Source organism: Haliotis rufescens, unplaced genomic scaffold, assembly GCF_023055435.1.
Source record: "Haliotis rufescens isolate VD_foot unplaced genomic scaffold, xgHalRufe1.0.p SCAF_1, whole genome shotgun sequence".
Classification (NCBI taxonomy): domain Eukaryota; kingdom Metazoa; phylum Mollusca; class Gastropoda; order Lepetellida; family Haliotidae; genus Haliotis; species Haliotis rufescens.
In genome coordinates, this window is record NW_025963779.1 from 55,256,533 (window position 1) to 55,400,711 (window position 144,179).

General features: G+C 41.2%; 4 protein-coding genes across 5 annotated transcripts; 2 read left to right on the top strand and 2 right to left on the bottom strand.

The window, feature by feature from the left end:
• Positions 1-1,451: 1,451 nt before the first annotated feature.
• LOC124131538 lies at positions 1,452-18,676 on the bottom strand. 2 transcript variants are annotated; one of them, XM_046494849.2, is made up of 9 exons: positions 18,558-18,676; positions 13,118-13,190; positions 10,391-11,059; positions 8,630-8,699; positions 7,522-7,632; positions 6,677-6,724; positions 5,140-5,274; positions 3,622-3,694; positions 1,452-3,189 (listed from the first exon to the last, which is right to left on the bottom strand). In XM_046494849.2, the coding sequence occupies exons 2-9, from the start codon at positions 13,163-13,165 to the stop codon at positions 3,042-3,044; spliced, it is 1,302 nt and encodes a 433-aa protein (XP_046350805.2). In that variant the 5' UTR covers positions 13,166-13,190; positions 18,558-18,676; the 3' UTR covers positions 1,452-3,041. The 2 variants fall into 2 exon arrangements, with proteins under 2 accessions (XP_046350805.2, XP_046350804.2); XM_046494848.2 differs by having other exon boundaries at positions 18,346-18,665.
• A 9,162-nt stretch (positions 18,677-27,838) lies between these two features.
• On the bottom strand, positions 27,839-64,536 carry LOC124131537 (cartilage oligomeric matrix protein-like). The gene is made up of 24 exons (XM_046494847.2): positions 64,215-64,536; positions 62,858-63,025; positions 59,122-59,336; positions 54,335-54,740; positions 53,630-53,709; positions 51,802-51,862; positions 50,964-51,140; positions 48,845-49,068; positions 48,200-48,340; positions 46,898-46,972; positions 43,893-44,048; positions 42,168-42,272; positions 41,355-41,462; positions 40,588-40,753; positions 40,343-40,461; positions 39,280-39,332; positions 38,929-39,014; positions 37,851-37,946; positions 37,530-37,708; positions 36,343-36,391; positions 33,028-33,299; positions 31,912-32,009; positions 29,741-29,880; positions 27,839-28,269 (listed from the first exon to the last, which is right to left on the bottom strand). Exons 1-24 carry the CDS (start codon positions 64,294-64,296, stop codon positions 28,211-28,213), a joined length of 3,315 nt encoding a protein of 1,104 aa, XP_046350803.2. The 5' UTR covers positions 64,297-64,536; the 3' UTR covers positions 27,839-28,210.
• A 5,103-nt stretch (positions 64,537-69,639) lies between these two features.
• On the top strand, positions 69,640-89,539 carry LOC124131536 (cyclin-O-like). The gene is made up of 5 exons (XM_046494846.2): positions 69,640-69,837; positions 76,994-77,296; positions 80,319-80,504; positions 81,169-81,374; positions 87,247-89,539. The coding sequence occupies exons 1-5, from the start codon at positions 69,730-69,732 to the stop codon at positions 87,527-87,529; spliced, it is 1,086 nt and encodes a 361-aa protein (XP_046350802.1). The 5' UTR covers positions 69,640-69,729; the 3' UTR covers positions 87,530-89,539.
• A 16,234-nt stretch (positions 89,540-105,773) lies between these two features.
• LOC124131535 (retinal homeobox protein Rx1-like) lies at positions 105,774-128,034 on the top strand. The gene is made up of 3 exons (XM_046494844.2): positions 105,774-106,635; positions 122,099-122,334; positions 126,697-128,034. Exons 1-3 carry the CDS (start codon positions 106,476-106,478, stop codon positions 127,150-127,152), a joined length of 852 nt encoding a protein of 283 aa, XP_046350800.1. The 5' UTR covers positions 105,774-106,475; the 3' UTR covers positions 127,153-128,034.
• Positions 128,035-144,179: the final 16,145 nt, after the last annotated feature.

Sequence of the window (144,179 nt, forward strand, 5' to 3'; positions counted from 1 at the left end):
ACGTAAAACTTCTGAGCCTAACTATGATGGACTGCCTTGCTTCCTCTGAGTGGTTTAAAAAAACACTCCAAAGTTATGTCATCATCATCATTTGCATACATTCAGACCATTTTTTCTTGAAGTTTGGTAAATACGGAGGATGTTTAATGAATTCAAAGTCACAGTCATGCATTGCATCATCCATGGCGACAACAGGTTTCTGCATATGTGCGTTGTCCTGGTGCAACAACACAACTTTGGAATGTTTTCTATGTTTAGTTTTGGTAATCTCACACAGTTGCCAAAGCAGATTAACATGGTATTGGCCATTAATGGTCTGAACTTTCGGGAGGTAGTCCACCAGTAAGATTCCTTAAGAATCCCAGGAAATTGAAGTCACCACCTTGCCAGCTGATGGAACAGATTTTGCCCTCTTCATCGAAGGAGACATTACTTTGACTGTTGTTCAGTCTCTAGCTGTGAACTCAAGAAATCACTGAACAAAATCAGATGGGTCTTCTTCAAAATGACATAAACCTGGAGCAGTCCTGATCAGGAATCAGAAGCCTTGGAACCCAGTGCACTGAAGCCTTTGTCATGCCCAGTATATTCCTTATAAAGTTCTCAACTCTCTCATGAAAGATGCCTCCCACATTGGCTGTTTGGTATGTGGTGAGTCGTCAATCATCCATAATCATATAATGTATTTTATCAACATTTTCTTTGGTTGCAGTTGAAGATCTTGGATCTTCTTCGAGGCTCTCTCTTCCCCTCTTGGATAATAGTCTTGGTTGTCAGGCACCGCCTGCATCATCATAAAGTTTGCAGCACGTTTTGTTTGAACAGCACCCTTCCCCACCAAAAAAACCCACCGCCTGCTCGCACTATATTTTCAAAAGCCATTGCCTGAGAACCAATTCTTTTTTTTAAGCCTAATGTTGACAGTCTGTATCCATAGAGCATATTGTACTTAACACCCAAACTGTTAAGGGTATACATGTACTATACATCTGCGTTTAGACTCCTAACGTTTCAACCACCCCTAGTAGTCTAGGGCAAGAGGACTAGCATGAAGGCTGAATGTACCATGACATACTCCAGGTGTACAGTTTCAGGCCATCCATATCATTGTTTCACATCTCCATCCTCAGGTTCAGGGGGAGCAGTGAGAAAAACAATAATACACTCAACGCCAACCCCACCTCACCCATCTTTGGGCGAAAATATAACTCATAATATAAGTTGTCCATTATGACAGATTATCTCTAGATGTAAAAAAATCAGGTGGTTAACTTCTGATATTATAGATATTCAAAAACTGTTCCCAATTTGAAGTATTTTGAAACATGCATGTGATCATAAACTCCAGCAATCGAATGTTCTCTACACATTTGTCTTATCAGTGTTGAGGGCTTAAAGGACGGAGAAACCATCATTAGATGACACAGCTAGTAAAAATAACATAACAATTGTTTCATGTTATTGTCAGATGTTCACAATCACATGTTTTACTGGTAAGCCAGAAGAAAAATAGATATGAAAATTGCATCAAACAGAAAATTGTACAGTAAATCACCATCTATTGTAATCCAGGTAGACTGTGCACAGAATTTGGGCAGACATGTTTGGCTCGTTACAGGTAGAGAGGGTGTACGCATGTTGTGCACGTGCAGGTGATGATGATGATGATGATGAAATTTTCAATGCTAACATGGACACAGGTGTTGCTCATAGATTATGAAAAGATGGGTGTGACAAGTTGATACCAGAATTTTCTAAAAGTTATGAGATAAAAGTTAATTACAAACAAATAAACATGTCAAAGCTTGGTAACCATGGCCAAATTATACATTCTCAGGCTCAAGAATTGGCCTATGTCATAAATCACACCTGATTTATTGAGGAGTATGTCATTGAGTCTATCTCTATGTTAAGGTCTCAACCTTCACAACCATTTGATGAATGACATGACATTATTCATTTTTGTTAGCCGAGATCTGCGCATATCCATCGCACTACTTGTCCTGGACTACCTGCTACTCTTTAATGCTATTATTTCCATTGAAGTATCCCACTTTATTAATATTCAATGTTTAATATTTACACTATTGTCCACTGTCTGTATAAATGTTTATTGAAATGGCATCGTAGTTGGAAAACTTTTGCCCAATCCATTTGACCTTTAATGTCAATAGAAAATGTCTAAAACAAAACAGTTCTCCATTCTATTGTGATAAATATCCTGGACCCAGCAAAGTGTTGGAAGTAAGGTCTGCTTCTCAACCTCTTATCACTAACAAAGCACATAGTTACTCTCAGTAATGAGCATAATTTGTGTAATTCATGAAGATCTGGGGTAGAATAGGTCTTCAGCAACCCATGCTTGCCGTAAAAGGCGACCATGCTTGTTGTAAGAGGTGACTAACGGGATCGGGTGGTCAGCATCGACTTGGATGATGAGTATGATGGTATACCAGTTGCGTGGATCGATGCTCATGATGTCAAGCACTGGATTGCCAGGACCAGACTCGTTTATTTACAGACCGCCTTCATATAGCTGGAATATTGCTGAGCGCGGCGTTAAAAAACAAACCAAAAAACATTACTCTAGCTTGATAACGGTGTAAGAATCTACAGAAACTAAGAGTGCTTTCTCAGTTGCTGCTCAGCTATAAGACATAAAAACAGAAAGACAACTGACAAACAGGCTGACAACAAGCACACCACAGACATACTTCAGACAAACAGACATGTCAATAATCAACTACAGTTTTAAAGTAGTATGACAATTATTGATATTCACTGAAGGCTTAGAGACAATAGGTCCGCAAGGGCACATTGTAAAGGTTGAAGTACACACTACATGTAATAAACTGATACTACACAAATAGAAAAGAAAATATAAAGCAGGTGTAAGGGAGATAATTGTTCTGGCTTGGCCTGATTTCATAAGTCACACTGCATAGGCTGTTGATAGGATCCTACAACATGGAGTGTGTTCCTAGAGGTTCTTGTATGACCCTACTATATAGGGCATTCATACATTGTACTGAATGACCCCACTACAATGGCTGTTCATACAGGTTCTTGAACACCAGCTTCTTCAACAGCATGTAGTCATCATCAGACAAGATGGCCTCCATTTCGGGATAACTGCACTCACTGAAGATTTCCCGGAGACTGATCAGAGATGACAAAGCAGCTTCACACCTGGAAAGAACACTGCATATTTAACACACACATCCTCAATATGATATATACTACTCAAAAGAAGTAAAGACCTAACGATTCTTTCATTTTACAATAGTCATGCCATGTGTTGTGTGTTCGCTTGCTTGCACTTGTCTGGGCTAATGCCGGTTTACAGAGCTATCCCAATGAGATACCATGCCACAGTTTATCATGAATTCCTATCTCAGATACAGTATACTGAATCATGGTCAAATAGTCCTTGTTTTTTTCCACTTAATGCTCAGCCAACAGGGTAACAAGAAGTACATCTTTTCATAGGACACGGCTGGGGATCAAGCCCCCGACCTTCCACTCTCCCGGCGCTCTATCCACTTGACCACAGAGACGGTCGGGCCAGAACTAAGTAACATGTGGTCATTACCTATGACACAGAAGAAAATATGTACTTACTCCTGACAGAACATTTTGTCCACGATGTCTTCCGTAGTGGCAGTGAAATGGTCGATTGAATCAGGGTCCAAACCTGAAACAAGGAACAGCGAGTGAGGCTTGACAGTCTTTATGGGCACAGCATCAGTTTAGTGGGATGCAGGTCTTGTACAATAGTGGTGAACACTGAAGGCCAGGCACGGTGCTGACTACCCAAGGATGATACTGAGGCCACATGCAGGATTCCAGCCTACATTCAGCAGATCCTGGCACTGACGAAGGAGGGGTTTCCAAACAAACTGGGTTTCACATTATAGAATGAATGTTTTCAGTATGACTATCAAGAATTGAACAGTGTATATGCCAAGTTTCGAGTCATCTGATGTGGTTGGAGGTACCGATGCGATAGAAAGAGTGAGTAAGTTGGCTTCAACACCACTTTTAAAAATCTTTTAATACTTGACATAGCGGAGAAAGCAGATTCTTTCATCAAGGTAACTGTAACCTGAGATATTCGTGAGTAATTCTTGTAAAACCCATCTCTTTGTATCGCCACTCCTTTGTTCTTGGGATGACGTAGCTCCATTCAAATTCTATGTCAGATTGGTAACTATGATTTCTCCATAGAACTAAGTTAGTGAAAAAGTATTTGCTGAAGCAACAAGAGTCTTATGTAAGTTGTCATATTCTCCAATTCCCCTTGAAAAGAGACTTGGATCATCTTTCTATTTGTTTGTTGTTTAACACCACACTCAGCACTATTCCAGCTTTATGATGGCCGTCTGTAAATAATAAAGTCTGGACCAGACAATCTAGTGATTGACACCATGAATATCGATCTACGCAGTTGGGATACAATGACATGCATCAACTAAATCAGGGAGTCTGACCACCCAAACTCATTAGTTGTCACTTACGACAAGCATGGGTTGCTCAAGACAAATTCCAAACCGCACCTTCACAAAGGAACGGGCGGTCAAATAGCCTAGTGGTCAAAACGTTCGCTTGTCACGCCGAAGACCCGGGTTCGATTCCTGACATGGGTACAATGTGTGAAGCCCATTTCTGGTGTCCCCCACCGTGATATTGCTGGCATATTGCTAAAAGCAGCGTAAAACTCACTCACAAGGGAACACCATATCAGTTTAATGAGGTTTTGACCCACACAATGTCAACTTAATGTGGGTCAAAAGACTTTTCATGTACTGATATGTGCTTCATGTCAAGGGCTTTCTGCTACCCTGGGTGGAAGTCCATTTCATGTAACAGGTACTTTTCATAAACAATAAAAAAAAAAAAAAAAAATACAAACCCCCCCCTGTCTATTCATAATTTCATTCATACCTCTGATGTGGTGCTGACAAACCAACGATGACAATCTATCCAAACCAAGGAACAATATCAAGGAGAATCTGGGATTCAAACTCATGACCAGCACCATAACCAAGGGATGCAACCTCATACAGCCAACAACAGTACCTCGAGGCAACCGCCCATCACGGAAGTATGATCTTAGAAATGTATTATTTATAACTTCACCTCCACTACGTGCGTCCTTCTTGGAGAGGAGTTCGGCATTCTCCAGCAGCTGTCTGATAATCAGGTCATTCGGCTCCCAGATGGCGTGCCACTCCATGTTGGCTTCGCCTTCCCTGTAGGCTAACTCCAGGTTGTCTGTGGTCAAGGTAACACTATTAGGCCACTCTCTTAAAATATTTTGGTGAATGGACCAACCAGACATAAAAGGGACAAGTTTCAAGTATTTTGCAGTTCAGTTAATTTCTACTTGCTTGTCCTCTTTCTTTTTGATGAATAGAAATACTAAAAGATACAACTACAATTAGAGAAATTGATCACTTTTATAATGACATATATATACTACTAAACATTTGATGGGATTATTCTGAGAGTCCAGATGGGTTATGTATCTGATTGTTTGGAGAGGTTGGCATACGAATAGGAAGTGTTTGTTTGTTTGTTGTTTGTTTGTTTGCTGTTTAACGCTGCACTCAGAAATATTCCATCTACATTATAGCAGTCTCTAAATAATCAAGTCTGGGCCAGCCAATCCAGTGATTGATATCATGAGCATTGTTCACACAATTAGGATATGATAACATGCATCAACCGAGTCAGTGAGCCTAATCACCTTATCCCGTTTGTCGCCTCTTATGACAAGCATGGGTTGCTTATGACCAATTCAACCCGGATCTTCACCATGTTCACAGGTCGAATGGGAAGCGATTTGGGTAGTACCTGATGCATGTATAGCTTCATTTCAAGTAATAATAAACAAAAGACACACATGCAGTTTCAGAGGAGACATAAACAATGCAAAAAACATCATAAAAATGGAAGCATAAACATGATAAAGGGCAAGGTCATACCTTGACAAAAAAAATCAAAATATGCCAAAAACCACATTGTATATAATATTGCATACCACATACACATGATACATGTATTAGCTGCAAATTTAATTAAATAATGATACATGTAGAAATGTTTGAGTAAAGGGCAAAAATGACATTTTCAACATGGCAGCCATGTTTCAAGTCGGATTGGAATTCTGTGAGCTCTTTTAAGAAGCACCACAGCTGGGATCATTCATACAAAATTTCCACTCCATAGGCTTTGTAGTTTCAGATGTTGAAAATGGAATATTTAATGACAAACGACCAGCCAGTCAGACAACCATGCAGAACTATAAGGGGTGGGGACAATTTAATGGCAAATGGGTTTAATACTTAACTTTGTTTGTTTGTTGTTTAACGCTGCACTCAGCAATATTCCAGCTATATGATGGCGGTCTGTAAAAAATCGAGTCTGGACCAGAGAAATCCAATGATTGACATCATGAGCATCGATCCATGCAATTGGGATACGATAACATGCACCAACAAAGTCAGTGAGCCTGACCACCCGATCCCGTTTGTCGCCTTATGACAAGCATGGTCGCCTTTTACAGCAAGCATGGGTTGCTGAAGACCTACTCTAACCCGGATCTTCACGGGTATGGTTTAATAAGCCTAAGTGCACCTGCTATTGTTGTTGAACCATTCCAATACACACATACCTTTAAAGTTTCGGAGGAAGATCCGCCTTGACTCGGTGACTGCAGCAGCTGTAACCAAGCATCTAACATGAAGCAAGCGTATGTGCAAGATAGAGGGAACACAAGGAACAAAAGTGTTACTATCATCTCTATTTGTGCTATTGTTTACATATGCCCTGATGTAAATTTTATCTCCACCGTCATTCAATGTCACCACATATTTTTGTGTAATGTAACAGTATTTGGAGATATTATAAAACTGGAAAAACAACCTAGTTCTGTTTGTTGTTTAACGCTGCACTCAGCAATATTCCAGCATTATGACGTCGGTCTGTAATAATCAAGTCCAGACAATCCAGTGATTGATATCATGAACATCGATCCATGCAGTTTGATACAATGACATGCATCAACCAAGTCAGTGAGCCTGACCACCTGATCCTGTTAGTCGCCTCTTACGACAAGCACAGTCGCCTTTTATGGCAAGCAAGAGTTGCTGATGACCCGGATCTCCTAGTTCTGTTAGTACTGAATATGACTGTTGCTCAACTGGGTCTGAAAGTTTCTGTTTGATTGTTTGACGTTTACCACACTCAGCAATATCCCAGCTATATGATGATACCCAGCTAATAATCAAGCAAAGACCAGACAATCCTGTGATTGATATTATGAGGAATGATCTATGATGTCGGGGTACAATGACATCCAATCAAGTCACCGAGTCTGACCACCCATCAGTTATGTCACCTCGTAAGATCAGCACAGGTCGCTGGGATCAATGCTAACCCTGGAATCCCTACAAGGTTCTGGAAGGAGTGGTATTCACCTTGTACTACAAGCAGAGAGGGATGCTATCTGTAACTGACCTGTGTCCCGTGTGTACTGAATCTGGTCATCAGCATCTGAGTTATTAGTAACCAACCTTCTCTTTGGCCAACCCTGGAAGCCTTGTTCGCCCTTCACCATGGCTACTGGATCTAGAAAGTATCAAATACAAAGAGTGAGTGAGTACGTTGGGATTAATATTACTTTTTACAATTAATCAGTTATGATAAGGTGTGTCAGCTCCGTGGAACGAAAGCTTAAAGTTGTGCCTTTTGTAGATTTCAACCACTTGTCCCCTGGGTATTGTGCAGACACAAAAGATGGAGTTTGTACTTCAAATCAGCAGATCCTGGATGCAAAGGTAAGCAACTCTGCACCATAGATCACTTGGTAACTCTGGGGTACATTTCTTTAGTACCCTATGCCACAAAGACTCCCTCAGGCTTAGTCACCCCACCCCCCACCCCCAATATCTTACTATTATGTGAACAAAGGACTGACTTATCTGATCCCATGGAGTTCAAAACTCTTGTAGTAATCCCGAGCATATAGTTCATAACTGCATATATGCAATCAATTACTATATCTTATCTTCAGTCACGGCTGTATTCCACGAATCTGTGGTTGCAGAATATTTTTCAGAATTGTACTCTTGATGCAGAAATAGACGCATCTTGCATAAAATCACCCATTTGCATTTTTCTAATTATAAATTATTTTATTATTTGTGTAATTTTAGAATAATACACTGATACAAGAACCTTCTACAATATATCATTTTAAATTTTAACATTATGAAAGTGTTCCAATCAATATTCCGGTTTTGTTTTCAAGTGAGTCCAACTTTTGTATTGTGATGACAGCAAGCACATGTCTTATAGCTTCATGCTGTGGCTGTTAGTTCACAAATCATGGATAAATATTTCCAAAAAAGGCTTTAATTTATAAAAAAAAAATAGCTCAAGAGATTTCAGAACTTTGTGCAGAATTCATGAAAATTGGTTGCAGAACTGATCAAACTTTACTGCCAAATATTGATATTTTGGGACTGCAGAATTTAGTAGGAACTGGATCTTGTACAGCTGACAAAGCAGTAACTTACAATTTTTATTTTCAAAACTACTGTCAATAGCCACCTCAAGTACCTACCAAAAAAAGAGTTCCTGGGCTTGGGTTTAATCTTCCCCATGTTTTTCACCAGCAGGTCCACTACGGCACACTACAAGCAGAGAGAAACTTACCATGCAGTTATTCACCAATCTCATTCAGGTCAGATCTACTGCTCCAATACATACCGTATTCGACGTAATAAGCGCCCCGCTCTAATAAGCGCCCACGGCGATATTTGCTTATATATTGGCTAGTGAACAAACTCAATTAGCACCCCTTCCGATTGATCAATGTACACAAGACTTATTTATTCGCGTATAATACACACTCGTGTGTTATATGCACCCTTAATTATGGGCAAATAAATTCTGGAAAAATATATCGGTCATATATAAACATATCAGGCTGTCAGCATAAACCACGAAATTTATCTTTTAACTCTGTTTTTTTCCACCAAAATATAATATTCTAATAAGAGCCCCCTATTTCTTATTTTGAGAGCGCCCTGGGCGCTTATTACGTCGAATACGGTATGTCAAGATCTGACAAACACTCCTCCATATCTTTTTAAACAACACAAACAGGTTGGGTTTTGTGTCGCTTCTAGCAATATTCAAGCCATTTCACGGCAGGGGACACTAGCAATATGCTTTGCGCATTGTACCCATGTGGGCGATTGAACAGTTCTCAATGGAGAATAATGGCTGTGCTATGTTGTGGTTATTTTATACCTTATTGTTGCAGGTATTCAACAACAAGAATTCCTTTCAGGTGTTCGGACGGTCCAGTCATCTGAGGCGCTGCAATTTGCTGTGCAGAGTTGCGTCCCTTGAGCATCCCAGAACCCTATGATCGTGGCTTCAAATCCCAGTTCCCCCAGATTATGTTTCTAGATTTGTCAGCGCCACACCTGTGCTTGTGGGTTTCACCAAAGCGGTAAATGGCTGACACCTGCATCACTTTTGGCTTTCCGGCCATATCCAGTGGACATGCCCTTATATCACTGGAATACTGTTCAAATGTTCAACCAAACCCACTCACTCACACACTCTTTCAGGTGTTTCATTTCTCTCTACACAAATATTAACTGCCCGAAAACCACTGTCTAAGATGCCAATTTGCCATGGAAAGGTGATGTTTAAGAAAGCTGGAACTTGCATTGATAAAAACCATTATGATACCTCCATGTCAGAATGATGACATCTGACTGGTCTACGTGACTGGTCCAAAATACTGTGTATCCTACCTTGGAGGGAAATATACTTCCCAGCGGGAGAATAAATCCCTTATACCTGTCACGAGCAAGACTGCACGTGGATTTCTGACAGGCAGAGTAAATCCTCTTTACCCCACTTTGAAACAAAAAGCAAAAAGTTTTTTTCCGAGTCAATGAGAGTCATGTGACATAGCACAAGTTAACCTCAGCTCAATCAAACATCTTTTTTCTATCAAGTTTGAATTTGCTTTTACAATATCATATCAAAACATGTCGAAAGATAAATTTGTCGTAGCAGGATCACTAAAACCCCATGTACCCTGAGTGATGCTGCTTCAACTTCTAATGCATCCTAAAGTGGCACCTTACGACTAGGCCTGTCATAACATCATACTGAGAAAGTTTGTATCAATACATGGACTCTTATCAGCTAAGTTTACCAGGGTGCCGTTACACAAAACAACCTTAGCGCTACGACTGTGGCTATGTTAAGGTATGGGAGTTACGATCACCTTAGGGGTCAGGTCTCTTTGTACAAGGGCACCCAGAATGTGACAAGACCCGGGTTCTAACTAGTGGCTCACCTTTTCCATGTGATAAATATACGATGCTGTCACAATCTCCATTTGCTGCGTGGCATGGATGACAGCGCACTTGTCCACAACATTCTCCCCTTCTTCCTTCCAGAAGTTCACCTGGTAGTCGGGCACTGTACTGTATGGATGCAGGAACAGACACAGACACTCCTGGTCTAATACCACAACAAACTCCTCGTCTGCAACGCTGCTCTTTGATCTCACATCAGTCACCTTTACATGGAGTCGAGCGACAAAACATGGAATAAAAGCATCAAATATCGTGCTTGCGTGGGAGTCATCCTGTATCGCTCTCAACGGTGTAAACTGAAGTTGACGGAACTTGTTCATAACTTTGCCTGTTTGAGCAGCACTTGTGACTTTCATATAAACATATTTTGTTTTCTTGTTGATGTCATGACTCTCTGCTTGACGGTAGGAAAATGTTACTATGTTTTCATCGGATTTTGTCATTAGGCTGGTTTTCGTTGTGATATATCGTATTTGTGTGAATGCAACACATTCTTCCCCAGTCCTGATACAACTATGCTCATGATCAATGGTGATGGATATGGTTTTCTGTTCAATGTCACCATTGTCACCGTCGAAAAGGACAGTGGCCTCAAACTCGTCATTCTCCATCAGCTGTGCTCCTTCGCCATTCAGGAATTCTTTCAGCTGTCACAAAAAAAAAATTAATAATAATCTAAATATGATGAAAGATAACTCACACTAGATGTTTATAGTTTAGTACTTGTTGCTGGATCCCTCGACCCTAAATATTAGGAATGTGAGAATAATTTACACCCCCCCTCCCCCCCCTTAAAAACACAGGATTAGCCATGACAAATACCAGGGATTTCCTGGATCTATTTATTTTCCATTCCTGGGGACCTTTAGTGATAAAGTCTGGGGTCTAAAGCCTGGAAATAACAGTATTCAAGTTATATCACGGTGTTTCAGCTTAATGTGGGAGGAAAACCGAAAGTGATGCAGGTCTCAGAGGTCTACCACTTCGGTGAAAACCACGGGTATGGTGATGACAAACTTAGAAACATAATTGGGGCGAACCGGGATTTGAACCCACAATCATAGGTTTCTGGCATGCCAACTCTGCACAGAGAATCGTGGCGCCTTACACTACTGGACCATCCTTGTGCTTGACTTGATGCCCAACAATGTTATTGATGTCACTGCACATACCCTGAGGCCCTAAGTCTACTTAGGCTCTTGATAAAGATATTCGGTAAACCAACTAATAAAAAAAATGGGTCTTATTTCTTCATGTACAGGAAACATATTAGTCCCAGATGAATTCTGTGGTAAAATTACTCAAATCTGTGGCTAAATAACAATATTTTGCAGTAAAAACACTCACTCAAAAATTAATACACATCATATTTTCTTAAAAATGATTAAAAGCTTGCATTTAGACATTTCAGGTTTGGTGTAACACATCATCTTTATGTAGTCATAATACAAGAGCACTTAAAAGTGAGAATTATTTATTTCCAAAAAATTTTGATCCAAATTTTGAAAAAAAAGCGAGGCAGAAGGCATTTTACTGTATACATTGTATTAATTTCAAACCGACAATTCAAGGCATATTATTGTGGACATTAACTATGGGGTGGGTAGTGTATATATATCATCAAGTCAAGAAACACACATATCCTGGCTGTCTTCATCCTGGTACATGAAGACAACAAAATGACGTGAGAGTGGTGTTTGCTAGTGAGTTGGCAGAGAGGAACTTTTAAGCATTCATCTTTATGCCCAAAGATGCAATAACATATTTCCAGCACGTAGCCACTGTAAACAATGGTAAACATTTCAGAAAACCCAGGATCCAAGTTTCCTGTTTTAAGTTTCAGACTTCCTCCTTTCTCATTCTGCATGTATTATCTTCCCATCTTCCAATCTCATTTAAATCAGACCTACGTTCTCGCTGCTGAGAAACAAAGATCTGAGGACATCCCATTACAGGTCCATCAGAACGACCTTTCGTGAACTTTGACCGACCACTGAAATGACTAACAAGAAGTCGACATCAGCCAATTAGAAAGCAGCTTTCTCGAGCTTTATGGCACTCGTTTCAACCTGGCGACTTCCATTTCAGACGACGCTTGAAAAATATGTTGACATTTTGAAAACTGAACAAATGAACATTCCGGAATGTCTAATATATGGTTGAGAAGGTATGGCAATGCTTCCCACGTACTGTGCAACACCCCCTCCGTTCAAATGTTTATCCCACGGAAGCGAGAGATAGATGATTATTTTGACGGAATCAGTCGTACGGCTGTAATTGTCAATCGGATTACCCCATGTTAACGTTTTGGAGGTTGCAAGATTAGAACTGTCACTTTCATGATCTGGTAAGGGACGCTTTGATTGGTCGGATGAAAGGTCGTTCTGATGTGACCCGTAATGGGATGTTCTCAGATCTTTGTTTAGCAATCACGAGAACTAAGATCTGATTTTAATTAATGAGATTGCCTATCTTCATCCTCGTCCAAAAAAGGGCAGATAACTCTAACTACCCTTTAGTGGTATTACGGTACGTCAATAGATACTTTCGTGACTAAGATATATCTCTCATTTGCATTCTGTGTACATGATATACAACACTTATGAGGCATTCTCATCCCTACCAAAAATCAATATTTCTTGATCTTAGCAATACCAATGTGCAGTACCGAATACCAAGGTAAGGTGAGCTAAACTTTAGCTTACCTCAGTGGAGTCCCAAGCCTGTGGTCTGTATGCCCAGGGCTCTTCCATATTTGTTGATTTCTGGATCTTTTGGCTGAAATGAATATGAATAGTTGGCAATGATATACAAAAGGAACATGGTGGATTCTGCCCATGAAAATCTGGATTAGAACTGATCCTCAGCAACCCATGGTTGTCGTGAGAGGCGACTAATGGGATCAGGTGGTCAGGCTTGCTGACTTGGTTGATGCATGCCATTGTATCCTAACTGTGAGGATTGATGCTCATGATGTCAATAATTGGATTGTCAGATCCAGACTTGATGTCATACAGCTGAGTACTTCATAACAACAAACAAATAAACAAGGGTGTTATCTTTGAACAACTGCAGGGATAATGTTTTCAAAGTTTAAGCTTCACAGGTTTATCTGTAGCATCACAGATGAAGATAATACTCTTACCAGGCTCTGTAGCTCACCAAACTTTTTTCTGGATAATTGCAACATCAGATAATAAAAGTCATACAGTGATCCCTCGCTACAACGCTACCTTCGGGGTCCAATTAATTGATGAGCGTTATAGATGATTGGCGGTTTAACGAAGGTTGAGTCGTAGGTGGTAGATGACCAACAAAACAGTATACTTGCTCTGCCTACCTAACACGATCTACGTTGCACGTTTCAGGGTTTCAAAAAAGAATAGAAGTTATTTATGATTCACAGTGCATAAAAAGATTTATCGAGTATCAATATGCGCTTTCAAAAAAACAAAACACATCGTATCCCTTCAGGTGAATAAACAGGTAGATCTATAACAAACTTGGTCAATACAAGTATGAAATTTGATATAAAACATCACTAGACATGATGATTTACCATTTAAAATTTATTTCCTGCTCTCTAAGGTATTCTTTTATATGCAGAGATTAAGATTACCGTGTGTATTTTCTCGTAAACTAATATCGTGTTATTTGCTAAAGGCAAAACAAGAATATACTTAAGATAAGTACAAGAAGACTTAAACAACTCAACAAGAATATACCAATGTGAAAATGCATTGCATTTGTCATTTGGCACATGGACCTGAATCTTAATGTTCTTTTTTAAGAGGGCGGTTGGGTAGCCTAGTGGTTAAAGCGTTCGCTCGTCACACCGAAGACTCGGGTTCGATTCCCAACATGGGTACAATGTGTGAAGCCCATTTCTGGTGTCTCCCACCGTGATATTGCTGGAATGTTGCTAAAAGCGGCGTAAAACCACACTCACTCACTCTTTTTTAAGAAACAGAAATCATACACGATTCTCTGAATGCTTTTCTTGATCGCTGGTACTGAGAATTTAGAAGCCTTGAAGATGATTGGCTGGTTAGAAAGTTCACCTGACGTTGCGTTGTATGGTGGGTTTGCAGGGGTTGTAAGCAGAGAAAGAGACTTTACTTTTTATGAAATTATATTATGATTATTATAAGGCCATAGCAAAAGAATAGTAACAAAAAGTGAAAAACACAACTTAAGTTCATAAACCTCGACTTGCAATTCAGGTTAGCTAATTTTTTAAGCAATAAATACATATAATTTCAGTATTGCAATCAGTATTTCTTTAGACAAAGGCTTCTGCATTTATTTTCGCGACCAAAATACAATCTGTTTGTGATCATGGTGATGGCCCAAATGGTTGCAAATGATACTTACATTCTTACATTATTAAAAACAGAAGCACACAGATGTTTTTCTATTGGACTTTCATGAAAACATTTAAATCTCACTCTGATTCCAAAACCTGTGGTGTCTGAGAAAAAGATTCTAAAAGATTTTTCATATACGTTTTCATATTTTTAGCGCCATGAAAACATTTAATTATGTCCCATGACGGTGCTACCTACACCTTGTCTTGGTAAGTTAAAAGGTAAGGGTTAGCAAGAAAGTGGAAACAAATCAAATTAATTTTTTAAAAACTATTTTGACTTTTTTAATACTGGACATAGAAGTGAGGGCAGATTCTTCAACCAGGTAATTGTAACCTGACATATTGGTGTGTAATTCTTGTTAGTCCATCATGTTGTATTGCCACTCCTTGGATCTTAGGATGTAGGGCTGGGACGAGTCCAAATTTACTACCCGGGTACCCACCTCCCTATTACCCGACCCTACCCGGGTACCCGCTGTAGATATTTAGAGATAGGTACAAAATGTCTGATTTGGAAAGGTTTGACTGTAGCCCTGGTAAATTGTACTTGTACACGTGTAAAAGGATCTGGTCATGCATACACTGAAGTTTACTGCATGAAGTTTTATCTTTATTCAAACATATAAAAGTAAGAAGGAATGGTGCATTGTCAGAAAGAAATGGGAACATAAGTGACTTATAGTGTAACCAAAGAATTTTTGCCATTAAACAATATATCACGTGACTAACCACAGGTCCGGGTAGTCCTGTAGGTACCCGGGTCCTACTGATGACCCACCCGACCCGAGTACCCGAGTTACCCGTTCCAGCCCTATTGGGATGATAAAGCTCCATTCAAATTCTTTGTCAGATTGGTGACTAAAGTCTACATATTAACTATTTCCTAGGCTCCCTAAGATGATTTCTCCATAGAACTAAGTTAGTGATAAAGTATTTGCTAAAGCACCAAGAGTCTATATAAGTTGTCATATTCTCCAATTCCCCTTGAAAAGAAACTTGGATCATCTTTCTTTTTGATTGTTTGTTGTTTAACGCATGACTCAGCAATATTCTAGGTAAATGACGACGGTCTGTAAATAATTGAGCCTGGACTAGACAATCCAGTGACTTACATCATGATCATTTACCTACGCAAATGGGTCATGCTGACATACACCAACCAGCCTGACCCCTGGTTTTTTGTTTGTATCCAAGACGACACGCAAAAGTAATTTGATAGGTCAACCTCTATTTTTCATGCTGTGACATGTGAATTGATCCCCAATAACTGATCACAGGTAATCAGACCACCTTTTCACAGACCACAGGTAATATTTCCACCCATTGCACGATCACAGATAATTATCATGCAAACTAGATCATATTTCATAGAGATGAGGAATAATTCATTCTTACTTATCAATCTGATAGTGACTAGAACTATATCTTTATCAAGTTTATGTTTAGTATACTGAGTCCGAGTCGACCAGTCCTTGTTTTAGCCCCTTAAGGTCGAGTGCCAGACAGGGTAACAACAAGTACAATCTTTTAACGTTTTTGGTATGACGCAGCCGGGGATCGAACCCTGGACCTTCCTCTCTCCGGGCGGACGCGCTACCTCTAAACCACGGAGGCGGTTGCCCTTTCGGATAACTGAATTAATTTTCCCTTCTGCGTTGTTTCTCATGGCCCCTTGCTGTGTGTGTACAGTTTCTGACTGGCAAGCCTGAGTGATTGCTGAATCAAGAGTGACTGTGGCATCTACCTGCACTCAGAGAAATGGTACACACACACAACACACGTGCATGCAGGTCGCTATAAAGGTGCAATAATCTTGGACGTAATGTTAAACCCCATTTCACCTTGGACTCAAGGACATTTGTATTAGCAGTACACACCTAATCAGACCTCAGAAAGCGCTGTGGAGGCAACATGCACTTCAAGTTGAAATGCCCGGCTAGAGATTCAAATTGCAAGTTATGCAAAAAGAATGGACATTGGACAAAAGTGGGTAGGTGAGGTGAGGTGGAATTGGGTTTAACACTGCGTCCAAGGTTATTGCACTTATATAGCAATGTGCATGCACGTGTATGTGTGTGTGTGGCTGCTTGTACTAGTCCGGACTGATGCCAATTTATAGTGCTAGCTCACTGAGATACCAAGCCGCAGTTTAACATGAATACCCCACTCAGACACAGTATACTGACTCCGAGCCGACCAGTCCTTGTTTTAGCCCCTTAATGCCGAGCGCCAGACAGGGTAACAACAAGTACCATCTTTTAACGTCCTTTTGTATGACACGGACGGGGGAAAAGTGGACAGGTCTTCAAGCAGAAACGTGCATGTAGTAGTTAGTGATAATGAATCATAAGAGGAAAAATTCGTAGGTTCAGTCAACGTGGATACACGTATTAAAGCAATGGTAGAATAAGTCCATGATGAGACATGCAAAGGATAAATGATCAAGGTGAAGGTTGCCAAGCATTATGTGGAATTCAAGATTGACACAGGCACCAATGTGACTTTGATACCAAAGAAAAACCCTGCAGATATATGTTCGTTTCCCTGAATTCGCTGAAGGGATACAATGCAAGACAAATATGTTTTTATTGCAAATGTAGGTATTGTGTATGCGCTGGTGATGTGCTTCATTCCGATTCGCTTTATAGACAGGGTATATAAATTAGCATCGGTTTTGTAGGCTTGTACAGGAGGCTCGTCTTATACGTGGGGTCGCTTTATAGATGGCGATATATGGTAATTCTGACATTGAGTATGTATCGCCTGATAGAAAGCTCTCAGGAGTTGCATGGTGAGTACAAGCTCCAGGTTTGTGGACAGTTTGTGATCACATTAAAATGGCAGGACAAACAGATCACACAAAAACTTTATGTAGTCGAGAACTCGGAACAACATGTACCCTGCTTGGAAAGCCTGCAATAGAAGCCATGGAAATCATCACTGAGGATGCTAGACCTGTTGCAGTCTCCTTGAACAAACAGAACCTTTACAAGAAAATATATCCAAAACTCTTCAGTGGATTAGGCAATACTCAGCGCATGTATAGGATCCAATTGAAGCCATATGAAAACCATTAGCTTTGTTTACTCCAAGGAAAATAGCCTCTCAGGGAGCAGATTCAGGAGGAGCTTGCATATGTTATATCACCAGTTACAGAGCCTACAGAGTGATGCGCAGGAATGGTTGCCATACCTAAGCCTGGAAATGAATAGACACTGGGGCAGCTGGCAGGAGCAAAGTACTTCCCTATTTAGGGGCCTGTGGTACATCCTATCAGGGTTAGAAACTAACAGTTTTTGTCCACTGGTCCTTATAATGATAACATATAGCAAACCCCTTAAAATGGCCCAATTTCTACTAGTCCTTAGGATACCTTTACTATTGGGCAGTTCGGTAACATTGGACTACAGGACTACAGGACTAGTGCCAATTTCTGACGCGACCTATGTATATAGGATATATGAATAGGCCTTATGGTTGTTTATATCAGAGAAAATTATGATCGAATCATTGTTATGCGTAAACAAACATTATTAAAACAGCTAATTTAATCAGAGAACATACCTGGTATTTCCACTTCTGTTTGACAATGTCCGCTTGGTTATTCTAAACCGAAACAAGAAGTACTCCGCTTGAACACACAGTCCCCGTTATAACGTAATTTCTGTATTGTTGTCATCCAAACAAAAAACGGATATCCACTAAAACTTAACACAAGCTGGCATCACTGTAATTGAAAACCACCATCACGATTAGAAACAAAACTGAATTCTTACATCAGTGAAACGTGTCTTCGCACCGCGTTTTGACGATGAGAGCGTCTCAGCCAAAGTTGTTGAGTCTATATTTAGCGTCCACGATTCAACTGGGCCTTCCCCATACCGCCAATTCGTTGACCGAGTTCCTTCTTCCTCTTAATCACTCTGCTTCAGCGCGTGCACACTTCGCTTCATTTCGTACAGACGACGTAGGGAACGATATAAGGCTGTGTGGAGTTGGACAAAACCGCATTCACCAGCGCATTGTAACAAAGCAGCCAGTCTATTTGTGTTGGTCGTGTGCACAATGGTAATGATAAACTGCAATATCTAGGAGTCCATCACTAGTCCACAACACTTATTTCTGTGATGTTAAAATAACTACACAGCGTTACTGCAGTGGCGGTCCGAGGTTCAACTCGCGCCCAACTCAAAGTATACTTACTATAGATAAGATAAGATAAGATAATATTTATTGCAGAAACGTTCCATTACGGGACAGATGCAATTTTTAAAAGACAAGACATTATGATTCATATATACATATATACAGACATACATAATTTACATTCCTGTAGACACATACAAAAAACAAAATATATGATATTTAATTGGTCCAGTAGCCCACTTCTGGTGTCCCCCGCTATGATATTGCTGGAAAATTGCTAAAATCGGCGTAAAACATACTCACTCACTCACTAATAGGGCCAGTACGTCGACCGTTTGCAAACTATAGCCGATAACCCCATAGTATACACATCGATATCACTCAGCCACCGTTCGCTTACTTTGTGTGCTGGCGATTAGGTGCCTCACTCTGAGCGTGTGGGTTCGAATCTCGAATGGGACTCAACCCCCTAAAAGTACTAGAATATGTACTTTACTATAAAAGTGTTATCCTAAATATACCAGTTGTTACATCTGACCATTTTCTTAAGGGTATTGTGTATTCATACCTAGGACCGGACCCCCCCCCCCCCCCTGAAGGGGGTACGGCGTAACAGAGTGCTATCACAGGATACCGACTATCCCTCCTTTCAATCATTATATGCCAATAATAATAATAATGTCGTTGCGAAATGAAAGTATACTAAGTAGACGTTGATGCTCTACCGGATATTTCTCTTATGACAACACACAAGTCCGTCTGTGGGTCCACAACGTTTATTCGTGATCTTAATATGTCTATATAACTACATAGTAGTATGGCCAGGCAGGATCTCTGAGGCGTAAGAGGGCCAACCTGCCTAGCCCCTGTCCGAGGGTCAAAGTCCCACTCACAGAAAGCGTACTATTTTTAACCCTCACTGTCAGACTGCCATGTATCGTGTTACGATCCATATATGGTCAGCCTGCAGTATCCAGCACCTCATCCACAAAGTTAAGCTTCAGTGGCCAACCGGCCATGCTCTGGCATCAATGGATTAATTGCAATGGAAATAAATTACGAACATATAGGAAATATAAAGAAACTATCCAAACTTCTCACTATGTGAAAATGTCTCTACCCAGACAACAAAGAAGTATATTAGCCTCATTACATTGTGGAAACCTTCCTCTGGCTATAGAAAGTGACAGGTATACCAAGCCTGTGACTCCTTTGGTAAATGGACTTTGTCAACTATGTAAGGAACATGTCTGTATTCAGAAGATGTATCACACAAGGCTGCAAGGTGTACAATAACTATTCAATATATGAATTTTATATGAAAAGTGTAATTGAGTGTGTGAGGTTATGGGTCATGGGTGTGTGTGGGGAGGGGATATGAATGTTGGTACGGTCAGAAGAAAGGATATGGAGTGTGTGTAGATGCAGGAATTTGGGTATGGGTGTATTTGTGAGTGAGGTTGTGTGTGTGTGTGTGTGTGTGTGTGTGTGTGTGTGTGTGTGTGTGTGTGTGTGTGTGTGTGTGTGTGTGTGTGTGTCTCGAGTAAAGGGGGTGGGGGATATCTGAATGTGTTTGGGTGTCTGTTTAGTATGTGCGGGAGAATATTAGAATGATTGATTGTGTGCGTTCGTGCGTATGTATGTATGTATGTATGTATGTATGTATGTATGTATGTATGTATGTATGTATGTATGTGTGTATGTGTGTATGCATGCATGCATGCATGCATTATGTGATTGTGTTAGAGAATATGTGTATATGTAGATATTAAGAATATGCATGATTACTTTTTATATCTAATTGTATTTTTATATTTGAAATATCTTAAGGTGTCATTTCGGCCCTCTGAGGCCTGGTGTTTGTATTTTAAGTATGTGCTAAATGTTGTATTACTTTGTATTATTTATTAATTACAACCCGCTGACCGGCACATGACTCTGTGCTGCTGGCCATGGTAATGATACCCCAGCTGCTGTTATAATTTGTATTGGCAGCACTTTGTTTATTTAAATAGATATAATCAACTTACTTACTTACTTGAGGGAATATATAAAACGTATATACACTCCCTGTTAAAATATATAGACTCCCTGTTAAAACCTATATACCCTGCCAAAGTGCCTATGATAAAAGATATAATTTTAAACAACGATCAAGGAAACAAGCTATAATTTGTTGATAATTTTCATAATCTGTGTGTAAAAAAAATAGGTGTTGTGTTTCTCTATAATAAATTAATTAAATTTGTTTCTTTATTGTAAATGAAATTAACATTATTATTCATTTATATATATTTAGTCTCTTTGTTTCTTTATGGTTGGTGGGCTGTCGGGTAGCCTAGTGGTTAAAGCGTTTGCTCGTCACGCCGAAGACCCGGGTTCGATTCCCGACATGGGTACAATGTGTGAAGCCCATTTCCGGTGTCCCCCGCCGTGATATTGCTGGAATATTGCTAAAAGCGGCGTAAAACCATACTCACTCACTCACTTTATGGTTGGTTAAAATATTAACATTATTCTTTATTCTTGCCTCGGGAAGATGGCACAGTTGGCGCTCTGATGTCACGCAATAACGGTACTATAAGAGGATTAGATGTCCGTCCTCTGTGACGGTGTCCTTCATTTATCATTAAGGATTGCTGATTCACGCCCCAAGAAATATGCCACCTGCCATGCATGTCTTAACTTCATTATATTGATTATTTTATTAAAACATAACTGTCAATCAAGTTAAAGTCAACGATATATATTGCATATATTGTCGAATCAGAGTGTAGCATTTTCCGTTTCCATCGATAACCAGTGGTATCGTACTTCTGTTAATTCATTTGTTGTCGTGTGTATAAGCAACGTGTCGACCTGACTTTCGTCACACTCTGAGTTCGATGCCTACCACTGTCCGTTACATAAGGGTTCATCTACAGAGGACCGCCTCCGTGGTCTAGTGGTAGAGCGTCCGCCCGGAGAGCGGAAGGTCCGGAGTTCGATCCCCGGCCGCGTCATACCGAAAGACGTTAAAAGATGGTACTTGTTGTTACCCTGTCTGGCGCTCGGCATTAAAGGGCTAAAACAAGGACTGGTCGGCTCGGAGTCTCAGTGGGCTAGCACTATAAATCGGCATCAGTCCGGACTAGTACAAGCAGCCACACAAACACACACACGTACATGCACGTCGCTGTATAAGTGCAATAATCTTGGACGCGACGTTACACCCCATTTCACCTCACCTCACCTACAGAGAGGCTTATGTCGTATGTTCGATCCCCTGTGGGGGGCACGATTCGCTGTGCAGAGTTGCGTCCCTTGGGCACGCCAGAAACCTATGATTGTGGGTTCGAATCCCGGTTCGACCCGATTATGTTTCTAGGTTTGTCAGCACCATACCCGTGCTCGTGGTGTCACCAAACAGGCACATATCTATCCTGCATCACTTTGGGCGTTCATTTCAAATCAAGCTGGCACGCCGTGATATAACTGGAAAAATGTTAAAAGCGGCGTAAAACACAACTCACTCGATCCCCTGTGGTCAGTCTGTGACCTTGTTACGTCACTACAGCTATATCTAAACATGGGCTAAGTACGTGGCAAAGTAACACTGCTGTCTACCGAAGAATGCGTTACTCCGTAAGACGTGTTCGTATTGAGCCTATGGTGTGTCAAGTCTTGGGATGGAAATTACAGTATATTGACAACCCTTCTTTAATTCGTGCCTTCAAGCCTCCAACTCGGGTCGAGTTTCTGGAAATGAGTATTTCGCGAATGTTGACGTGTTTTTTGAAGTTGTCGCCGTTTTCGACCGTCGTCAAATACTTAGTGATGTTAAAGTTACTAAAATAGCATTAAAAAAGTAAGTCGTGTTCTTTTAGAACATGCTACATAGATAGCAATGTTGTGCCATGTAACTTTAATGTCTTCACATACGTTCCAAAAACCTTAGAGCTGAATTATTTTGCAAATGTGACAATACTTAATTCCTATGTAAAAATACATAATATTTACACAATTAGCATTACTCCAGGACAATGTAAATGCAGTGATACTGAAATGTTACAACTGGTACATGAATAGCAAAACTCACCCTCTTAGTTACTGGTCAGTTACTGGTCAGTTACTGTTTGGTTTGTTGGTTGAGGTTTAACGCCACAGTCATCAATATTCCAGCTTTATGACGGCCAATCTCAAAACCGCAAAACAAAGATCTGAGGACATCCCTTTACAGGTCACGTCAGAAAGGCCTTTAGTTTAGACATATTTTATTCACAAAAAGTGAATGGGATTGGGTACAAGTTCTCCAACTGAGGACACCTTCTCTCAGGTATTTACACAATTTGAATTACAATTTGTTTGTTTGTTGCTTAACGCCACACTCGGCATTATTTCAGCTATATGACGGCGGTCTGTAAATAATCGAGTCTGGACCAGACAATCCAGTGACTGATGTCATGAGCATCGATCCACGCAATTGGGATACGATGACATGCATCGATATAGCGAGCCTGACCACCCGATCCCGTTGGTCGCCTTTTACGACAAGCATGGGTTGCTGAAGACCCTTATTCAACCCCGGATCTTCACCGGTGGCCCCCTTGGAATCCGGATTGATACTAATACAATAATAAAAGCGACAAAACCGTTTATGAATCACTATCAAATAGTGAAGACACCAGGTGTTCGCGAAAAGGCAGGAGTTATTCGTATAAAAGTATTTATACCACCAGTGTTCAAGTTGTGAAGTGTATATCCTGTACGAAATAGAAAATCTATCAAAATCTAAACCTCGTTATTCATTTGTGTTATGGACTCAAAATATGCATTTAATTTTTCAGTTTTGTCGATATCAGAGATTTTCATCAGTGTTTTCTTTCAAGCTGTAATGCAGTTTGATGTGCCGGAATTATTATTATGCGAGTTTAGTTGTTCATCTATATTAGCATACAAATTTTGCCTCTACGCTCACCCTATTTTTTTTCCAGCTTCCCATGTCTAGATGTGACTCGTAACATGGCCTGACATTGGCCAAACTACCATGGCCATGGCCAAACTACTTTTGGTGGAACGCATTCTTGGACATAGCTATTTAATATCTTACTAAACAGTTCACATTTTTAATTTACATTAGAACATTAAGTGAAAAATTCTTGCGATTTTGTATCGTCCATAGGTCACTTTAGTTTACCATAGCCGCCATTGTCGTAACACCAGATTTTTCTCTTGTAATGATTATGATTCTGTGCATAGATCAGCGCCGAATACAACATATGATTTCGTTTCGTTTCTTTGTTGTTTAACGCCGCACTCAGCAATATTACAGCTATATGACGACGGTCTGTAAATAATCGAGTCTGGACCAGATAATCCAGTGATTGACATCATGAGCATCGATCCACGCAATTGGGATACGATGACATGCATCAACCAAGTCAACGAGCCTGACCACCCGATCCCGTTAGTCTTAAGACAAGCATGGGAGCCTTTTACGGCAAGCATGGGTTGCTGAGGTCCTATTCTACCCCAGATCTTCACGGGTCTTCAAAATATGAATGATCACTTATCGCATCCGTTTTTGTCAACTTCGACAACCCCGCTGTTAAAGATACATACAAATATATTACATAATATCAAAAACGGTAACCGAAACGAGATGTCAATGGTACGTGGACATACTGTCTAACCATATTTACATATGTATTTACAAAACAACAACAACAACAACAAAAAAAACAAAACCCCAAAACCCCGACAACTTACTTACGTCCGCAGCTTTCTGGTCTTAAAGTGCCATTAATCCTTTCTGATACAGAAGTTGCAATTATAAAGTGACACACAAACTGACAGATTCACAACAGTTATCACAGGATTTTGTGGAAATCAGAGCCTCTGTTGATAGTTCTTGTTCTTTGATGTAAACTTGTCCACCATATGTCCACGTTGAGTAGATTTGTTTATTTTTACTCTAGATATCTTGTCAGTTTGAAGATTTTACTCCGGTGTTTAGTAAGATCTTCGTTTATGTAGACAAAGTTTCTCTTGTTTCTCAAATATCTGCGGCTGGTCAGGACCTCTTTGTCTTTGTAACTGACAAACACGAGGCCATAAATCTCTGGACAGACGTTACCAGTATTTGCCTTTTCCCATTTGGAGTACGACCTTTCGCGAATGACCAATGAAATGACTGACAATAAATCGATATAAGCCAATCAGAAAGCAGCTTTCTCGAACTATACGGCACAAGTTTCAAACTGTCGAGTTCCATTTATGACTATGCTTTGAAACATATTTTGAGAAAGTTATCAATTCAAAATTTGTAAATTTGAAAAACACAAATATTCTGGAATGTCTAATAGATGGCCAAGGTTGTATGGCGGTACTTCCCGCGAGCAATACAAAGTCCCTTCTGTGCAAATGTTTATCCTATTAAAGCGGGAGACTCGTGATTGTTACGGAAAGATGGGAGTGGTGATGAATGGAAATAGGCGATGATTTTGAAAGATTCATCCGTAAAGCCTATAACTGTCGTTCGGAACATCCCGTGTTAACCATTTCGAGGTTGCATGATCACCTTCCTCATCTGGTAAGCGACGCTCTGACCGGTCGGATAAAAGGTCGTTCTGACGTGACCCGTAATGGGATGTCCTCAGATCTTTGTTTAGCGGTAGCGAGCAAAAGCTTTGATGTTAATGAGAATGTATGGCGGCGGCCACACAATATAATCGAGTCTCGACCAGGCAGTCCAGTGACTGACATCATGAGCATCGATCTATGTAACTGGAATACGTCGCCTCTTACGACAAGCATGGGCACGTGAAGATCCAGGGTAGAATAGGTCTTCAGCAACCCATACTTACCGTAAAAGACGACTATGCTTGTCGTAAGAGGCGACTAACGGGATCGGGTGGTCAGGCTTGCTGACTTGGTTGATGCATGGCATCGATCCCAATTGCATGGATCGATGCTCATTATATTAATCACTAGATTGTCTGGTCAGCTACATGGCTTTGTTCGCATTTCCTTTACATACAACAGAGACCTATTGTAGTGAATTCAGTTTCTACCAATGACGAATTAAAGAGTTTCAAAATCCCAAATTCGAGTTCTCTGTAGTGGTTAACACAAGGTTTCGGAGTTATGAAGCGTATGTTTTGAATTTATTTTATATTTAAACATGTATATGTTCATTAAATGATCATCAACCTCTAATGCCGCTGATAGCGCCCTAAGTGTAAATAAAAGTTCAGTTCAGTTTATTCCCGTAAATGATTAAATTCGAGTGTCTTACAAAAACTAACTGCTGCCCCAAGGTTTTACTGACAACCAAGATGGCAAATTTTATGCACAACCGTAAAGAGACTGATAATAAAGTTGACATATCAAATGAGTAATAAACGACTTGTGGTTGTTGATTATCGTACAATAAAACACTACAGGGAGAATAAACCACGTTGCGCCCCTCGTAGTTGATTCTCCCAGCAGCGGTTTATTGTAAGATAAACACCGCCCCCCAGCCCCCCACACCCGTATTTTTCTTAAATGAAGGATATTGACCATTGCCTATTAGGGTGTTACTTGATCGCCATGACCCCTTAGGGGGCTAAATTACCTTTTGTAAGTAAAACCTCATCCTGGGTATGAGGGTTTTCATGGTAAGACCTGATGAGCAGAGAAATAGATGAAGTTTGGGCTTGGTGTCTCATATAATCTAATTGAACTCAGATCTTTGTTCTCGTTACCGACAAAGATCTGAGGACATATATATTACGTCAGAAGGTCAGTGATTTGTCGGACGGACAGTGACAAAAGTGAACACAGTTCCAACTGAAACCTGTTTCTTAATAATACCCCGTTCACATGCGCCTCTATACATATGTGTGTATATGTGGATACGTGTGTAGAAATACATACGTGAGTATACTTGTCATGTGAACGCGTTTGTGTATATTTACACCAGGAGCAAATTTGCATCATGTCTGGAGCAGGTGCAAATGCACTGTGTGTATATGTTGCAATGTGAACGTTTATGTCAATGTAAGAGGATGATCTTACTAATATCTGTTCTTTTGACAACACCAAAACAAACTGTCAACAGTTTTATGCGTATATACAGTGCATGTTGAGCGGACGGTGTTTTCTTTTGGTTTCAAGGAGTCAAAACTTTGTGTACAAATTAATCAAACACATGCTGCTTCACGCGAAAATTTTCGGTGAAGTAACTCTCTTCTCATTCAACTCTGATAGGACAACAACCTGTTTTATGTTGAACGTCGTAAACAGACTGACGAATATGTGTGCCTTACACAATTTACATACTTTATTTACACACCTAAGATGCTTTTCATGTGAACGCATAGTAAATTTACATATACGCACGTATGTATAGTTACACATGTGTAAAATTACTTACGTTAGTAAATGTTGTGCATGTGAACGGGGTATTAGACAGTGACGAAACAACATATTGTGCCAAATTAAGAAATACCTACACATATCCTTTCTACTTACGGTTCGCTGCAATCTATCGGTCCGAACACTAGAGTAACTGCCCTTTATCAAAGGAAGGCAGTTGGATTTTTATTGAGGGTCCTTGTTTTCGTATATTGACCTCGTAGTAATCATTCGTTTTGTTATGCCGAACTTTAAAGTTTATGACGCCTTTAAACCGTCCTCTGTTTCATTACAGTAACCTAGAGGTGTCAGTCACGTGATTTCTTCACTGAAAGGAATTGTTTCGTCACGTGGTTCGGATTAACCAAAGGAAATAGCATCACCAGTCAATCCCTCCGGATTATCGAATTGATTACCCTATCAAAGTTACATATAATAACCTTTGCATAGGCGCCGGCGCCAGGACATGAATAGCCCCCAAGGCGGGGTTTCGGACTAATGATGTTTCACTGTAAAGAAAGAACAACACACATTTGAGATCGATCTCTTTACTCTACCTATGTTTTATGTACAAAAACAAAAATATAAAAATTTACATGGATATGAATCATAAAAATATAACCTGTTGTGAATGTTGAATAAAAATCACAATAACTGCTTCTTCTTAATGAAATTACATTTCAATATATGAGGAAAATGTATGTACATTCCATATCTCCATCTCTTAAAATGGCCGACTGCAGTTTCATCTTTATCGGGGTCGCGTAGGGAGGGACAATACTTCAAATGTAAGAACAGTTGAGAAAGCACATATTTCTCCATGGTGGTTGAATATTAATATAACTTTGATGTGACAATCTGTCTACAGTTAATATATTCACACGTGATCAAGATCATGTGACACCTATTCATAGTATTCATACTCTTCATCCTCATCCTCCAGAAGCCCAGGGGGGATAAATTCTGAAAAAAACACAATCAATTCTAATCGTCATGACGTGGAAACATCAACCAAAATACACAAGAACATGGAGCAAACTGTCATATATAGTGATTATTAGTTGATGTGTTAGAAGAGACTTTTATTATGGAAATGGTTTGGTCGCTTACATATACAGTGTTGTAAATATAAAACATCATGAAAAACAAATTGTATTAGGCGAGCCAATGATGTATTGTATTCTTTATGTATGACCCTAATTCTGCGGAAACACACGGGAGTAAAACTACCTTTGTCATATAATGTTATTCTTACATTAAACGAAGTTTAAGACGTAACTTCACCCACTTAAGTAGTTTTACACACCGCGTATGAATACAATGCTGGAGTGAACTGTCCTATTTACGAAAGAGTGCCAAATGATTTGAAGCCATGTTTGTGTGAAGAACACCAACACATAGAGAAACACTCCACAAACGTATTGGGAATTGGCAGTAGACATTGATCTTGAGTTTAACGCTTCTTCCTACAGTATTCCAGTTATATCAGTTATGCCAGCTTGATTTGAAAGGAAAGCCCGAAGTGATGCAGGATAGATATTTGCCTGTTTGGTGAAACCACGAGCACGGGTATGTTGAAACCAAGAAACCCAAGAAACCTAATCGCGCAAAACCCGGATATTCGTACCCACAACTATAGGTTTCTTGGGTGCCCGAGGGACGCAACTCTGCACAGCGAATTGCGGCGCCTTAGAAGATCGGGCCCTGCATCGATTAAATTTATTAAGATTATTATTTTTAGTAGCTATTTTGGGACCCCATTTACATATTTGTCAGATCGTGATATCAAATGTATTCGATATTTTATCGCATCGATAGCCTGATCCATTATGTAATCAAATGATGTAGCCAGGTAAAACCACGCCCACACCCACCCGTGATGATAACGATTGCAGGATAACATTAGGCAATGACCATAAAAACGATAATAATTACTACAAACTGACTGATCTTTATTTTTATGTTTCTATATTCATCAATTAATTGTCTGAGTTGGACAAAGTCAGTTACCTTCAGTTTTTAAACTGGTTTCAGTGTCAAATGTAGTATTAACGTAGATGTTTGAGTCATTTTTTTGTGTCATCAATATTAATGGGCGGTGGGATAGCTTAGAGGTTAAAGCGTTCGCTCGTCAGGAAGAAGGCTAGGGTTCGATTACCCATATGGGTGTGAAAGTGTAAAGCCCATTTATGGTGTTCCCCGCCGTGATAGTGATGGAATATTGCTAAAAGAGGCGTAAAACCATACTCACTCACTCACTCAATCATACCACGATACACATTTTCTTCAGTAACACAGAAGATAATAAAAGCCAAATGTTTTCTTCAAAATGGTTTGTAATGCGTTACCATTTTGTTTATGGAATGCTTTTAATGGTCGGGAATAACGATTTTAATAGTTCTCATGTCCGAAATTGACCAGTGTAACCCCTCACCGTTACATCTGTAGACCAGGTCAGACCAGATGACCATTTCCTGTGAGAAGCAGAAAACACCGAGACGTCCCCCCTTCAGCGTTGTGTCGTACACGTTGCCAGAGTCAGCCACCAGTTCCGTCTCCTTGAACAGCAGCACCCTACAAAGCCACGTCCACCACATGTAAGATACTATTATACTACTTAAAGTTGCAGGTAATAGTAACCATCTTCAGTCTTTTTTTTTATAGTATTACGCTCAATATTAACAATTGTTGGTCTGTTTGTTAACGCCGCACTCAGCAATATTCCAGCTATATGACGGCGGTCCTTAAATAATCGAATATGGACTGACAATCCAGTGATTGACACCATGAGCATCGATCAACGCAATTGGGATAAGATGACATGCATCAACGGAGTCACTGAGTCTGACCACCCGATCCCGTTAGTCGCCTCTTACGAGCATAGTCACATTCTTCGGCAACCATGGGTTGCCCGGATCGCCACAGGTCTTGTCTGTTAATAAGCAGGTATATTGATATTCATCATCTGTTAGTGGTGCTGGTCAGTTTACTCACCAGGCATTGGTATTACGTCGTTCAGTAGGGATTCACAGCAAAAACGGGAATAAGAAACAAACCCGTTGTAGATGATTTCATAAACATACTCAGAGCAAGAGCTAATGATGATAAGGTCTTATAAGATCAACTGTTCGGCAATTGTCTGTGGATCAGCCCAATACAATACCTGATTAGGTCTACGTTGGGTCTCCGGATCAGCCCCGTACAATACCTGATTAGGCCTACGTTGGGTCTGTGGATCAGCTAAATACACTACCTGATTAGGCCTCACATGGGTCTGTGGATTAGCTCTATACACTACCTGATTAGGCCTACGTTGGGTCTGTGGATCAGCTCAATACACTTCCTGATTAGGCCTATGTCTTGTGAGTGGATCAGCTCAATACACTTCCTGATTAGGCTTATGTCTGGTGAGTGGATCAGCTCTATACACTTCCTGATTAGGCCTATGTCTTGTGTGTGGATCAACTCAATACACTACCTGATTAGGCCTACGACTGGTGAGTGGATCAGCCCAATACACTTCCTGATTAGGCCTACGACTGGTGAGTGAATAAGCTCTATACACTTCCTGATTAGGCCTATGTTGGGTCTGTGGATCAGCTCAATACACTGCCTGATTAGGCCTACGTTGGGTCTGTGGATCAGCTCTATACACTTCCTGATTTGGCTTACGTTGGGTGTGTGGATCAGCTAAATACACAACCTGAATAGGGCCTACGTTGGGTCTGTGGATCAGCTCTATACACTACCTGATTAGGCCTACGTTGGGTCTGTGGATCAGCTCTATACACTTCCTGATTAGGCCTATGTTGGGTGTGTGGATCAGCCCAATACACTACCTGATTAGGCCTACGTTGGGTGTGTGGATTAGCTCTTTTCAATACCTGATAAGGCCTACGTTGGGTGTGTGGATCAGCTAAATACACAACCTGATAAGGCCTACGTTGGGTCTGTGGATCAGCTTAATACACTACCTGTTTAAGCCTACGTTGGGTCTGTAGATCAGCCCAATACACTTCCTGATTAGGCCTATGTTGGGTGTGTGGATCAGCCCAATACACTACCTGATTGGGCCTACATTGGGTGTGTGGATCAGCCCAATACACTACCTGATTAGGCCTTACGTTGGGTGTGTGGATCAGCTCTATTCAATATCTGATAAGGCCTACGTTGGGTGTGTGGATCAGCTAAATACACAATCTGATTAGGCCTATGTCTGGTGTGTGGATCAGCTCTATTCAATTCCTGATTAGTCCTACGTTGGGTGTGTGGATCAGCTAAATACACAACCTGATTAGGCCTACGTTGGGTGTGTTGATCAGCTCTTTTCACTACCTGATTAGGCCTACGTTGGGTCTGTAGATCAGCTACATACACAATCTGATTAGGCCTATGTCTGGTGTGTGGATCAGCTCTATTCAATTCCTGATTAGTCCTACGTTGGGTGTGTGGATCAGCTCTTTTCACTATCTGATTAGGCCTACGTTGGGTCTGTGGATCAGCCCAATACACTACCTGATTAGGCCTATGTCTGGTGAGTGGATCAGCTCAATACACTACCTGATTAGGCCTATGTTACGTGTGATGATCAGCTCAATACATTACCTGATTAGGCCTATGTGGGGCCTATGGATCAGCTCCCATCGGTAGGCCGTCTTGTCCTGCCAGCCGACGTTCCGCTCATCCTTCCATAACAACTTCACCTGGAATTACAATGTATTGTTAAAGGCTCACAAAATATACACCTTTGGTATTTAAGACGAGGGTGCTGTTTATGCTTTCAACTATGAAACATAATCGAGAATTATAATTGATAAATATTTACCGTCAAATGTAGAACAAAACTGAATGTGGCTTTTTGAAATGTGCCAGATTCACATGATCAAAAAACGTCCCCGCTTGCATCCTTGTTTGTAAACAACAGTCCCTCATACGTTTTTTATATAATTTTTGCCACGAAATAATAATAACAATAGCAGAGAAAATAATATTATTGGACTTAGTGGAGAGATGAAAGTGAGTGAATGTTGTTTTACGCCACAGCTCGCAACCCACGGTTAACACACGAAGTTGGGTCCCACAATGTAACGACCCGATCCTAATTTGTCGGCAAATATAGGTTACAGGGGATCCATTCTGTAATTGGAAATTTCCAATTATTGATGGAGGGGAACTATTAAGATTATGAAGGTCATATTGAGTGAATCATCGACCTCCCCACATCCTCTGTATCTCCAGGGCTCGTATTGCGGTAAACCTACAATGACCCCTGGCACATTCCCGTGGTTCTCAAGATCTAAAAATATCCGCCCTTAATTTTCATTAACATTATACCGACCAATCAAACGTCGAGATAAGGAAAAGGGAATTGGTAAGGGACTTTCCATATCAGTTTTAACGGACATGAAGACATCCTTTCCACATAAATGATCTTTGAGGTCTTGCTTTTAATTTTAATAATTTTTTAAATGTTGGAATTGCTCGGAAACTCCATCGTAATCGATGGGACTGGCCGCCATGTTGTTGACATCGCCAACCCAACATCAAGGCTGGTTTGTAACTCGCATTCTGATTGGCCAGCTCGACTGAGGAGCGTAGCCAATCAAATTGGCTAAAGGAAATCAAGGGCGGGTAATTTGGGACCACTACGGGAATGTATCAATGGTTAAGTGTAGGTTTACGAAATGATATGGAGGGTGGTGTAGAAGATGATCTTCCCACCTGTCCTTTAGTATTGCCTGTGTGCCACAGCGAGTTCCTCAACACCTCGCCTGGGCCGGACACCGACTTGACCAGCTTCAGCTGGATGCCCGGCTCGGCCTTGGCCCTGAAAGGGGTGGGATGCCAGTACGTCTGGGTGTTCTTCTTCCACATCACAACGTAGAAGCTGGAGCTGTCCTGGTAGCTGAAGATGAAGCCGGCATAGTCGTCGTCCACCTCGGTGTTCACGAAGAACGTGCCGCTGAAGTCCACTCCGCTGAAGGCGTTGAAACCTGTTCGGAATGTATTTAGTTGTTATTCATCTGAGGTATGTCCATGAAAGAGTTAGCTGACTCAGATGTAATTAAGAACTGACTTGATACATGTTGCGTTTATGGAGGTATCAACACAAGAAAACCGGTATGCACACAAAGTTTGCACACCAGTTTTTACGTCTTTTACTCCATGATCGCCAAAACAAATTGAATGCAATTTATAAAAATAAATACGTCAACAATAATAACTTAAAAGACTGCTTATTATATCACTAACATCACAAAACAACTGCAGACAACAATACGAAATCAGTGACATCGTGAGCAATAATGCAACGCAAGCCCCGCCCATTCTATTAACAGCCAAGGAGGAAAAAACTCCTTTAGTGGGCGTGGCCCTAGTGTTTCTTCGGTTTATGGAAATATAAACGCAAATTATCTGCATGGTTGGCCAATCAAATGCAACGGAATCAATTGCAATATATATATGTTTTTTCCATATGGCACCATTCTTGTAAGGACATCATCTACAACTTATTAACCGCTAAGAGCGCATTTTATGTTTCCGGTGGTGTAACGTTGTAAGCTAAAAATCCCATTCAACTTTGCTTGATGAAGGCTTAGCTCTTGAACACTTCATTACGGTGAGTAATATCAAGAACAAAAGCAAACCACAGAAGGAAAGGAAATCTCTGTGTGCTCTTTTAAGGCTGCTCATAAGTAATTTCCAACACGTGAGGGCGCTTTTTAAACAAAAGTAGGATACAGTAAATATATTATTAATTGTATGAAATATCCTTTCCAAGACACACTGTTCGTTAATTGATAAAACAGACTGATTTAGCGTAAGGCAATATTTAACATCGTTTTATCTGTGTGTGTGTGTGTGCGTGTGTGTGTGTGTGTGTGTGTGTGTGTGTGTGTGTGTGTGTGTGTGTGTGTGTATTCGCATGTTGATATACATGTAAGCATTGCATCTGCATGATATACGCATATTGAATTACATGTTTACAAGCATGGCACCTGCATGGTATTCGCATGTTGATTTACATGTAAGCATGACACCTGCATGGTATTCGCATGTTGATATACATGTACGCATGTCACCTGCATGATATACGCATATTGAATTACATGTAAGCATGACACCTGCATGGTATTCGCATGTTGAATCATATGTAAGCATGGCACCTGCATGGTATTCGCATGTTGATATAAATGTAAGCATGACACCTGCATGGTATTCGCATATTGAATTACATGCAAGCATGACACCTGCATGGTATTCGCATGTTGATATACATGTAAGCATGACACCTGAATGGTATTCGCATGTTGATATACATGTAAGCATGACACCTGAATGGTATTCGCATGTTGATATACATGTAAGCATGACACCTGAATGGTATTCGCATGTTGATATACATGTTAGCATGACACCTGAATGGTATTCGCATGCTGATATACATGTAAGCATGACACCTGCATGGTATTTGCATGTTGATATACATGTAAGCTTGATACCTGCATGATATACGCATATTGAATTACATGTAAGCATGGCACCTGCATGGTATTCGCATGTTGATATACATGCAAGCATGACACCTGTATGGTATTCGCATGTTGATATACATGTAAGCATGGCACCTGCATGATATACGCATATTGATATACATGTAAGCATGTCACCTACATGATATACGCATATTGAATTACATGTAAGCATGGCACCTGCATGATATACGCATGTTGATATACATGTAAGCATGGCACCTGCATGATATACGCATATTGAATTACATGTAAGCATGGCACCTGCATGATATACGCATATTGAATTACATGTAAGCATGGCACCTGCATGATATACGCATGTTGATATACATGTAAGCATGGCACCTGCATGATATACGCATATTGATATACATGTAAGCATGTCACCTACATGATATACGCATATTGAATTACATGTAAGCATGGCACCTGCATGATATACGCATGTTGATATACATGTAAGCATGGCACCTGCATGATATACGCATATTGAATTACATGTAAGCATGGCACCTGCATGATATACGCATATTGAATTACATGTAAGCATGGCACCTGCATGATATACGCATGTTGATATACATGTAAGCATGGCACCTGCATGATATACGCATATTGATATACATGTAAGCATGTCACCTACATGATATACGCATATTGAATTACATGTAAGCATGGCACCTGCATGATATACGCATGTTGATATACATGTAAGCATGGCACCTGCATGATATACGCATATTGAATTACATGTAAGCATGGCACCTGCATGATATACGCATGTTGATATACATGTAAGCATGGCACCTGCATGATATACGCATATTGATATACATGTAAGCATGTCACCTACATGATATACGCATATTGAATTACATGTAAGCATGGCACCTGCATGATATACGCATGTTGATATACATGTAAGCATGGCACCTGCATGATATACGCATATTGAATTACATGTAAGCATGGCACCTGCATGATATACGCATATTGAATTACATGTAAGCATGGCACCTGCATGATATACGCATGTTGATATACATGTAAGCATGGCACCTGCATGATATACGCATATTGATATACATGTAAGCATGTCACCTACATGATATACGCATATTGAATTACATGTAAGCATGGCACCTGCATGATATACGCATGTTGATATACATGTAAGCATGGCACCTGCATGATATACGCATATTGAATTACATGTAAGCATGGCACCTGCATGATATACGCATATTAAATTACATGTAAGCATGGCACCTGCATGGTATACGCATATTGAATTACATGTAAGCATGACACCTGCATGGTATTCGCATGTTGATATACATGTAAGCATGACACCTGCATGGTATTCGCATGTTGATATACATGTAAGCATGGCACCTGCATGATATAAGCATATTGAATTACATGTAAGCATATTGCTATTAGCATGACATAAGCATATTGTTAAAACATGTTGATATATGAGAGATTGGAGTGCACTCACTGACGGCCACGCCCGGATCGCTGTTCATTGTCTGCACAATCTCAGCACCCTGAAATGGTATCCAACTTTAGTGAGAGCGTATTCTTACATTTATGTTTATTTCTTTGGTTTTTGTTTAAATCCACACTTAGAAATATTTAAGCTATATGACGGCGGTCTGTAAATAATTAAGTCTCTACCAGACACTCTGGTGACTGACATCATGAGCATCGATCTACACAACTAGAATACGATGACATGCCTGACCACCCGATCCAGTTAGTTTCCTTTTACGGCAAGCATGGGTTGCTGAAGATCAAGTCTAACATGGATCTTCACGGTGTCTGACATACATTGTATATGACTGGTTATCAACCAATACGAGGCAACCCCTCTATGACCCCAGCAGAGCTGCTCGAGTTATACAAATTTGTAGGTTGTTAAACCACACGCAGCAATGTTCCAGCGACATAACGGCGCCCTGTTCATAATCGATTCTGGACCAGAAAAACCCCCCAGTGATTGACATTTTGAGCAACTATTCACGCCTTCAGAGTATGATGACACGCCATAGGCGTGACTACCCGATCCATTAAGTCGACTAGCATAGGATTTTGACCAGTAATCCCAACGAGGAGATTTTGATATTGCTGTGAATGTCATCAGAAGTGTTATTATGGTTTTTCTTATTCTTTCAGATACGGGTTTGTTTGTTGTTTAACGCCAGCGAGCCTGACCACCCAATCCCGTTAGTCGCCTTTTAAGACAAGCATAGTCGCCTTTTACGGCAAGTATGGGTTGCTGAAGACCTATTCTACCCCGGATCTTCACGGGTCTGTAGATACTTGTAGTTTGTAGACATCGAAAAAACAAATAAAGCTGGTGTGTGTAGAAAGCCTAATATGGATTTTTAATCTTTCTAATCTTTGAATATGAGATGTTTTGCTTACGTGATGTGTGTAAAGGCAGTTAAAACAAGTTTCAGTTTAAAAAAAGAAAAAGAATTCCATAATCAACAACCTTTTGCTTTTCTGCGATGTTTCTGATCATTGTATAAGCTCCAACCTTGCAAGTACTAGTGAATATAATAAGAATATATAAGATAAGTGTTCCGTAAAATGAATATACCCAGACAAAATCTTCATAGAACAGCATTTTCGGGAACTCCATCCCAGGTAGGGTCTATTTATCATCCTTTCGTAGCTCACCTGGTTAAGAATGATCCAGTTAGGATCAATCTGCGAGTCTCCCTCGGGATCAAGGATCACTGTCTGGTATGCCCTGAAGTCGGTGGCGTAGATGTCCCCGTTGTCGGGGCACACGTCCAGCTGATCCGGTTGACCATCGCCGTCGTTGTCGTCCTGGCAAACGTCACCCTTGCCGTCCCCTGATTAGGATATATTCATTACTAAATATGTATTTTCGTTCTTAGAACCATTTCATCAAAGTGAGGTGATATTGAAACAGCTATGTCTAAGGCAACATGTTCAGCACAACCCCCTCTTCTTGGTTATAAATATTTTCCTTACTGTCCGAATCCAACTGGTCAGGGTTGGGCACTAAGGGACAGTTGTCCACGGGGTCGGGAATCTTGTCGTTGTCGTCGTCGCTGTCACAGGCATCACCTACAACGGGGAAACATCATTGAGAACGGCTTACTGGATACATGGGTCACGTGTCACGTGTACAGGCAAACTAGTGGTTAAAAGTGTGAGCATCAATCATAGTGTACAAAATGGACGGCGGGGTAGCCCAGTGGTTAAAACATTCGCTCGTCGCGCGGACATCTTCCCGAGGCAAGAGAGTTAACTGACTTTAAAAGTCCAGTTTCCACCCTTGCCGAACTAGGCTGGAATAACTGGGCTCGATCGTAGCGCCACCAGTGGCTATTACCAGTTATGTCCCTTCTAAGCCTCTCCTATGGACCAATCAGATTCAAACTCTCGTATCACTTGCGTTTGCTTAACACAAAATGGTGGCGCCCAGTCAGGAAGATCTGATCAATGATCAAGATCTATATTGGGATAAAAGGGGTCTTACATCGCGAAGTGCATCAAATCACGTGAGCACCTTGATTAAAAACATGAAATGGTTTGGAAAATATCTGCTGACAAGGAGTTGGCTATGCACATGCTTTGCAAATCTTGCAATCGACCGAAATCTGCCCGACAGTTTACGAACCGGATTTCGATTTCGGTGCGCGACTATGTTAGTCCAGCCAAAATGTAACTCAATAATATCAGCTAGTTCGGCAAGAGTGGGAACTGGACTTTTATAGTCAGTTAACTCTCTTGCCTCGGGAAGATGCGCGCGAAAGGCCTGCGTTCGATTCTCCGTATGGGTATAATGTGTGACGCCCATTTGTGGTGTCCTGAGCCCTGTTATTGTAGGAATATTGCAAATGGCGACGTTAAACTCTCAGGTACATTGTTCAAACTCATGACACACTTTCCCAGCAATACCTAACATACTCAACATGGGCAACAGGTTCTCGTTTTAGTGGGAGGAAGTGGTATTTGCTAGACGTTCCCACAATGCAATGAGTGTACAAGTGAGTACTGCAGCCTGAACTTCACTGCTGACCCGACGTGACCCACGTCCACTCACCTTGACCATCCTTATCAGCATCCACCTGGTCAGCGTTAGGCTCGGCCACGCAGTTGTCCTTGTTGTTTTGTATGCCGTCACGGTCGCTGTTCAACAACATCACACACAACATTATTTAAGTTAAGAAGCAGTGAGTGAGTTGGGGTTAACGCTGCTTTGAACAGTATTTCAGTTATGACATGATATTGGAGGAAAATTCGAAGTGATGTAGGGTTAAGACATATACCACTTTGGTGAAACCCGGGATCGCCTGTATTGTACCTTGAAACATAATGAGGAATCCTAGGTTTGTGGCACGCCAAAAGAACGCAACCCCGCACTGTGAAAACATAGACTTATAAATGGACTTACTCATCATTGTTGGTGTCGCACACGTCTCCCACAAGGTCGTTGTCACTATCGAACTGCCAGACAAGAAGAAACAGGTTTAGGTGGTTGAGTTGGTGGTTGAGGGGGTGGTTGAGTAAGTGATTGAGTGGGTGAGTTTGACAAATACGAACAAAATATGTATGTTTGTTGTTTAACGCCGCAATCAGCAGTATTCCGTCTTCATGACGGTGGTATGTGATAATCGAGTCTGGACCAGACAATCCAGTGATTGACTTCATGAGCATCGATCAATGCAATTTGGGTACGATGACATCCTCAACCAAGTCAGCGAGCCTGACCACCCGATCCCGTTATTCGCCTCTTACGACAAGCATAGTCGCCTTTTACGGCAAGCATGGGTTGCTGAAGACCTATTCTACCCCGGGTCTTCACGGTGGGGCAAAATATTAAATATGTTATTTGTACAGGTTGGCTTAAATGAATCATATATTACAGACGAACTGACCGCCTCCTTGGTCTAGTGTTTTGAAGAGCGGAAGATCGATGGTTTGGTTCCCGGCCGAATCATACCAAAAGGCGAAAAAAGATGGTGGTTGTTACCCTGCCTGGTGCTCGACATTAAGCGGCTCAAACAAGGACTTTAGGTCTGGCGTCAGTATATTGTACCAGCTGTACATACTGGTACTAACAACCACACACACGTGCTTGCACGTCGCAATACAAGTGCAGAAATCTTGAACGAGACGTCAAACCCCATTTTACTGGCAAACTTGACCTGGCTGTTCATCTCGCTGAATATGCATCATTTACATCGAGTCAAGGACACAATTTTATGGATAACAACTTATTTAATACTGAAAAAAGCGTATACCTTATACCGTTGTCAAGCAAGACAACATCGAGTCCATTAAGAAGGCGTAACTAAATGGTGCACATGAGTTTCAAATTCGACCTTGCAAAGGTTAAACAATCCTAGTTATTGGGAGCCAATGCAAATGGGAATTCAACAGTCCGGATGTAACGAAGTGACATTCACAAACCCTTCGTTACATCCGTAGTTTAGTCTTGCTCTGAAGTCACGAACCTGATTCTTGTTTTTGATGTTCGGACAGTTATCACAAGCGTCGCCAACTCCATCGCTGTCGATATCAGCCTGGTCCACGTTTTTAACACGTACACAATTATCGTCTTCGTTAAGAATACCTGTCAAAGTGATTAAAACACGTATAGGTAAAGAGAAACGATCTTTCAGCACAAATTATAATTGATGAATACATAATTTTTAAAGTTAAGTTTTATTCATTAAAGACACTGAAGTGCAGATCTCACCGTCGTTGTCGATGTCCGGATCACAGTTGTCTCCCATGCCGTCTGTGTCGGTGTCCGTCTGGTCAGGGTTGGGGATAGTGGGGCAGTTGTCACAAGCGTCCCCTCTCTTGTCCGGGTCACGTTCTGAATCACTCTGGTCAGGGTTGGCTACCAAGGGGCAGTTATCCTGAAATGAGTGAGTGAGTGAGTTGGGTTTAACACCGTTTTTAACAGTATTCCAGTTATATCACGGCGTGTCAGCTTAATGTGGGAGGAAAGCCCGAAGTGATGCAGGTCTCAGACCTTTACCACTTCGGTGAAACCCACGAGCACGGGTATGGTGCTGACAAACCTAGAAACATAATCGGGGCGAACAGGGATTCGAACCCACAATCATAGGTTTCTGGCGTGCCCAAGGGACGCAACTCTGCACAGCGAATCGCGGCGCCTTAGACGACTGGGCCACCCGTGCCCCCATCCTGAAATGAAAAAGCATGATGACAATATCTACCTGTCGTACCTGTGTTGAATTGAATGTTGTTTAACGTCACAGTAGAGACAATAAGGTATGAAAAAAGACAATTAATGGGTTGTGTGAAAATGTTTCGGATTGTTTAATAAATCCAGATCAAGATGATGACAATATCTACTTAACGTACTCGAAGTTGTTAGTGAATGCATTTTGTTTTACGTCGCAGTTTAGCCAATATTCTGAAATCATTTCAGTTTGTCCTCTAAATCCAAAACATGTGTATACATCATCATATTAATTCTAGAGGACCACTAACCGGATTGTTGATGATACCGTCGTTGTCCATGTCCTCATCGCAGGAGTTGCCAATGCCGTCTCCATCGGCGTCCTCCTGACCGCTGTTTGGCACATCGATACAGTTGTCCTGGAATCAGATTTAGTAAGGGAATATTATTTCATTTCAGTAATCCGTCTCACGAGAAACATTATAAGTGTGACAGGAAAACTATATCTGATCACATGGTAATCAATCAGGGGAATTGTGTACCGGCACATGCATCACTGTGCCATCCTAACCACCCACAGGAAACTGTGGACCAGCATTACCATCGAGTATGTCAACAACAACTTTACAGAGGGTAACAGGTACTTTGGTGAGTGAGTATGGTTTTACGCCGCCGTTAGCAATAATCTAGCATCATCATCTGAGTGGGGTATCCATGTTAAACTGCGGCATGGTATCTCAGTGGGCTAGCACTGTAAATCGGCACCAGTCACACATACACGTGCATGCACGTCGCAATATAAGTGCAATAATCTTGGACGCGACGTTAAACCCCATTTCACTACTTTGAGAGACTCCACGCTGCTTGCATTGGACCACATGCACACATTGCACCCTTTAACCCTGGGCCTTAATGATAATAATAACATCAATAATAATAACACCAATATGCACTACATTATTACCGCTGTCAGTGGATCAATATCCACGGTCTTTTTATTCTCAACTCCCCGGGGAGTATCCTTGGCAAATCAAACAGCGAAAATACTTGTTGATTTGTTGAGTCCATTCTTATGATAGAAACGAGCTCCCACTGAGTGAAGCAACCATAGCAACTGTACGCACCTTCCTACACCGTCGGTGACTACAGGGCAGGTCCTCGTCCGGGATGCCGTCCAAGTCGGTGTCGCGGAAACACAGCTTGCCGTCCCCGGCGTAGCCGACCTTACACTGTCGGACAAAGTGAAGAGACACATGAAAATATTTGTCAGAACTTATATGAAATATGCAGCATACTAAACATTTTGTTTTATAGGTGATCGTCTGAGAACAACGTGTAAAGTCATATTGCAACATGATAACTTAACTGGAAGGCAAAAGAACCTATATGAAATATGCAGCATACTTAACATTTTGTTTTATAGGTGATCGTCTGAGAACAACGTGTAAAGTCATATTGAAACATGATAACTTAACTGGAAGGCAAAAGAACCTATATGAAATATGATGCATACTTAACATTTTGTTTTATAGGTGATCGTCTGAGAACAACGTGTAAAGTCATATTGCAACATGATAACTTAACTGGAAGGCAAAAGAACCTATATGAAATATGCAGCATACTTAACATTTTGTTTTATAGGTGATCGTCTGAGAACAACGTGTAAAGTCATATTGCAACATGATAACTTAACTGGAAGGCAAAAGAACCTATATGCAATATGCAGCATACTTAACATTTTGTTTTATAGGTGATCGTCTGAGAACAACGTGTAAAGTCATATTGCAACATGATAACTTAACTGGAAGGCAAAAGAACCTATATGAAATATGCAGCATACTAAACATTTTGTTTTATAGGTGATCGTCTGAGAACAACGTGTAAAGTCATATTGCAACATGATAACTTAACTGGAAGGCAAAAGAACCTATATGAAATATGCAGCATACTAAACATTTTGTTTTATAGGGGATCGTCTGAGAACAACGTGTAAAGGCATATTGCAACATGATAACTTAACTGGAAGGCAAAAGAACCTATATGAAATATGCAGCATACTAAACATTTTGTTTTATAGGGGATCGTCTGAGAACAACGTGTAAAGGCATATTGCAACATGACAACTTAACTGGAAGGCAAAAGAACCTATATGAAATATGCAGCATACTAAACATTTTGTTTTATAGGTGATCGTCTGAGAACAACGTGTAAAGGCATATTGCAACATGACAACTTAACTGGAAGGCAAAAGAACCTATATGAAATATGCAGCATACTAAACATTTTGTATTATAGGTGATCGTCTGAGAACAACGTGTAAAGGTATATTGCAACATGACAACTTAACTGGAAGGCAAAAGAACCTATATGAAATCTGGATTTGACCCAAAAATTACAAACGTTTTCAAAACCTCGTGAGGTTGAAACAGTCGCCGAAACGCTGGAAACATAAGGCTCAAAACACATCTATGATACACGTTTCAAATACATCACCATCGATTAACCATTTCTTGTTTGTTTCATTTTTGGTCAACATCAAACATGGGTGTATACCTTCTTTGGACCGGCAGTCTTTTCTGGAAGATATTGAATCAGTATGTGTTCTGACCTACAGCTGTTCCCTGTGAACATCCCGGGTAGAATTAGCCTTTAGCAACCCATGTTTGCTGTAAGAGGCGACTAACGGGATTGGTTGGTCAGACTCGATGAGTTGGTTGATGCATGCCATCGTATTGCGCAGATCGATGCTGATAATGTCAGTCACTGGATTGTCTGGTCCAGACTCGATTATTACAAACAAACAAACAAACAAACAAACAAACAAACAAACAAACAAACAAACTTCTCACCTGGCAGAAGTAGCCCTCCTGTCCTGGTCGTCGGACGCACTTGGCGTTGCCGTGGCACCTCGTACTCCCGTCAGGACACAGAAGGCCGCCCTCCCGGCATCCCACAGTCTGGTTCCCTATAAACCCTGGTAGACACTCGCCGCATACCCTTGAACCCTGCCAGTGAAAACAGTGTTGGTAACTCTCCACTACTTATATGATTTTCAAATGTAAGCATAGTACATGAACAACAATATTCCACCACTATTCAAAGCGAAGGATCTGGTTTACCATATACTGGTGTCATCAATGTAACTTAGATAGGGACCGGGTGTGAGTGAGTGAGTGAGTATGGTTTTACGCCGCTTTTAGCAATATTCCAGCTATATCACGGCGGGGGACACCAAAAATGGGCTTCACACATTGTACCCATGTCGGGAATCGAACCCGGGTCTTCGGCGTGACGAGCGAAGGGACCGGGTGTGAGTGAGTGAGTTGGGTTTAACGCCCTTTTTCAACAGTATTCCAGTTAAATCACGGCTTTATGTGGGAGGAAAGCCCGAAGTGACGAGGATCTCAGACGTTTACCACTTCGGTGAAACCCATAAGCACGGGTATGGTGCTGACAGACCTAGAAATATAATCCGGGCGAATCGGGATTCGAACCCACAATCATAGGTTTCTGGCGTGCCCAAGGGACGCAACTCTACACAGCGAATCGCGGCGCCTCAGACGACTTGGCCACCCGTGCCCACGGACCGGGTATGTTGAGGGTGGGACATAAGGGGATCGAGTGTCCATAAGGTGACTTTGATGGGAACCGTGTGCCATCAGTGTCACTTAGATGGGATTCGGGTGTCGTTAAGATGATTGAAATGTGATATTGAGACTTCTTTGATGTGTAATAGGGACTCGGGTGCCCGGATGCCGATCTGGAATCCAGTTTCAAAGCTCAACTTTAATGAAATATAGTGAGATACGGTAACCGCAACCATTACTAACTGAAACTGGATGGTGGATACCAAGGATAGCTCTCTACTTGGAGCTAGCTCATAACACGATGAACAGCGAGTGTAGATATTTTAGTTCAGCTCCAAATTTCAATATTTCCATGGCTTGTCCATGTGGCATGGTATTTTGGCGACAATCATGTTACGAGCGCTTCATCTGTTCTGATGTCCGTTACATCACAGATGGAATGGGCGATCTTTTTCAATTTATCTTCCCTTCACTAACCCGCTAGATGCGCTGACCCGGACGGTCCAACCTTAAACTCACGACCCAGTTGATATGCAAGATAATGGAAAAGAAACTATTGAATGAAGATTAGAATAGTGTCTTGGAGCTTATGGATTTTCATAAGATCTCCCAGTTTTCTCAACAATTTTCATTTTGAAATATTTTGTCATATCAACAAAACGATGAGATATTCTTATTATGCATTGAGGGGCGGTCAGGTAGCCTAGTGGTTAAAGCGTTCGCTCGTCACGCCGAAGACCCGGGTTCGATTCCCGACATGGGTACAATGTGTGAAGCCCATTTCTGGTGTCCTCCGCCGTGATATTGCTGGAATATTGCTAAAAGCGGCGTAAAACCATACTCACTCACTATTATGCATTGGAAGGTACAACACTGCCACAAGTTAAATGCAATAATTTCTGAATAATATTCCTTAAATGCTAAAACAATTATGTAGAAAAATATTTTAAAATATCCGGTCATAGTAAATTTTAATGATGAACACCAACTTTCGGAAGAAATTAGATAAAACATAAAAGTCCTGTTTCGTATCAATGATTTGGGTGTTTTTGAAAAATAAATGACGAAACATCGACCCAGCTACATCTCGACTATATGATCGGACCTTGACTCGGCGTACCTGTTGTCGGTGTGAACACCGGATACCAACGTCGGCCATGACACCAAACAACATCAATAATGTGTAGCTGAGAGTTACTATCTTAATATAGGATATCACGGTCACGGATAGTCACAGATATCATTGGTTTGTTTGGTTTGTTTGTTGTTTAACACCGTACTCAGCAATATTCCAGCTATATGACGGCGGTCTGTAAATAATCGAGTCTGGACCAGACAAGCAAGTGATTGACATCATGAGCATCGATCCACGCAATTGGGATCGATGACATGCATCAACCAAGTCAGCGAGCCTGACCACCCGATCCCGTTAGTCGCCTTTTACGACAAGCATAGTCACCTTTTAGGGCAAGCATGGGTTGCTGAAGACCTATTCTACCCCGGAATCTTCACGGGTAGTCACGGATATCAAATACTATCCACAGTCACTAGTAATTGAGGTTATCCCATTTTGTCACATTGATGTGAAATATATTGCTCACAATGATGATGATGATGATGATGATGATAAAAATGTTTAGAGTGAGTGACTTTACGCTGCTTTTAGCAATATTCCAGCAATATCGCGTCGGGGGACACCAGAAATGGGCTTCACACATTGTGCCCATGTGGGGAAACGGACCCTGGTCTTCAGCGTGACGATCGAACGCATGAACCACTAGGCTACCCCACCTTAGAGATTCCGGGTTAGAATCCGTCCCCACGGTTCTCGTATGCATCATGGATCGGGTGGCCAGGTGCGGTGATTTCGTGTCATCGTACCCCGACGGCGTGGCCAGTTGTTAACTAGTTTAATTGTTTGTCTGTTTTTTAACGCCGAACTCATCAATATTCCAGCCATATGACGGCTATGTGGGTAATCGAGTCTGTTCCAGAGAAGCCACTGATCGATATTGTGATCCCATCGATCCAGGTACGAACACACGCAATCAATCAAATCACCGAACCTGACCACCCGACCTATTTGGTTGCTTCTTATGACCAGCATAGGCTGCTGGGGACCAACTCTAACCCGAAGTCCCCACGGGGTCCCTTGTTTGTCTCCATCATCTACAGGTCACAGTCATACAGTTGTACTATTGCTGCGTGCAGCTTAACGCAACATTTACGCATAACACTGTATAATGCCAGCGATGTTGTAAACTCACCGGAGTGTTGATACAGACGGAATTGGGGACGCAGCCGCCGTTACCGTCCTCGCACTCGTTGATGTCCGTACACACCTGGGCAGGTAAAAAGTTACAACATATTGCATTACTTCATATACACAACTCAATTTCTGAAAGGGACAGCGAACTATTTCATGCTGTACACATGTACATTATATATACAATGAAACCTCGTTAGCGCGAAGTCCCAGGGACCGTCGCACATATATGTTGTTCATTCTCGTTCGAGTGAGTGAATTGGGTTTAACGCCGCTTTTAACAGTATTCCAGTTATATCACGGCGTGTCAGCTTAATGTGGGAGGAAAGTCCGAAGTGATGCAGGTCTCAGACCTTTACCACTTCGGTGAAACCCACGAGCACGGGTATGGTGCTGACAAACCTAGAAACATAATCGGGGCGAACCGGGATTCGAACCCACAATCATAGGTTTCTGGCGTGCCCAAGGGACGCAACTCTGCACAGCGAATCGCGGCGCCTTAGACGACTGGGCCACCCATGCCCCCTCTCGTTCGAGACAAATGGAATGTCGATGTGAGACCATATTGCGACCATAACCATTCTACGTTGCCATAGAATTACATCGTCTGATATAACGATTTTACGTGTGCCAAGGATAAATAGGAACTTCTCTATCAATAATTAAGTATAACACATGTTATATTTGGGACAACACTTTCTGAGTAAAGTACAGATTCTCGTACTTTTGGGGGGCTGATTCCCGTCCGGGATTCGAACCCACACTTCCAGAGTGAGGCATCTAATCGCAAAGTCAGCGATCTAACCCACTCAGCCACTGAGGCTTCCACACAAAATGAAAGTCTGACAACTGGTAGTCTAGATCACGTACTTTGTGTAAATTAAGTATTACTAATATATTCTTCATTTCTTAAGACATTCAACTGACTCAAATATAATAATATTCGATCTAAACTGCCGGAAAATAAAAAGTATGCAAGTAATGGCCAAAATGGAAATGAACAATAAATGGTTATTCGAATGGGGGGGGGGGGGGGGGGGGGGGGGGGGTATTTAATACGCGTATGTGGTTTGCATTTTAAGTTTGCAGTTTCGATGATTATTTCCAGCCTCGTAACGTTTTGGTCAAATTACATTTTTAAGTGTATATTTTCCTTTGACCGACAGTTTATATTGTGGCGCATTTGCATAGTGATTACATTTTAAGATATTGGTTTTTGGATTTTTTTAAATATTGGATAATTTTCGTGCCTGAACTTGAATACGTTTGAGTACTGATTATAAATTTGCCGTTGTATACCTACCTGCTTCTGACGCTGAGCGGCCGCGATCCCCACCCCCTGAATCTCTGGACTAGTGAAGCCCGGGGGACAAGCTGAGCACGTGAACCCGGGGGACAGGTTTTCACACATGGCCAAGTCATCACATGGGCGGCTGTATCGACACTGCAAAGAAAACATAATACCCGATTTTGAAATGTGAACTTGTAATTAGTTTCATTGATAGACCTAGAAGAGGTCCGTGGTAGACAAGGTCGTCAGCAACCCATGCCTGTCGTAAGAGGCGACTATGCTTGTCGAAAGAGGCGACTTACGGGATCGAGTGGTCAGGCTCGCTGACTTCGTTGATGCATGACATCGTATCCAAATTGCGTACGTCGATGCTCATGATATCTATCACTGGACTGTCTGGTCCAGACTCGACTATTTATAGACCGTCGTCATATAGCTGGCATATTGCAGAGTGCGGCGTTAAACAACAAACAAACAAAACAAATAAGAGGCTCTTGATGGACTATAAACCAAACAACCAACAGACCATATAATGAAATATTTTAGGAATATTCTTTTTTTAAAAAATCAGAACCACATGTAATATAATTTTGTTTCTAAGCCACACATGAATCTTGACGTGGGACCTTTATGGCAAACAACCCAGAGATGACTGACCTCGTCGATGTCCTCGCACACGGTGCCGTTCCCGGAGTAGCCTGTGGGGCAGGGGCCGCACACGTAGCCGCTGGCCCTATCTTCACAGGTCACGCCCGGGAAGCATGGTCTTGCTGCACACGTGACCTTGATGGGTTGGCATCCTCGTCGTGACCCGTCACCGGTCAGCCCGGGGGGACAGGATCCGCAGCGGAAGCCTCGCTCCCCGTCCACACACCGGACTCCTACACCCAGGATAAAAGTCGCAAGATTAACGTTATTGTTTTATCAGGCCTTCGATGGTTCTTTCAATGCAGTGAACTTTGTAAAAATTGTCACCATGGCTACCATATAACCAGATTTTTTTCTATTTTTTTCATTACGTCTATTGAGACTGTAAATAGTCAAACATGTATCGATTACAACTATCGATATTTCAACTTGCTATTGACGTATTAGAATCACTCCATAGACAATCGATAGTACTCGAGATAAATCGTTACACACCTATTGATGATGCAGTTTCTCCATGTTTGAATACTTTTCCTCATTGATGAGACCCGTGAAGATCCGGGGTAGAATAGGTCTTCAGCAACCCATGCTTGCCGTAAAATGCGACTATGCTTGTCGTAAAAGGCGACTAACGGGATCGGGTGGTCAGACTCGCTGACTTGGTTGATGCATGTCATCGATCCCAATTGTGTCAATCATTGCATTGTCTGGTTCAGACTCGATTATTTACAGACCGCCGTCATATGGCTGGAATATTGCTGAGTGCGGCGTAAAACAACCAACCAACCAACCTCAATGATGATGAATGGTAGTTCAAGAGGGCACCATGGAACAACACTTCAGGTCATCAAAGTTACGATTTTCTCTTCGCATAAAACATGAAAGATCTTTCTTCATGGCGATCAATACTAAATTTTATTTGTTTCTGTCTGGTAATAAATACAATTTTACTAATATCGCAGTTTTTGTTTATCGGTATTTGTACATGGGAGAATAATTGATTGTCATTAGTCAGTTAGAAGTCTCAAATCGCAATAATATCTCTAATACATAACTAAAACTGCTGATTTTACAGCCCGATCATCCGCATGGGTATCTATTTGCACTGCTTTGTAGGTGCATGGGTCTCCCGCCCCGAGTACTAGGGCACGCACATATATAAAAGTTGACAATGTCGCAAACACCGTCAATCTTAGTTGAAATATACATCGAATTTACACATCAATCTGCAATATGCGTTTGTTATGAGACGCCAAACACTCGAAAAACGTCGAAGAGCCTTAAAATTGTCGTTTTCCACGAGTGCTTAATCGTCGTTTGTCCCTTGTGCTTGTTGGGCTCATAACACATCATGTAACAAGAATGTGTTTTTTATCATGAAAACAGATGTCTCCACTTACCATTTTTTGATACATTAGTTCAAGTTGTTACTATGAATGTGTTTGCAAATCCGAAAAAGAACAACTGCAAATTGTAGACGGAAAGATAATGGTTTCATACAGAAATATTCATAAAGTGTAGAGTTTAGGAGGGAAACAAACGCTTATTGTTTGGGACTAAGCACAAGAAATTAAAAAAAAACTAAAAATTGAAAAGTATGAAAAGGCAATAGTTGAGCATGTGGTCATTGCAAATGTATAGTTTCATCCAAAAATATTAATTAGTTTAAGAGTTATGGCTCGGAAACGAAGCCCTAGAGTTTGTGTGAGTCTGAGTCCAAATTGTTTCCATGGAAACATAAATAATGAACAATTTTGAAATAAAAACGGCACCAGTTAAGATGCTGAGCAAGGCATATGCCAAGTTTCGTTGAAAAACATTGAAAATTCTTTCAAGTAATGGCTCGGAATAGGTTGGGAACGCCTTAGAAGCCAACGCCAACGGGAACAGAGCCAAAAACAAATAGCTCCCCCCCCCCCCCCCTCCCCCCCCCCCCCCCTTTCGGGAGAGACATACTAATGTATGCAACATCAGGTATATTTCAGCTATTTAGTCGGATTGTCCGGGGCCCCCTCGTAGTTTCCGCTGGCATTTCGGTTTGAAATGAAATTTATCGCTATTAAATCTATGTGACAACTCTGCGGTAGATGTATTTCTTAATTCATTTTCAGCTAGCATATGTCTTTACCTGGATAACAAGGGCTGTCTGCACACGAGGTATGACGCGTGCATGTCACTCCATCTCCATGGTAACCACGCGGACAGGCACCACACCGGAAGCCGGTCTCCGTATCAACGCACCTGACACCCTCGAAACATGGACTGGACGAGCATCGTCTTACGTTCAAGGGCGAGGGTTGATCATCTTGAAGGAATTAGAGAGAAAATATAGTGTCATGGCACTGTAGCTCACCTGGATATAAAGCCAACAGTTTATATGTAAACTAAGACAACCACTTACATGTTGCTGTTAGCATTGATGTTCAAATATTTTCTGCATGAATACTAATTTATGGATTTACCTTACTTGAGAGAGGATATCTTTTTTAATTTTTTAAACACGAACAGCCGAACAATTTCATTTGGGGCTAAAATTATTTTCCCCTTATTTTATGGAACAAATCATAAATTACATTTATTGTTATTCAATTGTTATACAGTAAACTACGGTTATAACGAACTCAAAGGGGCCACTAATTTTAGTTCGTTATAACCGTAGTTCGTTATAAGCATATGTATAGCATATATACAGCAGTGGCCGGGACAAAAATATAAGTTCGTAAGAACCGTCAGTTCGTTATAAACGTAGTTTACTGTATACAAATATTAAATGACATCAGGGTAATATTAAAAACCAGTGCATAAGTAATCTCTAATCAAAGGCGTGCAGCAAAGAATGTTTCCAACAGTTTTGAACTAAAACTGGATGGGTGGACCCCAAAATGTAATTTTTACATAAGAATAAAAGCGAAGATTTGTTGATGAAGACTAGACATTGTGTGTTGGACAAGGGTATCTCAACTCACTCGCTCCTCTACACATTGCACAACCAGCAAGCACCTCTCTCAAAGCGCGTGTCTCACGTTCCTGAAAAAGAAAAACATCTATGAAGTAAAGTACCAAGCCCTTACTAATGTATTTTGTTTTTCTCATCTCTCACTGGTCATAAAGAACCGTCCCGCGAAAAGAAATATTTTTGTTTAATATCCAGCCATCCCCCCGTTGAATACATATCATCATGCATAAACGAATTTCCACTTTCAGAAAATGTTATTACATAGAACAGGTTGCTTATTTACTGGAAAATGTTATTATATCGAAAAGGTTGCTTATTGTTTTGTTTTAATCATCCTTAAGGTTTCTGCTTTAAGTGTCTTTAAAGCTCTCAACAGCTATTAAGCAAGTGTTGCACCTCGAATGTAGCACAACACTGATCTTACTGTGAACCATACATGTTTTATCTTCCGCTTGCCCGCTTCCACTGAAACTTAGCATGGGGATGAGAATCACACTGTGTAATATGTATCTGCTTATAGTACCTGCCGACAACTAGTTTAGTGTACTCGTGTCATTTTGGGACAAACCGGTTCATTCGTGACCAACTCGTGTTATTCCGGGACAAGCCGAATAGCAACCCGTGCCCCTCTCATGGCCATTTTTGCGACCGGGTTCCGTCTTAGCGCAAACGGGCATACCTAAAACAATTGTCATCTCGTTGCGTAATGGTGCACATATATTTCACCATATATTATATATATTTCAGATGCAATTTAAAGCACATCGGGATATGCGGAATTATACAGTATGATTGAACACATTTAACTGTGTCTTGGGTAAATTTTTAGATGCAAGACATATGTCAAATCGAAAATTATTTCTGAGGTATTCTGACGAAGAACTTGAAATCATACGCGCATTCTGGTTGGTTTGTCGTATTTTCGCACATAACATTTATCGATATGGGGACGAGTCTTCTTGCAGGTTACGGAAAGGGGCGAGTGGTGACGAATGAAACCGGTTACTGAAGGGGCCATCATAACGTACAATAACATTTTCTCGAGGTAATGTAGCATATTTCAGTTTTCCACATCAAGTTGTCATTGATCGCGTAAGAATGATCGAAACACAATGAAGTGGTCAAGGTGACCCAAAACGTAAGTATCATTATCAAGATGTCTTTATTCATAATACTGAGGGATCATGGGCCTATTGTACATGTTATATAGTAATGGGTGTGTATACATTACTATGTTAACACATAGCTCCATAGCATGCAAAATGTCATTGACAGTTCTTTCGTTATCACTACATTGTTACTTGACATTAACTAAACAAACTTCTATAAACTAGAATAAGGGACATAATATTAATCAATGAACTGTTTTCTGAGTTCAACATACAAGGGACATATTTGTAAGAAATGTTGATCCCATTCTACGGTGTTTAAGTCACAAAACTGACAAATTCTGTGTTTTTTACGTTCTCCATATATCTTCCCGTCTCGGTAAAGACACTTTAGAACCTCTTATTACGGGGGTATTAAAACCAAACTTTCACACCCGCTCCTAGACTAACATTTAGTCTCTGAAATGAACATATTTTACAGAAAAAACCAAAGGAGCCCAGAGTCTTTTTTAACTTTCAAATACTGCAGTAATCTAGTCTTGCCAAGCATTATAAACTTGCATGGGCTTTATTGGATATATTTGTTTTAGGCAGGATGACAGACTAACTCGCTCCCAACAAGCATGGGTATTGGTGAGTGCTGTGCCCTGGAATCTCCACAAAATTGAAACTATACTCAACAAGAACAAGCCATCCTGGCCAAACACCCACCTTGTTACATGGACTCACCTGGTTCTGCATCTGACGCTGAAGTTCCTGCACCGTCCGCGTCAATTCCAACATCGCCTGTATCATCTGTACGGAAGGGTCTGCAACAATATTCTAGTAACATCCTGACTAAGAAGAAAATTTCATGCGACCCTAGTCATAGTTGCAATTATCTCTGGCTTTGACTTGTCTAAATGCATTACAGATAATAGCAATGGTTCTTTATAGAAACCAGAGACACCATTGAGAAGGCCAATGTTTCTCTGATTTGAATATGCTAGTAGCAGTATTTCAGCAATATCACGGCGGAGAAGACCAAGAATGGGTTAGGAATCGAACCCACTTCTTCCCCGGTATCACCCGACACCATGATACTTCATGCAACATACATAGCATGACGTGACAGATAAACTATCGTCAAATGAAAAGAAATCGTGTGTTCTTCAACTTGTTTTTAGTACCGGTATATTTTTCATGAATTATTACTGAACACAGAGATAAACATTACACCTATCTGTCAAGCAGCTTTATAAAAAAGGCTTGTGTAGGCCTTGTGGAACCTTTGCTACTGGGGTGTGAAAAAAGAATTAAATTTTGCCACGTGTGACCTAAGGTCTTCTAGCCTTTTCGTATGACTCGGTGACTATCCCTAATCTATAACACTTTACGTATTCCCTGATATGTCCCCTCATTGCAGATCATTATATTCCGTATGCAACAAATCACCTGCTCCTGGTCCTGTAGGGTTAATCCTGTTAGTAAGATCATCCACATTGATGTACCCTCCTTTCTGTTGGGGCTTTTGTCGTCCCCTAGGTTGCTGAGGCTGCTGGCCTGTCGCAGAATCAGGCTGGCGGTTCGTGGAGGTGTCTGGTTGTCGGCCTCTGGAAGGATCTGGCTGTCGACCTCTAGACGCATCTGGTTGCTGTCTTGACGTGTCAGGTGAGGGTGTCGATCGTTCAGCAGGAACATTCCTCTCAGGGCTGAACCTCTCCTCTGCCCACGCCGGAACCTCCAGTTTGGGGGCCTCTGTCGTCGTGGGGATGTTGTATGCGTTCCTGCCACAGCCCTGAGACAACAACATGCTGTCCAACGACGTCCGAGAGTAGAACTTAAAGTTCGGGGTCCGTCTCTGAAATATTGAGTGACATAGGATTTAATATGGCATCGGCATTGTTTCAGTTATATCGCTACAAGAACGCATTATATATTCAAAAGTGAGTGCTATGATGATTAGATCAATATTATTTCCACCGGTTTAATGTTTACTTGACAAAGCACAATTACAGTGATTAACTGGAGTATAGCTCGAGTAATCCGTAGTTCGAAAGAAGCGAAGTTCCGATATTAAACCGTAGTAGTCGTCTTCCGCGACCACAAAGTAACATCGTCTTAAACGTGTATTTATTTTAAATGCATACCCAAATTTTAACTAAAAATTTAAGAAATTATACAAAGTAACATCGTCTCAAACGATATGCGGGCATTATAAGGTGTATTTGTATTAAATGCATACCCACTTGAAGAAATTATACCAGCATCCTTATCCCGAGTGATATACCATTATAATAAAAACTGCATAAAAAGGGTTTCTATAATGAAATTTATGAGGTTGATATGTGTGTCTTTTAATCACTATCAAATAGTGATGATACCAGGTATTCGCGAAAAGGTGAGCGTATCCTGCCCCACCTGTGACACCATCACAAACACATGCAAAGGCAAGGCAACTGTTCACCTGACTTGCCACTCGTGGTACTGTGGTGCTCTTTAAGGCCATCACACAAATATCTGTATACAATGCAATTGTCTGAATTTTGTTTCATTCTGCTGATTTATCTGAGAGAGACCGTAAAAGGTTGGTACAAGTATTGTTGAGCTTGGATTTACATAGTTCCCGCCATACCATGATAACAACAAAGTAACACAGTTAATATCTGATTGGTTACATTGGTTACAGTAACCTTTCTCCATGCTAACTATAGTCCCAGTAGTATTGGTATACGTATAATGTAAATGTAAACATACTAAATTCAATATTATGCAATATTATTTCAATTATTTCAGTTGTTTACTCATAAATAGCATATAGAATCCAAAACTAGCACCTTGTATTTTCCAAGACAATATACTACCCACAAGAAGTTAAAGGACACCCAGTTATGTCGTATTACTGTGATTAATCTGTCATAGCATGACATATTAACTATAGTAATATGAGTGAGTGAGTGAGTGAATTGGGTTTAACGCCGCTTTTAACATTATTCCAGATATATCACGGCGTGTCAGCTTAATGTGGGAGGAAAGCCCGAAGTGATGCAGGTCTCAGACGTTTACCACTTCGGTGAAACCCACGAGCACGGGTATGGTACTGACAAACCTAGAAACATAATCGGGGCGAACCGGGATTCGAACCCATAATCATAGGTTTCGCAACTCTGCAAGGGACGCAACTCTGTACAGCGAATCGCAGCGCCTTAGACGACTGGGCCACCCTATAGTAATATAAAAGAATCGGGTGTTCTTTAACTTCTTTTGAGTTGTATGTATGGGAAGTTATTGCATTCTCTGCTTGAGGCGAACTGCTTGCCTTTACCGCTTTCCTCAGCTCGCGATGTCACCCAGCAATATTGACACAATGTGGCACGCATTTCAATATTCACAAATCTCACTAAGGCGTTCCATGTGGGGGTATTTCAGTAGTCAAAGACTTGACCGGTGGCGTGTCTATTTCACCTAAACACCCGCCATTGTATATAGCACTTTGCAGATTTCATGTTCATGGCAGAATGAAAGGTCTTTGTTTGAAGTGACCACAGCGGGAAATAGGTGTAGAATTACATACCAGTTGTCGCCGATGTACATGTGGAAACCATAAAACCACTTAAACAACACAATCCAGTTTTGTTTGAAGTCCCACATATATGAAGAACCTGCCTGCTCCCCATGTTGTGGCGAGGTGCCTTCTAAAACTCGCAATAGTCCAAGCCATGTGTGCAATGTTGTCAGGATAAGTCCGGTAACAAGGAAAAGTCAAAATTCTTTACTATTGCAGGGTAAAGAACCCTTTCTTGTTGCAGGTCTTCAGGGGGCGAAAGCGTTCAAGGCGAAGACCGTGAATAAAACAAGATTTTCTATGGGACTACAAGCTAGATCACTGAGGATTCCTGTGAGAACTACGAGCTACAATATTGAAGTGTGCCAAAAGGACAACGAGCTTCAACATTTAAGTGTGCCAAAAGGACAACGAGCTTCAACATTGAACTGTGCCAAAAGGACAACGAGCTTCAACATTGAACTGTGCCAAAAGGTCAACGAGCTTCAACATTGAAGTGTGCCAAAAGGACAACGAGCTTCAACATTGAAGTGTGCCAAAAGGACAACGAGCTTCAACATTGAAGTGTGCCAAAAGGACAACGGGCTTCAACATTGAACTGTGCCAAAAGGACAACGAGCTTCAACATTGAAGTGTGCCAAAAGGACAACGAGCTTCAACATTGAACTGTGCCAAAAGGACAACGAGCTTCAACATTGAAGTGTGCCAAAAGGACAACGAGCTTCAACATTGAAGTGTGCCAAAAGGACAACGAGCTTCAACATTGAACTGTGCCAAAAGGACAACGAGCTTCAACATTGAACTGTGCCAAAAGGACAACGAGCTTCAACATTGAAGTGTGCCAAGAGGACAACGAGCTTCAACATTGAACTGTGCCAAAAGGACAACGAGCTTCAACATTGAACTGTGCCAAAAGGACAACGAGCTTCAACATTGAACTGTGCCAAAAGGACAACGAGCTTCAACATTGAACTGTGCCAAGAGGACAACGAGCTTCAACATTGAGGTGTCCCAAAAGGACCACGAGATTCAGCATTACGGTGTTCCCAAAATGATCACGAGTTCAACATTTAGGTTTTTTGCTTGGAGTAAGAGTCACAACATTAATATTTCCCGTGTATCAAACTAAACTAACACCATTGAGGTTTTTCACCAGTAACATGACTTACAACACTGAGTTTTTTCCATTAGTAACGGGACTTACAACATGGGGATAACCGGACTTACAACATGGGGATAACCGGACTTACAACATGGGGATAGCCGGACTTACAACATGGGGATAACCGGACTTACAACATGGGGATAGCCGGACTTACAACATGGGGATAACCGGACTTACAACATGGGGATAGCCGGACTTACAACATGGGGATAGCCGGACTTACAACATGGGGATAACCGGACTTACAACTAGGGGATAACCGGACTTACAACATGGGGATAACCGGACTTACAACTAGGGGATAAGCGGACTTACAACATGGGGATAACCGGACTTACAACATGGGGATAACCGGACTTACAACATGGGGATAGCCGGACTTACAACATGGGGATAACCGGACTTACAACATGGGGATAGCCGGACTTACAACATGGGGATAGCCGGACTTACAACATGGGGATAGCCGGACTTACAACATGGGGATAGCCGGACTTACAACATGGGGATAGCCGGACTTACAACATGGGGATAACCGGACTTACAACATGGGGATAACCGGACTTACAACATGGGGATAACCGGACTTACAACTAGGGGATAACCGGACTTACAACATGGGGATAACCGGACTTACAACTTGGGGATAACCGGACTTACAACATGGGGATAGCCGGACTTACAACATGGGGATAACCGGACTTACAACATGGGGATAGCCGGACTTACAACATGGGGATAACCGGACTTACAACATGGGGATAACCGGACTTACAACATGGGGATAACCGGACTTACAACTAGGGGATAAGCGGACTTACAACATGGGGATAACCGGACTTACAACATGGGGATAACCGGACTTACAACATGGGGATAGCCGGACTTACAACATGGGGATAACCGGACTTACAACATGGGGATAGCCGGACTTACAACATGGGGATAACCGGACTTACAACATGGGGATAGCCGGACTGACAACATGGGGATAGCCGGACTTACAACATGGGGATAGCCGGACTTACAACATGGGGATAACCGGACTTACAACATGGGGATAACCGGACTTACAACATGGGGATAACCGGACTTACAACTAGGGGATAACCGGACTTACAACATGGGGATAACCGGACTTACAACATGGGGATAACCGGACTTACAACATGGGGATAGCCGGACTTACAACATGGGGATAGCCGGACTTACAACATGGGGATAACCGGACTTACAACATGGGGATAACCGGACTTACAACATGGGGATAACCGGACTTACAACTAGGGGATAACCGGACTTACAACATGGGGATTTTCAATACATTTAGTAACATGACTTACAACATTGCATTTTCTATTCAGTAACAGGGCTTACTACATTAAGGATTCACCCTTGTAACACGAGTTACCTTATTAAAGTTTCACCTAAATAACAAGACTTACAATCCTGGAGTGTCCGCTGAGTTATAAGACCTGACATTTCTGGTTCCATCCGAGTGACAACACTTACAACATTGAGGTTCCCCCTGAGTAAACTCCGGATGGGGATCTCGGTTGTATCCAGGCCGATGTTTTGACAGTCCACGAACAGTCGAATACCATTGCTAGGTTTATCCATCTCTGTAAAATGGAGGATGAAGCGCTTCCGGTCATTCTGGTGTAGGGCACGCGTCGGGAAGGTCAACTGGTATTCCCGCCTGTCACGTGTGCGGAGACGCACGACCACTGAAGTAGAAAGAGAACGATGGCCAATCATTACCATTTGGCTTTAATTTCATTTTCAATTTAAGATTTATAACCTGATACTAAAGTCACGAATATGTAATCAAACGCATGTTATGTAACGGCTAGCAGAAAGTGTGTAAATTATTTTGCCACAGACTCCAAGCCGACCAGTCTTGCATTATCCCCTCAATGCCGAGCCCGAGGAAGGGTTTAAACAAGTACCATATTTGAACGGCCTATAAAAAATATGAAGGACAAATGAATCTTGAATGCATTTAAAAGGAGTGTCCTTATATTATGTTAGAAAATAGAAATGAGTTCAATTTTGTGTTTCATTCTTTTTTAAAGGAATTGCAGAACTTTTTGAACGCCACTCCTACATTTCCGAATATATGACGTGGGTGTTTAGAAACATCTGTCCATTTAACACATGACTCCAGCTTGTATATTAGCACGTGATCACGTGGGTGTTAAACATGCACAAATATGTTCAAACTGTGTTCGTATCCGCTGAACTTTAAATATCAATAGGAAGCTGAAGTTTAATCAAACGGGGGCTACCAAGAACTAGCCTGATAGTCTAAATATGCGTAATGCCGAAATTATTTAAGAAATATCAGAGCGATGTTAAGACATTTACCCCAACAATAAAAAAAAATAGTACCCATGTACAAATCGTGTCCGTCTGACTACCATTTGGCTTTATAATTGTCCGTGTCGCTGAACACATCAAATTATGAGTCCATTCGCTGCCTAAATTTATTTTGTAGAAGCGTACGGCATACATTGTCAGCATTAGGAAAGGCAAAACTTTCTTTAAAAACTACAGTAAGTTCTTTTCTTCTAATCGTGACAAATAAACTTGTTTCTTGGTTTTTTCATTTTTGTCTTGGGCAAATGTTCACACCTATATATCTCTTGAAGGCTCGGGTCATTATTGGACAAATGCTCATGTATATACGTTTCCTGAAGGCTTGGATCATTATTGGATAAATGGTCATACATATGTGTTTCTTGAAGGCGTGGATCATTATTGGATAAATGGTCATACATATGTGTTTCTTGAAGGATTGGATCATTATTGGATAAATGGTCATTCATATGTGTTTCTTGAAGGCGTGGATCATTATTGGATAAATGGTCATACATATATGTTTCTTGAAGGTTTGGATCATTATTGGATAAATGGTCATACATATATGTTTCTTGAAGGATTGGATCATTATTTGATAAATGGTCATACATATGTGTTTCTTGAAGGCGTGGATCATTATTGTATAAATGGTCATACATATGTTTCTTGAAGGCGTGGATCATTATTGTATAAATGGTCATACATATGTTTCTTGAAGGCGTGGATCATTATTGTATAAATGGTCATACATATATGTTTCTTGAAGGCTTGGATCATTCTTGGATAATTGGTAATACATATATGTTTCTTGAAGACTTTGATCATTATTTGATAAATGATCTCACATCTATGTTTCTTAAAGGCTTGGACCATTATTGGTTAAATGGTCACACATACATGTTTCTTGAAGGCGTGGGTCATTATTGGATAAATGGTCACACATACATGTTTCTTGAAGGCTTGGATCATTATTGGATACATTTTCATATATGTGTACGTTTCTTGAAGGCTTGGATAATTAATGTCAGTTCAAGACTTTTAAGGGCAGGAGTAAGATGCACGAGAGACGTGGGGATTATGGACGAGGTGCTACTGGTCAAATGATATAACAATATTAGGAACATCGTCAGCAACTTAAGTAAATGGATCTACAGCAGAGACTTGGACAGCTTCTAAATGAATAAAACGTTGTAGACCCTCATACGGACTTGTCGTTGCCGAACTATCCGGTAGAAAAAATATTGTCGAAATGGAGCCCAGAACAACCAGAACTGAGGTAGTCTAGACTTGCAAAACCATTCTAGACTTGAATTAGATTCATTTTTCAATTAATTCTCTAAATTCTGGGATAGAAACTCCAGCTTCTGCATCTGGAACTAACATTAACTTTTTGACAAGACAGACATCCTAAACCGTTGTCATTAGCATGGCTGACCTTACAACGAATGAAAGTCAAGGCATGTGGGAGCCCACATACAAACTAAACACACCATCATTCAGAACATCTTTTGAGACCTGTTCTTCGCTTTTCTGTTGTTATAAACTCCCCTTTGCGTTGCCTTGACTGGGTCTACAGGTGTTCGCCACACCCCGCCGCGACCACCTAACGCAGCACGTGCGGTCACGTCCCACGTTGCGAGATCAAGGTCAGTAGGATTTATTGTTCTTAAACTGAGACACGGCACACACAGTTGTGCATACACTCGTAAGAAATAACATAAAAAGAGGCTGCACAGTCCGTACTAGCTTACGTAAAACTTGTTTGCAACTTTTCTGCGTAACTTGTGCTGAATTCCGTCCTACATACATATACAACGGAAGTGAACGAAGTGAATTTAAATACAAAACATATACCGTGATAAGTGACAGATGCTTGTGGGTCGACGACTAGAGGTTGGTATGAGGGAAGGTGGGGAACTGTTAGACACGGGCAGTGCGTTACACTATCAACTTAATTCACCCTTATAATTATCCCTTATGTAATCGGACACAAAGCTTTGTTATGATATACAGATCAATCTGGTGTTATTGTATACGGGGGATAGAGTACACTATAGTAGCAAACTTAACATATATTGCTTATCTGTATAGCTGCATTGTGAAAACGGACGAATACAGCATATATGATTTATATCAGCCAAATGACCTACAGATCAGTGCTCCATAAGGTAATTGGTACCCCTTGTATGATTATGATTATGATTATGATTATGTATTATTGTTTGTTTGTTGTTTATCGCTGCATTCAGCAATGTTTTAGCTATATGACGGCGATTTGCATTCGGTGATTGACGTCATGAGCATCGATCTACGCAGCTGGGATACGATCACATGCATCAACCAACCACCCGATCCCGTTAGTCGCCTCTTAAGACAAGCATGGGTTTCTGATCACCAACTGTAAATTAGGTCTTCATGGGGGATAAGTGTTATGAGCGTTTACACCTTTGGTAAAATCCACGAGCTCATGTATGTCAGTTTAATGTGAGAGGAGGGGCACGGATGGCCTAATGCGTTGCAACTAGTGCAGAGTTGCGTCCCTTTGTGCAGGAACCTGTGATCGTGGGTTCGAATCCCGGTTCGCCCTGAATGTGTTTATAGGTTGTCAGCACCTTAATCGTACTCGAGGCTTTCACCAAAAAGGTAAACGTCAGAGACTTTTTCTCCAACACCACGCTGTTATCATGTTGTATCACTGGTATGGTGCAAACAAACTAAGCATCATTATCAGTACACATCTGGGGGATTCGAACCCACAGCAGATCCTTACACGACAAAGAGACTTAACTATCCACAAACAAATTGCGGCGCGATAGACTACTAGGCAACCATGCACTCCAAGATGAATGTGAAATGTGAACGCCAACATAGATGCACATTAACTCACCTTGTGGTTGAGTAAACCCAACCGACACCTCAAACAGTGTTTGGAGCTGAGGACTCTGGATTCTAGCCAGAACGAGGCTACGTCTGGTGTCACGAGGGGCACTGAACTGTCCAGCGAAGAATATTTCGTTACTCGTTGCGAACGCTTCTTCAAGTCGTGCGTCAGGCACTGGAACGAAGAGAATATATATCAGCTGGCATTGGGAAAATAAGGGAATTCACCGATTCTACATAACATGTGCAATAACACTATGGTTGACCACGCGGAAGGGACACATATTCGGCCATCAGGTCAACAAAACCAGTGCATTTTCTGTCGACACTACGAGGGCTGGTCAAAAGTTCTAAGCCAAACAAACAAAACCAACAATTTGAAAATGTTTTTAATGTTATTTTTCAACGTATTCTCTCTGCTTTTCAAAAGACTTCTCATATCGATAGTGAAGCTTTTCAATTCCAGTCAGGAAGTCAGTTTTCTGAAGTCACCATGAAAAACCCATTCACGGCAGCTTTGAGGTCATCGTTTCCGTCACAGCGCTTTAGACGAAGCGTCCTTCAGTTGAGGAAATCACTTGGTGCCAGGTCTGGCAAGTATGGAGGGTGAGGAAGCTCTGCGAACCCACATTGTCGCACAGCAGCCTTTGCAAGTCGAGGGGTGTGAGGAGAGGTATTGTCATGAAAAAATAGAATTCCAGCAGTCAGCATCCCTTGCCGCTTTTCTTTGATAGAATCTCTCAGGCGATGAAGCAAATCAGCATAGTAGGCACCGGTAATCGTCTTTTGACTTTCTAAAAAAATCAACAAGGATCACACCCTTTGCATCCCATAATAGGGTGTCCATAACTTTCTTCGCTGATCTTGAAGACTTGAATTTCTTTGGGGCCGGATAATAGGCAATAGTATGTCGATAAAGGATAGTTAAGTAACTTGCAAAATATCACATTTGCATTTAACGTTAGTTTGAGAAAATTTATGAGACTATTACACGACACCCAATAAAATTCGGTCTGCAGATAGCAATCAGCAATGGTTGGTGAGTGAGTGAGTGAGTGAGTGAGTGAGTGAGTGAGTGAGCGAGTGAGTGAGCAATATTCCAGCAATATCACGGCAGTGGACACCGGAAAAGGTCTCATACATTGAACCCATGTGGGGAATCGAACCCGGGTATTCGGCGTGACGAGCGAACGCTTCAACCACTATACTGCCTCATCGCCTCTCAAAGGTCGGTACACCATACAAGTGACCATGGGGACGCAAGCACACGCATACTCATTGCGATAAAATACTGGTCGTCATACAATGACTTTATCAGGACAAAAGTAATCACATCAATGTGTCCAAGACTATGCAATTCTCACCTGGTCTGACTCTCTCCCTACTACGCTGACCGTGGACGACCTGAGCAAGCATGGCCAGCATCAGTGACGTGAACAACTGCATGGTGGACTGTCCTCACGCCGTCACCATTCAGATAATCACTCTCACTCAACGCCTCGCAGTATCCGCAGAAACAGGCCAGTTGGTCTTGGGGTAACGGCCAGTGCTACTGAGGTGAGGTGAGGGATTTACTAATGGGGGTAAACTAGACTGGACCTAGGGGAAGGGACGGGGAGCTCCTCTCTCCACGACAACCTCCAACATTATAAATCAAATCCACACTTTGTCTCGGGCTAGAATTTCAACAGCCATGCCAATTATTTATAGTTTTCCCGCGATTCGTACACCTGAGAACAATTGGTTGCAAGGTCCGGGGTGTCCGCGTTCAGACGTCGATTGTTCCCCCCGCGATAAGGGAGGGGCGGTAACCTGTTTCTGTCACTGCTAATGTCTCCAATATGGGAGTATTCCATGTGCTGTAGAGGACATGCACTGAAATATGACTTCAAGAATGAAGTCTGAATGGCATCCGCGAAAACCCGTGTCATTATGTCGTGTCTTAGAATGTGGAATAATTTAATTATTTTGAAAATAAATGAAGTACAATTTCGAAGTGTGTGGGAAAGTTTTCACAAGGCATTGTCATGCCGACCGGGGCGATGTGTTGCGTATGACTTACAGTTCCCTGCGAAGCTTATTTGGTGGAGTTTTAAAACACGAACCATCGGAAGGAAACAGTTTTTAAATTTGTCCGACTATGCATGGCTCCAAACGTTGTTTTGTTTGTACGTATTGTCGGAAACGGATTTCCTCTGAACTTACAGTTGGTATCGGCCTTGTCTCTCTGACATTTTAATACAGATGCGACACTCCGTTTCTTTCAAGTGGCGATGGATTAATCTTAGATCAGTGTGTGGGTGAGTTTGGTGGCGACGCACCTTTGAGGTGTAAGGAGAAATGGTGTTAAACGTCGCATGCACGTGTTTGTGTGGTAGCTTGTACCGAGTCCGTACTTATGCGGGTTTATAGTGCTATCCCAGTGAGATATCACATTGCAGTCTAACACTTGCAAGGATACCCCAGTCTGACATTATACACCCTCCGAGCCGACCAGCTCTTGTTTTAACCCCTTAAGGATCGAACCGCCGACCTTCCGCTCCTAACTTTGAGTGAGTTCATTGCGTATATTAGAGCGAACGCTTTAACCACTAGGCTACCCCACCGCCCCGAGAAAGGCTGTGATACCGACAGCCCGAGGATAATAATCGGGCGAATCTTTATCTTGTTCGAACGTACGATTGAAACCCAGTGCATGTTGTCACGCGTAAGGGTTGCACATCTGACATCAAGTTGCTGCACCAGAATCCACTGGGCCACCCGTGTTAAGGAACGGGGTCTGTGAACATATACAGTTCATGATGATTCACTAAAAGGGTTACCGAAGTTTAGTTATATCACAGCTCACAAGTATTATGTGCAGTGTTACTAAAGGGCCCCATCACTCACAAAACAAAATAGACTGAAGAGTGAGTGAATGAATGAGTTGGGTTTAACGCCGCTTTTAACATTATTCCAGTTATATCACGGCGTGTCAGCTTAATGTGGGAGGAAAGCCCGAAGTGATGCAGGTCTCAGACGTTTACCACTTCGGTGAAACCCACGAGCACGGGTATGGTACTGACAAACCCTGAAACATAATCGGGGCGAACCGGGATTCGAACCCCTAATCATAGGTTTCGCAACTCTGCAAGGGACGCAACTTTGTACAGCGAATCGCAGCGCCTTAGACGACTGGGCCACCCTATAGTAATATGAAAGAATCGGGTGTTCTTTAACTTCTTTTGTGTGGTATGTATGGGAAGAAATTGCATTCTCTGCTTGAGGCGAACTGCTTGCCTTTACCGCTTTCCTCAGCTCGCGATGTCACCCAGCAATATTGGCACAGGGATTCGAACCCACAATCATAGGTTTCTGGCGTGCCAAAGGGATGCAACTCTGCACAGCGAATGGCGGCGCCTTAGACGACTGGGCCACCCGTGCCCCCGAAGACTGAAGAAAGGTTCAGGAGACAGTGTGTGTGAGAACCCTGACGAATTATACAAAAATAATGATGAAAAATGTTTTACTCTGTTCTGCCATCTGGACGAAGATATCTCGTCCCAAGAGTAAAATTTGTTTGTTGTTTAACGCCGCACTCAGCAATATTCCAGCTATATGGCGGCGGTCTGTATATAATCGAGTCTGGACCCGACAATCCAGTGATTGACATTATGAGCAGCGATCCACGTAATTGGGATCGATGACATGCATCAACCAAGGCAGCTAACCTGACCACCCGATCCCGTTAGTCGCCTCACACGACAAGCATAGTCGCCTTTTACGGCAAGCATGGGTTACTAAAGACCTATTCTACCCCGGATCTTCACGGGTCCCCAAGAGTTAAATCTAAATGGTCAAAGACATCTTTTGTTCCAGTTATCATATCACTTTTAAACAATGTTAACATCAAGTGACTTAAGCTTTATTTATACTTTTGAATTAACATTTTAACTTTTAACCTTTGATTTACCTGTGTGGTCTTATGCTGTTTTATGTTACTTTTATACTTTAAGTATGTCTCTGTATTCGTTAGGGGCGGTTGGGTAGCCAAGTGGTTAAAGCGTTCGCTCGTCACGTCAAAAACGCGGGTTCGATTCCCGACATGGGTACAATGTGTGAAGCCCATTTCTTGTGTCCCTCGCCGTGATATTGCTGGAATATTGCTAACAGCGGCGTAAAACTATACTCACTCACTCACTGTATTCGTTCATGATTTCGTAAATCTGTAAAGTTAAGTGATGCTCAGATGTAAAACTATTTTAATTATGGGCAATATAGTATCATCTTATCTTATTTAGTTCGTTAAGGGAGGAAACCACAAACAGAGGATCATTATCGGACCCATAGTAATTGAATCCTGGCATGACTAAGGGACGCAACTCTGCATGGGGAATGACGGCGCCCCAGACGACCGGGTCACCCGTGCTCTCATCACCAAATGGGATGCAGATGTCCGAGGCTGTCGTTTCCCTCCCTCTCAGAACACATGGCGGTAGTCCACACTTGTCAGAAATGACAAATATGTGCACACAATGTACGCTGTGTGTCGTCGGTGGGTAGGTTTTGAATGACATCGGGCGATCTCAGCTCTGATTTAAAGGTCGTCGAACCCAGACCCTTATACAAGAGAAAGAAGGTTTGATTCTGACAAACCCCTTTTGTCGTGATATTGTCGTGGTGAAAATGTTGTAACGTTTCATAATAACTGAGAGTGGTGTCTTTTGCCCACGTTTTCATTCTTAAGTTTGAGATGAGGTGAGGTGAAATGGGGTTTAACGTCGCGTCCAAGATTATTACACTTATATAGCGACTTGCATGTACGTGTGTGTGTTTGTGTGGCTGCTTGTAATAGTCCGGACTGATACCGATTTATAGTGCTAGCTCACTGAGATACCATGCCGCAGTTTAACATGAATACCCCACTCAGACACAGTATACTGACTCCGAGCCGACAAGCCCTTGTTTTATCCCCTTAATGCCGAGCGCCAGACAGGGTAACAACAAGTACCATCTTTTAACGTCTTTTGGTATGACGCGGCCGGGGGTCGAAGTCCAGACCTTCCGCTCTCCGGGCGGACGCTCTACCACTAGACCACGGAGGCGGTCTCTTAAGTTTGAACAAAAAAGGCAAGATATTGTATGGATGACACCTTCTTTATTCTATTATGATGCAACGTTTCGGTATAGACTCTTATACCGCTGATGAGCAAGAGTGAAATGAAAACGATCATCAAATAGTTCATAAATTTGATTTTTGGTTTGTTGTTTAACGCCGCAATCAGAGATATTCCAGCTATCTGACGGCGGTCTGTAAATAATCGAATCTGGACCAGACAATCCAGTGATTAATACCATGGGCATCGATCCACGCAATTGGGATCGATGACATGCATCAACCAAGTCAGCGAGCCTGACCACCCGATCCCGTTAGTCGCCTTTTACGACAAGCATAGTCACCTTTTACGGCAGGCATGGGTTGCTGAAGATTCTACCCCGAATCTTCACGGGTCTCTTAGTTTTGAAGTTGACAACTTATGTTGCTGAAAGTAACATGTCACATTCCAACGTATTATTTGGGAGACATTGAGCTGCTACTTTTGAAGGGGCAACTACTGGTCCACTATCACGTGAGAGTGATCGAGTGACATGGGTTTAAAGCCGCTTTTAAAAAATATTCCAGATATATCAGCTTAATGTGGGAGGAAAGTAATTTTCCACTTTGGTGATGACAAACCTGGAAACATAATAATAGGTTTCTGGCTTGACCAAGGGACGCAACTCTGCACATGGAATTGCAACGTCTGAGACGACTGGGCCACCCACGTCCCCGATAACATATTAAGAGCAGTAGTATAGTTTAATTCAATACAGAAGGCTACAGGCCCTTTTTACATATCTTTGCGAATGGTTGTCTTATATAATAATATATAACGGATCTTTATAACACATCATGATGTATGTCCATAGAAATCTTTTGGACTGCAGATATTTAGCGAAGAGAGCGGTACAGATCATTTATGAAGAGTTGTGTTTTCATAGCATTTGCATAGCATAGAAGTATTTACTTCTTAGACACTAATATTTACTTATATTTACTGCAGATAAATAGAAAGCGAAACGCGTATTCGATTACATTTAAGTCTTATTGATAACACTATATAATTTCTCTTGGTATATTTAAGCGTTTGTTCTGATGAATCATTAAACTACATCTTAAGAAGAAAAATGTAAATTACTCCCGTATTTTAACTTCACGCGTTTAAACCATTTGTCACGCGGTCAGCGTGTGCCGCTCTGTGAAACTCGTGATCTTTCTGTCGTGGAGCCCACGGGAAGCACGTGCATGGTACGTGTCACTTCAAAGCCTTTTTCAAACACGGTAGAGAAATAAACAAGCAGGTTAAGAGAAATTTTGAAATAGTTCTAACAAATTTAGGAATTTGGAAGGAAAAATATATTGATTAAAAATCTTTGTTATATGATTATTATCTATTGCATCATAATTCATTACCACCTTACCAGACCCAGTTCAAACATCCCAACTCTGCCGTGACGCTTGCTCGTGCATGGTAGAGTTTATTCGTTAAAGGGGTGTTGAAGTAAAGAGAACAGTTTAACAAAATTTACGTTTTATAAGAAAACATATGAGAACATTTAATATTAAATTACAAATTTGCACAAATATGAAATAATATATATTATTGCGTTTATTCACCCGCGGGACGATTTCAAAGTTTCAAGTGACGTGATCAGAAAATGGTTTGTCCCACGAAATGTAAACACTGCCGAGAGCCATGCAGACAGAAAGGCAAGAGTATGTGGATCTGAAACAGGTAACGCCAGGTACAGGTGATTTGGAAATCGGCGTTTCGATTGAGAGTGTGAAGAAAATCTGTGATGTCGTCGGACTGTGCGATGTGCCATCTTGACACTGTGTGTTCTTACGACCCTGATGACTTGCTGGACGAGGGGGTAGTGGACTGCGGCTACCCAGGGGTGAGGCAGGTAGGCAACCCACACACAACACTGACGGTCTGACTTGCCTGGGTATAGTGACATTGCTTCGGTTTGTTGCCAGAGACGGGTAGGTCATAATTCGAAGGTAGATATTAGGGTGGTACATTTGAGGTGTGAGGAATATACTTTGTAGTGGATTCTGAGATCAAATGACCACAGAGTATAGCATGTTAAAAAAAGTCGTGATCTGCAACGCGGAAAAACTTATAATTTGGCCATTGTATATTTTCTGGAATGGTAAACATAGGGCGCAGACAAAAACATAAAAATACAATGAGCGAGTTAGGTTTTACGCCGCTTTGAACAGTGTTTCAATTAAACTACTAAAAAAATTAAGGACCTTCCGATTCTTTCACATTACTAACAATAATTAATCTGTCAAATCATGAAGAAACCATGACAGTTAACGTAAGTAATATGAATGAATCGTATGTGGAAATCAACGTGAATCTCACTCACTAACTCTCCCAATCCCGTGATAATAAATGCTTTATGATCAATGACAGTTGCCGCGGCACTAGTATTGCTGTATTGTCGGACTGTCTGCATATAACACGTGGAACCTGCTCCTTCTCGAAGGTATCTGGCGGTAAACGAAGGATGCCCTGTGCTTGTTTATAGGCTGAAAAAAGGGTCCTCAGAAAAGAATATGTCTCTACATATCATAAAACTGTCGCAGCGCACATCGAGCATGAAACCAGTCTGTAAACGGGTTTCCTTTCCGTGATTGAGTCTTCGCTCATGTTCTCGGCCACCGATTTGTATGACCCAGGTTCGAATACAGATGGCATTAATGAAGTTTAAATTTGGTACCCAGCGCCGTAAAACTACATTCACTCACTCGGTAAGGGTCATATATCGTTGTGCGGAGCTCAGGGAATTCCATGTACACATGACGTCACGATTGTTGACGGTCAATGATTTAAGTGGAACAGAAGTGATTTATGTATCTCAACATTATTTCATTATGTACGAACACGCATTGTTTCACAGATCATTAGAACGACCCGAAAAATTACCTACTTAATTTGATCGACATTTTGGTTTTATCGTATGAACCTCCAGTGTTCTCGTATCGTTTCAACTTAGTGTTCAACATTAAATTTGACATAAAGAATATGGTTTGTTGTTAAATTAATATATAGTCCCTGAAAAAAAAATTGTTCATAAAGTTAAATTAATTTTTGAAAAAAAGAGCTATAAAAAGCAACCTTCGAATGTTGATATTAAGTCTCTTAAATTCAGGGCCAAGAGCTGAAGAGGGGACGATTTTGGGCTGCTGGAGCTAAATGAGATGATAGTGGAATGGGGCATCTTCCCGAGGCAAGAGTGTTAACTGACTTTAAAAGTCCTTGCCGAACTAGGCTGGAATTCCTGGGCTCGATCGTAGCGCCACCAGTGGCTATTACGAGTAATGTCCTTTCTATGCCTCTCCTATTGACCAATCAGATTCAACCTCTCGTATCACTTGCATTTGCTTCAAACAAAACGGTGGCGCCCAATCAAAGCGATCTGATCGATAATCAAGATCTATATTGTGATCAAACGAGTCTTACATCGCGAAGTGCATTAAATCACGTGTGCACCTTGATTAAAAACATGAAAAGATATAGAAAATATCTGTTGACAACGAGTTAGCGGTGCACATGCTTTGCAAATCCAAGGGCGGTCGGGTAGCCTAGTGGTTAAAGCGTTCGCTCGTCACGCCGAAGACCCGGGTTCGATTCCCGACATGGGTACAATGTGTGAAGCCCATTTCTGGTGTCCCCCGCCGTGATATTGCTGGAATATTGCTAAAAGCGGCGTAAAACCATACTCACTCACTCACTTTGCAAATCCCGCCGTCGACCGAAATCTGCATGACACTTTACGAACCGGATTTCGATTTCGGTGCGCGATTCCGATTTGACTATGCATAGACTCGTTAGTCCAGCCAAAATGTAACTCCATAATACCAGCCTAGTTCGGCAAGGGTGGAAACTGGACTTTTATAGTCAGTTAACTCACTTGCCTCGGGAAGATGGGAATGGGGGTGATTGTTTTACTAAATATATGATCTGGGTTATGTAAGATAGATAAAGTTCGATGTGTGAGCGAAATATTTCTTTTGCATAAAGAATTTGTCTCAATTCAAAATAATACTTATTTGAAAAATATGCCTACTGCAGCTTTAATTATGCACCTCAGCACACTCTTGTTTCCGGTGGCCAATCCTAGTTTTGGGCTGGACTATACAGTGTTGTCTTATAGCGTATTGCTTGCTGGAGTTCGCCCACAAGTAAAAATATATTTTATATGGCTTGTGGTAGACTTGCTCAGGTTGCAAAATGATCCCAACTTATTCTATTTAGGACCTTTTACTTGCCTTTCAAAGAGTAATTATTATAGTATGTTTATGCTGTAGTTTGTGATGCGGTGGGGAAGCCTACAGTTGGTGTTAAAGCGTTCGGCGTCTGGCGGCGTTGTAGCATACGCACTCACTCTTACATGTTTTAGTCAGTGACAATTGGTTCTCCTTTTCTGAGACCGCATCCGCGGTGTAGTTGAAGGAATGTATGCTCTGGGAGCGGAAGGTTTATGGTTCGATCCCCGGCCGCGTCATACCAAGAGACGTTAAAAGATGACACTTATTGTTACCCTGCCTGGCGTTCGGCATTAGGGGATACTCAAACACGCACGCACACAGACAGACGCAAACACACACGCACGCACGCACGCACGCACGCACACACATACGCACGCACACACGCACACACACACACGTACGTGTGCCTGCACTTTGCTGTATAGGCTGGTCATCGGTTTAACATGCTGTCGGTCATTGGCGTGCCTTCGAGTCCCCACATGGGTACAATGTGTGAAGCCCATTTCTGGTGTTCTCCGCCGTGATATTGCTAGAATATTGCTAAAAGCGGCGTAAAACCATACTCACTCAATGGTGTGCCAGGCTCATACTCCATTATTTCAAGCGGTCGAGATATGGCGGGAATATTGTGGACTGTAACGTCAAACAACATTTACTACAATCGCCCCAGCGCCGACCGTGCAACTTGCATGTCTCGGTTACCCGAAAACTCACTCTGTTTTGACGAGGAACCGCACGTTTTTCACGACTTCAGCTGAAGAAAACGCAGTCATGCGAAAGGCATTTAAACAATTGTATCAACACCCTGTTCCTGTCATCTCTCCAGCGTAGAAAGGTCAATTGTTTCAAGTAAACTTCTTGTTATGGTACCTGACGAGAAATTAGATGTTCTTCATCTTAAGATATGTTCAAAGTTCCTCAAATCTGCCCTGGTTCAAATACATACAGCTAAAATTGACCTTAGTATGAATCAATAATGTCGTTTTAACGCTGAAAAGCACCTAGTTTTCGACTCGTCGGTATCGCTCCCGATGGCATCAAAAAGTGAAGATAAAAATATCGATCTTTTTATAGAGTGTCGTATTTACATACTGTAACGATTATAGTCTGGAAGCCCTTCGGTGCGTGAAATGGGTTCGATTTCGTTCATAATAATAATCAAAGAGGCTGAAAAATTGCCTAAATTGTGCTTAATGTACTTTGGGGAAATCACATTTTTTAATGTCAAGCGAGAAAATGGTTGTTGCTTCCTACCAACTTCCGGTTTGGCGGGGCGGTCGGGTAGCCTACTGGTTAAAGCGTTCGCTCGTCACGCCGAAGACCCGGGTTCGATTCCCGACATGGGTACAATGTGTGAAGCCCATTTCTGGTGTCCCCCGCTGTGATATTGCTAGAATATTGCTAAAAGCGGCGTAAAACCATACTCACTCACTCACTCACTCACTCACTCCGGGTTGGCATGGACAGCTCTTAACCCCTGTGTATACATGAACGCGTCATTTTTTTCACTTAAAATATATATAAAAATATAATGGTTTTACGTCGCTTTTAGCAATATTCGCGCAATATCACGGCGGGGGACACCAGAAATGGGCTTCACACATTGTACCCATGTGGGGAATCGAACCCGGGTCTTTGGCGTGACGAGCGAACGCTTTAACCACTAGGCAACCCCACCGCCCCGTTACCACTTCTTGTAACACAGTCAACCAGACCCATGAAGCAGAGTTATTGAACGGATGATTGAACCACCAAAACGATGACATGCATCAACCAAGTCAGCGAGCCTGATCACCTGATCCCGTTAGTCGCCTCTTACGACAAGCATGGGTTGCTGGAGACCTGTTCTAACCCGGATCTTCACGGATCCTGTGTGTACAGTGTATTAATCCGGTTTGTATCGCCCCAGTGATATATATGTATATATGTTCCAAACATTAATAGCTGTTCTAGTGTCCGTATAAACGGGGTCAGGAATAGCGAGGTTTCACTGCATCCCCAGTTAACCCAGAGATTATTTGCTAGTGGAGGGAAACAAAAGATAAGCAATTTGAAACATACGTATCTGCCCTTGATTCGCAGGTGCTGAGCACGCCCCTCACAGAGCGGACACATTCGTCACCACTCGCCCCTTTCCGTAACCTGCAAGAAGACTCGTACCCCTATCGATGAATATTATGTGCGAAAATACGACAAACCAATCAGAATGCGCGTATGATTTCAAGTTCTTCGTCAAAGAATCCCTCAGAAATAATTTATGTTTTTACATATGTCTTGCATCTAAAAATATACCCAAGACACAGTTAAATGTGTTCAATCATACTGTATAATTCCGCATGTCCTGACGTGCTTTAAATTGCATCTGAAATATAGATGATATAGCGGGAAATATTTGTGAACCATTGCGCAACGAGTTGACAATTGTTTTAGGTATGCCCGTTTGCGCTAAGACGGAACCCGGTTGCAAAAATGGCCATGAGAGGGGCACGAGTCGCTATTCGGCTTGTCCCGGAATAACACGAGTTGGTCACGAATGAGAGCGGACACTCCATCCGCCTGGTTCCCTGTGTGTGCTGCGCTAGCGCTAGATACCCAGGGAACTAGGCTGACGCTCCATGGCCTAACTATTTTTTAAGGCAGCGTTAAACTTAATTCACTGGTTACGAAATGAAGATCGATACTTCCATCACAGATATTGTTAGCCGAGTATTTCTGACAGAATAGGGGCGGTCGGGTAGCCTAGTGGTTAAAGCGTTCGCTCGTCACGCCGAAGACCCGGGTTCGATTCCTAACATGGGTACAATGTGTGAAGCCCATTTCTGGTGTCCCCCGCCGTGATATTGCTGGAATATTGCTAAAAGCGGCGTAAAACCATACTCACTCACTCACTCACTCACTCTGACAGAATAAATGTCGAATAAACTGTGCGATACGGATACTCACGAGGGTAATGATAAGTCTTAAAATAATCAATATTTAATATCTAGTTTCACTCACTGAAGTAACCTTAGGAACCGCTGACAATGTTAAAGTGAACCGCCATTTATGGTATAGTGCCAAATGATTTGCAGCCATTTTGTTGAAAGAAACACACCCGCATGATCATTTAAAGCCCCTATCTGAGCATATTGGTAACGTCAGGCACTAGCTTTGAGCTACAGTAGACTGACATCGAGTCGCTGAAATGAACATATTTTACAGATTAATCTGTTGTTAAATTGTAGTCATAGAAATATAATTTAAAGAAGCCGAGTGACTCTCATTCACTGCAGTAATCTAGACTTGCCATATATGATAGACTTGCATGGGCTGTACTTGATATATTTGTTTGGAGTCTGTATGACAGACCTGATTTGAGCATGTAGGCATTGGATTAATGTATGGTGCTTATTTAAAATAGTTCCTGCTTGGTGACATATAACCATATTTATCGTACCGTGACACCAAGTTTATCTGATCGGTTTGTCTCATAATTAACCCTATCCGCTATATGATAGAATATGTTTGAAGTTGAGGTGTCATTGCAATGTGGAACGGGGCGTTGACAGTTATCAAAGCGCCGTATAATCATCGCTAAAAGCATGCCCACTAATATGTTTGGAATGCAAAACTTGAATCGTCCATTCAATTACCCAGCAACGGCAACGAAGGACAAGCATGGGGTAATGTTTGTTTGTTGTTTAACGCCGCACTCAGCAATATTACAGCGATATGACGGCGGTCTGTAAATAATCGAATCTTGACCAGACAATCCAGTGATCGACATCATGAGCATCTATCCACGCAATTGGGATATGACGACACATGCATCAACCAAGTCAGCGAACCTGACCACCCGATCCCGTTAGTCGCCTCTTACGACAAGCATAGTCGCCTTTTACGGCAAGCCTTGGTTGCTGAAGACCTATTCTACCCCGGATCTTCACGGGTCGCATGGGGTAAAGCGTTCGTTCATCACGCCGAAGACCCGGGTTCGAATACTAACATGGGTACAATGTGTGAAGCCCATTTCTGGTGTCCCCCGTCGTGATATTGCTGGAATATTGCTAAAAGCGGCGTAAAACCATTCTCACTCATTATTATATTAAGTGCAACATATCAGTCATTATTTAAGTACCCTTTTGGGATTTCGGGTTAGAATGGGTCCTCAGCAACCACGCACGCGCACGCGCACACACATTTTGTAAGTTATGTTGAATTAAAATAAAAACTTCAGATGCTGAAAAATGTATGAGCTCTTTTTACTGTGATACTTAATTTTCAGGTTCAAATAATTATTTACTATTTATTGATAATTTTATGAGGCATACACTATGTTCGGACACCAATATACTTTTTTGAATATGTTTTGACTGATCCAACAGAAAGATTGGTACATTAGAACTCATACAAGACATTATTTTAGGCGTATTATGTTGCAATTTTAACAACACCAGTGATCAATTATTATATTAATACTTGTCCTCCACCCGCCCAGACTTGATTTGACCGACTCCGTAGCCTAGTGGCAGAGCGTCCGCCCGAAGAGCGAAAGGTCCGTTAAAACCCCAAAAGTCGTTAAAGATGGTACTTGTTGCTGCCCTGCCTGGCGCGCGGTATTAAGGGGCTAAAACAAGAATATGTCTGGGTACTGAGTTGGGTATTCACGTTAAACTGCGGCATGGTATCTCAGTGGGCTAGTACTATGAAAGTACAGACACACGCACGCACGCACGCACGCACGCACGCACGCACATACACACCTATATCTGTCGTAAGAATACATTTTGTTACTCTCAGGTTGAAGTGCACAGCCATGCCCAGACCCTTACACCGATGGAAGGGGAGACAACTCTTCTCCAGGGGAATGACTCTGGTCTAGGGGATACAACCCAGCTCAAGTGTTTCGACTGTCCGGATTGTCTGATTGAGCGGAAGTTCAAGAAGTTGCCTCTGTCCAGTCCAATGACCCATGGACCTCTTTGGCCGCTGGGCGACGTTAACCACGCAGGATTCGAACCCTACAAAGACGAGATTTACTTACATCGACTCGCCCTGGAGAAACGAGTCCATCCTTTGAAAAGCCTCAACCGACAGAAAGAGGTCATCACTTTTGATACAATTTGACACAGTGCAGTGCACGTTTGTTTTTTTGACGATGCACCATGACCATGACATGTATCATGACCATGCGTTATGACAATGCACCATGACCATGCACCGTGACAATGTACCATGCCCACACACTATGATAATGTACCATGACCATGCATCGTGACAATGCACCATGACCATGCACCGTGACAATGTACCATGCCCACACACTATGATAATGTACCCTGACCATGCATCGTGACAATGCACCATGACCATGCACCGTGACAATGTACCATGTCCACACACTATGATAATGTACCCTGACCATGCATCGTGACAATGCACCATGACCATGCACCGTGACAATGTACCATGCCCACACACTATGATAATGTACCATGACCATGCACCGTGACAATGTACCATGACCACGCACTATTACAATGTACCATGACCACGCACTATTACAATGTACCATGACCATGCATTGTGACAATGTACCATGACCATGTACCGTGACAATGTACCATGACCACGCACTATTACAATGTACCATGACCATGCATTGTGACAATGTACCATGACCATGTACCGTGACAATGTACCGTGACAATGTACCATGACCACGCACTATTACAATGTACCATGACCATGCATTGTGACAATGTACCATGACCATGTACCGTGACAATGTACCGTGACAATGTACCATGACCATGTACCTTTATCACGCACCATGACAGTGTACCATGACCACGCACCATGACAATGTACCATGACCACGCACCATGACAATGTACCTTGACCACGCACCATGACAGTGTACCATGACCACGCACCATGACAATGTACCATGACCACGCACCATGACAATGTACCATGACCACGCACCATGATAGTGTACCATGACCACGCACCATGACCACGCACCATGACAGTGTACCATGACAGTGTACCATGATCATGCACCATGACAGTGTACCTTGATCATGCACCATGACAGTGTTCCATGACAATGTACCATGACCACGCACCATGGCAGTGTACCTTGATCACGCACCATGACAGTGTACCTTGATCACGCACCATGACAGTGTACCATGACAGTGTACCATGATGACGCACCATGACAGTGTACCATGATCACGCACCATGACAGTGTACCATGACCACGAACCATGACAATGTATCATGATCACGCACTATTACAATGTACCATGACCATGCATTGTGACAATGTACCATGACCATGTACCGTGACAATGTACCATGACCACGCACTATTACAATGTACCATGACCATGCATTGTGACAATGTACCATGACCATGTACCGTGACTATGTACCATGACCATGTACCATGACCATGTACCATGACAGTGTAACTTGATCATGCACCATGACCATGTACCATGACAATGTACCATGACCACGCACCATGACAGTGTACCTTGATCACGCACCATGACAGTGTACCATGTCCACGCACCATGATAGTGTACCATGATCACGCACTATGACAGTGTACCATGACAGTGTACCATGATGACGTACCATGATAGTGTACCATGATCACGCACCATGACAGTGTACCATGACCACGCACCATGACAGTGTATCATGATCACGCACCATGACAGTGTACCATGATCACGCACCATGACAGTGTACCATGACCACGCACCATGACAGTGTACCATGATCACGCACCATGACTGTGTACCATGACCATGCACCATGACCATGAGAGTGTACCATGACCACGCACCATGACAGTGTACCATGATCACGCACCATGACAGTGTACCATGACAGTGTACCATGACCATGCACCATGACAATGCACCATGACCATGACAGTGTACCATGACCACGCACCATGACAGTGTACCATGACCATGCACCATGACCATGACAGTGTACCATGACCACGCACCATGACAGTGTACAATGGTCACGCACCATGACAGTGTACCATGACCATGCACCATGACCATGACGGTGTACCATGACCACGCACCATGACATTGTACCATGACCACGCACCATGACATTGTACCATGACCACGCACCATGACAGTGTACCATGACCACGCACCATGACAGTGTACCATGACCACGCACCATGACATTGTACCATGACCACGCACCATGACAGTGTACCATGACCATGTGCCATAACTACGTACTATGATCATGTACCATACGCATCGTCACTAATGTAATTGTATATCGGCTATTTGTTCGTGTATGTTTGAAGCTGGAAATGACATGTATATTTGTGTACGAAGGTACAAACTCTTTAACCTGACAACTGTTTTTGTGATCGAAAAATGAAAATGATGCAGGTGAAAAGAAAGTTTGAATTTATAAAAAATGTAAAGTAATTGTGAGCATATCCATTTATTGAAAACTGAAACTATGGAGTAACAGATTGTAAGTTTTTGTTGTATTTTTATTGAAAAATCGACAAAGTCGCCAAATATCCTTGTTGGAATAGCAAGACATTGACGTCAATGAAATATACACATGTTTGGCTTCATAATATCAAGAGAGAAAATGTACAAATATGTACAATGATTGTACACATGTGTACAATATGTTCAGTAGTCTGTACACAACAAACCGCTTGTGACCAGCAGTATGCTATTGGTTAAAAGAAGACTTTCCCTTCAAACTACTACCAATCTCTAACATGGAATAAAAATAACAAGAAAACACCTGACAATTTGTTTGAAGAACATACACAATGCTGGGCAGAATTTAATTTTGTTTTAATTTTATGTTAGAAATGAACATCTTCAGAAGGCTTATAGATCCATCTACAACCTACAACCAAAAAGTCCAGTTCAATTTCAGTTTCAAACAATAAGACTAGTTTTGAGTTTCCAAAAACAAAATAAAATATGATACGCAAAAATACGATCGCGATTACATTTGAGTATAGGTTTCATGAAAGAGTCACTGATTAAACGTTTAAAGGTATGTTTTATAATTGTAATATTTTCGGTCTGTGTCTGTCTCTCAGATCACGCCAGGGATGCGGGCTGTCATGGTGAGCTGGGTGACCAAAGTTCACCGCGACCACTGTCTCAACCCAGACAGCCTCTTCGTCACTGTCAACATCATCGACCGCACCATGGCGGCTATGTACGTAGACATTCCATGTCTACCGCTCCTCGGCATCACTGCATTACTAATCGCAGCAAAAATAGTAAGTTTAGAGTTACCTCCCATGGGTCAGATTCGTTTGGAAATTGAATCGCGACTGTTATTGTGGTTATTATACCTTGGGGACCGCGTCTTGTCGTGGAAGAAGTACATGCTTTCAGTATATGATACGCCGGGAATAGCTGTAAGATTACTGATGCGGCGTTAAACATTATTCATTCACTGGTACGGGATCGGGTGGTCAGGCTCGCTAACTTGGTTGATGCATGTCATCGTATCCCAATTACGTGGATCGATGCTCATGATGCCAATCACTGGATTGTCTGGTCCAGACTCTATTATTTACAGACCGCCGTCATATAGCTGGAATATTGCTCATTTGTGCAATTGTTGTGTTCGGTCTTCCAGACTTTTAATGTGGCTTAATGACCTTAAACTGAAGCGAGGGCAGGCTGTTCGACTAGAGTTTAAAGCGTGCGTTCGCTCGTCACATCGCAGGCCTGGGTTCGATTCCGCATGTTATGGTGTCCTCTGCCGTGATAACTGGACTGAGGTTAAAAGGGGAGTAAAACCATACTGACTAACACTTCGGGATACAGTGTGAATCTACTCAGCCCCCACCCTATCCTCTGTATGTGACTTTTATCCGAAGGTAAGTGGTAGATCGAGATAATTAACGATTTTCTGATGTAGACACATGGTTTCAGGAGGAGGTTATTCCCCCGGAGATTAACGACTTGCTTGATTGCTGCAACTCCAAATACAACAGAGAACAAGTGAAAAAGCTGGAGACGCTGGTACTTCTGGCCTTGAGGTTCGACCTCCTGGTGCCGACCTCTCGCTTCTTCCTGGAATACTTCTCCGCATGTTGCCTTGGCGGGTGCGTGGATTTGCAACATGGAGAATCACTCAGGTAGGTTGGGGAGGGGATGTTAGGTAATCTATGTTCGGGGTAAGGGGGGTCATTCGTGTAAACAATAGATGATGGCGGGATGGCTCGGATGACCAATCCACGTGTTGAAGTGTGGTGTCATTCAGGTAAGTTAAGTTATAGGTGGTGCCGGGAAGATTCATGTAAGCAATAGATGAGGGGGTGGGGTGTCACTCGGGTAAGCTGTAGGTGGTGGTGGGATGATTCGGGTAAGCAATAGATGGGTGGGTGTGGGGGTGTCACTCAGGTAAGCTATAGGTGGTGGCGGGATGATTCGGGTTAGCAATACATGGGATGGAGTGGGGGTGTCACTCAGGTTAGCTATAGGTGGTGGCGGGAAGATTCGGGTTAGCAATAGATGGAGTGGAGTGGGGGTGTCACTCAGGTAAGCTATAGGTGGTGGCGGGATGATTCGGGTAAGCAATAGATGGGTGGGTGTGGGGGTGTCACTCAGGTAAGCTATAGGTGGTGGCGGGATGATTCGGGTTAGCAATAGATGGGCTGGAGTGGGGATGTCACTTAGGTTAGCTATAGATGATGGTGGGATGATTCGGGTAAGCAATAGATGGGTGGGTGTGGGGATGTCACTTAGGTTAGCTATAGATGATGGTGGGATGATTCGGGTAAGCAATAGATGGGTGGGTGTGGGGGTGTCACTCAGGTAAGCTATAGGTGGTGGCGGGATGATTCGGGTTAGCAATACATGGGATGGAGTGGGATGTCACTCAGGTTAGCTATAGGTGGTGGCGGGATGATTCGGGTTAGCAATACATGGGATGGAGTGGGATGTCACTCAGGTTAGCTATAGGTGGTGGCGGGATGATTCGGGTTAGCAATACATGGGATGGAGTGGGATGTCACTCAGGTTAGCTATAGGTGGTGGCGGGATGATTCGGGTAAGCAATAGATGGAGTAGAGTAGGGTGGGAGTATCACTCAGGTAAGCTGAAGATGGTGGCGGGATGACTTGGGTAAGCAGGTAAGCTAAAGTTTGGGGAATACCAAGTGGGTTTCATCACATGAGTTCTCTTCTTGGTGCCAACTATCTTGCTACTGGTGTCACCATTTACTGGGCTAGCCATGTCAAACAATGTCTTTCTTCACCATTCCTTTACAAACACGTGTATGCGTTTTGAACAGATTTACACTGGCATTCACAACATTATCATTGGCATTAGCATGTTGACGGTCGTTTACTGTTAAAAATCAGAACTAGAGATAATCAGCTTGGCCACAAGCCGACAGTGGCGGCGAGATAGCCCAGTAGTTAACTGTACGATCACCACGCTGAGGACACGTGGTCGAATCCGTGTCGTAATATTGCTGGAATATTCCTGAAAACAGCGTAATACCATCCTCACTCACTCATTCTCTGACTTGACCCGTGAAGATTCCGGGGTAGATAGGTCTTCGGCAACCCATGTTTGCCGTAAAAGGCGATTTTGCTTGTCGTAAGAGGCGATTAACGGGATCGGGTGGTCAGGCTCGCTGACTTGGTTGATGCATGTCATCGATCCCAATTGCGTGGATCGATGCTCACGATGTCAATCACTGGAGTGTCCAGACTCGATTATTTACAGACCGCCGTCATATAGCTGGAATATTGCTGAGTGCGACGTTAAACAATAAACAAACAAACATTCTCTGACTTAATCAATGCTAATATCTCAGGACACGTGGTCGAGCCCCTCTCCGTGAAATTACTGGGATATTCATAAAAGCAGCATTAAACCAACCTCTCACTGATTCTCGCAGGCATATGTCTGGGGCGTTGGGGAAGCGGGGATAAAGCGTTCACTTGTCACGATGGAGTTCGATTTTCCACATGGTACCGTGTGTGGAGCCCTGTATGTTGAAATATTGCTGAAAACGTCTAAAAACCACATTCACTCACTCACCAAGGCAGACATCTTCTTCATCTTTGTAAGGTTTAGTATAAACTAAAAGAGATAGAAGATGTTCTTGGGGCATCCTTCATACACACCTTCATCAGTTTAGAACTCTCAGCAACAGCCAAAGTATGATCACAACCAACTGCTATCCAATAGTGCACCACGGGCCTGATCCGTCGGGATTCAGGGTAAGAATACAGGTATTAGCAAGCTATGCTTATCGCAGGAGTCGACTAAACGCATGGCAACGATTCTCATGATGTCAATCACTGGATTGTCTGGTCCAGACTCGATTATATTCAGACCGCCGTTATATAGCTGGAATGTTGCCGAGTGCGGCTTTAAACAACAAAACCAAAGAAATCCAACAGGGACGTTTTTTTTTACAAATTACAATTTAACTGTTATATTGCAGACGTTTTCATGAAACAATGGGGCACGGGTGGTCCGTCGTCAAAGGCGCCGCAATTCGCTGTGCAGAGTTGCATCCCTTGGACACGCCAGAAACCTATGATAGTGGGTTCGAATCCATTCCGCCCCGATTATGTTTCTAGGTTTGTCAGCACCATACCCGTACTCGTAGGCTTCACCGAAGTGGTAAAGGTCTGATACCTGCATCACTTCGGGCTTTCCTCCCACATTAAGCTGACACGCCGTGATATAACTGTAATACTGTTAAAAGCGGCGTGAAACCCAACTCACTCATGAAACAAAACTCATTAGAAGTCTACTATATCAGTTTATATACTGAATTGTGACAGAATATGTGAAAATTGCAGATGAATATGTTGTAAAATGTCCAACAAGTTCACACAAGCAGGACTACCAGTACTATAGAAGGAAGACACGGCAGTGATGTATAACCGAGATGAGTTTGCCCCATGTCGTGTGGTGGTCAAGTGTTTTGCGATGAACCTACATGATGAATGCTAACATTGAACTGCTTGATGACAGCATACAAATGTTAAAATAACATCAGCATTCCTATGTATTCAATATTTGTCGAGCAATACAAACTTTACCGACTCAAGGATGCCTTGTGGACTACTCGACGATCTTGGTATGTTCAAGAAGTCAGCATTTCATGGGCGAATTCTAAAGTTCGTTTCCCTGTAACAGTCCAGGTACTGTGTCCTAAGTGGTTGAATTGAAAACAGGAAATCTCTTTTATAAGGATGTTTTTGTGCGCATTAAATTCACTTATGAATGAGGTGAAGAGCGCGAGATGATAACGAGGCGGGGCCGAGCTTGTTATAGTACGAGCTAGTTCATTGGCTCCGGGCCATCATACTTATGCCACTTATGTAACTGAACAAAATATTGTAAATTATCGTGTAATTTTTTAAGTATTAGTAACTCGAGATGCCCCATCTAAACAAGAGTTGTCTGGAAAATAGCCTCCAGGTAACCCGGTAGGGGGCGCTGCTAAACACAGGCACAGCGCCCCCTGGTGTGTCCAATGATTAGCGTGTCCGTGCATATAATGGCAGGCAGTCGGGAGGAAAATAACGTACATATTTTGCTCTAGAACAATTTGAAAAAAATAAATCCGAATTTTCCTAAGACGGATGACACGCATTGACAGATCTGAATCCCCTTCGCTAATTGACTACCTCTCCGCTGGGCCGTGATTACGGCGCACACAATTTCTCAAGTGCTTCTTTCTGCCCGTTCAAATGTTATTCAGCCCGATTATTGGTTGTATTTGTACATTTGAAGAGAAGAAGACTAGGTCTAACACATCGTGTTTGTGGCAGCGTCTCGGCCCCTCCCCCCTCTACTTGGCGGCTCCGGACGAGTGTTGGGCCATTATACCCCAGTTATTGCTGTCTTTGTGTAGCCAACGTGGATTGAGGCAACTCTTGTATGCTTATTAAAAGGCTAGAAAGTCTAATGGTGTGGAAGGCTTGGTTAGACGGAGGTGAATTGATTCAAGTTCGGTTGTTCGCGTTATGGAGTCGCTCTGGTGTGACACTTGAATCACAGACCTCGTAGCATACAAACAGAGTGAGCACCTTCTCCACCTCAAGTGTTTTAATTTAGTAACCGTCTCCTGAAGCATGCGCTTCGTTAGTTTAGAGAAAAAAGTACAAATTTAGTTTTGAAATCACACTTGAAATGTTTAAATAAACGTTTGCCTACTTTAAAAAGTGCACTCTTGCCCCCTCGTTAAAGAGTGTCACTTTCTGAATTGTTAACATTTTGACACTTTGAATGAAATTGACATTATTTATGTAATGCTGAAGAGAAAAGAGTGAAAAGCAGTCATGAGATGGATGCTTAATGCTGAAGATTCACGATCGGTTATGGCTATAAAGGATAACATCATTGGAATAGGATGGCAACACGTTCATAGATAATAATGCACCCTTACATATTTTTTTCGAACTTTGTTCCCACAAAGGGATCAGTTCAAAGGTTCGATGTCAGATAAAGATCTTATTAATATTTACAAATCTTAAATAGAAAATAAGGCGTGTGTGGGTGATATGTGGGGGTTGAAGTGGATTCCTGAACACTTATTAAACAAAAATAACTTGTCCGACAACATTATAACGTTTGTACTTCCCACCTGCTTCAGCTGCTGATTTGGAAGATGTTTCATACGTGTGTCAAGTTGTTAAGGCACATAAAGCATTAAACAAATATTCTGTTGTCTGTTCTGTATTCTATTTTTGTCATTTGGTTTTAAGTATCCACCGGCACTGTTTCAAACGTGGAATAATATTAAAATCTTAATGTCATATGTAACTGTATAAACTGAACATAATATTTGTTTAATTGCATGGTATATATTATATCTACAGACTATGGCCTGAGTGCAAAAAACTTCAGTTTAATAAGCGTCGTAGCCTGGTATTGTGACGCTGAAATATGATAACTTTACAAAATATGTACAGCATGTTCATCCATATTCCTTCCAACAAATTGCGTTGAAGATTGACATTGACCGGTATTATCCCCCGGATTAGCCGTGTGTATGCTAGCACGTTATGAACGTCCTCCCGTCGGCCCACCCATACACCCCTCCTTGTGTATCAAAGGATGTGGCGTCACCCATATCTACCCCCCATATTAACCAAATTGCCCTCCTATTTATTTTCCTCAGCTGTCCTACTCGTGTATGATTAGTCAATTAAGTTGGTATACTCGTCCGTAACTGATTGTGGTTTAAGAGCTACAGATAAGCAGCGTATTTGCGTAAAAAAATATTCAAAACCGAATTCCTCTCAATTAACTTGCGTACAGAAACGCATGCATTAAATGAAAAACTCAAATGGATAAAAACAGCACGCGTAAATACCCAATGAAGCTTTTTCAGCATGGCTACAACTCTGGTGTTGATGTAGACGTATTATTTGTATTCATTAGTTATGGAGTTACATTTCAAAGACGTCTTTAGTTTGGGAATTAGTTTAGAAATTCGTTATACAATTATTACCTAAACTGTCATCATTCCTCACATAATAAACCCGTGCGGATTCCGGATCTTGTGTGCCAAAACGGAACTTCCTCCTCCTGAACTCTGAAACACACATTGGGATCCCGGATTGGAATTGGTCCCCAGCAACCTATGCTTGTCGTAAGAGGCGACATTCCTGATCAAGTGGTCAGGCTCGGCGACCTGGTTGAATGGCATGTCACAGTACCCCGATGGCGCGGGGCTTTACTCATATATACTACTCAAATGAATTGAAGAACACATTATTCGTTCATATAACAAAATTTAATCTGTCATACCATGCATTAAAGAATCGGGTGTTCTTTGACTTCTTTTGAGTGGTATAATATCAATTACTGGTTTGCCTGGCCAAAGCACTCTTATTTACACGCTGTGGTGATAGATCTGAAATTGTGCCGACTGCGGCGTTAAACAACACATCGTCGACACATTCCTCTGAAGACCCCCCCCCCCCCCCCTGAAATATGAACAAACACTAACGGTTATGCATTTGTACGCAGACAATGCCGCGCCATGTCCCGCTGTATCCTAGAGATGTCGCTACAAGACTATCAACTCTGCCAATACAGCCCCTCTCTGCTGGCGCTCTGTGCTTGGAAAACAGCTGTCGGAGTTCTGGGGGTCTGCGACGACAACTACTACCCCCCGGGGATCTACTGCACTAGGGGACGCTTTGACCGGTGCCTTCGTGAAGTCCGAGCGTTCACAGAAACCTTCCAATACAGCTTCCCAGACATCGTTTCCATCAGCGACAACTTCCGGAACCTCAATGGATTGGACTAACGCCATCTTAAGATAAAACATAAGTCAGGACCATTCATGCTGATGCTATGGCGAGGAGTATATCGGTTTAGACTAATTGACCGACTAATTGACCCCGAATCAGCGGAATCACATTTTACGCATTGCAATGAAATAAGTGTAAATGAAATTATGATAGTGCTGTGTATTCGCGAATGATTGTATGTGGAAAAATTTAAGACTTTTTTTGCTTTGTTCTCATTTGTATACAAACAATATATTTATTATGTCTTGTAAAGTTTTCCATGGATGTTGGTTTACAGCAATGAAATTCACAGTTATTAATGTCTTTATAAAAGTGCTAGCAGATATGTGATTCCTACTGTTGTTAGTCCGCTTGCAAACCTACTTCAAATAACATGGTGACTTTATTCTGTTCCGAGGGTACAACGGGTTAAGAAAGATATACGTTAAATTGTGTTGCAATGTTGTACAAACCGTTAGTCGCAGCTGTATAAACTGTCGCAAGTATGTGTTGCAACGTGACGAGATTGAATGACCTCCCCTAAATGGATATAAATTTGAAACAAACCAGTTTATCAGGAGCATTAAAGCTGAATTTACTATATTGCTACCCTACTAGATTAGTCTTATTGTGGCTGTTTCCTTTGTAATGTAAATATACATAAAGTGTGTTGCCTTTATATATATTTACATTACATCTTCCCTATTTCAACATTGTATGAACCATGATGCAACATTTCTTCTCTATTGCAACACTTTATGAAGCGTTTTGCAACAGTTTATATTCTCTGTTGCAACTCTGTATCAAGCGTATTGCAGCCGTGTTTCTTCTGTGTTGCAACTCTGTAAAACCATTGCCACAGTTTAACCAAATCGGAAAGATGTTTCTTGTCAGTTGCAACTGTATTTTATGTTGCAACTTTGTATAAAACACGACACATCTGTATTGAGTTCTCTATTGAAAGTCTATATGAAACTTATTGCAACCATGTTTGTTCTCTATTGCCACTCTCTCTAACACACAACGCCACTGTATAAACTATATTGCCAATGTGTTTCATCTCTATTGTAACTGAATTAACCGCATTGCAACTGTTTTTCTTCTCTATTTCCTCTCTATAACACACTTTGTCACTGTGTATAAACTCTGTTTCAACAGTGTTTCTTCTCTATTATAACTGCATTAACCGTTTGCATCTGTGGTTCTTCTCTATTGCAACTGCAATAACCGTATTGCAACTCTATATGAACCTTATTGCAACTGTTTCTTTTCTATTTCCTCTCTATAACACACTTTGTCACTGTGTATAAACTCTATTCTAACTGTGTTTCTTCTGTATTGTAACTGCATTAACCGTATTGCAACTGTGTGTCTTCGCTATTGTAACTGCATTAACCGTATTGCAACTGTGTCTTCGCTATTGTAACTGCATTAACCGTATTGCAACTGTGTTCTTCTCTGTTTCCTCTCTCTCTATATTGCGAATGTGTTTCTTCTCTGTTGTAACTCTGCATTAACCGCATTGCAAGGGTGTTTTTACTGTTTCCTCTCTATAAAACACTGTGTATAAATGTATCGGTAATGTGTTTCTTTGCTGTCGTAACTGTTTGGACCGTATTGCAACCGTGTTTCTTCCCAATTGGAGCTCTCCATACAATCTTTTTTTAAACCGCGTTGCTTCTCCAGATGTATTGTGAAAAACGTTTTGCTACCCTGCTTTATTCTACTGTAATTCTTTATAACCACATTACATTTCTTGTTTCCACCAAATTGTGGCATTGTATTCACCACATAACACTTGTTTCCACCACATTGTGGCATTGTATTCACCACGTAACACTTGTTTCCACCACATTGTGGCATTGTATTCACCACATAACACTTGTTTCCACCACATTGTGGCATTGTATTCACCACATAACACTTGTTTTCACTGCATTGTACTAATTGACCCGTTCGGTGGCACTTTTCTTGTATGTGTGTTTGTGGAATTTTCACTGGTCAAAATAAAAACAACAGGAAAAATGTGTATCAGAATATTTTTTAACTCAATCGGTGCAACATTCTGTCGGCCTATGTGCTGGTCACTAAATTCTAAAAACGTTTCACATGAAACAATGGATGAAGCCTATTTCTGGTGTCCCCCGCCGTGATGTGGCTGGAATATTGCTAAAAGCGGCGTAAAACCATACTGACTGACTCTGCATACGTTTAAGTTTAATGTTGCATGATTTGTACATTAACAAGCACTCCTACTCTCATAAAAGTATTTGTTCTCATGTGTGTTCAGTCCAATGTTCTGCATGATAAATTTTACGATTTGAAGCATTAATGAATTACATAACGTAGCGATTTCTTTTGGTAATATTTGTAGACATATATTTCAATTTATCAACTTTATCAAAACAACAGCGGACGGGCAATAAAAAACAAACAAACCCGTAAACTCCGGAAAAAACTGAAATGTATTGCCTTGTACAACAGAATTGTACTGATTGCGGGTTAAATGTAACCGACCAATATCAATACTATTATGAGCCATAGAAAACCAACTACCGTACGACCTGTAAAACATTATGAAGATATTATTTGCTTTTTTTCATTCTTTGGTTAGGGGCATTTCGTTTATATTTCCTAATTGTTAAATATAGATAGTTTACTTAATATATTTATTGTTATCAATAAAGGGGGATATCTGTGGTGTGTACTTCCGAAATATATAATGATATTTACCTGCATGGCGTTTTGAATGGACATTTGCTTTTGCTACAGACAAATTTCTCTTTTTTGTGTTCTTTACTTTCAACAAGGAATGTATTTTTTCACCAAGAAATGGAGTACTTTCCGTATTTCCCAAATCTTATTCCCAAATATTTTTCGAGGTTACATTGTCACTCCCTCATGGGTACCTATCTCAAAAACGTTGTAGATCCGGGTTAGAGTTGGTCTTCAGCAACCCATGCTTGTCTTAAGAGGCGTGTAACGGGATCGGGTGGTCAGACTCGTTGACTTGGTTGATGCATGTGTTCGTATCCCAATTGCGTAGATCGATGCTCCTGATGTGACTCACTGGTTTGTCTGGTCCTGACTCGATTACTTACAAACCGCCTCCATATGGTATAGCTGCAAAATTGCTGAGTGCGGCGTAAAACATCAAACCAATGATACTGAAAACGTATCACATAATTATACCACACTGAGAATTGACGTCTTTGAATACATTGTTCATCATATATAAACTGCTTTCTTACATAAACTTAAGACACACACACACACACACACACACACGCTCTCTCTCTCTCTCTCTCTCTCTCTCTCTCTCTCTCTCTCTCTCTCTCTCTCATTACCTCTGGGGGCACGGGGGGCCCAGTCGTCTAAGGCGCCGCAATTGGCTGTGCTCGTGGATTTCACCGAAATGGTAAACGTCTGAGACCTGCATCATTTCGGGCTTTCCTCCCACATTAAGCTGACACACCGTGATATAACTGGAATAATGTTAAAAGCGGCGTTAAACACAACTCAGTCACTCATATGCACATCGACTGGTGTTTGTAGAGCGTCGTGTGGTTCTGCCATTGCACAAGTTCAGTGACTGAACAACCTGTTTTGAAATGAGGTAGTCAAAGGCCGAGGTTTGAAATAATTTACACCAATACTTTACTATAAAATAATTATTGAACATTCTCATGGTGATATCTTTTTTGACTTTACATATTATTTATGAAATATGAGAATGAAATAAAAAATATTCCGAAGTATGCCTCTTGCCTCGTTTTCTCTCACTCCGACCTACATCGCTTTAGGTTTTTCTCCCACAATCAGCTAATACGGCGTGATATAACTGTAATAATTCACCCCGATTATGAACCATGGAGTGTTGACCGCCTCCGTGGTCTAGTGGTAGAGCGTCCGCCCGGAGAGCGGAAGGTCTCGGGTTCGATCCCTGGCCGCGCCATACTAAAAGATGGTACTTGTTGTTACCCTGTCTGGCGCTTGGCATTAAGGGGCTAAAACAAGGAGTCAGTATACTGTGTCTGAGTGGGGTATTCATGTTAAACTGTGGCATGGTATCTCAGTGAGCTAGCACTATAAATTGGCATCAGTCGCACACACACACACACAGGTACATGCACGTCGCTATATAACGCGACGTTAAACCCCATTTCACCTCACCTAACCCATGGATTGTTTGCACCAAAAGAAGCAGTCGTCACTTTGGGTTTTCCTCCCATATTAATCCTTGATACACCTGTTCAACACAGTCAGAGTCACAGTAAATGATCAAACGAAGTAGGATTTATCGAAACGTTTGCATTCACGAAGCAGTGATGACGTCGATATAACTGACGAATAGCCAACAGACTTGGATACACAGCCAATCCCGAATAAAACAAACATGTAACCAAATTATTTTTGAAAACGTTTTTTATTTCGTGTGAATCACGAACACCGGATATTAAGAACATATTGTTAGGGCTCCTCAGAATTCAGCATATTCGCAGTATACAGAATTACATATAATATTGTTCTGAAGACGCAAACAAACAAACAAATTGAGGTATTTTGGGCAGTCCGTGTGTCAACTGTCATTTTGAAGCGTCCTCGTTTGTTAGGGTAAACCCATATATACTACTTAAAAGAAGGAAAGACTACTTTAAGGGATCGAGTGTTCTTTAACTTCTTTTGAGTAGTATATATCACATATTCTTATGTAAAAACATTGTAGTCCATATTAAGGTTCTTTCTGAGCACAACGTTAAATGTAAGATGGTCCTATTTTTGGGGAGTATAAACTATTGTCTCGAAGCGTCCTCATTTGCAGTGGTAAAACCATATACGTCATATTTTATAATAAAAGTTTGAAGTGCGTATTCACGTTCCTACGGTGAGCAACGTGGGGTGCAGCATGGCCATGTTTCTGTCGGTCCGTGATTTTTTGGCAAACACTCCCTGCTGTATTAGATCATTACAAAAGCTAATGAAACCATTTGTCAGATGTCAATACCTGTGACTGTCCATTCCAGCTGACCAGATGGTTATCAACACCTACACAAACGCCATTTGTCATACACTCCAATCATGCCGTTTGTACTGCATACAATCAATGACCATTCAACTCAGCGCCAAATGTGTTTGTGCGGATCTCTAATTATTTCCGCAGTAAATGACAAAGCTCCACGTGATTGGCTGGAGTTGACAGGTCAGCGCCTCCTGTTGCGCACTGTGGACTTGATCAAAGAGCTAATTAATGTTATTGAGGTCATCGTTATGACCAAAGGAGAAATCTGTTAGCCTTTGAGGTTCGTGATTAGTCTTTTACAAAATGATCATCTGTGTGTTAAGCCATTGTCAAGGTTGAGTAGAGAGGATTGCTTAAACGCAATAAAATTATTGAGAAAGTAGTACCAACAACCATGCTTACTTCATTGTCACTGAGCAAAGGCTATAATTATTTATATGTTCGGTTAAGACCGTCAACATGGTTATGCTTCAATTAAGAAACAGAATACATTACAGTCTCAGAAATATATGTCTGGATTTTTATTAATATAATTAAGTACATTTCAATTTGAAAATAAATTATTTCTAGAACGCTTTATTGTGGTTTGTTTGGGCTGTTTGCGGTCATATTGTTCTATTACCTATCTAATTCTACATATAAAAATAATTATTTGAAAAAGTTAATATAATCGTTATCCCAAACAAACTAAACGACGGTTTTACAGTACTGATTGAAAACTCATTATGTTCAATTGTAATTTACAGTGAATTAATAATATTAAAAAGATCGCCCTTTATCAATTCAGGTAGGTTTTTAAACTAAAATATCTTTAATTAAATTTGATTCGAGTTTTCAGAAGTATGCAATAACACGGAACGTCATCATGTAGAACATATATAAACAAAACACAATTACATGAAATGATCTTATTTTCTTATCGACATTATTGCAAAGCTAAAAGATGTATGTTTGACTAAAAGGTTATGAAAGCTACCTCGCCCATGTTATTCATATACGAAAATGTGATCAAGTAGTTTCATATGGCCATAGATTACACCTAATTTTCTCAGCTATGTTGAGTATGGCCATGTAAATTATGAGTTACTTGGCGGTCCTCTTAATCAAATTTTAAAGAGATAATAGTTTTTTAAAGAATAATGCAGCGTCTTCTGTCCGCCTTTTATTTACCAGCTGTCTATGTTCGAGGCACAATTGTGAGCCCAACTCTCAAAAGGTAACTCGAAACCATTCGCATGGTCATATTAAATCCAAATTATCGGCTAATATAGCCATACAAAAGCCCCACCATATGAAATTAATGTTTCTCAGTTAGGGTTTTAATATACAATAGTGTTCAGGCGGTGTTTGGGAAAAGCACAAATGTGCTCACGGCCCGTGTCAAGTTAAGCTATTTTATAATTTCAAACTGTCAAGAACTCATCTCTTCTATTGTCGGTGATCGGTAGCGGCTTTTTACCACAGTATAGTTTAATGGAGACCCAACCCGCTCGCTGCCACATACAGTATCCATCAAGATTTGAGAGGGAAAAGATTAAATTGTCAATTAATCGGAAACAAATTACCTAGGAGGGACTCCTTGTGGTGTGTAAGACGCGAACGAGGTTAGTCTAATTTGACTTAACTACGTTTGAATCTAGCGCTGACAGGACAAAATGTCTCTTTCTTCTTCGTTAGCAACACAAGTGATTTCAGCTCAGGCAAGGCGGGGATTATCCGGGTACTTAGAGCCTGTGACCATCTGACCCGTTCCCGAGATCCCGCGAGATCTAATTAGGGGCGATAAAGTAACTGGCGGCCGATTTACAACGTTATGGGCGCGTAATGCAGACTGGCACGCTTTGCCAGAACTAGTCTTAACCGCGTGATAGATGTCAGTGCGTGGTTCGGTGGAAAATGTACAAAAAGTAATGGAAAATTTATCAACCAAACTTTGTTAAAACACTTCAAAAGTTGTCGACCTATTTTGTCATTTAATGTGCTAAGTGAGGAATTGTCTGACAAATGGTTCTGTTTGATGGTATATTGTGTTATCACCCTTTCATGTTTTAATAAACTGTTTTCATGCTTCTTGTGAAACGGTACACAGCCCATCGTCAATATTTTCGCTGTTTTCCCCTCGTTAATTAACTTTAAATTCGTAAATTATCCCTTTCAATTGTCTATTTTTTTTATATGAAATATGTTATAAAATGTTACATCAAGTAAAGTGCTTGGTTTCAACATCCTTATTTGATCGCCCCCACTAAGTTTAAACTATTTGTTTTACGAGAAATGTGTTATTGGTATTTCAAAATTGTTGTTTAGAACTGAACAGTTGTACACTGCGTAAAATTAATTTGCATTTCTTCAAGATAATTTTGGAGGTACTCAACTTTGAATTCGACTCTTTTGGTGTTGTTCGTGCAACGCCGAAAATCAGAAACATGACTTGTTTTAGTCGTATGGCATGGAACAGGGAGTTAATTTGATTACATCCCATTACAATGATTAAACACTTGGGTGAGTCCTGTCGCCGATGTTTTGTGTTGAAGCCAGTATCTCGACATCATTGAAACGCTTGGTTTCATTTGTGATTCCAGTAAAAACATGTTATTCCTGGCTCAGTCTCGTACATACAAGTTTAATTTGATGCGTACATCTATTCATTTTTTTCAGACATTCAATTTATTGGTTTAAATGTGGAGCTTGGAAGACACAGTTACATCCCTCATAATGAACGATTCTGTATTTCAGTTTGTCCAAAAACTATTAATATATTGCAGATGAATACCATGGTATGTTTATACGTGAACGATGTGCCAGAAGAACATACTTATACTATAAAAATAAATAAAATATTTAAAAAAAAAATCTTTTCCACATGCAAACACTGGCAATGACGGCTGAACGAGACATGTTGAAATGCACCATTAAACGTCAACTCACATTAAACGTACATGTTATTACGGTCAAATAATATTCATGAACAAACAGTTAATATATTCATCACATTAATATAATACCCCGAGCCGTGAGAGTTTCCACATATATAAACCTCAACAAATAAATAAGATCATGTTCAGGGCACAGCCTCGAGCAAACTGTCCCATTCTGACACGTGGATAACTTGTACTTTATGTTTAAAGAGGGACTGATTCTATCTTTCTCATACACCCCAATGGTATAGTGTCGAGACGGCCATCACATATGACGTACGTTGTGTCAATAGGGGTGTGACAGGGTGGCCTGTTTGTTTTTCCACTTCAAGTAATCCTTTGAAAGTTGTCGTCACGTCGTGTAACGTGTGTTGTCATGTCATATAGACACTTGGAACTCGCATATGGCATTAGTGTCAGGGCTTAACATAAGTGGCCTCCCTAAATAACTAAAATAATTGAAACGGATATGTTTACCGAAACCATCATGAATAACGTGTTTGGATACTAGCGAGAAGAAAATAAATATGGCAATAGGAAGAAAATGACAGATGTGAGGACATACTAGAAGACTGATTACTGATTTAATTTCTGAATGACAAACTGCACAGTATATAACAGTCAGCTGAACGGATGGGCAAAAGAAAATATACCCAATTGAAATAACTGTTGTTAAATTTGATTATGTCCATTTAACCATCACTCACTTCTGCAACAGTTTGTGAAAAGTGATCTATGGCTGGGTAATTTTGTGTCAAAATAAATTGATTCAATGAAGACTGGACTAAGAAATGACTTTGCAAGCACATGACCCCTTCCATGTTTGAAATGTTGGATTTTCAATAATAACATGTCTAAAATACCCAACAGAATTTGTGTATTATGCGATCTTTTTTTAATTTTTAGGATTTTTTAATCAAATTATATTAAAAACATAAAACAATGTAGACGTATTCTTTAAGTGCTGACTGGGCGCCAGTATAGTTATTTTTTAACATAATATCGCTAACTTAAGATATTTTCATTTGATAAAATCAAACATGATGAAATCAACATGATAAAATCAACAGTGAGGTATAGTTTCCTTCGCTCCTCAGTGTAGATGCTAGAGATACTTCAGTATATCAGCGCGATACATTTACGTATGCACAGTCCCAGACTTTGGTTATTTAAAGAATTGCATTTTTGATATATTAACGATACATTTACGATCAATTTAGGTTGAATAATTTCACATCCGTGAGAATATTTGATCTGTACGACATTATTTAACTTTGCATAAGGTACACAAGCTCATACCCCGTGTGACAAAATGTTCTCAGAAACATCTGTAAGAGCCGGCTAAAATAGTGATCGGTTGATCAGGATCTGCGGGCGATTGCTTGACACTGTACCCAAAATGGCGTGGATTATTGTTATGCTTTCTGTCTGTGGTTCTATTGGAACAGACTTCTCGATTGTTTACAGACCGCCGCTATATATAGCTGAAACATGTCTGAGTGCGGCAAAAAACAACATGCACCAACTCACTCATGGTACCCTTATGTATTCAAATAATGAGTGAGTGAGTGAGTATGGTTTTACGCCGCTTTTAGAAATATTCCAGCAATATCACGGCGGTGGACACCAGAAATGGGCCTCACACATTGTACCCATGTCGGGAATGGAACCCGGGTCTTCAGAGTGACGAGCGAACGCTTTAACCACTAGGCTACCGGACCGCCCCTCAAATAATGAAAATTGTCGAAATTAATATGACAGTTTGACGGCAATATTTATATTTGATATATATTGCATGATGGATAATAATAAGGTACAATAGATCATTATACCTTTGAATAGACACATAGTTTCTATATGCACAGACCTGTGTAGAATAGGTCTTCAGCACCCTATGCTTGTTGTAAGAGGCGAGCGACCATGCTTGTTGTAAGAGGCGACTGACGGGATCGGGTGGCCAGGTTAGCTGACTTGGTTGATGCATATTACCGTATCCCAGTGGAGGAGATTATTGCTCATATTTCACTTGTTCAGACTATATTATATACAGACCGCCGTCATATAGCTGCTGGAATATTGCTGAGAGTGGCGTTAAACAACAAAGAAACATATCTATATACAAATCTCTCTAACCCCTTCCCCCCTCTCTCTTGATATATATATTTATATATATCTTTTATATATGTATATGTATATATATCGTGTGTGTGTGTGTGTGTGTGTGTGTGTGTGTGTGTGTGTGTGTGTGTGTCACATATTTGAACAGGGGCGGTCGGGTAGCCCAGTGGTTAAAGCGTTCGCTCGTCACGCCGAAGACCCGGGTTCGATTCCCGACATGGGTACAATGTGTGAAGCCCATTTCTGGTGTCCCCCGCCGTGATATTGCTGGAATATTGCTAAAAGCGGCGTAAAACCATACTCACTCACTCACTCACATATTTGAACCAACATTTTTGTCGCTGTTCCCCGAATGGTGCCCTGGTTTGCAGTACCATACCCGTCCGTGCTCGTATAATTCGTTCACGTCTATGACTTGCGTAACGTTGTGTTTTACACCCAAGTTAAGCCTTGATACAGTTGTTGTTTTGAAAGCGGCATTAAACCAAATTCACTCACTTACTCACTCACTCATTAGTAACTGAACCTGAGGAAAATCTAGACTTAGAGCTGGGCGAATGGGAAAATAATACGGTTCCAGGACTGTGAGACAGGCTAGCACCTTACCCGTGCTTGTGGGTTTCGCTAAAGTGGTAAATGTCTCAGACCTGCATCCCTTTCTTTCCACATTAAGTAGACACTCCGTTATATAACCACCAGAATAATGTTCATAGCGGCGTTAAACCCAACTCACTCACTACACAGGGTAGAATAGGTCTTCAGCAACCCATGCTTGTCGTCAGAGGCGACTAACAGAATTGGGTGGTCAGGCTCGCTGACTTGGTTAATGCATGTCATCAAATCCCAATTGCGTGGACCGATGCTCATGATATCAATCACTGGATTATCTGGTCCAGACTCGATTATTTACAGACCGCCGTCATATAGCTGGAATACTGCTGAGTGCGGCATTAAACAACAAACAAACAAACAAACAAACAAACAAACAAAACACACCCATCCACATCCACACTCACTCACTCATTAGTAACTAAGACAAGAGTGCCCTATGAACACAATCCAATGATTGGTGATGTTTCAACTCACGAGATTTGCGTGAGAACATTGCTGATACCAATTTGTCAATTTGTCGTGCTTAAACTTAATTACGGAAATTTGTTCTGCGTATGGAAACAGACTACGGCCTCCATCTTTGATCTATGTCAATGCGCATGCGAAGTATTTGCTTAATTACTCCCAGGGACCATCCCTCCCAATCATTAATCTGTGATTGGGCGAAAGAAAACGGAAAGCTCCGTCCTTCAAGCAATCGGATTAAGAAATCTACGGCTTAATCGTCCCTTGCGACATTTCAGATCTCTCTCAAAAGTAAAACTTTACTTGTTACAAAATATCGCGTGTTGTCTGATACTGCAGGAAGCGGCGTTACCATCCCTGGGCCTGATAAATCCGCTCCTAATTGCAAAACTTGCTCATCAGTAGCTGGAGGGATTCATCACTTTATTTCAACTTAACGTCTGTATGAATGTTTAGAGTTGCGTCCCTTAGGCGTGCCAGGATAATATGTTTGTGATTACGAATCCAATTTCGTCCCGATTATGATCCGTCGTTTTATCAGTCCTGTGCCCGTGGATTTCAACAAAGTGGTAAACGTCCAAGACCTGCACCACTTTGTGCTTATTTCCTCCAACATTAAGCTTGCCTTACGTGATGTAACTGTGATACTGACAAACGCGGCGTTAAAACCATTTCACTCACTCACAGACTCAATATGTTATAATGACACGTTTAAAAGTCTTTAAATGTTAAAAAACGTTTTTATTTAAAAAAAAAGAACATAACCGACGCTGTGGGGAAAAATATAAACAGCTAAACAAGCATATGATTCTTGATTGATAATATTTCAAATAAAGCCAGCATACTACACATTCAGGGAGCTTGCTACGCATTAACCCAGCATAAAAAAATACATCCCTTAGCCAGGATACTAAACATTTCTCCATCAAGTTCAATATTAAGCCAGCATACTTATTAAATACATACAACATATAGAGCATATACCAAGCATACTAAATGCGTTGTATATCTATTTGACCAGGATACTAAACATTCGGTTAGCATACAAAATATTGACTAAGAATACTATATGCAACCAGCACACCAAACGTTCCACAACAAATAAACTATTCAAACAGCAAACTACAAAAAACGTCAATCAACCAACATACTCATTCAACCAGCAAATAATGATCCAGGCAACATACTGACTATTTAACCAGCAAACTAATAATCAAAACAGCATATTAAATATTCCATAGAGAACGTTAATATCCACATGTTTTGCAGAGAGAAACAACATGCAAACACATCTACTGCCTCTACTGTGGTTGTCAAGACTCGTCTACAGATACCAACCTGTTTCTTTTGTTGACAATAACAATCTTCTACAGTTACTTCAATGTGGCCCAAGTCGTGAACAGTCTGCTATCATTTGGGATCAGAACTTTCAATCATTAAGGATTCTGTGCAGTCGTAGGCCTCAAATGGGCCAAAAGATAGGAAGATCCTTTTAAATGTCTTTCGGAGTGGGTTAAATCAGTGCGTGATGTTGTATTTGACATGATGAACAAACAGAAAAAAAGAAAAACAGAAAACTGAACTGGAATAAACCGACTCTGTCCCAGTCAGCGGTCATCAAAACTCTTGCCGCCCGACATGAAACGTTTGTATTTGTTCCCACTTGCAAAGCTTCACATTACACAAGCATTATTTGTAAGCATCACTACATTAATTATTTGATCAAAGAACTTGGTTTCTGTGACTCGTCAAATAATGCCACATATATCGCCAGTATGTTTAGGACAAACAAATCTCCCCAAACCACGCATCAGTGCTGTCAACCTGTAGCTTGAAGACATATCCATTCATCTTTTGTACTGGATTCCAAGGCTATAAAAAGCCCTTACGACGACAAATATATATATGTACAACCACATCCCTGTCTGAAAGATTAACCATAATTCCTAATACAATCAAGAACGGATTTTCTTCACACAAAAAGTATTCAAGACAAGTGGGGAAAATACCGAGTGGATTCTCAAGAAGTCAAAGGATTTGCTTGAATTTTAGAAATTATAGAAAAGGACTAAGTACAATTCTTTCTGTCAAAACATTTGATTTGTAAGGCTCTCGCAACATTATCGCACACGACAACATTTAATTTCTTGATCTAAGGGCATATGTCACTAACCGTGGTGACCACAGTTACATCTCTATCGCCAAAGGTTCAGGACAATTTGTCAAAAATGAAAGCAAATGTCATCTGAAGTTTACTGAGAAAACATTCTGTGAAATGTTGGACTCGTTGATAACACCAATCTGAAATTTAGGGATAAGACATTTAGACAAGAAGTAGGCATCCCCATGGGCACCACTTATGCCTCCTTGACGCCCACTCTGTTTCTATATTGTATTGAAACAGAATGTCTGCATGGATTGGCAAAGCCACATCACGGGAATACAAGTTCAACTTAAGCTTGAAGTATGTCGATGAACTGATATCGTTTAAAAATTGTTAACGAGCCAATTTCCTTCCACTGATTTACTCACCTGAGAAAGAAATAAAACAGATCAGTGAAACGCCTCATCTGTTTCATATTTAAATCTACATGTATGCATAAATATTCAGAATGAGAACAAACTATCCACAAGATTGTATGACAAGAGGGGTGACTTCAATTTTCCAACAATTACATTTTCCTGTCTGTCGAACAATATCCCAGCAACACAAGCTTTTGGTGTTTTCATGTCACAACTTTTAAGGTACAATCGAGCATGCTGTACGAAAATTTTAAAGCCCGTCATACGACCATTGCTGAAAAGATTTCATCAGGGTTACAATATTTTAGGCTTTAGTAAAGATTTCAAAAACTTTTATGGAAGACCTGTGGAGGACCTTTCCATATTTGACGCATCAGTGACAACAAATATGCCCAGGACCATATGTTCCCGTGTTTGTTCAGGTGAACACTTGTCTTGCCTTTGCGTGTGTTTTTGACGAGTGCCACAGGTTGAACACGCTCACCTTTTCGGGAACACGTGGTATCATCACTATGCCCACGATTTTGTCGGACTCGTGTAATAGACTCTGCTTTGTGATATACATTATGATTATAGAAAGGGTTTTAATTTATCGCTTTTGTAAGTGTGACCTTGCTATCTCGAATTTGCTGAAACATGTTTTTCTTCATATAGTGTGACCTTGCTATCTCGAATTTGCCGAAACATGTTTTTCTTCATATAGTGTGACCTTGCTATCTCGAATTTGCCGAAACATGTTATTCTTCATATAGCGTGACCTTGCTGTCTCGAATTTGCTGAAACATGTTAATCTTCATATAGTGTGACCTTGCTATCTCGAATTTGCCGAAACATGTTATTCTTCGTATAGTGTGACCTTGCTGTCTCGAATTTGCCGAAACATGTTATTCTTCATATCAAAAGCCTGTTTATGTACATGCCCTGTTTATCTGTTTCTTAAAAGGATAAAATAATCACCAAATTGTGTGTAGTGAATATATGATCAATATTAGGATATTAGTATGTAGTGCGTATATTTTCAAGATTGACCAATAACTGACAAGTATGTTAAAGAGATATTATCAAGATAAAACATTAATGATTAGTGACTGCTTATGCTATCTTCATAAAACAGTTACGAACAAGCATAAAAACGGATAATAACTAGATAAAACATTCACAGACCGGTATTAAACATTTATTAACTAGTGTAGAAATGTTGATATTGACAAGTTAACAAATCAAGAGACTCGTAGAGAAGTGCTGTAGTGACAGCATTAACTATATACTGACTGGTATATAAGTACCTTGACAAATATATTAATTCGGATGCCTTCAATCAAATTTTACCAGCTAATGTGACACACATACAAGTAAAATTCCATTACATTTGATTCAGAGGCAAAATCGAAGAGCTGATGAAGATGCACTATCGTTACTTGAGGAAACCGAGGGGCAATAGAAAGTAAACCGAGTGTGGGTTTTATGTAATTGAAAATTGAAAGAACTAGATTAACATAACATGATTAAATTAGATCATGTCTATGTAACATCACTCATTGTTGCAGCAGTTTGTAAACGTTTTACTAGTGTAGAGATGCTGTGTAGAGATCAGTGGATTCATTGAAGACTGGGGTAAAATATAAGTTTAAACCACAGGAACTCTAACACGTTTTACATGTAAATTCGTGCCGAAATATATTTATTGATTTTCCAATTTAAGACGTTTAAGATAACCATTAGCAATTGTGTATTATGCAAATTTGTTTTTGATTTTTAAAACGTTTTAACGTTTTACATCAAAATATATTAAAAAATATAACTAATATAAAATATGACTAAGCAGTTCAAATTTTGGATATGTTATCACTAACTTAAGATATTTATTTTGCTCCTCGGTTTATGTCAGTATTATGTCGAAGTTCGACGTTCTAGTTCATAAAAAGGACGATATATTGAATTGAAGTCATATAAATCTTTTTAAAGAGTTCATTCTGGAAAATGCTGTGGCCTTGATCAGTTAGGAATATATTATGATTCCTATTCTACATAAAGTAAACATTTTTCATCATGAAATACAAGAATACCATTACATGAAGTCCTTAAAATTAATCTGATACATGTTCAGAGATATTTGCATAAAGTAACAGAGTTTGAAAGTTTTGCTATTTATCGGAGCTCTTGTGAAGCTTATTGCCATTATGTGAAGGCGATACAGGCTCGAACAGTTGGTGCATTATGTAAATATTCTACATACACGTGATTAGCTTAATCGTTATTCCACACATTTCGATAATTTATATTAATTTCTTAATGTTAATTAAAATAATATGTTTTTTTTTCACTAATAATTCATTTATCATAACCGTTGATTACCTTCCTGGAAAATATTTATATAATTTGGTTAGTTCTGACCTGAAACATTGTGGCGCGTTATGTACTAGTATATCCCATAGTATTTCTGTCTGGTATATACACGCATCTCATGCAGGTATATCTGACAATGCTTTGTACTTCTATATTTGCAAACTACACGGGATTTAACACGCTTAAAGCATAACGTACAAACGATGTCTCAAGAATATTCAATTGTCATTATAGTGATTATTGAAATTTAATTTGGGCGTTAACTGTGTCACCAAGATGTGTTAAGGCGTGTATATGCTTGATGCTTGACTACATTTTGTCGAATGAATACAATTTAAAAATAAAGAAAAATAAATTTTTACGAGTTGCCTTGACGCTTTGTGTTAATGTGTATGACACCATCGTGATAAAACCGAGTATGTGATTGCGTCGTTAGGGATGTGATGATTTGTGTTTAAAGTGTATGGTGTCATTCTGAATGAGTGAGTGAGTGAGTGAGTGAGTGGGTGAGTGAATGAATGCCTCACGGTAACACAACTAGTTTTACCGGGATCTATTACTATTTCTTTTCCAATGACATTAAACTGTGATAAATAAGTCTATTCAATGTTGTCTTTGAAAACATCTTAGGAATGTCCATGGCACCGAATTAGGTTTTCCAGTGGAGCAGAGACCGTGTTTCTCGTGAAGAAAGGGTGCTCGTAAAAGAACGCTGGGAGGGCCTTTTTATCGTTTTGACAGCGAATTAGTGAATAGTGTGAATAGAGATCCTCCTGAGTGGAAATTACACAGATGTTTGATTGAATCCTGTACGCGAACATTGTCACGTTGATATTATTCATTAGACCAGGCAGGAAGGCCGCAACACATGACGTGATTTGATAAAGTAGCCTTCAACTTCGATCTATTGCCACTTGGAAAATGCATCGAGTGTATGTGGCCAAGTCGTACCACAACCATCGGGTTAATGTTTAAAGGCATCACTGTCATTATTGTTGAAAGTATTTATTTATTTTATATATTTGTGCAGCGTTCGTTCGACCGTGTGTTCGTTCGTTCGTTCTATTCCTTCCTTCCTTCCTTCATTCCACCCGTGAAAATCAGGGTTAGAATAGGTCTTCAAGGACCATGCTTGTCGTAAGAGGCTTCTAACGGGATCGGGTGGTCAGGCTCGGTAACTTGGTTGATGCATGTCATCGTATCCCAATTGCTCATGATGTCAATCACTGGATTGTCTGGTCCAGACTCGATTATTTACAGACCGTCGTCATGAAACTGGAATATTGCTGAGCCCGGCGTTAAATAACAGACAAACAAAGCAAACAAATTCATTCATTCGTTCATTCATTCATTCATTCATTCACGACAATGTGCCACTACACTGTAATAACAATATATATTTAATAGAAACTACATTTTTATTAACCTTGTCTCATGACACACGATTTCCACTCGTGACTGTATCAGCTGTAACAATATTCAACATAGGCTATTCGATAAGATTAAACGATCAGCATCCAAGTCTCAAATACAAAATGTAACCACGCTTTGTCATATGATATCTGCCTTAAAGATGCTATAAGCATGATGCCTACACCATAGCCTACAATTTAGACCAAGGTTGAATACAACAATAATGACAAAACAATTCCAAATGTTAGGTCAAATGTTACATTGGCTTCGGTATACATTTATTAAAAACAAACATCCATGGTGATACGTTATCAATTCTCAGCGTTCATACCATGTCTAATTTATCTGTCCTGAGATTTAAACGATTATGGATAATTCAACCGTTGACGGCAAATAATCGGAAACGTATGATTGTTTTGTCTCACCATTCTCTTTGAATGTTTAGTTTTTTAAAGAATGTGAATTATCAGGGACAGAGGCAGCACAATAACAGAGCGATGCACCTGGCAGGATCCTGATAGTCAGACGTTTGCCAATCATTTCAAGTTTCGTCGGGATGGAGGCTAACGTCAAAGAACGTGCTCCAATTATCTGACGCCATTTTGCTGGCGTTTGAAAGAGTACTGTTTCGCCCGTCCAATTTATTCACATTTTTGTGTCCTCAACTTTAAAAAGTCCACGCGTGTTCGTGCAATAATAAGCAGGGTGATCTTAATCTAATTTTAGCCGCGACAAGTTGGTTTCCGGGTGACGTTAGTTGTCACGTTAACGCCGTTCTCCACGTCACAGCTCGCGCGCCGCACGCAGACTGCAGCGCCCTCTAGTATCCTGCTATTGTACCTCTGTCACGGTCGTAGTGATGATGTTGTCGGCTATGTAGCTGCAGGCTGACGTGTTTGTGGTAGATTACTCATTCGTGTTTGCATGTTGAGAGCCAAGATACTCGAGCTGAATCGGGATTGGTTCCTCCACAGCTTATTTATCCGCAATTAATTTCCTGGGCCCCGCCCATCTTGTTACCAACGACGCGTATTGTCAGCGAGTGTTCATGCCTCTCCACGGGGTAGGGAAGCCCTCGGGTAAAACCACTGTCATCGCTCCTGACGAGCTCTAAGGATTAGCTTAAACTCATTTGAAATATTAACAATGAAGGGTTAGGTTACTTTATGAAGCCAACAGTAGGACTGTATCAGTCTCGGACAGTGCATTAGGCCCTGACAGTGTTGGAGATAGCGACTCACTGCTGTTCAGGTTTCAGGTGAAGAGGTACAACCGCTACCTGTGCCGTGCTCGTAGAGGACTAATTTAGTTAGCATTTAGACTAGCGAGGTGGTTGACAAGATCGTGTTGAAGTCCGACTGGGAACTCCGATATGAAACAGTTTCTAACTTTTACAGCTATTATATGAATTGTTTAAAGACACACATTGATCTATTCACCAACGTTTGAGCTTCTTCAAGAAGGAAGACGTAGCATTAGGTAACAGACTTGTTAAGGATATATGATTTCAAGTCTTTACTGGAAGTGAGATTCGAACCCGGACTATCAATGAGTGCCACGACGAGAAGTTTCCACAGCATCGATGCCTTGCTTGGCTTGCGGGGTAGCGAGGGTGGACACCCCTTCCCCAGCCATACCCAAGACATGCTGAGGGGGTTCGCCGATGCTGGGTTGGTAACAGAGAGGATTTCCGAAGAGAAGAAATCAGGTATAGATTTTATGAAGATCAGAATCGCGTCAGTATTAAATATATAAAATTATATAAAATTATTAATATTAAACATTGTTTAACGTTCATAAATAATTAGTAAAAAATGTCATCTTTTAAATTTTATCACTTTTCAAATTGACAATATAAAGTAATTGATAATGCACTGTATATTCTATGTCATCTTTGAAACTGAAGTATTAATGATATAACATGAGATTTCTTTATAGAATCAATGAGAATTTTAAGGTCCTTTGATACGCTTGTTTTTTTCCTGTTTGTCTTTTGTCAACAAAGTACGTGTTCATATCTGTTGCCCTATTTATATTTTACCCTTAAGTACACTGTAATTGGTAAACAATGAATTATAGCTTTCTCTTATAATTATATTGCTTAATGGTTGCTGAAAAACATCAATTCATTAGAACTCGTTCGTACAAAATACCAACAAATTAAAATACAATCGTATTAGCAAATATATATTAAATCAGTGGCACACGCATCATTTCATTTTAATTATCAAACACGTCAATGGTTATGAGTCATATTTAGTTTATTTATGAAGCCATATTCATAACGATAATTGAATCAATTTGGAACCCGATACCCCCTCGTGTAAGCTGATCCCATATAAACCCACACGAATACGTATCTCTTGACAACCTTAAACTATATACAAATTGAAAGAACATTCCGAACTCCCTGAGATAACAATCTAAATGACCACTTTATCTATCACTATATATCTGTGTATTGTGGCGCTAGTCCCATGTAATCTCCCTAATCCCAAATTGTCTGATGTTGAAATTTTCACAATGATATTATCGTGTCAGTAGGGACAATTGCCGTCTCCTCCTAATTTGTCTTTCTATGTATACACGCAGGTGTAGTTATCAATATATAAATAATATAAAATATGCATTATATTATTGTATACTGAAATAACGTGCTTGTCGTGCGTTGTCCAATTATCAATAATTGTAGATTAGACAACAATGTGTTTTTTGAAACTCCTCACAATTATTCAAATTTTTGTATATTTGAATTTTTTTAGCATAATTCCCATGGCATGTACTTACTTGTCATAACTTAACAATACCAGTATTCACATGAACTTGAATACCATTTAAGGACATGTTAAATTTAATGCAATATTAATAAAAGGTTTCATTTAGTAAATGGAGCAAAATCAGTGATAAAATATCCGTTGATATATTGGTACAACAACCCAAGGCATAGTCTCCCACGTGTGAATGTGGTTAAACTGAGATACATCTTGTGAAGATGAATTTTTTTGTGAAACGATATATTTGTAGTACGCGGTATTTACATCCTCTCTCACTCCTCGTGCATCACAGATTTATAGATTGACGATCACGTGATCCCATCTCTGATCAGGAACATATTGATTACTTTCTATTTGTGTAATTGATCCTGTCACTCAAGGCATTCAATCTCTGCGTGCGCACCCACAACCTAGAACCTATCACTTTACAGCGTCTCTCCTCTCAAGCGAGAACATGTACAATTGCTCTATGCAATTAAACAAAATGTGTTTTTAATCGTTTTATGAAGAATCTGCGTTGCAAATTCATGGTGATGAATCACTAATTTCCAAAATCACGTTCTGATTTGAGACTGTGGTCTCAGGGGGGACGGAACAACGGAACATTGTTACCACCCCACCCCCGCCCCCACCCCTAGAGAAGGTTAATGTGTCGTCTTACATGCAATAAAAAATCATTTCAGCTCGCAATAAAACACAACCAACGTAACACCCAATTTACCATTGTCCCCCCCTGCTCTGATCATATCACGAGAAACACCATTTTATCTGTATTTCTTCATATATTCTCATGTAAAAGATATAGATCTCGTGTATAAACTTAAGACTGAATTGATACAAATCACGCACCATTTAATAATAGTCACACCTGTGAAAACAATATAGCTTATTATTTTTAAATTAGTACATGCCCCCCCCCCCCCCCCCCCCCAAAAAAAAAAAAGAGGAAGAAAAAAATAATAAATTAAAAAATAGAAGAAAAGATAAAGGAAAACTAAAATAGAAAAAATAAAAAATAGTACACATTACCCTCCTGATTATATCATATCATTTTCATCGATCGACGCTGGTGAGATGAAATTGTTTTCCATTCTAGTTATAACTAGTGGGATGCTTGCCCTGGTGATATACTGTTGTACATTGATCATTGTAAACGATATTAAAGTCATGTAATACACACCCAGCAGAGTGTCTAGCCTTTGATGTAACGTTAAAGAGGCGATATTTAACTGCATTTAGCTTTCCTAAAGTTTTATTACAAATATTGATTTAATTTACTGTGGAACTCAGAAAAACAAAAAAACACCAGGTAATTGTGCGTAAATCAATACCTCAACGAAACATATTTAAAATAAATATAGCATAACGGAATGTCAAGTGTAAATCTTTCTTTAAGATAAAAATCGGGCTTTACCCCATTTAACAACAAATCTTAAAGACAGTGGTGTAATTTTTCTACTTTGTATTTATTTGAGATATTTGCATTGTACGAGCATAAAAAATAAATATTTTGAAAATCCGGCACGTTTATAATAATTTGTACCCCGAACATATATTTTCAGAATATACACTATCAACATGCTCGGTGAAATTGTGGTTTATTTACAACCGTGAACGAACATCTTTATAAATGTTAATTTTTCGAAAATTCATCTGTGCAGTAACGTAAATTTTGGACGGTTGACAACGTGATTAAAATAGTCTGGATTCATAAGTCATGGGGTTTAATTGTTTTGTTAGGATAGTGGGTCAGTTCTTGAAAATATATATATCTATATCAAACAAACTTAAAATGAGAAAATACTTCATATTATTAATTTTATATTCTTTCTACTCAAAATATAATAATACAATTAATATTCATAATTAAAATTCCTTCATAAAGTAAGATTAGTATGACAACATGTATTGGCTTTGCACAAGGAGATGGCAATGGTTTCGACAATCATCGCTTAGGTTTTCGATGTTCTTTGTCATCGAATAATTCCGTGTCTAAATGAGCAAAATAAAACTAAAATATGGCATATAGCCACGTTTGACGTTGCATGTTGAGTACACTTGGGGCAGTTCAATGACAACGCCTGTTGTCATACACGTACTTGTCGTTTAACTGAGAGCAAGAACTCTTATTAACTACATGTATATTTGCCACTACATCGTATAAAGATACAACATATACATCTGCCACCACAACCACAACCATCACTACAGAACCCAACAACCGCTCCAAGCACAACCATCACGACTGCCAGCTATAGACCCACAACCACCACCACCACCACCACCACCACCACCACCACCACTACCACCAAAACCACCACTACCACCACTACAACAAACACCACCACCACACCACAATGCCCACAACTACCACTACCACCATAATCCCCACCTCCACCACCACCACTACCACCACCACCACCATCACCACCATCACCACAACCACCACCACCACCACACCACAATCCCCACAACCACCACTACCATCACCTACACCACTATCACCATAATCCCCACCACCACCACAATCACCACCACCACCATAATCACCACCACCTATACCACACCATAATCCCCACAACCACCACCACCACTACCACTACCACCGCCACTACCACCACAATCCCCACCATCACCACCACCACACCACAATCCGCACAACCACAACCACCACACCATAATCCCCACAACCACTACCACCACCACCACCACAATCCCCACTACCACCACAATCCCCACTACCACCGCCACTACCACCACAATCCCCACAACCACCACCACCACCACCACACCACAATCCCCACAACCATCACCTACACCACCACCACCACCTCCACAACCACTACCACAACCACCTCCACAACCACCACCACTACCACCACCACCACCACCACCAACACCACCAACATCAACACCAAAACAATCCCTACCATAATCTTCACCACCACCACCATCACCACCACAATCTCTACCATCATCACCTTCACCACCACTACAACCCCTATAAACACCACCCCAACCACCACCACCATCAACATCAAAACTACAAGCCCTACAACAATCTCCATCACCACCACCACCACTACAATCGCCCAAGCGTCTCTCATAACTTACCTCTTCTGGGGTTTTGATTAAAGATTGTGCATTGATTTGAGCATAAGTTGTATGGAGTTAAGCGCGGTACAAACAACGTCATTATTATTATTATCATTATTTGTATTTTATTATAATATTGCTAAAAGCGGCGTAAAACCATACCCACTCATTCATTCCCACACATCCCCATCACGACTACCACCTACTTACAACTAGTGCTACTACCGCCACCACTACGTCATCTACGAACGCTGCTTGGTGCTGTTGTTACTGACATCAACGTACTGTGTTTCTACTGTTATTCCCTCTGCTGTCAACACGCCTACAACTCCTACCTCTTCAGCTACTACTACTACTTCTACTACTTCTACAACTACTACTGCTACTACTACTACTACTACTAATGCTGCTGCTACTAGTGCTACTACTACTACGACTGCTGCTACTGCTACTACAACTACTACTACTACTACTACTATTGCTACTCATGATGTCAGTCACTGGATTGTCTGGTCCAGGCTCGATTATTTACAGAGAGTCGTCATTATTGCTGAGTGCGGCGCTGAACAACAAACAACAACTACTACTACTACTACTACTACTACTACTACTACTACTGCTGCTGTTACTGCTACTACTAACAACTACTACTGCTGCTACTGCTACTATTAACAACTACTACTACTACTTCAACTACTACTATTACTACTACAACTGATTACACATTTTTAATACATGTAAACATACAATTTTACCATAATCACTCTTAAAAACGATTTCAAATTCTACGCTCAATTCTTAAGGACACACATACGTTGTTCCCTCGACATAGAAACCAGGTCAACCGAACACAGAACCTTTCACAGAAAGTGGTAATTTTCACTGCCCTATATATTCTCAAACATGCAAAAAATGTCCCAAACGCCCGAAAACACGTTGTATATCTTTATCACCAGCCAAAATCCATCAATTTCTAAAGCTCACGGTAGACCAAACCCTGTGTCAGAGCCTGACACAGCCATTACCATGGCGCCTCGTATTGTCGTCCCATGCCAATTGTTATCACCTTCAGGTACACGCAACGCGATCACAAAACACGCTTTATTTGATTCTATTCACCATTTCTTCCAATTCCTCCCGATAACTCTCATTTTAGACGAGGGAGTATGTAATCTGTTCTGGCCTCGAGGTACCGCCCGGTCTTGCTGAAGCGCCCGCTCTCGCATCGCAGTTGATATGGCCTCGGGTTTTCCATAAGTGCCTAATCAGCTGGAAAATAGCATCGTATTTCTGTGTGAGCTTTAGATACTAGCGCCGCTATCTGTTATTAACCTATCAATTTGATACGGGATAAATAGATATAATAGTAATTCAGGTCGATCGGATATTAGACAATATTACAGTTATTTTACAAAGGAATTCATCGCCGTCATGACTATTTGTAACCTAACAAAAACAGCACTACATATACTTTAAAATATTATCTTTAGGTTTTAATTTGAAGCGGTATTATCAAGGTACTATAAAGATAGGATTGACTAATGAATTTCAAGTTCTATATTTTTATACAGATGTTAGTATCTGTATCGAACTTCGCATTAGAGGAACCCTGATAAGTCAATGTCAAGACTTCATTTAATTATAATTCAAGGAATTTAAAAAAACAATAAATGTTGATTGTTGGGTCTAAATTTAAAACTTTACTTTTACGTACAAGAATATACTTTATATCGTAAGAAAAAAACCGTCAAACTAAATTTAGTTTGACAATTTATTAAAATCGTTGTAGAATCGGGCTAAATCGAGTGATCCACGTCGATCGGGTTAGGTCCTTTATTCATGAATAAGGAAATGACCTCTGCCCTTGGTCTGCAGCAGATGTCGAATTTTCATCATGAGAGTTTGGTTAAAAGTGAAGGTTGAAAGGCCAGGCCCATTAACTCACAGCTCCTTAAGATGTGGGGAGCCTCGCCGGTCAGTTTCTCTGTCAGCTGGACATGGGGTTGAAGTGCTCCTTGACCATTAGATCGCGATCCAGTGTAAATGAAACACATGCTGGAACTCTGTGTGATTTGAGATCAATACCATTTTGATAAACATATTGTGATTACATTGAGAAATTCGCCATATGGTGCAACTATTGTTTGTGATTTCAAAATGGTAAGTCAGTTCAGAAGAGACCATTTACAGTTTATTTGCTGGAGATCTCTCGATTTACATACTAAGTGAAATTCATTGCCTTTAAATGGTGGGATGAAATAGCAGTACTTATTTCACAAATACTTTTGACAATTTCAATAGCATATTCATTGAGTATAAATGATTAGGGTTAAACTATATTTATTATACAATACGTGGTTTGGATGAAAGATGATAATACATTTGAGGAGCATTCACGCCAGTCCCTACTCTCTGTGCCTAGTGTTAGAACGGCGACTTTTGGAGGTCGGAGTTTCGCCAAAGTTGCCCCTGAGCTATGGAATAGGCTGCCATTGGATATCAGGAACATTGACAGTCCTACTTTGTTCCGATCAAGACTCAAAACCCATCTTTTCACCAAATCTTTCTTAGAGTATTGAGGCTTTGTGTTTTCCTAGCTGTGTAATGTCTCTTTTTTAGTGTACACTCAAATGGAGCGCTTTTGAGCAGTTCTTCGAACTGGATACCAGCGCTTTATAAATATGTAGTTAGTTATTATACATCAGGTTATAGTTTGCAGTGTATTTCAGAAGTGACGTAGAATCCCACCTACCCCCATACACAAACTACATGATAATAATTTTCTTAAATAGAACATGACTTGTATTATCTCGTATTCGGTGGAACATTATTTTGTATGTTTGTTGAACAACCCTTTTGAAAATAACATATGACAAATTACAAATTAAGAACAACCGTTGCCACCAACATACAGTGTAGAGTCGTGCCTTGGTTACATAGCAACGCATTGCATTAAATACTCGCTCTAATTTACTGCTTTCTATTTAAATATTATTTGATTTCATAAAGGTCATTGGTCATTCTCATGTTAACACATTTATAAATATAAGTATGCATTTAGCAACTAACTCTCTTGAGTCACGACATTAATTTAAAGACGCGATGTGTGAAATATTAAATGTGTAGATAGGTGACATGTTTTCAAATATAGATCTGAATAGAGAATCATATTAACACTATCTTGGTAACACGTTCTCTGGTAATGAATCATATATCAGACACGATATACAAAAACTAACAATAGCACAAAAATATAGATAATAAATAAACCATTAGTTTTGTTATCACTATGCGTACAAAAACATAAAAATCACCGATTCAAGCATAAAAATTATGTGTAGTAGATCATTTGTCAATAACGTTACAAAGCATCTAAAATTACATTTTCATTATGTAAACAGAAAAAAACAACTTCATAAATCTTTTCTTTTTTTAAAACAGATGTTGCATTTTCTCCAAGGGCCTCTTTAGTACTGCATTTCCTTAATATGTGGGGGCGAGCTACGCGACAGCGCGGGAGACATACCTTCTCACTAATTATAAGGGTACCTGGTCTATTTAATTCAAATGATTTGATTTTGTCATACACTGTTGACTAGCAAGATGTTATGAATGGATGAATCAATTTTTAGATTTTCAATTTGATTTTCTATTCACTGGCATTAAGTTCCTAATTGTCGTGAAGGACAAAACCCAGGAACTGCAAACCACGTGGGGTCATGCACAGATGCAGAAAACCGCGCCTTTGTTACCCGGGGGCCCGGCATAACACCCAGCAGCCGAGACAACACCAGTAAAAGCCGTGTATTTATGCAATTTGTGGAAATGAATTATTATTAACATGTTATGCGCGTAGTACATTTTAAACAATAATGTTAAATAGCCTTTTTTGAATTCATTTGAATTTTATGACCTTTCAGTGTGATGACTACTTATATGCATCGTATTATGATACATTGAACGAATAAATAACTGCGACAAGAAATAATTCCATAATCATAAGAAATCATTACTAAAAGCAGAGTCCATTGTACGATTCCGACTATATCATGAGCATTGATTTATGAATAACTATCAAAAAGTGATGTTACCAAGTGTTCGCGAAAAGGTGAGCGTATCTCGCCCCACCGGTGGCACCCGTCACAAACACTCGCAAAGGCAAGTCAATTGTTCACCTGAAAAACACGGGAACTTATGGTAAAACATGTTTTCAAATCACGGGCTTATTAATGTCATGCCAATGTCATCAATGACGTCATAATTGGTTTACAAGAAGAGATTACAGTAATACAACGTTTTATTGCAAGTGTTTGTTCCAAGCCCAGACAGGCTGCTTTATACAATATCAGTCAACATAAGATGATATCAATATTCTTGGGGCTTTTCTTAATTAACCTTAGCAATACAATTACAACAATTAACGACCCAATGGTTTAATTAAATTATACATCCAATAGCGCGGAAATATCGGTAAATGCCAAGAGAAATTTGAAGTCTAAATTATGTCTTCAGACAAGAAAATATGTTACATGGTTAGTTGCGATTTCTTCTAACAAAATTACACGTTATTGTCCGTGTCCTTTTGTGCGAGATATCATATTATTGGCAGTGGGCCTCGCTTCACACAAAGAGATAATAACGCTCATTAAACGGAGGCAGAGGGCCAAGGTTTCAATGGCCACTTACACCGGACAATGGCGTTATTTGCTCGCTTGCTCACTCTGCTACTGCTTCAACTAGATAAGGACGTAACGAATGACCCTCTCCCCCACCCCACTCTTTGTCCTAATCGGGGCTATAGCATTAGAACAATGGATCAGCCGCTTTGCCCGGGGCTAGCCGTTGTGCTGATTCGGATCAGCCATCGCGACGTCATAGTCAACACTGCAGGATGACAAGTCTTGTTTGTCCATTGGAACGGTGTCCTCCTCCGATAGCTTTGTTTCAGTCTTGGTAAAAGTGTCCTAAAAAGACACATAAGGGTTTTGTCAGTAAATTGTATGGTTAGTTATCGCGATGGCACATGCAGAGGCGAGATAGCATTAAAATGTTTTCATTTCTTAATGTTCTCTGTTCAGAATTATCGATTTGTGTGTGTTTTCCAATATTTCATAACAAGGCGGCATTAAGGGTTGTATTACCCAGGACGTGCTTTCTACCTTTTCAATCGGGAACCGGTTCTTATATTGTAACGGTGGAACTTAAAAGGCGCTAAAATTAGGCAGTGGTGATACAGATTAGGTTAAAAAATATCAGCGGTGCAGTTAGTTTATGTTTGCGTAAGGAGATTTGTGTTTCCTACACCCACTCACCGAATTACAGTAATACATTTGAGCTTTGTAACAACAACGCAAACCGTCCTTCTGAAGAACATTCTGAAGGACAGAGGTGACGCGGGCATCGAAAGTGAGTACGTGAGTGAGTGAGTGGAGTTCACACTAGTTTCATTAACATTGTAGCCCTTCACAATGGACAAACAGAATGATGTCTCCACTACAACCCAGATAAATATTCTCAAAATACTCCTAAAAAAGAGACGTGCAAATATATACGTAAAATATTTACCACCGTAGCTGAACACGAGTCTTCTACTGCCACGCGAACGTACTATCCACTAAGCTACCCGTAAGAGGTGAGCAGTGTATTATGGGATATGCTGACTAGGGAATGGATGCCACTGTCAGGTAGGTAGCAGATATGTCGCATCGGCCTGCAGACTATCGAGTTTGTCTGGAATGTTAGGTCAAGAAGACATGAGCAACAATCTACGTCATAGGGGTACGGTGCCACGCAGTGTCATGTCAGTGAGCCTGACCATCCGATCCCCAGTCGGGTCAAACGACAAACATAACATATTTGAAGAGCCCTCTAAATTCACCATTTCTGATTTTTAAAATCACGAAAGGCGTCAAGACGGGTTGCATCAAAAAGTGCAACTTCGGAATGAAAATAATTATAAAATGCGGAGCCGGAACTGGATTTAGCATGTAGAAAATGAAGCGCAAATAGGGTGATGAATTCGGAATAGGTGTTTATAATTCAGGCCGGGGTAAAAAAAATGAGGATGTATAAGTTGTTAAAAAGTGTATTTGGAATATGGATGTGTTTTGGGTTATTCGAGCAGGTACGGTAGACATTTATCGAAAGGGGTTTAATGTGTGATAAGAAGGTTAAGATGTCTTATGACCAGGGACTGTGTGGGTTTGGCATATTGGATGGTTGGAATGTGGTGGGGTTGGGGTTGGGGTTGGGGTTGGGGGAGTGGTGTGTGTCTGTGTGTGTGTGTGTGTGTGTGTGTGATAACAAGGTATACCAGAGGTAGTGGTAAGTGGACTGAACTCACAAGGCGTGGCTCACCCCACACCAATCAATGATTTGTAATGCTATAATGACAGGGGCTGTATATTCACAATAACAATAACCCGTGTGACGTAGTCGGGTCGGATTACCGAGTGGCGAGATAAAGCCCTCCACCAGCATGGAATCCCACCGACCACGGGAGCTCGCCCATAGCAGATGGTCCCGCGATCAAACTGACGACACCACCAATATTAAAAAATGAAAATTGTTCCGAGGGTCTTGTCAGTTGGACAAACCCCCTTAATTACCCCAATTTCAACTAGACTGTCATCTCTGTAGTTCGCATTTGAGCAAATAATATGTTTTCTGGTTGTGACGGGAGAGAGCCGGAGGCCATGAGAACCGCGTCGCTCTGACGGTATCTTGACAGACCGTATTATGCTTCGCTTAGATACTCCATCGACTAATTTGTAAACCCTTCGACTCGTTACAACAATTAGCGAGGCCTCCGCTCTGATGTCCATGGTGTTAAAACCGATGCAATCTATAATAATTTTGATATGTAGAAATATTGAAGCGAGGCATTTGGGCTTGAAAAGATGGGTGGAAACCCCGACAGATTCTAAACGTAGTCGTCAGTTCGCTTTTGTCCGCATCTTAATTAAATTAGATGAAAATAAATAATAGAGCAAACGCGAATTTCATGCATAGGTAACTCTGAAAAGCTGTTATCATGTTGGGGGAGCTAAAAACTACAATGGCTGATTCAGCGCCTGGGGGATCCCAGCGGGACGCAAGCTTGTAGAGCGGGGGGCGGGGCGAGCGTCCGCACAGGGGCTCATGTTACGGTGAACAGGTACCGCCACATTAGGACCTGTCTGTAATCAAATAGATGCTACTCACTCACCCTGCTCGACTATTTTCCAACGTACATAGACGGTAGCCGGAAAGAGCCCCTCAACAAGCGTGGTAACCACTATTCAGTGCGGTTGTCGAATATATAAAACACTTGGAATAGAGAGAAAGAGAGAGGTGTTATTGACGGTAACCACCCTCCAATCGATGTTATTATCGATAACAATCCTAAAGAGGTGTTTTGGCGGTAGCCATCCTTCCGATGTGCTATTGGCAGTAGCTATCCTTCCGATATGCTGTTGGCGGTAGCTATCCTTCCGATATGCTGTTGGTGGTAGCTATCCTTCCGATATGCTGTGGCGGTAGCCATTTTTCCGATATGTTATTGTGGATAACCATCCTTCCGATATGTTATTGTGGATAACCATCCTTCCGATATGTTATTGTGGATAACCATCCTTCCGATATGTTATTGTGGATAACCATCCTTCCGATATGTTTTTGTGGATAACCATCCTTCCGATATGTTATTGTGGATAACTATCCTTCCGATATGTTATTGTGGATAAGCATCCTTCCGATATGTTATTGTGGATAACTATCCTTCCGATATGTTATTGTTGTTAACCATCCTTCCGATATGTTATTGTGGATAAGCATCCTTCCGATATGTTATTGTGGATAACTATCCTTCCGATATGTTATTGTTGTTAACCATCCTTCCGATATGTTATTGTGGATAACCATCCTTCCGATATGTTATTGTGGATAACCATCCTTCCGATATGCTGTGGCGGTAGCCATTCTTCCGATATGCTATTGTTGTTAACTATCCTTCCGATATGTTATTGTGGATAACCATCCTTCCGATATGTTATTGTGGATAACCATCCTTCCGATATGCTGTGGCGGTAGCCATTCTTCCGATATGCTATTGTTGTTAACCATCCTTCCGATATGTTATTGTGGATAACCATCCTTCCGATATGTTATTGTGGATAACCATCCTTCCGATATGTTATTGTTGTTAACTATTCTTCCGATATGTTATTGTGGATAACCATCCTTCCGATATGTTATTGTGGATAACCATCCTTCCGATATGTTATTGTTGTTAACTATTCTTCCGATATGTTATTGTGGATAACCATCCTTCCGATATGTTATTGTTGTTAACTATTCTTCCGATATGTTATTGTGGATAACCATCCTTCCTATTTGTTATTATCGATAACCTCCTTTCATTTTGTCCTTATCGACAACTGTCCTTCCGATATTTTATTGTTTTTAACCATCCTTCCGATATGCTGTTGGCGGTAATCATCTCCAATTGAAACAGGTAAACGAGCGCTATGATCTGAGACAATAAATTATGTAATTTATGTTCATTTGTTGTTTAACGCTGTCCTCAGCAATATTCCAACTATATGACGCTGGCCTGTAATCAATCAAGTCTGAAGCAGACAATTAATGATTGATCTTGTGAGCAAAAATCCACAACGTCGGGATACGCCGACACGCCTATACGCATTCGTGACCAACTCGTGTTATTCCGGGACAAGCCAAATAGCGACTCGTGCCCCTCTCGTGGCCATTTTTGCGACCGGGTTCCGTCTTAGCGCAAACGCGCATACCTAAAACAATTGTCAACTCGTTGCGTAATGGTTCACACATTTTCCCCATATATTATATATATTTCAGATGCAATTTAAAGCACATCGGGACGTGCGGAATTATACAGTATGATTGAACGCATTTAACTGTTTCTTTGGTAAATTTTTAGATGCAAGACATAAGTGAATTCAAAACTTATTCCTGAGGGATTCTTTGACGAAGAACTTGAAATCATACGCGCATTCTGATTGGTTTGTCGTATTTTCGCACATAACATTGATCGATAGGGGGACGAGTCATCTTGCAGGTTACGGAAAGGGGCGAGTGGTGACGAATGGCCTATACGCCGACACGCCATCAACTCGCAGAGTCTGACCACCCGATCCACAAAATCGCCTCTCACGACAAGCAATTCCCACTCCCATGAGTGCCGGATTTACATTGTAAATTATGTAATCCATCAATCTCATTAAAACCAGATCTAAGTTCTCGCTGCCGCTAAACAAAGCGATAGCGAGAACTTAGATCTGATTTTAATGACATTGTTGTAATCCATCAACTAAAGCAAGCGAATATGCTTATATAATGAAACCATTCTTTTATGAAAAAATCACCGTATAGACTCATACTCGAACTGTTCAACAAAGATGTTAAGAAAATGTCAAAATCTAATAAAGTTTTAATTATGTATTCTTGAATATTCAAATGTTAATATTGTTGTACCATTGTTGGTTTTTAATAGCGTTTAGCTGAGGTGAGGTGAAATGCGGTTTAACGTAGCTTTTATATTTATTGCACTTATATAGCTGCGTGCATGCGCGTGTATGTGTGTGTGGCTGCTTGTATTCGTCTTGACAAATGCAGATATGTAGTGCCAGCCCGCTGAGATACCATGCCGCAGTCTAACATGGCTATACCACTCAGACACAGTATACTGACTCCGACAGTCTTTGTTTTATGCTTACCAGGCAGGGTAACAACAAATACCATGTTTAAACGTCTTTTGCTATGACGCGGCAGGAGATCGAACCCCGACCATCAAAACTCCAGGCAGACACCCTGCTTGATATATTGAGCTACAATATATTTGCTTTTAGTTTATATCGACCTACACAAGCTAAGTGGTCGGGAAGAAAATCTAAACCATACAGTACAAGTGCAGCCTCATAAAATCTCAACTGCTGTGGGAAATTCTTCGTTCAATGATTAATCTTATAGACCTGTAGCCAGATCCCGTTAGAGTACAGTCGACGAACTGTGTTCTTTGAACGATGACAGCTGCCTTCATAATGTCAAGGTCATTGTCTTCTCTCTCCTGCCTCCGACTACAATCAAACTGCATTTGACTGGAAACCCTGTATTCCGGGCGATTATTTTGGGGAGGTTTACAATATGCAAAGGGACGTTACTCCGCAACCACGACTCGTTAATCCAGACGATTTCATTGGTGACGATACTGTCCGGATTAACGGGGCTCGAATGTGTAACTGAAGAACTGTATAATACATTGTGATAATTTATAATTAAAACCTGGGTTGGTGTGTGTTATGTTAGTTTTGTTTTGTTTTGTTTTGTTTGTTAGTTGTTTAACACCACACACAGCAATATTCCAGCTTTATGTCGGCAGTCTGTAAATATTCGAGTCTTGACAAGACAACCAAGTGATTGACATCATGAGCATCGATCCACGTAATTCGGACACGATGACATGCATCAACCAAGTCAGCGAGCCTGACCACCCGATCTCGTTAGTCGCCTCTTACGACAACCATGGTCACTTTTTACGGCAATCATGGGTTGCTGAAGTGTGTTATGTTAGCTTAGTCGGATGTTTTCGTTGAATACATGTGTATTAGATGTTAATATTACCCACAGTGGCACCGATAAAGCCGAAATTATTTTCGGTAATTCTCAGTGAGCAATATTATTTGTGTTCCATGCTCTTTGGCTGTTTGGCGCCAAATGATCAGTCTTATTCATTGTCTGCGAAGATGCTCACAGCAAAGTGACGTGATATCAATGCATTGTCGTAAATAATTTAGTATGTTTGTTGGTTTGCTGTTTAACGCCGCACTCAGTAATATTTCAGCTATATGACGGCGGTCTGAAAATAATCGAATCTAGACCAGACAATCCAGTGATTGACATCAAGAGCATCCATCTCAATTCGATGACATGCATCAACCAATCCCGATCCCGATCCCTTTAGTCGCCTCTGACGACAAGCATAGTCGCCTATTACGGCAAGCATAGTCGCCTTTTACGGCAAGCATAGTCGCCTGTTACGGCAAGCATGGGTTGCTGAAGACCTATTCCACCCCGGATCTTCAAGGATTATAATTTAGTATGACATTCATTGGTCATTACTTGATATTTGACGTCATTTGAGCTATTAAAATCATAAAACACACATTTTTCTTTCTTTCTTGATTTTACTGTTAATCCCTCGCAGAGTTTATCCGTAATTTCTCGTATTTCAAACATGTACATGCAGGTTATTCCATGTGCAATCTATGTTGTCTGTCCCCGTAGGAGAGGATATCTCGAGGTCTCGGCACAGTCAGAGTCACAGCGAAGGGGAGTCAGATGGCCAGTGCGGGGACGATGATGACGATTCTCCCAAAAAGAAACACCGTCGAAACCGGACTACTTTCACAACATACCAGCTGCACGAGCTCGAGCGCGCGTTCGAGAAGTCCCACTACCCGGATGTATACAGCAGAGAAGAGCTAGCCATCAAAATAAACCTCCCAGAGGTTCGAGTGCAGGTGAGTTGCGCATTGAGACACAACGCGAAACCGAAATCAAAACATCTCCAGATTCTTCTCATCTTTAATTACCTAATATGATCTAGTCGTCTTTTGTATTTCTTTTATCACGAACATGTGTTGTATTTGGGTATCTACAGTTCTTACCTTGCTAAAACACGTCTGTCATAAAATGGTGTACGTGTATTTAGGTATCTACAGTTCTTACCTTGCTAAAACACTTCTGTCATAAAATGGTGTACTGTATTTAGGAATCTACAGTTCTTACCTTGCTAAAACACTTCTGTCATAAAATGGTGTACGTGTATTTAGGTATCTACAGTTCTTACCTTGCTAAAACACTTCTGTCATAAAATGGTGTACGTGTATTTAGGTATCTACAGTTCTTACCTTGCTAAAACACTTCTGTCATAAAATGGTGTACGTGTATTTAGGTATCTACAGTTCTTACCTTGCTGAAACACTTCTGTCATAAAACTATGTACGTGTATTTAGGAATCTACAGTTCTTACCTTGCTAAAACACTTCTGTCAATAAAGCGACAAACCCTCTCCATATCCAATAGAAATCTCTGCATAAGCAAAGTCGATTGTACAATTCCGACTATATCATGATATGTGTTTATGAATCACTATCAAATAGTAATGATACCAGGTGTTCGATGACAAATGGTGTACGATCACAAATAACTTTCAGAATCCCTAAAACTTAAAGCTAATAGCGATGGCATATCATGTTGTAATATTATAGTCACATAATATGCCGAGAAAACACGCCGAAATTGACCAGTCTTCGAGAGCTATAACGGGCGGTTGGGTAGCTTAGTGGTTAAAGTGTTCGCTCGTCACGCCAAAGGCCATCGTTCGATTCCCCACATGGGTACAATGTGTGAAGCCCATTTCTGGTGTTCCCAGTCGTGATATTGCTGAAATATTGCTGAAAGCGGGTGGTCTAAGTCGTCTAAGGCGCCGCGATTCGCTGTGCAGAATTGCGTCCCTAGGGCACACCAGAAACCTATGATTGTGGGTTCGAATCCCTGTTCGCCCCGATTATGTTTCTTGGTTTGTCAGCACCATACTCGTGGGTTTCACCGAAGTGGTAAATGTCTGAGACCTGCATCACTTCGGGCTTTCCTCCCACATTAAGCTGACACGCCGTGATATGACTCGAATACTGTTAAAAGCGGCGTGAAACCCAACTCACCAACTCTCACTGTATCCGTTAGTGCATGTGTATCTAGTTTGCGAGCTGCCACAAACTATCTAGACTAACAGCTAGTCTCTGAAATGAACATATCGTACAGAAAAAAACAGTTGTTCAGTTATCTTAATTAAAATATAATAAAAGTGAGCCCAGTGACTCTTTTCATTTTCCTGATATAGACTTGCCAAACATTATATTAGACTTGCATGGGCTGTATTTGATATATATTTGTATCAGGGTCTGTAAGACAGACTACAAACTATCGTACGGAGTCAAATATTACTGAATCTCACTGGCTTACCTCCCTTCTCTATCGCAGGCTCCATTAAGCCGAAAAACGCTCTTTAATCAAGCGGAGAAGAGGGCCGAACTACTCCCGGACTCCTTGATTTAGTCAACTTTTGTTATAATCAAGTCATTATCAACTCATTACTCAATTTTCTCATCTGTCCAGAATTGTATTACTGTTATTCTTTGTCGGTGAAATGTGTAACGCCATTAGTTGTCGTAATTGTTGCTTTAAGTGTCGTCTCAAGCACGAGCTATGCGAATCAAATGGCTTAGAAATGAGCGTATCTGATTGGCTAATAAGCACATCTCACAATCAAATTAGCACCCTCTCGCGCTAAGAAGCCAACTGTCAACGACATCTTTAATGAGGAAGTGAAGCGAGCTAAAACCTCATCTCCATCACTTTTGTTGTGTGTCAATGCCGAAAACAAAGTAATTGGGGAAACGCAGCAAGTTTAATATCCCCCCAAAGCAGTGACCCGACCCTCGCTGGGGCGACCCTTACTCCGTACACAATTGAACGTTATCAAAGTGATCGTTGAGGGAAATGACCGGTCCCCGTAGGGAGCGTTTATTGTAGTCTGGTCACCGACGTGAAGACATTGTCCGAGTGGACAGATTGTCGTGGTCTGACCACTAAAACTGAGACAGGGAGACATTTCGTGAAAAGTTCACAACCTTGTCTGTCAAGACTATTGCTTAACCGTGATTTCACCAAAAACGAAGTCTGAAAATAGATGGTCAGTCAAAATACAATCAAAATCACTTAACCAAAATGTGTCTTCGCCATTTCTAACGGCCATTAACTGACAAATACACATACGCATTAAAACGTTACCTTCAGTATATATTTAACCATCCATCGAAGAAGCACCCTACCGTTTTTAAGAAACGTGACCAATTCAGACTAACATAGGGCTTACGTATTCGTCTTGCATTTGGCTGATTGCGGAAGTTGTGCCAGTAATTTGGCATGAAAAGTATTTGTGATCACTCGCTCTTTAATATTGCATCAAAATAGCTCTGCTGCTGCTTCCAACTATAGTTTGAATACTGTAAAATATCTACATGATATTCTCTAATGTAAAATTTTCCAAATTGATTCAAAATTTTGATATCAGTATCAGTAACATCAGAAGAAAATGAAATACATGATATAAGAAAGAAGAAATAACCAGATCTGAGGAATCAAGATAAAGTGTCTGATATTTGCTCCAGTATTAGCACGTAACATACGGTGGTCAGGGAAGCATCGTGGAAACAAACTGATCATGGCAAGGAATGATAAAAGGCCACGATAAACATATTTCATTAAGGTCAATGTTGTCTTGATGATATGTAGACCAACTGAAATACTATTGTTCTTCGCAACAATAATCCCCCTTTAACAGGAACAGTAACATATGTATGAATACAGCCGCTGTTTATATGAAAGGTGTAGAAACGGTAAATGTAAACATTTATTTATGTTGAATGGGCAACGATAACAAATCCCTAGTGTTTAGCAAACGTAATGGAGTTAAATGGTTTATGACAGATTTCTGTGCTACCATTCTTTACGAAATCAAATTTAGTCTCCCTTTGGCACGCTAACGAGGAACTGATAGGCTACAAATTTCCTCCTATTTAATTTGCCCCCTCAGGATAACGCCAGTTGGGATTCTTTCTTCTTGCGCTTTCATGTCGTGCGACAACTCAACTGAGTAATGCGTCTTGAAGCAAATTAATGCGCCAAATTGAATGGGCTGTTATTGAATTAATTAAAGCGCTCTTTAAGACTTTGTTATTAGCTGGGCATGGCGTCTCGGGCCGAAAGTTAAATGTCACATTAAAGCCAATTTGAAAGCCATGTTAATCTGGACACTGTTGAAGAGATTGGAGGACCATTTAGAAAACGTCGTACATTGCTTCTTAACACGGATTACACAGTTTACACGTGTGTGTAATGGCCGAATTAACCAATGAAAACTCGAGCTAATCAGTTATAGTTTGTACGAAAGGTCAGCAGACACAAGGCACGCACAAGTTGTCATGTCGACGTCTTTCACTGAACGTTGAAGAATGAATTTGATTTAACGCCGCTTTAAACAGTATCTCAGTACATCACGGCACGCCAGTTTAATGTTGGAAGAAAGTCCAAAGTGATGCAGCACGGGCATGGAGTAGACAAACCAAAGATTGCAATCAGGCCGAATCTTGGACTCAAACCCATGATTACAGGATCATGTCACATCAAAGGGTCGCAACTCTGCACAGCGGATTTAGAGGACACGTTAAAACAATATGCACAGGGCACGATGTGCGGTTCGCCTGAGTACAAAAGTCTGTCAGCGTTTGGACATAGATTCCTATGAAGCTGTCAATTTTATTTCTTCACCGCAAATCCCTGCCCCTCACTTGTAAACGAGACTTGATATACCGTGTATGGACACCGAGAAGAAGCTCCACACATTGTATCCATATGGGGAATCGAACGAGGGTATTTAACCCCCCGGGCCAAGGCTACCCTACAATACCAAAGCATTCAAGGACACTTTATGTGCATATAGATGATTTATCGTTAGGAGGAGATCATATTCAGAGCCTATCAGTAAGGTAATCTAATCTTTGAAACAAATATATCCAATACAGCCCATGCAAGTCTAGATTACTTCAGTTTCAGCAGAGACCATATAATATCTATTATATGGTCTCTGGTTTCAGAAAGAAGAGGGTCTCTTGGCTCCCTTTTAATTTCTGTCGTTAAGATAATAGAAAGAACAACTGTCTTTTCTGTAAACTATTTTCATTTCAGAGACTAGATGTTTGTCTATCGGTAGGGTCAATATGAACCTTTCAGTAAGGGAACTTATATTGTTTGCTTTTCAGGTCTGGTTTCAAAACAGGAGAGCAAAATGGCGTCGCCAGGAGAAACTTGAGGGCGGGAAGCTGACGGAAAGCTATTCTGGGCCACCAGTCACCAAACGCACGACCAACATGTTGACCTCCACCTTGCCACTTGACCCCTGGTTGACCCCACCGATAGCAAGCGCATGCGCTCTCGGTAATGGCGTCCATCAACCAATCACAACTTCTACGCAAGGTCTGACGTCATTAAGCCCAGTGTTCTCACAGACGCCGACGTCGTACCCGAGTTTCTTCTCTCCTGCATTTCAGTCCAACGCCATCACATCTAAACTACATACATTCTCGGGTGTGTTTAATCCCCTGACCGCCAAACTGGGGGACGCCGACCCCAGGAATTCCAGCATCGTGGCCCTGAGGATGAAGGCACGGGAGCATCTAGAGACAATTGAGAAGAAATATACAGGAGGAATGGTCTGAAGCCATCACCACATTCTGGTTTACGTGTTTTAACTCTGGACCCTATACACCGTGTCCCTTTCTATGGACATTATGTACTCCGTGTCCCTGTTGGTGGACTTTTATGGACATCACACATCGTCTTATTCATGGACATTATAGATACAGTGTCCCTGATCATGGACATAATATACACCTCACAGTGCTCAAGGACATTGTACACACATCGTTCCCTTCTTGGACTTCGTGCACACATTGTTCCTGCATTTTACACAATGTTCTTGTTCATGGTCACTTTACACAATGTTCTTGTTCATGGTCACTTTACACAGTGTCCGTGTCCAGGGACATTGTAAACTCATCGCCTCTTTATGGACTTAATACACACTACGTCCCTTTTCATGGACATAACATACCCCAAGTCCATTCATGGACATTACACACGCTGTCTTTGTTCATGGACATTGCGTAAAACATAACCATTCATGGACATTATACATACAACGTCCCTGTTTATGGACGTAAGACGCGAGGCATTGAACACAGAAAGCCGTGACATTTAATACACCATATTCCATTCATGGACATTAAATAACATATCCATGCTGATGGACATTATGTATATATTGTCAATGTGTTTTTCCTAACTGTGCAACACTGACCTGGTAAGAACATACTCTCATCTTGTATGCTGGTGTCAAGTTATTTTGTGATGTGCCTGTTTCATTATGTAAATACATTATCTTTATACTCTGGAAGGTTCCCGTGACAATGGCACATGCGGTTAGGACACCCAGTTATTATATTTCTTTTCAAGGTCCAAACTTTGCTTGAATGTTTGCTGGATTTATGCATTGTGGTGTAGTGATGGATGATGTATGCAATAAATATTAAACAAAACCTTAAGATGAGTCGAGTTTAAGTTGAAATAACAACAGCTATTTTCATGATGTATATACTACACATGCATTCATCGTCTTTGTTGTTTGTTTGTTGTTTAACGCCGCACTCAGCAATATTCCATCTATGACGGCGGACTAATTGACAAATTGACAAGACAATCCAGTGATCATGAGCATCGATCTGCACAATTGGGATACGAAGACATACATAGACCTAGTCAGCGAGCCTGACCACCCGATCCCGTTAGTCGCATCCAACGACAAGCACTAGTCCTGCACCATGACTGTGGGATATATTTATTTTATGAAAAAAATATATCTAGCAACACATACAAAAGCAAGTCTAGCCAGCTCTAGCAACTCTATAGGGATTTTGTTTCATTTTTAGAGTCAAGAAGGATATTGTGTAATATTAGATTTCAGATACAAACTGTAAGTCTAGACAAGCGTGGTTGCTGAAGATCTATTTTAACCCGGATATTCACGGGCTTAGTAAGTGAGTTAGGTTTAACAGTATTTCAGTTGCATGATATGGTGTCAGTTTAGGACGTGGGTGAATAGACCAAAGTGACTCAAGTCGTCGACGTTTACAAGTTTGGTAATCAGGGCAAATCTTGGATTCAATCCCGGACCAAGCCGAACCTGTCATTCGGCAACCTCGATTATCCAGATAGGATTCCTCCAATCTATTATGATAAATACCGGGACCCATTCTCCATAAAAACCTCGTATCGGAACTGACATCACCAGCATAATTTTTCTTGTCACTAACTTAGCAAAGGATTTCTCTCGTTTATGAGCGTAATTTGATTAACCTCTAGTTTAAGCGCCGTGTATTTCGAATAGGACTCAAAACGAAGTTAAGGGAGCAAACGTGAACGCTTTAATCACTTTGCTACCCCACCGCCCGATATTTATCGTAATAGCATGGGGATATAATAACCTGGATTATCGAGGATGGGGTTTCCGTCGATCCGTCGAGCGAGTAGGGTTTTACGCCGTCCTAAACAATATTCCAGCTATATAACAATTATATGAGTGAGTGAGTGAGTATGGTTTTACGCCGCTTTTAGCAACATTTCAGCAATATCACGGCGGGGGACACCAGAAATGGGCTTCACACAATGTACCCATGTCGGGAATCGAACCCGGGTCTTCGGCGTGACGAGCAAACGCTTTAACCACTAGGCTACCCGACCGCCCCTAACAATTATATGACAATTATATAACAATTATATAACAATTATATTATAACAATTCGACTAACTTACTATCGATGTGTAGTATCTCATCATACAGTCAATTTATAGGTTTGATTAGAAACATATGTTGACGAACAGGTGACGTTAGTTGATGTGTATTTTTAAAGTTGGTGTTACAACATTCCGGGATTGTAGGGAGAGCATAAACTATTCACCATAGTAACGGAAACAGGGGTTAACAGTTAAGGTGATGTTATATGTATCACAACTATTAATGAACTATTAACACCTGTTTCTGGTATATAACCTGTCACCTGTCAGCTCGTAACCACCATGTTAGGGGATAATACAGTCACGTCAGAACGACCTTTCGCGAACTTTGACCGACCAATGAAATTACTAACAGGAAGTCGACATTAGCCACTAAGAAAGCAGCTTTCTTAAGCATTGCGGCACTAGTTTCAAACTGGCGACTAGTGTAAGTGAGTTGGGATTAACGCCGCTTTTAACATTATTCCAGTTATATCGCGGCGTGTCAGCTTAATGTGGGAGGAAAGCCCGAAGTGATGCAGGTCTCAGACGTTTACCACTTCGGTGAAACCCACGAGCTCGGGTATGGTACTGACAAACCTAGAAACATAATCGGGGCCCATTCCGGACTATGCTATAAAAAGTATTTTGAATCAGTCATACATTGTTTTAAACTTTGGAGGTTGCATGATTAGAAAACATATTCCGCTAACAATGTAACATAACAATATGAATATTGCCCTTTTCCTCTCTTTTTTTTTATTACAACGTGTTTGAATCGTTATCTATCGTGTAGTTGTCCGATTTTCGATCACGAACGTTGATACTACCTAATTTCGTTTTTCCGACATCCTCGTTAATCCGACATAATCATATGCAACCAACAGTGTCGGATTAACGGGACTTGACTGTACGTCAGTAATTTCTGTTGGCAAGAAAATGTGTAATTATTAATAAGCATTTTTTATCCGAATTATCAAGTGATGGAATGGAAGTTAACGTGTATTTACGTCGCTTTTAGCAAAATTCCAGCAATATCCCCCCTGGGAACAGCAGATATAGGCTTCATACATTGTACCCATGTGGGGAAACGAACCTTGGCCTTTGGAGTGACGAGTGAACGCTTTTACTTCTAAGCTACCCCGCCGCCCTGTAACAGAAAGGAGATGAATACAATATGAATGCGACACCCCCTCCTTCTCAAACATCAGTGGATATGTTATCTAAAGAAAATATCCTCTGTCAGGTTTACAGGAGAATCCTCACCTTAATCCAACCTTACATTAATCCAATCACACACCAAATAGAACTGCGTATTAGCGCTGAGTAGTGTACTTCCGCTAAAACAATGCATGCGCGCTGGCACGTGTCGGCCTTTGACCACTCGCATTTTTCGCATTTAATTCACGCTCGCGTTAATTTCAAGATTTACAGTACTTCACTGCATAGTCAAGGATGGGTTTGGGCTTCCTTCCAGTTTTGATTGAATGAGTGAGTGAGTAAGTAGGGTTTTGCACTGCTTTGAACATTAATTCAGGCGTGTCAGTTTAATGTTGGATGGAAGCCCATTTGGGCCACATTCACCGGGCGAATTTCGCGACCATAGACCAATCTCCGTGCACACCGTCTCTGTCAAATTGGTTACAAATGCTTTTTCCCGTTTTGTTTGTTATTCAACCCTGCACTCTATATGACGGCGGCCTGTAAATAATCGAGTATTGATCAGACACACTAGCTATGAATAACGCCCCTAGCTCACTCCCAAGTCAGCAAGCCTGACCACAGGATCCATTTAGTCGCTTCTTTGGACCAGCATGGTAGTCTGTCATACAGACCCTATAATATTTGGCAAGTCTAGATTCTGCATAACCAGAATGAAGAAAGTCCCTTGGCTCCTTTTTATCATATTTTATAACCATAATTTAGCAACTGTTTTTTTCTTCTGCAAATATATGTTCATTCAAGGACTACATGTTAGTCTTCCAGCACTGTTGCTAGGGATTTAGTCTCCAGACACAGAAAATGTACATGTTTCATCAGCTTTCTTCTGTACTGGTCACTACTATTTATGACAGGGCAAGCGGATGAGTTGGGTTTAACAGTTTAACATTGCTTTGAGTGAGTGAGTGAGTTGGGTTTTACGCCGCTATTAACAGTATTCCCTTTATATCGCGGCGTGTCAGCTCAATGTGGGAGGAAAGCCCGAAGTGATGCAGGTCTCAGACGTTTACCGCTTCGGTGAAACCCACGAGCACGGGTATGGTGCGGACAAACCTAGAAACATAATCGGGGCGAACCGGGATTCGAACCCACAATCATAGGTTTCTGGCGTGCCCAAGGGACGCAACTCTGCACAGCGAATCGCCTTAGACGACTGGGACACCCGCGCCCCCAACATTGCTTTGAGTGAGTAAGTGAGTTGACTTTAACAGTTTAACATTGCTTTGAACAGTATTTCACTCATGTGGCGGGGTGTAAAGATAATGTGAGGGAAAAGTCCATTGTAACACAGGTCTTCGTCCTCGATTACCCAGTGTATCGGTGACGATACTGTCCGGATTAACAGGGCTCGAATGTGTAACTGAAGAACTGTATAATACATTGTGATAATTTATAATTTAAACTGGGTTGGTGTGTGTTATGTTAGTGTTGTTTGTTTGTTGTTAAACACCGCACTCAGCAATATTCCAGCTATATGACGACGGTTTGTAAATAATCGAGCCTGGACCAGACAATGCAATGATTGACATCATGAGCATCGATCCACGCCATTGGGATACGATGACATGCATCAACCAAGTCAGCGAGCCTGACCATCCGATCCCGTTAGTCGCCTGTTACGACAAGCATGGGTTGCTGAAGGCCTATTCTACCCCGGATCGTCACGATCTGGTATGATATATACTCTTGACCCATTTACTGACATAAACTGTCAAGCAAAAGAAAGTTTGGTGGTGGCTATTAATGAAACAAACAAAAACAGTTATTCGATGATGATGTATTTGATAGGGGTGTCATAGTTGTGTTTTGTTTGAAGTGTTGCCATGACTGTTTTCGGCCTTGTAAAATTTATAAAGTAAAAATACATAATTATTTGATCAAATCCAATTCTCAAGTGTCAACGTTCCTTTGCCCGGTAGATTAGCTTCGTTGTGAGTCCGATTTGATTACCGTCCAATCAAATAACTCTCACATGCGATTGAAATTCTGTGCTAAGTTGCTGATAGGAGTGATGCAGATTATGATGTCACTTCCGACCATCACTGACAGATCTTTGCCAGACCGAGGAAAACAACTGTACAGAGCGACTTGAGGCGCCTTAGGCCTCGCGAACTTGATGGAAATATTTCACATAACTTGATATCAAACCAGTGTTGCGCAAGAGAATGAAAGGTGTTTTGTATGTACCAAGGTCGCAAAACTGCAGCTTCATCACTGCGGCATGCAAGGTACGTCGCGTCCAATATTATTGCACTTATATTTGAGACATGCATGCACGTGTGTGTGTGTGTGTGTGTGCATCTGTGCGTGCGTGCGTGTGTGTGTGTGTGTGTTTGTGTGTGTGTGTGGCTGCTTCTACTAGCACTTTATAGTGCTAGCCCACTGAGATACCATACCACAGTTTAACATGAAAAAACCCACTCAGACACATTATACTGACTCCGAGCCGACCAGTCCCTGTTTTTCCCCCTTAATGCCGAACGCCAGACAGGGTAACAACAAGCACCATCAATAACGTCTTTTGAAATGACGCGGCCGGGGATCGAACCCCGGACCCCGGACCTTCCGCTCTCCGTGGTCTACCACTAGACCACGGAGGTGGTCCCCCGATCCATAACGTGTTCGTAGCACTACGGTATTCGTAAGCTTATGGTAAACTATATCGTAACGCTACGAATGCTTTGTGGATCGCGACAATGTTGCATTAATAATTTTTTTCGGAGTAGTAAAAGGAAAACGTTCACCTTCTTCTGTAAACAATTTAACAACATTTAGATACAATTTGCTTCTTTGCTAATCTTAGAAACCGTCTGATTGTGTCATGAATTAAAGTTTTGTTTGTCGGAACAGTCTTGTGCGCATGAGTGGAGGGGGGTGAGAAGGATACCGGATTTAAATCCAATTTGACTGTTGACATTTCAATATTTATATCTAGGTTTTTATAGTTTTACCATATGTGAGAGCATAACCTTTACAAATCATAGGGGCGGTGGGGTAGCCAGGTGGTTAATGCGTTCGTTGTCACGCCGAAGGCACGGGTTCCATTCCAACGTAGGTAGACAGTGATATTGCTTGAATATTGTCAAAAGCGGCGTAAAACAATACTCACCCACTCACTTATCAAAGGGTGCACCTACATCAATGAATCAGCAAGTATTCATTTTCAAGCCTCTATGAATTAATAACCTTTTTTTGTAACGATTGGAAGCAGCATTGAAACTATTTTACAAAGTTGAAACAAACGTGGAAGACATCTTGAAGTTATAGTCCCAGGTTTTATTAAAGAAGAACTACCATTCAAGAGACATTAAAGGTCAGTCGGGATTAGATTTTCCTTGTTCGTATTCGGGGCTTTTTTAGTCGTCTAAGGCGCCGGGATTCGCTGTGCAGAGTTACGTCCCTTGGGCACGCCAGAAACCTAAGATTGTGGGTTCGAATCCCGGTTCGCACCGATTATGTTTCTAGGTTTGTCAGCACCATACCCGTGCTCGTGGGTTTCACCGAAGCGGTAACGTCTGATACCTGCATCACTTCGGGCTTTCCACCCACATTAAGCTGACACGCCGCGATATAACTGGAATACTGATAAAAGCGGCGTTAAACCCAACTCACTCACTCACTATGTCATATGTCCCCCGCGATGATAATGCTGGCATATTGCTAAAAGCGGCGTAAAACCATACTCACCCACTCTCACAACTGTCGACGTGTCTTATCAGTATTCCAAACGTTAAAAGGAAATTATGAAGACTGTAAAAGAATTCTTCGGCTGATGCGGACTATCTCTATCTCTATTACTTACACTGACATAGTCGTCACATTAGGATCATGTTGGCGAGTGGACCCAGCTGTCTCTTCGTCTCTTCGTCTCGACAGACCAGACAGTGGGGCGGGACGAAGGACTTCCATTTTAAACCGTATTGTCTTAAAGTGCTTGAAACACCCGTAAAATCTTTAGCACACACACTCCCACCAACGGGTCAGCGGGTCTGGCAGCGAGCGGGCAGTCCTCTCCTCACTGAGTGGGATATCGATCTGTGTCGGTTTGTAACATTCAACCAAAGAATGTCTAGATGTGTCAAAACTGTAGTATCTATACTTTCAGGTTTTTCTGCTGTTATTGTAGGAAATAACGCAGGCAGTTCAAGGGCGGATCCAACATTTTTAAAAGGGAGCAGTCCAAAATATCAAAATCCTCTCTCATTCAATTTGCTGCCTACAACAAACTACATTTGGTTTTCAAAAGGTGTGAAACCCCTGGACCACCCCTCTGGATCCGCCTATGCCGTTCCCGCGACAGCTGTGAAAATGCGATGAAGGATGGTGTTTATGACGGTTAGTTGTATATGCGTTGGTGAGATAAAGTTGAAAGGGGGATATTTTACGAGTGGTTCAATGCTGCTCTTCGTTACTCCCGTCATCATCCGAAAAACACCTCTTCTTGTTTACGGTGTACATATTCCACTTTGACTTACACACAGATCCTGAAACAAGAATATCAGTGTACAACACTTTCAGTTTCAGGAAAACGAAGATTTGCGGGACTGCTTTCTATTAAATATTAGAGGACAATTTAAGCAAATCTTCTGTTATTTACATGGCAGAGATTACAGGCTAGTGCAGGCTTCCACTAAACATTCGCGCTGCAACAAAATAGAATAAGCTGTTATGTTTTGTGATTTTCTTCCACAATGTTAACAGTTAATGTCGTAGGTGTTAGTATGTAACAAGCGTGCCTCAGCGCCATGTTTATCTGCACGATCAGAAAGCAGTTTTCTCGAGCTTCAGACTACGCTTAATAATAATAATAATAATTGATTTGTAAAGCGCCTAATATCCATCGACAGTTGCTCACTGGCGCTGTGACAAAGTTAAAAAGTAATGTCTATGTACATATGCCAACAATCAGGAGATCTATTGAAAAGCTGAAGTGAAGAAGTGGGTTTTGAGGAGAAACTTAAACGTTTCCTTAGAAGCAGAGTTTCTCAGATTCAAAGGCAAAGGGTTCCATAACTGTGGACTGCAAAAGGAGAAGGCACGGTCAGACATAGCAGAAGTAGACAGAGGCTGATACAGTAGAGTTCCACCAGAGGATCGGAGAGCACGCTCTGGAGAGTACAGGGAAATAAGATCTTTGAGATAGTCTGGATAGTCGCTATTGTTGAGGCAGTCGTGAGTGATGATACATATCTTATAGTTTATACGAAAGGAGACTGGAAGCCAATGTAGTGCTTTGAGGACAGGACTGATATGATTGGATCTTGGAACTTTAGAGATGCTTGAAAAATATGTTGACAAAGTTCTCGATTAAAAATTTGAAAGATGAACAAACAACATTCCTGAATGCCTAATAATTGGCCTAGGTTGTGTGGCGGTACTTCCCACGGGCTATGCCAAGTCTGTTCCGTTCAACCCATTGAACTAAGGGATAGACGATGATTTTGACGGAATCAGTCGCACAGTCCGTAATACCACATATTAACCTTCTCGAAGTTGCATGATTAGAAAACACATTCCGACTGTCACTTTCCTGATCTGGTAAGAGACCCTCTGATTGGTCGGATGAAAGGTCGTTCTGACGTGACCCGTAATAAGATGTCCTCAAATGTTTGTTTGGCGGAAGCGAAAACTATATTAGATCTGATTTTAATTAGATTCGGACACCCCCCTACACACCTCACGAAAAATAAAAATATACAAGAACAAAAGAAGATAAAAACAACAACAACAACCCTAACTTATTCTATTTTGTTGGTCTGAAGCCTGGACTAACCTTTAATCTGATATTAAAATAACTTACGATTTGGTTAATTGTTCTTTTACAATCGTGCATGTCACGCACAGAGAGGTGTCGCCCCATACATAGACGTGCATGTCACGCACAGAGAGGTGTCGCCCCATACATAGACGTGCATGTCCCGCACAGAGAAGCGTCGCCCTACACATAGACGTGCATGTCCCACACAGAGAAGTGTTGCCCTATACATAAGACGTGCTTGTCACACATAGACGTGTTGCCCTATACATAGACGTGCATGTCCCACACAGGGAGGTGTCCCCTATACATAGACGTGCATAACACACACAGATAAGTGTCCCCTATACATAGACGTGCATGTCACACAGAGAGAAGTGTCGCCCTATACATAGACGTGCATGTCACACGCAGAGAGGTGTCGCCCCATACATAGACGTGCATGTCACGCACAGGGAGGTGTCGCCCCATACATAGACGTGCATGTCACACACAGAGAAGTGTCGCCCCATACATAGACGTGCATGTCACGCACAGAGAAGTGTCCCCTATACATAGACGTGCATGTCACACGCAGAGAGGTGTTGCCCTATACATAGACGTGCATGTCACACACAGAGTGTCGCCCTATACATAGACGTGCATGTCACACACAGAGTGTCGCCCTATACATAGACGTGCATGTCACGCACAGGGAGGTGTCGCCCCATACATAGACGTGCATGTCACGCACAGAGAAGTGTCCCCTATAGATAGACGTGCATGTCACACGCAGAGAGGTGTTGCCCTATACATAGACGTGCATGTCACACACAGAGAGGTGTCCCCTATACATAGACGTGCATGTCACACACAGAGAAGTGTTGCCCTATACAGAGACGTGCATGTCACACGCAGAGAAGTGTTGCCCTATACATAGACGTGCATGTCACACACAGAGAGGTGTCGCCCCATACATAGACGTGCATGTCCCGCACAGAGAAGTGTCCCCTATACATAGACGTGCATGTCACACACAGAGAGGTGTCGCCCCATACATAGACGTGCATGTCACACACAGAGAGGTGTCGCCCCATACATTGACGTGCATGTCACGCACAGAGAAGTGTCCCCTATACATAGACGTGCATGTCACACACAGATAAGTGTCCCCTATACATAGACGTGCATGTCACACACAGAGAGGTGTCCCCTATACATAGACGTGCATGTCACACAGAGAGAAGTGTCCCCTATACATAGACGTGCATGTCACACACAGAGAGGTGTTGCCCTATACATAGACGTGCATGTCACACACAGAGAGGTGTCGCCCCATACATAGACGTGCATGTCACACACAGAGGTGTCCCCTATGCATAGACGTGCATGTCCCACAAAGAGAAGTGTCCCCTATACATAGACGTGCATGTCACACACAGAGGTGTCCCCTATGCATAGACGTGCATGTCACGCACAGAGAGGTGTCGCCCTATACATAGACGTGCATGTCCCACACAGAGAGGTGTCCCCTATACATAGACGTGCATGTCACACACAGAGAGGTGTCGCCCCATACATAGACGTGCATGTCACGCACAGAGAAGTGTCGCCCTACACATAGACGTGCATGTCACGCACAGAGAGGTGTCCCCTATACATAGACTTGCATGTCACGCACAGAGAGGTGTCGCCCTACACATAGACGTACATGTCCCCCACAGAGAAGTGTCCCCTATACATAGACGTGCATGTCCCACACAGAGAGGTGTCGCCCTACACATAGACGTACATGTCCCCCACAGAGAAGTGTCCCCTATACATAGACGTGCATGTCACACACAGAGAGGTGTCGCCCTACACATAGACGTACATGTCCCCCACAGAGAAGTGTCCCCTATACATAGACGTGCATGTCCCACACACTGAGTGTCTCCCTATACATAGACGTGCATGTCCCCCACAGAGAGGTGTCCCCTACACATAGACGTGCATGTCACACACAGAGAAGTGTCCCCTATACATAGACGTGCATGTCACACACAGAGAAATCTCCCCTATACATAGACGTGCATGTCCCACACAGAGAAGTGTCCCCTATACATAGACGTGCATGTCACACACAGAGTGTCTCCCTACACATAGACGTGCATGTCCCCCACAGAGAAGTGTCCCCTATACATAGACGTGCATGTCCCACACAGAGAAGTGTCGCCCCATACATAGACGTGCATGTCACACGCAGAGAAGTGTCCCCTATACATAGACGTGCATGTCACACACAGAGAGGTGTCCCCTATACATAGACGTGCATGTCCCCCACAGAGAAGTGTCCCCTATACATAGACGTGCATGTCCCACACAGAGAAGTGTCGCCCCATACATAGACGTGCATGTCACACGCAGAGAAGTGTCCCCTATACATAGACGTGCATGTCACACGCAGAGAGGTGTCCCCTATACATAGACGTGCATGTCACACACAGAGAAGTGTCCCCTATTCATAGACGTGCATGTCACACGCAGAGAGGTGTCCCCTATACATAGACGTGCATGTCACACACAGAGAAATCTCCCCTATACATAGACGTGCATGTCACACGCAGAGAGGTGTCCCCTATACATAGACGTGCATGTCACACACAGAGAAGTGTCGCCCTACACATAGACGTGCATGTCACGCACTGAGAGGTGTCCCCTACACATAGACGTGCATGTCCCCCACAGAGAGGTGTCGCCCTATACCTAGACGTGCATGTCACACGCAGAGAGGTGATTATATATTCATGTAGATGCCGATTATTCTCGGAGATACCTGCTAACTGTTCCTATGGCACCAGGAAATCCACCAATTACCACCAACTGTCACGTGACAATCAAAGACAACGGCGATAATACAATTTCTCCCCGATAATGTGTTTATTTTTCCTTCTCTCCCGATTCATTGGGCGTCATAGTCAATCCATTGTTGCAATTAGCACCAGCTCCCGCACGTGCTTCCTGACACTGATTACCGCACGACTAACAATACAAAATTAGCGAGCGTGTAATGACTGTCGAAATTGTTAATAACAAGAGTCGTAAAGAGACTATTATCATCGCGAATGTTGAGATGTAACGAGTTCAACCGAGAAGACTCAATTAAAAATCTAACAACGCTCTTCTTAAGGAGGATATTTCAAGAGGGTAATCTCTGGGCTGTTTTGGAGGTGATCCCATTTCGAGTTCATTTTGAATGTGGTTCATTGATAAGTGGTTACATCGATTTCCATTGTGTTCGCAGATATCGCCCGGGTGGGCTAGAGGGTATTTGTGTGAATGGCCTGATATGATTTGGTCAGGGGCAATTACCTTGGTCTTTATAAAGAAACTACCAATGTGTGAAAATATCTAATAGAAATGGAGGCGTTAATAAAGATGGCTCATGTTCACGACTGTCATGACTTTGGGATTTTTCTCACATGTTGTGCCAGATGTTGTATGTCCCCTCCTTTCAAATGCAGAAGCATTGGTCCACCAGTCGTGTTAGACATCATTGCGCTGAAAAAAGTTGCGTCCCTTAGTTGTGCCAGAATCCATTAATCGTGGGTTCGAATTCATGACCTTGGTTAAGTCAGTATTATACCCGTGCTGACTTGGTTGATGCATGTCATCGTATACCAATTGCGTAGATCGATGCTCGTGATGTCTGGTCCAGTCTCGATTATTTACAGACCGCCGTCATATAGCTGGAATATTGCTGAGTGCGGCGTTATAACAACAAACAAACAAACAAACCCGCTAGTGGGTTTAACTTAAAGTTGCGAACGTCCAACACACGCCATCATTTGGGCTTTCCTTCACACGAAGCGGATATGCCGATTATACTTGAATATACAGCGGCGTTAAACCAGACTCACGTACTCAATTACAATTCAGAATTCAGTTGGCATAACTGAAAATACACCGTTGCTTGTTGTATTGAGGAAAGACTGTGGTGGCTCGTGGCCCTGTGTACGGGGCATACACTGGTCACGAATCAGGCGAAGTAAGCAACGCTGGTGGGAAAGGGTCTTCAGATGACAGGTGACCGTAGACGGCAGCTTGGCTCCTGAGAGTTTCTGGGGCTTCGATCCTGCCCCACACTGAAGCACATGTAGCACATGTGGTGTCTCCTTGGAAACGTGAGTTTGTTCGAAATATGCCTCTGTTCACCCTTCAGTGAATGGGTACCCGAGAGGATGAGATGGTAATGTGGTAAAATAAGACGGCATTATTTTTGTCATTGTTATATACACGTCGTAATATAAGTGAAATACTCTTGAACGCCATTTCACCTAAACATGCTTGTGGTCAGTGTTTGTTCCAATAAGGGCTGCAGTCTCACAGAATGGTTGGCAAAACTTGCCTTGGAGGCATAAATGTCATCCACTAAAATTCTTATTAACTAAAATAAACAATACCTGATCATTTGTTTTTTATTATTATTATTATTATCATCATCATCATCATCATCATCATCATCATCATCATCATCATCATCATTAACGAACTAAAATGAATAAATGCAGCAAAGAGGGTTTAGGTGATCCTGGCACAGTCAGGCTGGTGAGGCTCATCATCAGCTCAGAACCCTTGCCCCCTCTACACGCAGCCCAGACAAGGAAGTCTGCCTTGTCGAACCCACCCGGGGCGGTCGGGTAGCCTAGTGGTTAAAGCGTTCGCTCGTCACGCCGAAGACCCGGGTTTGATTCAATGTGTGAAGCCCATTTCCGGTGTCCCCCGCCGTGATATTGCTGGAATATTGCTAAAAGCGGCGTAAAACCATACTCACTCACTCACTCGAACCCACACAAAATATTTCGGAGAATGTGAAGACTCCCCAACACTGCAGCCTTCTGGATTAGCCATATTGTCAGAAGGGCTGTATTCCTGGCAGCAAACCCGGGTACTCTCTGGTTGTTTTGCAATTTTACCTGCTCTTTTTTTATCCATTCAAAATAAAAAAATTCACACAATGTGATGTAATGTTGTACGTTAAATTTGACAAATTGTGAGATATTACTGTGATAGGCAAACATAATAAATTGCGGAAGTGGGCTGAACATTGCTATGGCGACGCGAGTTGACGCCTCAGAATACAGTTCTGAATTTAGTAAGTGTCAGATGCTGCATGCTGAAGCGACCAGATATAGCTCTTATAATGAGAGTTTTATTTCTGAAATAAACGAAAAATGAGAAAGTGCTACACTACCAACTTCTATGTTCTGTGAAACCTGGAGCAAATGACGTATTTCCGGAGCGTGGGGTGAGGTGAAATGGGGTTTACCGTCGCGTCTAAGATTATTGCACTTATGTAGCGACGTGCATGTACGTGTGTGTGTTTGTGTGGCTGCTTGTACCAGTCCGGACTGATTTCGATTTATAGTGCTAGCTCACTGAGATACCATGCCGCAGTTTAACATGAATACCTGACTCAGACACAGTATACTGACTCCGAGCCGACCAGTCCTTGTTTTAGCCCCTTAATGCCGAGCGCCAGACAGGGTAACAACAAATACCATCTTTTAACGTCTTTTGGTATGACGCGGCCGGGGATCGAACTCCGGACCTTCCGCTCTCCGGGCGGACGCTCTACCACTAGACCACGGAGGCGATCCGGAACGTGGGCACAAATTAAGTCGATTTCTGTTATATCATGGTTAGATCACCGAATGTGGGCAACACGCAATGTACGCACATATTTGGATTCGAACCTTGATCTTCAGAGCATAGACCACTTAATCCACTATTCCACACTCCTTATTATCAGCAGGTTTGAGAACGTTGATTCATTAGTACGGAAGCCTTTTAGGGCCATTTGGTTTTTTATTTTTTTCGATACTATCTTGAAATTTCAAGATACTAAGTTGAAATTTCAAGATACTAAGTTGAAATGTCAAGATACTAAGTTGAAATTTCAAGATAGAGAAGTTGAAATTCAAGATACTATCTTGAAATTTCAAGATACTAAGTTGAAATTTCAAGATACTAAGTTGAAATTTCAAGATACTTTCTTGAAATTTCAAGATACTAAGTTGAAATTTCAAGATAATAAGTTTTTAACATCCTAAGATGTAAAAATACGTTTGAAGTGAATAATCTTGAAATATCAACTTAGTATCTTGAAATTTCAACTAAGTATCTTGAAATTTCAACTTAGTATCTTGAAATTTCAACTTAGTATCTTGAAATTTCAATATAGTATCTTGAAATTTCAACTTAGTATCTTGAAATTTCAACTTAGTATCTTGACATTTCAACTTAGTATCTTGAAATTTCAACTTAGTATCTTGACATTTCAAGATAAATAAAAAACAAATGGCCCTAAAAGGCTTCCGTACATTAGACAAATTGATCTCAAATAATAGCTGTTGGTTTTGTCGTTTGAATTTAATTTTGACACCAAATCACAATGCCCCGTATAATAGGAGGGCAATAGATCTTATTGAAAACGGACGGAACATGTCCCGAGTTCCCAGACACCTTGGTGTCCATCATTCCACAAGTTATAGGCTTCAGGAACGTCATCAGTTACAGACGACTATATCATGAGCATGTGTTTATGAATCACTATCAAATAGTGATGATACCAGGTGTTCGCGAAAACGCATACAGGATACGATACCAGGATACAATTTCTAAAATGATAGATTTCTACACGTAAATATTTAGTGAGTGGTTTATATATCCATTCACTACAGTATTAGTAAACCCCTGACAACGATGTTCTTTTCTGGATTAACGAGCTTTCACTGCATGTAATGTGATCGCCAAATATTCTGTGGACCTCTGTTTTTGCAATATTGAATGGTTTAGCAAAAGGCAAATTAGAAAATGGAATTTCTTGGGGACGAAAAACAGACCGAAGAAATAAAGCTAACGAATGTTCAAAAAGTATTGAGACAATGTTTTGAGACAATGTATTCAGACAATGCTTCTGGTTTTCTTCTCGTTTTCTGAATACATTCTCGACTCATACCCAACCCAGCGAATAGTTTAAAAGTGCAAAATCTGTTCATATTTCTGCTAGTCGATAGTTTAGTTTGCACAATAGACACATAGCATAAACACGTTAGTAAAAATAAATATATCTTCCAAAATATATGTTTAAATAGATTATTTATTTACTGACAAGCACGATCTCTTAATCCATGTTATATTGACAAGGGGGAGATTGGAAGAGGTGAATTATTGGCTTCAAAATCCCTTATCAGGGCTAAAATATCCATCTGAGAAAGTTCTTCTGTAGAATGTTCCTTAACTACCCAAGTGCGCATGCCCACTCGATCTAGTTATTTGGCGGGAATCTGCACGCGCAGAACAGTGATCAAAGAAGACGAGCACATCCGCCATTAGATCAATCAAAAGCCATCTGAAAAATTAACCAAACCTGTGCAGAATGGCGGAGAAATTTGGAACCCTTATGAGGAAATTTGGACCGGGGGAGATTCTATGTCTTAATGGGCGATTTGAAGGATATTGTTATTTGTTCAGCCTTAGGCAAATATTTGTGAGAAACTTGATTAATAAAGTTACTGGCCAATTTTGGTCCAATAACTTCATTTCTCGAACAGAAAATAGTCCGCTTAGATACTGATTAGCGCTATTTAAATGTAAATATTGACAATTTAGCGGGACATTAGACTGTAATTCAATATGTGATCTTCCATTGTGGCAGTTGCTTGCGGTGATTTAGCGAGGCGAGCCTGCCTCTCTTCAGGGTAATGATTCAGTCAAGTGCTAGTCAAGGGGAAGACTGCTTGTATTAAGTCTCTCTCTTCAATTTGACCGTCATGATATTGAATTTGCTTCATTCATAGCACATCTGTAATTATTGGTAAGCTATTTGGATCACAAACTTAATAAATTCTCGTCTGCTTCAGGCAGTTATCTGTTCGTGGTTCTCTCCCGTCGCGCGGTTATTGCAAGTCGTGAAGA

What these genes read in the sequence shown, in the direction of transcription:
- LOC124131538 (XM_046494849.2), bottom strand. Translation starts at nt 13,165, where the DNA reads ATGGAAGAGCCCTGGGCATACAGACCACAGGCTTGGGACTCCACTGAG. An exon ending in TCAGTACACACGGGACACAG is followed by an intron (nt 6,725 to 7,521) that starts GTCAGTTACAGA and finishes GCTTGGTTACAG; the next exon opens with CTGCTGCAGTCACCGAGTCA. An exon ending in GAAGGACGCACGTAGTGGAG is followed by an intron (nt 3,695 to 5,139) that starts GTGAAGTTATAA and finishes TCCTTGTTTCAG; the next exon opens with GTTTGGACCCTGATTCAATC.
- LOC124131537 (XM_046494847.2), bottom strand. Translation starts at nt 64,296, where the DNA reads ATGCAGTTGTTCACGTCACTGATGCTGGCCATGCTTGCTCAGGTCGTC. An exon ending in ACATCAAAAACAAGAATCAG is followed by an intron (nt 39,333 to 40,342) that starts GTTCGTGACTTC and finishes CTTGTCTGGCAG; the next exon opens with TTCGATAGTGACAACGACCT. An exon ending in CCTGGTCTACAGATGTAACG is followed by an intron (nt 28,270 to 29,740) that starts GTGAGGGGTTAC and finishes TGTTTTTTTCAG; the next exon opens with AATTTATCCCCCCTGGGCTT.
- LOC124131535 (XM_046494844.2), top strand. Translation starts at nt 106,476, where the DNA reads ATGAGTGCCACGACGAGAAGTTTCCACAGCATCGATGCCTTGCTTGGC. An exon ending in TTCCGAAGAGAAGAAATCAG is followed by an intron (nt 106,636 to 122,098) that starts GTATAGATTTTA and finishes CTGTCCCCGTAG; the next exon opens with GAGAGGATATCTCGAGGTCT. An exon ending in TCCCAGAGGTTCGAGTGCAG is followed by an intron (nt 122,335 to 126,696) that starts GTGAGTTGCGCA and finishes TTTGCTTTTCAG; the next exon opens with GTCTGGTTTCAAAACAGGAG.
- LOC124131536 (XM_046494846.2), top strand. Translation starts at nt 69,730, where the DNA reads ATGTCGTCGGACTGTGCGATGTGCCATCTTGACACTGTGTGTTCTTAC. An exon ending in TACTAATCGCAGCAAAAATA is followed by an intron (nt 80,505 to 81,168) that starts GTAAGTTTAGAG and finishes ACATGGTTTCAG; the next exon opens with GAGGAGGTTATTCCCCCGGA. An exon ending in CAACATGGAGAATCACTCAG is followed by an intron (nt 81,375 to 87,246) that starts GTAGGTTGGGGA and finishes ATTTGTACGCAG; the next exon opens with ACAATGCCGCGCCATGTCCC.